The 144,179-nt window shown below is 39.3% G+C and overlaps 1 protein-coding gene across 4 annotated transcripts; it reads right to left on the reverse strand.

Annotated features, from left to right (window-relative positions):
* Positions 1-5,016: 5,016 nt before the first annotated feature.
* Positions 5,017-119,402, reverse strand: FAM110B (family with sequence similarity 110 member B). 4 transcript variants are annotated; one of them, XM_018080052.2, is made up of 4 exons: positions 119,302-119,402; positions 88,497-88,625; positions 22,896-22,962; positions 5,017-8,753 (listed from the first exon to the last, which is right to left on the reverse strand). In XM_018080052.2, the coding sequence occupies exon 4, from the start codon at positions 8,449-8,451 to the stop codon at positions 7,339-7,341; it is 1,113 nt and encodes a 370-aa protein (XP_017935541.1). In that variant the 5' UTR covers positions 8,452-8,753; positions 22,896-22,962; positions 88,497-88,625; positions 119,302-119,402; the 3' UTR covers positions 5,017-7,338. The 4 variants fall into 4 exon arrangements, with proteins under 4 accessions (XP_017935541.1, XP_008919629.1, XP_017935549.1 ...); XM_008921381.2 differs by lacking the exons at positions 88,497-88,625; positions 119,302-119,402 and adding an exon at positions 66,144-66,306; XM_018080060.1 differs by lacking the exons at positions 88,497-88,625; positions 119,302-119,402 and adding an exon at positions 26,132-26,238.
* Positions 119,403-144,179: the final 24,777 nt, after the last annotated feature.

The following is a 144,179-nucleotide window of genomic DNA, read 5'->3' on the forward strand; positions in this document are numbered from 1 at the left end:
GGTGTGGTTAGAAGAGGCCTTTAAAGGTCATCTAGTTCAATCCCCCTGCAACGAGCAGGGACATCTTCAACTCAGTGAGGTTGCTCAGAGCATCATCCAACCTGACCTTGGATGTTTCCAGGGATGGGGCCTCTACCACCTCTGGGCAATGTGCCAGTGCCTCACCATCCTCACTGTAAAACATTTCTTCCAAATATCTAATCTGACTCTACCTTCTTTTAGATTAAAAACATTATGCCTTGTCCTATTGCTACCGGCCCTATTCTATTTGTGTTTATATAGCCATATATGCACACATACACACATTTCATTAGCTTCTTTGGCTCTGTTTGACTGTACAGAATTTGGGATGAATAAAACCCCAAACCTGTAATTTCACTACCAAATTCTCCACATTTGAACACAAACCATGTTCCTGAGTGCCACATCTACGAATCTTTTAAACATCTCCAGGGATGGTGACTGCCAAATCCCTCAGCAGCCTGTTCCAATGCTTCACAACCTTTTTTGGTGAAGATTTTCCTACTATCCAGTCTAAACCTTTCCTGGCACAACTTGAGGCTGTTTCCCCTTGCCCTGTCACTTGCTACCTGGGAGAAGAGACTGACCCCCACCTTGCTACAACATCCTTTCAGGTGATTGTAGAGAATCATCAGGTACCACCTGAGCCTCCTTTTCTCGAGGCTAAGCAGTCCCAGCTCCCTCAGGTGCTCCTCATCAGACTTGTGCTCCTTTACGAGATTTGTTGCCAGATCCTTTACCAGATTCATTGCCCTTCTCTGGACATGCTCCAGCACCTCAATATCTTTCCTGTAGAAAATTCACCAGATGGACACAAAACCATAAGCTTGCAGAAGGCATTTTCAGATGGGATGAGTGAGTTCTGTGCCAGATACGTGTAAGCTGATATGCTCTGAGGTAAGCAAAACAGAGATGAAGAAAATCAAGCCTTTGCCAAAACCTAATACTACAGTTTTCATGCAGACACATTAATCTGTACTTCCCCGTCTTATTTGTAGGCCAAAATTAATAAATAAGACTATGTTAATTTTCTATTGCCCCTCACAATCAATTTAAAATACAGGAAAAAACACCATTGCACAAAATTTTAGTAAAATTAAGTTTATATTCAGCAAAACACCATCCTATCCTAGTATTTAAGTCACTCCAAATCACTGCCTGTACATTTCTAAATGCTGTGTGCTCAGAGTAGCAAAGCTTTTACAGTTCAAAATAGCAAGACAGACTTCATAAAAGATTAATATACTTGAAAAGCAGGTCATTTATTAAAAGATTTTTTGAAAGCTTCCTTTCTTAAAGAGCAAAACTATCTGCCCACCTCCGCATCTCATCTGAAAATATTTGCATACACAGCTGTTCTTCAAATTTCAACCCTGTTTTCTTTCCTTGTTTTCCTGTTTTAAGACACAAGTAGCAAGTATTTACCGAAACAGGAACATGCTTCAGCAAGTGCTGCCTTCTTCCATACAGTGATTTATCCTGTCTCCCAGATGCCTAGATACATGGATATCCTTTTCTCATACACAGGGTTGAACTGTTGGACCTTCAGCCCCAGGGCTGCATGAGATGGCAGTCTGGGGACTTCAGCTTCTAAACCTCCTCTTACCACAACTGAATAGCAGCTGCTGTAAGCAGCACCTGCTTACAACAGCAGGTGAGGACAGGCTTTGCCTCTCCTGCATTTTCCACTGTACTCTTTTTTTATGAGTCTTTTTAGGCATTTGCTTTTTGACTGACTGCCTGGGAACTGTGCATGCAGTGCAAGTAGTCTGGATGTCACAGGTGCAAGACACACAGGTACCCTGTTAACAAACAGCAGAAGGGAAATCAATAAATATTTCTTGGATAGTGGGCCTGTACCATTCTGTTCAGTGGAAATTATATGACCTTTGCACGCTGAAGTCCTCAAGACAGTATTTTACATGGAGCCAAAAAAATAGCAAGAGATATGGTATAGCAAAAAATACAGACAATTTTGGACCAAGACACTGACATTTCAAGATATGCTTGACACCCTGTTCTTCACAAGTGTTTTCAGTCGCTACATCTGCCTGAAGAACAACATCTATCTCTTTCATCTTGCCTGCAAATAGCATGACACCCTGCAAACTTGAAAAATAAGCCATTAACAAGATTACTATCTGTTCAGGACATGGTAGCTCAACTGCAGCCACAGACTTACTCTCTTGGTAACAGGCTGTCATGAATGTGCTGATTATAAAAGACAGAACAAGTTGGGGGAAAGTTGCTTTGGGAGGAGGTTAAGTGAGGAGAATAAAACGACCTTGGTAATAAGCTTCAAAGAAAATATGATGAAAAAGCCAGACACCACAAGGGAAGGAACATGCAGAAAGGAAGAAGGAAGCTGGGAAAACTCAGAAAAGGCAAGACACCAAGAAGGTGGAGACGACTTGCTGTGCCAAAAGCAAGAAATAATAGCACAGATACCAGCACTCTAATACTCTTGTCATAAGATCATCATGAAAATTACTTTAAATTTAGAAGAATGACATTTAAGAGACTAGTTTTTTGTTCTATAAATGACTGGTTTTCTTTTTTTTTTTTTTTTTAAAGTTTTTTTTTTTTTTTTTTTTTTTTAAAGTCACTAATTATTACTCAGTTTTGATGGGCAGCCACAACCAAATTCTTATGTGATCAAATGTAAAATATACTTGAAGGCTGTTCATACCTACCAGGGCAAGACAGATGGTGCAGTGTAGGTGTCTCCACTTCAGATTGCACTGCAGCCCAGGGGAGAACATCTGAGTATTTAACAGTAATGCAATAAGTGTAACAAATGGTAGGCTGCAGCTATTGATCACCATTTGGGCTTCCAGGGAGAAAAATAAAAGGCATTTAGGGGTTAATACTTCTGACTGAAATGTGCTTATTTAGAGGTTCACTTAACAGATGCCATCATCAGGAGATAAAAGTCCTTACACTGAACAGACAATTTTAATGGCCTTTCCATTAAGCTATGGGTGACATATTTCAAAGGGCAGATTATTGGTGTCTTTCTGCTGACAGCAAGGAATGCCAGATGAATTCAGAATATCAGTGACTGTTTAAGCCTTGCTAACAAGGATTTTGATAGAGTTATATTATAATTCAGGACAAAACACCTTGACCAATGTATTCTTCTGTATAGCGCATTTATATCTGCATTTATATTCATCGCCAAAATAGGCAATGGACCCTTACTGTTCATAGGAACAAAGCTCCAGATGCTCTTATATTCTAAGCCTAATGTGCTCAGCTACTAGTGTGACACCATTAATCACACAGAACGTGAGTTTTATAGCCTTGGAAAAATGGAACCTCCCAGATTTGTTAGACTACTCCGCTTAATAAAGTTTGTTATGAACAAGTGAGCTCTGAATACAACATACTAAATATTATCATCCCATAATCAAAAGATATCAGAAAGACTTTTTAAGGTTTAGTTCCCTTCCTATTCTCCTATAGACTGGAATTATTCAGCTCTGTACTGCAGAGCCCCATTAAGCACTTTGTTTTACATTGAATGACTGGAATCAAGTGCGTATGGCCTCCACGGATGGATAAGCTGCTGCAAAAAGAGGTAAGTCAGCAATACTGATTGGCTCTGTTGTCTGAGTGTGCCTTTTGATTTTTGAATTACTGCCAAAAGCATCATCATTTTGTGTTTACCCTTCAAAAGCCCTCGGTCACTCAGATGGTGCATACGCTCACAGCAGAACGCACTCCCTTGCAGAAACAGTATTCAGAAAAAAGAGACAATTTCAGTACTTGAATTTGTTGAATGTAAATTTGTGGCACAGATCCTCTATCTCTCATCTTTCATGACATTGTTACTATACAATATGAAGTGATTAAAAGACCAGTTTTACTTTGATGCCCATCTCTTTCACTCAGACAAATGGTTTATCTCTGTGCAAAGCTGTATGTAGCTTTCAAAGTGTACTTGGCCACATCATTTTACTCTCCCTTCCCCTCCCTGGCAAGTCAAAGTAAGAGAACCACCATAAACCTCTGTGGTGGTTTCTTTTGTGTGCGTGAGTGGGAATTCATATTAATCACTGAAGACATACTGCATTTTTCTTCACTGCTGTAGCCAGGACTGCCAGCACCAGGCTCAGTACTGGCTTTCACAGGACACCAGACTTGAATCTCCCTCCAGAGCTGCAACAAGAGCTGTTGTGTAGCTGTGAACACCTGCTGTGCACTTTGTACCTGAGTAAATGCCTGCTGGACACAGCAGGAACATGACCAGAACAGATCCCTGATGAAGCATTTGAGTTGGTTACAACTCTCCATGAATACAACATTAGCACTTGGGAATCTCCTAAGGCAGATACAAATAACGGACTCTCTCGACATGACAGGATTACCTGTCTGCAAAGGCAAAATAGTTATTCCCATTTGAATACAAAAACAGATCAGACACACCAATGATTTGGGTTTTACACAAATGTACAGGCAATAGCGAGAACATAAATAAATAAATCCTGTCTGCATAAATGGTAACAAAGTGACAAATGAAGGCAATTTTTACCTCCTTGTTCAAAGCCTTGTGAACATTTTGCAATCCTATGATTTCTATTATTGCACTCTCACCGGACTTGCAAGTTCAGCTGACTGTGAAGGTCCTGTAAAGTCTGTAGGTTCTCCGAAGTCTTATTCGTGTGAACATTGTAAAAAGCAGCAATAGCAGAAGCAGAGCTTGTGCTGTTTCAAAGGTGCTGCCTAAGATCTCAGGTGAGGAAATGCTCTCTTACAGACAGCTCACAAGCCTAAACCCTTTGTGGATTAAAAGGAAATTAATTTGATTTCTCAAGAGCCTATGGCTTCCCAACAAACCTTGGGAAACCACTTCAGAATAGTAGGATATGCTCTAATCCATTTTCTAGTTATAAAGGCTTCTTTATTTCTGTTTTTGGCTGATAACACTTGAGATAGCATGTTTCTCATAATTCTTAAAACACTTGAGAGAGGACAATGTGAGTGCATTTTTTATTTTGGTTTTAACTTCTTTATTTCATTGCTGTACAGCTGCATTACACTTGGCTTTAATCCCTTAAGCATTATTTTCCTTGGCAAAATAGTCACTGAACTGAGTAGAACTTACTATTGGAAAAATATGCTTGAAAAACCAGTGTGATGTCAATGCCAACTGAAATCCATGGAGCTTGAAATGTCACAAATGTGCCTGTAGCTGAAATACAGAGCTCCTCATTTTTTTTGTCCAAGCTAGGAATGTTGTAAGTCTTAGGTTGTGAAGTCAACTGTAAAAATCATAGAATGGCCTCCTGAAACTGAATGTGTGCTTCCCCCCTTCATGAACAATCCTTTGGAGAACACTTATTTAAAACTGGATGCGGGATAATCCCATAGGCAACAAACGACTACCTGGCTCCACTTCCAGTCTTGCCTGCATTAACTGTAGCTGTAAGAAGTTGGGCTACAGGCTTCTTAGAGAAAAGATAGAACCCGACTTTGTAAAATATCTTTAATATTCAAATATATAAATAAGCACTACTGAAGAATAATTCAGAAGACTGCAGTGATTCATTATGAACAGATGCTATAAATGGGAACAGTAACATTGCTAGGTAAGGAAGAAGCAAGCTATTTTAGGAGTCTTGAAAACCTCTTCTAGTTCTTCAGACAGATCATGCTGCTATAGTTATTTTATAAAAAATTATATTCTGAAAAGCACTTTAGTAAAAGAAACCTTTTACTGGAACTATTATTTAACCAAGACCTTCTACAGCACTAAAAGACACTGCAATTGAGTTCCTGATATAGTTTTAAGAATGGAAGGGGTCAAAAAAAGAACAAAAAACCTACCATACCTGCACCAGGAGCTATTTATTAGCATAACACTCTTCCTTTTAAAGATTTCGTAACAACTAAAGTATATACAAAGTCTTACAGCATTTACACAATAAAAAAGTTTCCTATTAGCTGATGTAGTATAAGGTAGTGCTGCAATTTACTTCAAAGCATGTATACAATAATAATGAAGCAGACCACTGTACTTTCAACTTCTCGACTACCACACCACCACTGTCAGTTGAAATGACAGTTCATTAAACCACTGGGAAGACACAGATTGTCAAAAGATTTGTAACAGGTTGATCTGCAGCACTAACCATGTTAAAGAGGTAAAAAAAAAAAAAAAAAAAAAGAAAAAAGCTACATACTGTCATGTTTCTACACTTTCCTAGAGCTGTAACAAACCCTCACAGCCTTAGATATAACATATGCAAGACAACATAATCACATTTTTTCAGATATAGTTCAGCTACTGAGTGTATTTACTTCTGAATAGGAGGCGTTATATTGATATGGCTGTGTGTTTCCATTTTTGTTCATTAACTGTTCAAATAGGTCTACAAAAAAAATTAAAAGACAGCATGGAGTTTGTAGTCATGATGTGTTTTGACTAATAAAGGCATTCAATATCAGCTATAGGATCTAATTATTCCTGTCAAAAGTTTAAGACCAGGAATCTTTGAGTAAAAATTAAGCCCACAAAATCCCACACCTGCGCCGTCTGTTCACTCTGACCTTCTTTAAGCTTTTCCAACAGGGATAATACAAAATCATTAAAAATGCTTTCACCAACCCAAATGCAAGACTCATTTAGTTTATGAGAGGTCAAGAAGATTCACTAGACTATTTCTGCTGTAAAACGGAGGGAACTTACCTAGAAAAAAGAAACCTTTACAGAATAGAGCTTTACTACAAGTAGGGATATATAGTTTAACAATGATACATAATTTAAGAACATAGCATTCTTTGCCTTTTAGAAACAGCTTTCATGTGCCAATAATGCACTTTCTACAAGAGATAAGGCCGCTGTGCCTATCGTCATATGCCTAAACCTCTTTTTTCTGGCCAATTTTGCTTTTCTTCCCCCCCCAAAGGGATTCTGTTTCAACTTAGAAACTAGTAACATCAGTTGACAATATCCGTATTAAGACAGAAAGTGACATATATAAAATCCACAAGGAACCACATAAATACCAAAGAAGTCATATAACCTTTCCATGTAAACACTTTGATTATACTGAAGCCCTAATCAGATTCTTGTCTTAAACTTTTGGCAGTTAATGTGTATGCTCAGCCAGGCTTTGTAGTTAGTTATTGTTCAAGTGGAAGCCAGGTCAGCTCACATGTTGACAGGCATGCAACTTGGAAACATTGCACAACAAGCAACACAAAGAGATTTGAGAAGGGTACAAGACTTCAAGTAGACTTCACAACCCTTCACAAACTGAATATTCACAGACAAAGATACAGTCCTTGTTTTTTCTATGGTGGATTTCTCTCTCACACATGGGACACTTTCTGTGACTCTCTAGCTTGCTTGATGCTATATAACCACTTGATGATTCTGGCATTCCTTTCAATGGCTGAAATGCCGTATGGCACACGGTCATTGGCACTGTCATCATTTCTAAGGTCACTGTTGCTGTCCTGAGACTGTTCACAGTCTGAGCTAATCATGCTTGCACTGCGAAAGTTGAGGGATATAATATCAGAGTTAGCCCTTGCAAAGTTTTCCATCCCGAGGTTTTCAAGCTCTTCAGGATCCAGTCCACAGTAGTTAAAGAATCGTTCCACATCTGCGTCGACGCGAAAGTATCGGTCACTTAAGTCTGATTTTGATCGCTGTAGGGAGGGTCTTCTACTAACTCCGCATCCAGACTCGACTGCCTCAATCTCTGGGGATTTCAGGGTGGCAATGGCAGCGATTTTGGGCTTTGGAGGCAGAGGTGGGGCTGAACTACTGCAGGGTATTGCTTTTAAGGGCTTTGCGCTAGTTACTTTCCTAATATCTGAAGAGCTGTGAGAGACATGCAAGAAAGTCTCTGCCGATTGATCTAGGAGCCTTCTGCTGACGTTGGAGCTGCTCTCCTGTGGGCTGCTACGACCCTGCGTGGGGTAAACCTTCAAAGATTCGGCAAATGAGTGTCGGTTCAGCTCTGTTGAATCAGCTCTGTGGGGTGGCCAATTTCGGGGACCGTGCTTGTGCCCTGAACCTGAGCTGGAGCCTTCAGAGCTGTTGATGATGTTCTTCAAAATCTCAAGTTTCAGATTTTCCCTCTGGACGCCACTCTCAGTCTTTGCGTTGTTGCTGAAGACTTTCAAGGTGGGGCTTCCCAGTGCTCTCTTGGCCGCAGGACAGACCGGTGGCTTCGCCAGCACCGCCGGCTTCACAGGCTCCTGCTTGGCATTGATGACCTCCTGGCTCTTGACATATTTTGCCTTGTCGGCTTCTAGCCTCTCCACTGCGCTCAGTCTTTTTGGATTAGGCTCCGCCTGCCTGCGAAAATAGTCAGGTCCTTTGTTCAGGATGCGGAGAGGAACAGCGGATGTGAAAGTCACGGCAGGGCTGACCGGCTTCACCATGCTACCTGTCGGTAATGTTTCTGTAGGCATGTTTGGTGGTCTTTCCCCCGCAGCCGTTTTGGATTCTTCTCTGGGATCTCCTAAATGCACGGTGCAGAAACATGTACATTAAGCACAATGAATAGCCGATGAATCCTGGGATCTGAGCGTTAGCAGCAGTGCCTCATCTCACAGCTCATTAAATAACACTGCGTTTCTCTTTTAAAGGCAGCCTTTGTAGGGCAAGGGCACCCGACACAAGTCCGTATTAGTCTGCTCCGCTGACTCCTTTCTTCTCGCTGAAAGATGTGGGAGTCTCGCCGTTCCCTCTGCGCTCCGCTACCGGCAGCAATCTGAAATGCAGAATAACCAACCACACGTTAGTGAGAGTGCCTGACATCAGAACGATAGCAACAGCCGCCTCCCGGCCCTCCTCTTCCACCGCTGGATGGGATGTGCTGCTGGCGCACAGCGGAGGCACAGTGCTCAGGGTGCCCATGCCCTGCTCCCCTGAGCATCTTGCAAGACATGTATTGCTTAATGTTTACACTCTGATTTAACAAAATTACATTGTAAAATAATAAAAAAAAAAATAAATAAAAATTAGACCCTACCACAATACAGCCATGCATTTCTAGAAGGAGAAAGGGAAGAAAAATGTGACAATTCGGAGACTTAGACCCATTTATCTCCTGATGATCTGTGAAAGAGCACTTTCAAACTAATATATTCGGCTTTGATAAGTTGGTTTGTGAGCCTTTGATAAGTTGGTTTGTTATCTCTAAAACCCAAACATTTTTCTCCTTACAGACAACGTACCCTATAAATCTCAGAAATGAATTGTATTTTCCCTATTCATTAAATGCTTCAGAAAACTGTCTGGTCTAAAATGCAGAGAGCAAACAGAGACACGTAACATTTTAAGTGCAATGCACACCTTTCATCATTAATCTAATATAAAATCAACAACTAAAAAACAGGACATGCTGCTACAGCCACCAATGCCAGTTCAAAGTCTGTTTGAACATCAGTCCCCATAGCACCGGTGCTCCAGCAATAAAATAAGGCTTTTCAAGTTCTCATGATCACCTTACAGGCTTAACAGAACAACACAAAACTGCTTTGTTTTTCAATGAAAGACTCTGGGAACATGCAAAAACACTCTGTCTGCATTCGAAAAAAAAGAACTTGTCTTCAACATTTAGATTTAATCATTCAAGTTTTCTACCAAGCAGTAAGTACAAATGAAGATTACCTTCATCTAAATTATTTTAAGATTCTATCACTTAGATTGTCACAACAGTCTAAAATCCAACACCATGGATGACATTACAAGTGCTGAAACAATTTTCCCTCCACAAGGCACTGAAGGGCACTTATCACAGAATCTACTTTTCAAGCAGTGATTTCGCTAATGGGTCTCATTTGTTTTATTATTGCCCCATTAATCTATGTTGCCCTTTTTAATATCCCATTTCTATTATCACTATGTTCTTCAGGGAGAGAAAGAAAAGCAGCTGCTACTTCTTTACTCTATCCTAAGGAATGCAGAGCAGCATCCTTACCTGGGATGACTTGCTTTCGTGTGCCCTGCCATCCTGTGTGTGCTCATCCATCAATACCCAACTTACTAATATAGCGTGTACATTGTTTTGACCAAAAGAAAAAAAAACACCAAAAAATTTAAATTCCAGCTAAAGCTACATTAACAGTTAAAAGAAAACAAGTACTGATGCCCAGAAATCTATGATATATACATTGAATATTCTCTCTGTATCATCCAAGGTCAAAGCAAGCAAATAGAATACACAAATGCTATAATGAGATTATAGGAAAAAGCTGAGCTTTCTCCTGAAGGCTCACTGTCACAAACATTCTTCAAATACAAACTAACACATTTAGGTGGGTGATAAACCAGACACGGATTCAGTCCAATTGAAAGGGTAGTGAAATGTTAATTAAGCTTCCCTTTCAATGTCGTTTTATAAATCCTAGTGCTAACTCCTCGGCAGTTTGACTTCCTGAATTTTAACTAAGTCTTTCTGAAAGAGAAAAAGCTTCCTTTCCTCATTTGAATCAACATATTTATTAGTACTGTTTTGAAATTAGGTATGAAATTTCCAAATCCGCTCAAGGCAATTCCAACATGCATCTGCACACACACATTTCTCTTCTGTACACACAAATCAAATCTTTCCATGTCACCAGCTCAGAGCTTGATGGCTAAGTGCCTATATAAATACTCTATTGGTGTGTATATTTAGTATTTCTACACTTGTGTGCAGAAATCAAATCTACATGAGAGCAGGGAGGAAGAAAACCCCATAAACCACCCAATTCTCTGTACTAAACACTGTCACTCAACTGAGTTAATACAACTTGAATAAGTGAGACCACTTTCCTGATGATTGTCATTAAGGGCCACCAAGGTCCTGCCCCAGAGGACAGCTGCCAACTCCATTATCCTCCTGGCGAGCAGCTCCACACACCACTACGGATCGTAGCTGGGTGAAACCAAGGCACCGGGCCTGGAGCTGCTTTTGGAAGTCTTTTCCCAGCATTTAACAATTTCCTCGCTCTCGATAGCCCTGTTTAATTCCAGCAAGAATTGCTTAGAAGGCTAAGCATCCACGTTGGCTTCAACACCACACTTTAAAGGAAAAAAAAAGAAGAAAAACAAACCCCACTGTGCATGCATGTTCATCCAAGAGAACAAGTGTGCTTGTTTGCAAGCACATATGGGGTCAAGTGCCCCGAAGTCAATGGAAATAGGCTGCAACTGGCAATGTGCTCCAGGAATGTCTAGAAAGAAAAGCAAAGACCTGGTGAGGAGCCGGGACAGAAATGTCCACCTGAGCCAGCACAGGGAGCCTGGGGTTACATGGCCAGACATGGAAGCTTTGTACCTGTGGGGTTGGTGGTATAAATGAAAGAACATGCAGCTATGAAAAGGGATTAACTTTTTGTGTATTGTTTAAATTGATCCATTTCACTGAAGTGCTGTATTTGAATGTCACCAGAAAGTTTATTCAGTACTCTAATCTCAGAGAGATAAAGATTATTAATCAGGTACAGTTAGAAAAGGAAGTGGGATGAAAGAGAGGTGGATGAATGCAAATTGCTAATGAAAAAACTTCTCCTGCCTGTGTTTGCTGCAGCATGATTCTGCTGCTAGCTAGGAAAGTCAGTTCAACTCCTACCAGCCTCTTTGCTGTCCATGGGTACCTGAAACACCACAGTGACATTAGAGAGGCTTGTTACTTATTAATTTCATTGGTAAAGATAAAGGCTGAGCAGCAGCAGTACAGTGTAGTCTCAGGAATACAAAACTGTGCCACTTAGTTTCCAGTTGTGAAAATCATCATTGGAGCAAGAGGGGTATAGAAATGGTTTTCTTCTGGCTGAAACACCAAAGAAGCTTATTGCTTAGGCATCTGAATTCCCTGTTGGGTACATCTCTGGTACCAGTATTGCCCTGCAGAAATTCAAAGGCAAATAGGTTTTCTTCACCCACTCCCACTGTGTGAAATATACCTAGGGACCCAAGAAATGTTCCTTTTACTCTGTTTACATCCAAGTGTCTGCTCTGTAGCTGTCATCCTTCTATGGACTGAACTGTGTTTTTCAGGATTCACTCTGTATTTCCATTATTGCTCTTCCTTATAGTAACTACTTGACTTAAGAGATTATTTAAAGAAAAACGAAGACAAAAAACTTATGCGCACATTCAAACATAGTTCTTTTTAATACTATGCATACATTAATAAAATCTTTCTGACAGTTCTGAGTAACTGAGCTCCTCTAGCATCCATTGAAGACCTGCCGAGTAGAATAAAAAACAAAGTTTTAGGGTTTTAAAGCTGCATTTTCAGTCAGACAATTCAATTCAGGAATCATTTGCAACAGGGGCAGAGATTCAAAGCACTTAATTTTAGCACATTCTAGGTATTGTGCTCTAATCACTCTTAAGTCCATAATATTTTTGTCAGATATTCATATTTAAATAACCGATGCACTGTCTACATGATTTAGGGGAACATAACAGAGCCTAGAGCAGCAGTAGCTATACGACTAACATTAGCTACAAATAAATCCTCTATAAAATATTCTTTCCTTGATTTAAAGCCATGACAGCAGGAGGAGATAAACTATGCAGAAACTTTGGAATTACAAGTCCATATATTCTAAATATGCAGTTTCTTAAAATGTACAAGAAATTTATGAGCTGACCCCATTCTGGCAAATATTTATTTCTAGCAGTATTATGAATGCAATATTATTGTACAATAACGGAGTTTATTTTTTCTCCCATACCTAAAACTGCATTCTAAACACAGACTGAGTGATGTTAACCCGCTTCCCTCCCCTGTTCTGTGCCCTGTTGCTCCTACACATCGGTCAAGTTTCAGCCAGTCTTTCCCTAAAAGCATCCATAGAAGAGCACTACTGCTATTTCGACAGTATTAAAGTTGCAAAAACAGCAGCAAAAAGCAACATGAAAATGAAACTAGTGAAATTTCTGTCCTTGTCCTCGGCGAGGACATAGCTTCACCTGACAAAGTTACAATGAACCTCGTATTCTTAATTCATCTCTCTGGAACAGCAGATGAAAGAATTGTACAAGAGGTAGGGTGAAGCACACTGGATAAATATAATGAAGGCTGACAGCCTTTACTCTGCTTTCCTTGATATTTAAAGGCCTGTGTCAATTTTATTTTCCAGGTGATAAAATATAACTACCACTACCTCAAGATGCACCATAAACATCACATAAATTCCAGCATAAGCAATCAAGAAGTGATTGCAAAAGGACTCAAAGAGATCACGAAACAAAATTTGCTCAGGAACATGGGACACAGATGGAAAATGTCAGGCTCTCCTAACAACTAGGTGCACTTCAGAGGTGCAGGTCCCATTATGAAGATGCCAGTTTCTTAACAGTCACTGAAAAGCCTCTAAATGAGGGCATCACTGAGCTACTGGTCTAGGCACTAAGTTATACTAATGTATGCCTAAAATTGATACAAGTTCTTCTGTGGATAATTCTCATTGTAAACCTCACATATATATGTTGGTAAGCTTAAAAGTACAGGCAAAGCCCAAGTAAACTTGGCTGAAACTGCTATAAGGTTATCCATATCCAGAATGGCAGCAATATTTCATTTTTGAAGCCAATTTTAGATAAAGATGTGTATAGTGTGTAGACTTGGTCTCACATATTCACTGTCAAGATAAAGCATGAGGAGATGAAATAGCCTTTCAGATCTACAATGACTCAAAATACTAATGAAAGTGCCTATTTTCAACTCTGTTCCCCCCTAAAACATGAAACAGTGAACAGTAAGTGAAGAGCAATATCTATTTGTTCAAGCAGACATTTAGGCCTTCAAAAGGTCATAAATAATGTGAACTACAGTGACCTAAAACCAAGAGTGGCAGAATTATGCAGACAAGGGAAATTTTCACCAAGTGGGAAGGTTAACAACTTTGGCAAAGGTGGTTACTTTTCAGTGCTGATGTATTACTTCCAACCAAAAGACCCCAAACTACAACCAGCATTAACTTTGTATTAACGTGCATAGATGAATCTACAATGGGCTGATATATTTAAACTAATTCTGCTTTGCTCTTACATCACACTCAAAGACTTTTAACACAAAACTCTCCATAAATAAAACAGTGCCACCACTTAGCACTCATTTCTATTTCAATGTGCAGTGAAAATGATGAGGCTTAAAGCAGGATGTTGCCATAACCAGAAATGCTAACACTGTTCAGTTTTACAGAAATAGCTTCTGTAAAATCCATAGAGATACAAACATCTGGAAAGCAGGAAAGCAACCTAGCAGCTATACTTACATACTAGCTCTGTAATGTATGCCACTGGGAGCTGGACAGAGACACTTCTTTGAAAGAAAAACCTTTAGAAAATATTTTGTTTCTTTTTAGTTCTGAAATCCATCACTGTTACATCTCCTACCCAGTAGCAATAATCAGCTCTCAGTGATACTTGCTTCTGGGTTAAATACTGCCCTGTAGATACCTGACACACATGAAAACCGGTTTCCTTCAACAGACACAGACAGCTGCACAAATGCACAAGAAAGCTCAGAAATGAAATTTCCCTTTCTTCCAACTAGACGATAAAAACCAATATAACACATCCTACTATTTAGAGTGCTTATCACAGACTGTGTTTATAAAAGCTGTAGTGGAAATCAATTCTTTTTTCTTTGGACTCCTGTGTGGCTTACACCATATTGTACTCTTCGCAAAAATTTCAGTCACTCATTTAAACAAAAAAATCAGGAAAGGGCCTGAAAAAGTATAATAAGGAATGTAATTTTTTATTAGATTTGTAACTCTAGCCTTATGTGAATACTTTTATTTCAGTGTGCATTTTATGACAGTGATGCTCCAAACACTTCTCAAAGCTTTAGAGGAAACATCCTTACTCTCTGTTCATCAGCCAGTGTCAATGGTCACAAGTCCAAACCATTTTTATCCTTTTAATTTTGCATCTCTCCATACCAACCATGTTTTAAGTTTATAGTCTCCTACAACAAGACCACAATTCCCAATTTATCCTGTCGTCTCCTGGGCCTACACAATTTTCCCAGGATCTCTTCTGCATTTTTAGAAATCAACACAACCCCCTTCTTCAATACAGGATCCCTGGACCTGGTGCTCTGTCACATTTCAGAGGTTCATCAAACCCTGGGGTTCCTACTGTACCATGTCACAGCTGCTTGGTCCCTCCTCTCTGGAAAAAGGGGGACTTTTACTTCTCTGCTACTTCTCTACCTTCTCTTCAAACTGCTTCCCCATTGCACCATCTCGATTTGTAAGATGCAGTAACTCCTGCTCTGGTCTAGTTGAAGCAGCAGTGCTATCTGCCCTACACTTTTCCTTTCTTCTCTACTGATAGGAAAAGCTAGCACCTCATCTCCTTGTTCCTGGCAGCTGTCCTTCACAGCCATGCTTGGATTTGGCATCGTGGTAAACCACCTTTGTTCCCACTGGTAATGTTTCCAATGTGTGGGGTAAAAAAAATTTAATTAGGGGTCACTGCTGCACACTGGGAGAAAACAGAGGGAGGCAGAACAACAAAATGATTTTAATTATGAAGCTCAGCAAAAGTATTTTAAATGGAACACTACTCATTTTAGTTCCTATCTCAAATCCATGGTAATTCTTAACAAGTCCATTTTAAGAGTGAGACATATTCTAAGCTAACCAAATCTTTGTGGCAATAGGTTCAGTAGAAATCATATGCACTTGTGAAGAAGGAAATAAAAATCTTCTATCTCAAAAATGCAGATACGCCTGCAAAGCACTCTCCTTCTAGTATTACCACAGATACGCTGTCTCATTAGCAGGATTTTCAGATTCCATACATCAGTCACCCACGTGCCCCCCGGAACACTGTGAAGTCTAGTCCTCAACAACAGGAGCATAAGTGTCATCAGTAACGAGGTAGCTGGGAAACAAATTCTGCAGCATCCTCACCAATATAATGATTACCATTAACTCACCTATAGAACATACATCTTGACAGCAACATTTTCAAAATGCCAATTCTGAGCCATTTGACACACTGAGATAAATTAAACACAGTACTAAATCCTTCAAATGAAAACTTGTATGAATGCTAGAGCACTCTACTGCAGCATACTTGTCACCACCGGTGCAGATACAGAATCAGACTTGATCTTACACTATGAAGTAAGCCCTAAAACATTAATCACCTTGGCTTAAAAGAACTTCTGCATGTAAACGTTGAAATATTAAGAAATCAAGCCAGATTTAAATGGATAAAGGGAAAGTATGGATTTTCAAAATGAATGTTTATATTAAATGGTCTGTCTACCAAGACAGACTTGTAGCCAAAGACTTGATGACCCAAAACCAGGAGACTTCTGTAGGTTCACCTCCATAGCTACTGCAGCAAGGCAACATGACCTCCCTTGGATATTTGGCATTTTGCTTCATGCAAACCTATGAAAGCACCCTCAAGCTGAGCACTAAAAACTAATCAGCACTGAAATATGCACACCTAAAATAGAAGAATCTTTGGGAAAACAAAGTCTCTCTGTTCACTATTTAAGTGACAGCAGTGTTCATAAAATCTTGAGTATCTGATATTTAAGCTTGGATCTCACCTTGAAGCATATGTTCCTCTGCCAGTATTTTTTGCTTCAACTAATAAATTGGGAAGCACTTCTGGGCTCTTCTGTCTGCATACAACTCCCCAGTTATGTATGTCCTGAACATCATAGCAAGTCAAAACCTGGACACCTTCCCCATGTCCCATATTTGACTTCTGTGGTTGCCCATCTCCCCTATTTATTTTCTATGGAAAGGAACAGTGAGAAATCTGGAATGAACTTAACCATGTAGGACAGAAGGGATGTTCAGGGGAAGAGGTCCATGGCGATGCCCTGCACACCTCTGCCACCCAGCATAGGTGAAGTTCTTATTTCTACTAACAGACATGCACATAACTAAGACTGATAGTCACTCTCATGACGTAGAGGAACCAAGGATTTCCTTGCCCAGCTTACTCATTCACACTATCTTATCCAGCAGGTACCTGCCAGCCCTAAAAATGAAGTCAGTGTTGCTGAGGATAACAAAGGAAACACTCTTCCTCCACTTGATTTTAGAGTGCAGACTAGAACCAGCCCTCCAGGGCAGACACTTGAAGTACTAGGCTATACCTAGTATTATACAAATATCTCAAAGTTAGTGTCAAGAGGACGGTGTCAGACTCTTTTCAGTGGTGCCCAGCAACAGGATGAGGAGCAATGGCCATAATCTAAAACACAAGAAGTTCCACTCAATATGAGAAAGAAATTCTTTACATTGAGGGGGGCAGAGCACCAGAATAGGCTGCCGAGGAAGGTTGTGGAAATCTCCTTCTCTGGAGACATTCAAAATCCACCTGGACACGTTCCTGTGTAATCTGCTCTAGGTGACCTTTCCTTGGCAGAGGGGTTGGACTATATGATCTCCAGAGGTCCCTTCCAACTCTAGCAATTCTGTGATTCAGTATGTAGAGACAGTCCCTTCTCCAGCACGTCCTTTGAAAGGTTTCCACTTTGAAAGAAAAAGTATTTGCAAGCTTTCTTTAAATAAAGGAAAGAGTAAAAAAGACCACATAAGGTACTTGGCAAAGAAATTGGACTACTAACCCTGCTCCGGTGCAATTAAGTAATTTCTAGCAAGTAGGACATTTCAGCTGAAACAGGGAGACCAGTTTGGTTCTTCCTCAGGAGGTGGGAAACTTGCCCCAGCTTGGGGACTAAGTTTCTCATTTATCAGAAGAGTGCAGCAATCTCTAATTTTATGTACACAAATGCCGCTGCCAATTTCTTCTTGTGGGAAAGGAAAAAATTTACCAGACTGTCATAAGAGGCCAAAAGCCCTGAAATCTCAAGTTACCATGTTTAGACTTTTATTTATTGTCAAAACTTCTCTAAAACTGTTTACAATGAGGAATACATTAAAGGAACATAGTATCATAGCTAGGAACAGATTTTGTCTGAGAAATAACCATAAACCCACAAAGAAAACAGCAGTTAGACATTCACTTGCAGTTACTAACCCTGCAAAACTCCAGAAATGTTCAAATAAATGAAGACCCAAAGTAAACACACACAGTCCAGAAAAGAGAAACAATTCCAACAATTTATGCAGTGAAAAAACCAGCAACCATAAAGAGCTATTATAAATGGAAAAAAAAAATCATACTTCAATTTTCCTTTCCTTTAGAAATTTAATTAGAAAGAGAATCTTTTGAAAATACTTATTTTCATAGTTTCAAAACAAAGCTTAATAGCACCTTTCTGAAGTTTCTTACATGTTCTGAAAACATATTTGAAAGGAATAGTGCCCAAGTATATGGAATTTTTCTTATATTACTTGCCAAAATTTTACAAGCAAGAAACCAGAAAGCCATCTAGATTATAGATATTTAAATATTTTCTCTCCTAACAGCTTATCTTGTTACACGGAAACTTCTTTTTAATAAACTCTATACAGCAGCAAAACTGTTTCATCTTTAGAAATAAATATTAAAATATAGCCAATTAATGTCTCTTACTGATATTAAGAACCTACAAGGCCACCTTTAATAGGTAGTACAGTAGACACAATTGAAAAATGAGTATGGTAAAACCAGTACCTTTAGAAAAATGATAATGTTCAGCCAGGGCAGTACAATAGAGTGGCCTAATTCTGACAACTGCAGACTTTGAGCTGCTTTTCTGATTAGCTGTGGGATCTTTTTTGCCAAAGCTCTTTGTATTAAAAAGCCTTTTTTGTAACATGAGCTATTACTGCAGTAAGGTCAGCACGGGTGTTTTAAAGTAATTTCTACAATCTAATTGCCCTGAGTTAACCATTTCTAAGCATTGAAACTTTACACATATGAAATATTGCACTTTTTTTTCTTAAATAAGTGTGCTATAAAAATTTTGCCTATGTAAAAACAAATCAAGTCTTTTAAAACTAATAATTGGGAAAAAATCCAACAAAAACAAACCACACATGACTTACAGCAGTGTTCCAGGGCACTGCAACCTTCATGACAACTCCATGAACGCTCTCTTATTTTTGACTGGTACAGCTATATTTTTCTCTAGAGAAGATGACATTTTCCCATAGCACAGAATAGTTAATTCCCCTTTCCTCCAGCCTCAAGTCTAAAGATACATGGTGTTAGAAGTCAAGAAAGAAAACTGAGGGACTGCAAAGCACTACATCTCGAAGACACGTCTGTATATTTAATACTACTTCAAGCTGATGGTTAAAAATACCAATTTTGGCTCTGAAACACAATGCAATTTAGGTCTTCTATGTTATTATGACGTTGCAATCAATGATATAGCTGTATAACTCAACGCAAGTGCTACACTGCATGGGCACAGCATGATCACACGCCTGCGTGTGTAACACCTCAGACTACCAGTATTTACTACAGTTGTTGAGGCAGAGATGTTAGAATACACTGACTATATTTCCTTCTTGATTTCCATATGGGAAATATGTGCCCACAGAGCCCACATGTAAAAACTACAGATCTTCACAAACTGTTTGCAACCTATTTAACTGAAGATGAACATTCAGTTAGCTACTTGTTAATGGGCATCCAAACTTCTGTTTAATATCCAAGTTTGACACTCGGAGTGTGTTTCTGTATTACTGTTTAAATTAACGACTCTTCACTAAAACAATGTTCTTAGAAAGTTGCATTTAAGAAATCAGACTCTTGGATAGTTTTTGCATATCTGAGGGGTCTGATGAAGTTATGATGGAAATTCTTCCTGACCACAAATTTTAAGAAACCACAAAACCCTCATTATCTTAAAGAAAACAAAAGCTGTATCAAGTCATGACCAGTGTATTTAATTAAATGAAGAGAGGAAGGCAGTGAGAGTTAAGGCATCCCAGTGCCAAGAAAACAAACAAACAAACAAACAAACTAAAAACCCCTAAGACTGGAATTTAGAGTGTGTGGACAGACACAAGAAGACCAAGAAATGGCAAGACATGAAGAGGTAGAGGAGAAATGCAATCACCAGGGAAAGATCAGAGAGGAAAAGGTGTTGGGAATAGAGAAAGGAGCACCAAACAGTAGGTTGGGAAGCAGGAGTAGATTACAAGGACAGAGGGTGATTATAGGAAAGTGGAAGAGACACCTCAAGGGCTCTTCCTCCTCTCCTCTCTCACAGCTCATATCACCTGCAGGAGGAACAAAGCTGGCATGAAGATCCTCCTGAAGCAAAGCTCTTGCTAACCCAGACCACTTTAGCGTTGCAGCAAAGAGATACATCTCTCTGCTGCAGCCCCCGTGCCTGGGGCAGGCTGCACACTGAGCCTAGAAGGCTGGTGGCGAAGGAGCTGGTAGTGGGGTGGTTGGCAGGAGGAGATCACAGAAGAATACCCACCTCAGAGCCCTGTGCACTTTCAAGAAGAAAATGAATAGTGGAGTAAATCCAGCAAACTCAGTAAATCCAGTTCTTTTTGGCAATGCTTCAGCTCCCTTTATGTGCTGATTGCATGATGAGATACACAATTGGCTTGTCCCTGGGGAGTCCTGAACTAGAGATGCTCTTGACCGTGTTCTCACAAGTGCCATAGACTACTGCTTAGAAAAACTGTTTTAACTATTCCTCCATTCCTACCCTCCCTTCTAGTATCAGACTACTCCATCATTGCTATATATCCATTCTCTTCTAAGATTTGTGATACACAGCCACATTAACAGATCTCCCCTCTTTGTAAATGAAGATAAATCTCCAAACTGAAAATTAAACACACGACTGAGTAGGACTGCCCAAAGTAACAAAGGAAATTTATTCCAAACCTAGAAATTGGATAGAGATATCCCAAACTTATAGCTACTGCTTTAACTTCTTGAGAGATGAGTATCAGCAAACTTTTTAAGTAGTTAACTGAACTAGAGTATCTCATCTCAGGGCTAAGCTGCCTAAGCCATAAAAATAATATGATGCAGCAACCAAGGTGCCAAGCCTCAAGTGAGGACACCTGATCTCTGTTTTTTCATCTGCTCATACCTGCTGCATAAAGGCAACCTCTCCTGTCCAGCTGCCCTGCCAGCACACTATCCCCATCACTGCTGGGGAACCACGTCCCTCCACTGAAGATGTCCCTCACTCACTAGCACCAGCTCATCACTGATCTGGACTGGTTCCGAGACATTCTTTAAAAGCTTTAAGGGCTGTGTCACTGCAGCCAGGACCGAATGCTGCTTTTGTCATAAATCACAAATCCAATCTTTTCTGTTGGCAAACTGAGCAATATATTTCCAACAAAACTACAGACCTCCTGCAGCATCTGTATGAATGCAAAACACTGAATCCCATTTCTAGGATGGCAGAAATAAATCCTATACAGAATGGCATCAGGAAGGTAAAAATATGAAATGTGACTATAAAATTAGTATAGGTTAACTTGTGATCACAAAACCTAACACAAATCGCTTACCAGGCTTTGAATGTTCCTCGTGTCAGCCCTTGGCACAGCTAAAATGGTTTTGCTGCTTTTAATTTTGCACTACAACATATCTGGAATTTCAAGTTCCTAATTTTCTCAGTTGACAGAAATGGCTTCTGAGATGATTTCTACATTCTGGGTACAGATTTTTACCCTTAAATTAGCCATGTGTACTCTCAGACTTATTTTTGCCTTTAAATAAAACAGCAGTGATAATTATTAATTTAAGACCCCACACGATGCAAATTTATGTTCTCGAGCCAAATATGGTGATTGGAAACAGATGAACATGAAATGCTTTCTACTGAGTGGAATTAAAACTAAATATTAGTGAAGTGTGTTGCTGATTTGACACATGACACATAAGACATTGATTACTGATTTTTCTCTTTGCTACAGTGAAATATTAGAAGTGTCCTATTGGTCTTTCAAGAATTGTACAACCATTGGCACAATGTGCTACATGTACAGCTGGCATCACCTCCTGCCCTTCCGGGTTTCAGCTGGTTTCCTTGTATTTACCAAGAATGAAGCTACTCTTTCCACTGGATGAGATACTGGATTTCCCCCTTTTCTTTAGGAGCTTTAGCGATGAATAAGATTTTAAGCTGTAATGCTCATCTCCTGCTCAGACTTTGAGATCAAGCTCAGCATGTTCTGGATGGACTTCTACCTGAGGACCGGAAGAAAGCAATCCAGCCTTCAAAAAGGCCAGGAGAGAGGAAGCCAGTCAGCCTCACCTTCATCCCTGGAAAGGTGATGAAGTGCCTCATTCTGGAGGCCATCTCTATCCACAGGGATGACAAGAAGGTCATCAGGACTAGTCAGCACAGATTCTCTAAAGGCCCATCGTGGTTCCTTCCAACCTTACCCATTCTGTGATTCTCTGGGATTCCATGTTTTGAATGTAGTAGCAATAACCAAATAAATAACAAAAAGTTCTGAAGCACTAAGGCTACAAGTGCTCGCTTGCAGTGAAGGTCTCCTATACAAAAAGCTAATGCAATCTACTGAATGAAAAATTGTAACCAAATTACAGGTTGGGAATATGGGATGAGAAAAAGCCTGGAACTACTGGAATACTTCCAAAAAGGATTCAGATAAATAACAAGAATAAATAACAGCTCTGGAGGACTAAGGCTAGAAGTGTTCACTTACACTGGAGGTTTCCATTGTAAAAACCTAACACAACCTACTGAATGGTATGGCTGTAACTAAAGTACAGGTTGGGAACAGAGGGTGAGAAAAAGCCTGGAACTACTGAAGTACTTCCAAAAAGGATTCTGCAACATTGACACATAAGTTGCCGTGTGACTGAGGCCAGCAAGAGCAAGCTTCAATCCTTCTGAAACAGTACTGAGCTATATATTTGCAGCTCCCCAGACAGCAGAAGAAGACATGGTAAAGTCCTTCTGGATTTGCCCTCCTTTTATCAACCCCTGGGAAAAAGTGCCCATTTTAATTCAAAAAGGTACCTGCAAAAGCGGAATGCCAGACTCTTGTCCAAGCTCTTAACAGGGGAATGTAATGTTCCAGGGGGTTCTGAAAAAAAGACAAGAAAACAAAATATGAAAAAAGGTCTTAAAAAAAAACAGAACACAACATAACAGTAACACTGAAGCCGCATACAGGTCCGTGTTGCTGTGATGTTGATGGTTATGGAAAACACACACTAAGGTTGGTCCATGTCAGCAGAAGTGAGGGTAAGAAGTGCAAGGCAGCCACAACAGCAATCAGGATTATTTCATGTGAAAGATGAGATAAGTGATGAAATCAACGTGGTTGTGCACTGGAAAAAAAAATCTATGAGCTGTGTAATAACAACAACTAATTAAAAAGTCATTTGGGAAATCTCAGAACACAAGCTCACATACGACAGCATCTGAGGTACAAGATAAATTGCATCCATGCTGTGGATCAATGTATAAATGTAAACAGGGCCAAATGTCTAAATGCAATTTTTAATTCACTTATGAAGGACAACATGAAATTCTGCATTTTAAGTTCTTGCTACAGATAAACAATCATTTTGTTTTGTTTTTCACTATTTTCAAATGAAGAAGAGAGAAAATACTGTAAAGAAAAAAACCCACCACTATTTTTATGACACAGCTTTGGTAGGGCATGGAATCGGTGTCAGCTACTTTGCAAGTACTGGAGAGAAAACATTAACACGTAAATGTTAGTGTTATTTCAGGGCAGCTGCTAGTTGATTTTGACATCAAAATATGGAATCTACAGTGATGATCTGTTTTTCCATATTCAGAGTTAAGGTCAAAGAGCAAAATATTTGTGTGCTTAAAAAACCTTCCACACCTGCCTGCTGGGAGAGGTGACAGGATATATTCCAAACTAATGACGACTAATGACCTACTATTTAATTTTTATAGGTCTACTAGGAAGCTGAGTTGGAAGGATCAATGAAGATCATGAAGTCCAACCCTTAGCCCTGCACGGGACCATCTATTTGAAGTGATCATTGTATTAATGGGAGAACCATAGTGTTCAACTGGTGGCACAAAACTACAGAAAAAGTATAAATTTTGCTTTCTTTTTTTCTTAGCCCTCTTCCCCTTTCCTAAAGCACTTATTTTAGACAATGCTTTTTTAAACTATAGCAGTATCGTACTCCTTGCCAGTCAATCAATATATCTTTCATTTCATATGCAATACCTTCTTTTTCTCTCCAAAATTATTAGCTCCTTTTTGAGGATTTAAACAAGATATTAAAATACACACAGAAAAAAAAAATCCAAACATTTGTATTTTGCGTCACCCGCTAAAAATAGTTGTAAAAATAAGTCAGTATATTCACTTGGGAGGAAAACAGCTCTGCTGCAGAATGCAGCCTTTCTACACATCTTTTTATGTGCAAAAAGGCAGTGATGGAGTGAGGGAAGAAGCAGTTTTCCCCTCTGCTGTGAGGCTGGTGACAGTCAGCAGAAGGGCAGAAATGCCAAGCTGAGGAAGACTCACCAGCACAATGGTTTTTAAGAGAACTCCAGAACACAGACAACACATAAGGACACGCACCAGAAAGTTCACTACTTCCCATACCAACAAGTATACAGTTTTATTTTTTTACTGATACAAGTATACAGACATAAAAACTCACATACATGTGGTTTACTCCAATACTAGTAATTCAAATAGACACATTTATGATATGACTGTCAGCATATGACTAACAAATAGTTATTGTACACTATACAGTGTATACTATGCTAAAAATGTATAGCCTATTGCATCTTCTAAGTGTTAGAAAGAGGTCATAGTAACAAAAGTGGAAGTATTAATAGTGGAGTAGCTCTTGTACAGTGGGTTGCCACAATCCTCCGGTTCCACAATAAACATACTGCTTCAGGTCTCAAAGATTTCCTGAGAGAGTATCCATTAAACTGTGAAATCACCAGGAAGGGACACACTACATGGACTTCACTGAACTTGTACCAGGACCCAGGACAGAAATGACTAAAGAAGATATACACACAAAACTCAAACAGATTAACGTTCTGCAGAGCTTTTCAGTGCATGACTGGTTTCAACATTCATGCTATGGAACAAAACACCAACAATGCCATTTAGCACCTGCAAAAGGAGTGTGCACTGACAACACTGTTAATGGATAAGGCTTATAGAGTAATGTGGGGTCAGACCAAGTACTACGAAAGTTCTTCAACATGTCAGCACAATATTCCTGGGATTATGCACCACTGTGGACAACCCTCTGTGAGGACTCATGTCTCCACCAACAGGAGAGAAAATCCTTCCACAGGCAGCACTGGATTTTGTAGCTGCAGGATGAATAGCCCAAGGCAGAACCATATATTAATTGCACTGTTTCAAGTGGATGAACTGTTCTGGTAATAAATCGCCAGCAGCACTTTATCAGTCCAAGATAGTGACCTTTAGCAACACATTTCAGAGAAACTTCCTAATCAACCCAACACTTAACACAGTTGAGAGGGACCAAATATATTACAGTGACTATTTTTAAACATAAACATGCAACTGCAAGAAAAAGTAGAGAAAACAAAGAATGTAGCAAAAATTTCAGTGGAAGAACTTATCAGCATAACTAAAGGCACCAAATCCTCCTTTCCCAATTTAATATACTGTTTAGTGTAAGAGGTGTCATATAAATATTTCTCAAGTTCTAATTACTCATGTGAGTATAATTCTAATGTCTTTAGAAAACCTTGTCCCTTTTGCAAGCACCATGCCAGACCCCTGACTCCCCCAGCTATCTACCTGTATGGTCCAGTCCTAACACAGAGCAACCCAGAAAGGCCACCACCAAGTTACACACATTTGTTTTTCTCCAAGAAAAGACAAAGGAAGATGATAAATAAACAGGCTTTGCTTGTCCCACTCCTTATGTGGAATTTGCAGTACAATATGTGGCCAGCCATGCACTGAAGCACCAACCTGGTTGGGATAAACCACTACCAAATGCCTGGCCTCCAAGAAGGCAACAGAACTTATGTCTGACAACTAATATAGTTGAGTTTTTGGTGCTTTTTAATTCTTTCGTGGACTTCTTTCTGGGGGTCCAAGATTTCGTTTCTCCTGTAGATGTATGGTTCAGCTGAAAATACAGCAAGGTATGTTGTCATACAGTTTTATACTGTATGCAGAGTAGAGTTTGAAAATGTTTGCTAGCACATATGACCCTTGAGAGCTCAGAGCTTCTTTCTGGTGATGGACAGACCTGCTTCCTGCAGGCAGGGCACAGTGAAGCACCCCTATCAGCATGGCTGCCATGGTGTGCACTGACAGCTGTGCACAGTTACCATTCCACTTATTTCTCATTGCCACTCTTTCTTAGATCCTTTTTTCCATTTAAATAACAGGGTCAGCACCAGCAGATTCATGTCATAGAAACAGAACAGTTTGGGTTGCAAGGGACCCTTAAGTTCTCTAGTTCCAACCATTCTACCATGGACAGGGACACCTTCTACTAGACCAGGTTGCTCAGAGCTCCATCCAACCTGCCTCACTTCTACAGGAAAGACTGGCCTCCACAGTACTTTCTTTTAGGAACAATAAGTGTTCCCACAGTGCTCCTTCTAAAAATCAACAAAAGATATGCTGATATAGTGCCAAAGACCTGGTAGATAAGATCTGTGCAAAGAACTGATTGGTCACTGGCTCCTACTAGACAGGCTAGACAGGTGAATGGAATATAGTTGAATTTTGGCCTCAGAATGAATAATTAAAGCAACTGTCCTTACCTTTTCAATTCTCTTTTGGGGGAAAAAAAAAAGAGAAAGAGAAAATAAAGAGAAATAAAAAATAAAAAATACTTTCAACCATCTGAGATCTAAACCAGCACAAGGACAGCTGATGTCAGACTTCTCAAAATTACAAAAATTCATGATGCTGAGCTGGTTTACTACCTGAGCTTCAGCTAGAAGCTTTAATCTCCTCTGTAAGGGCAGAAAATACCTAGCACCAGTACAGGAAGTACCCAAACCAAGGTAAGAAACTCTGGACTAGACATAGACTAAAAAAAATATTAACTTCTTCAATATTTTTCAAATTAACCAATTATATGTGTGTGAACTACCACATTCTCCTCTGAACTGACATTTCTCTTTAGCTTTTTTTCTCTATAAAATCCCACACTCATTCAAATTTCTCTCCAAAAAATCTTTCTGGAATGCCTAGAAAAACACTCCACAATGGCTGGGCAGATGGCATACTGCAGTGGCTCATTATCCTAATTTCAACAGTCTCTCTTTATCTGCTGGTGAAATCAAGGTCAAGTGAAAAACTTTAAAAACCACTATGAGATCTGAGGATCTTAAAATTAGGTTTGTAGCTAGATAAATTCTAAACATTTCTACCATTCTCAGATATGTATTTTTTTTATAATTTGGCAAGCAAAAGGATATGCAAATTGTTCAGGAAGGAGTGACGGCTCCTTTTCAAGACTGACTGACTTGAGGATATCCACATGCAGACTGGGTGCTGTCAGGACAGTTCTCCATCCATCTGTGGTGCCAGAAGGTTCTAGTAACACAACACGTTTAGAAGACTCATTAAGTAATATCTTAATATCGGGGTTGAGACCTTTAGAACTAAGAGTCATTGAAATGCAAGTGGAACATGTATAGCTACAGACCAGTAGTTCCTTTAGCTGGTCCCTTTTCATCACAATATCCTTACAACAAAAAGCACCATACTACAAGAAAAACAAACTTCTGAGTCTTGTGACTGACACTGCATATTCAAAATTTCAAAATCTGAGAGGAAGGTATGACCAATGTGTTTGTCCACGTAAGCAAGATCCCAGTGGGGATTTTAAAATGGAGAATGAGGCCAGTCTAACATCTGGACTTCTTCTTTGAGACATATCTAATGAATGAAAGAGATATCTATCCCTCCTGGATACTATCAGCAGAGGGACATATCTCATAACAAATTCTCAAAGGCACTGTCAAAGACATCTTCTTAAGCATCTCTTAACTCAGATGCACGGTGTGCCCTGTGCCTGGGGTAAGCACACAGGCACCATGGTGAGGATTTAGGGAGCATAGTTGATTCTTCCTTTTTTTACTTGCTGGAAAACAGGGAGTTTGCTTCCTGAGCCAGAACCTCACTTCTCTTTAGATATTCACAACCTGAGAATTGCCAAAGCTTATCTCAGTTTAAACTCAGAGATATGAATCTTAATGAATAATAATTAAAGCGAAGACTCTTTCCCCTTGATAATGGAAACTGAAACAAAAGAAAAATGGAACAAAATTATTATAAAACAATTCTCAGGAAGACAACATCATGCCAACTAAAAGCATCTTGCAGTCTGTCCTCCATATGAAATGCTAAAATATTTATACCTAAATATACTTTCCACGGCTGGTCTGCTTTTTGCCTTCATGCATGTTCAGAGAAGTCTTGTCCTTGGAACATTAAAATCATAGAAATACTACAACAGGAAAAGTGACAACCACACATGAAACTTTATTTGAACTATCTGGATGACAACAAATCTTAATTAGGAGACCACACACTGACATGTGCAGACACACAGAGAGGAATACCGTGTGCCCAAGTTGTCCAACCTCTAAATGAGAGAAGAAGCTCGAAGTTGCTGCTTGTGTTCTGCTGAGGAGTACACAGTGCATGTAATACAGCAGGAGGTTGGAACCACAAGTTGCACAACATAGAATAGGTTACTTACAACATGTTTGCCATAACTGAAAACAAAAATTATGTTAAGTACCTCCCAAGCATCTCTTTCTTCATAAAAATATGAATCTCACTGCTTTTTTGAAAACAAAACCAAAAACCCAATATAATAGATGAGAAAAACAATATAAAACAAAACCCAAGACAGTTACGGAGCCACAGAAGAGAAACAGAAAACGTTTAAGTTAATAAAATTCAATTAATCACTGACATTTGCCTGCATGAAACACGAGAAAATTTTGCTGGCTTTGGTACTGCCAGCATAAGGTGACTTAAAAGGTTTGATGGTTTATATGAAATACATCTGGATGTGTCAGTGTCTTATCTCTCTCAAAATGTGTATCTGGTGTTTCCCACAATGGAATCCTCTACTTCTCCATTTGCATAGCCGTGCTTTTTTGTGGGTTTTTCTTTTTTGTTGTTGTTGTTGTTGTTGTTGTGTGTTGGTTTTTGTTTTTTTTTTTTGAGTCTTGCAATTATTACGAGTCACAAAAATTTGCACGTAACCTCTCATTCTAAGAGTTACCATTGAACAGATGTTTGAACACATGTAATTGTATTTATCTTTGCCTAATATACCACAAAAGAAAAGTAATTTTTGAAATAAATAACTGAAGTTGGAGCAGTTAAACTGGAGCACATCTGATGCTTATTACCTTTCCCAACAGTTACCGTATATGTTAATATATATAAAAACATTTTTATAAACAGATATACTTTTGCAAAATTTTTACAAAAAAAAGAAAGATGAATTTAGGTATTGAAAAAGTTAGGCTTCAATTTTTCATGGGAATGGTTAATTAAGCCTGAATTCAGAGATTCTGTGCATACTTTCGAGAGCTACTTAGCACCCAGAAGTCAAACTGAGATTTGGTGTCTGTGAAGACCAAATTTAGCAATTCAAACTGGAATGTACAAAGTTAAAGAGTGCCTTTTAAAAAATTAGACTTCATGCACCTTTGCTATATGAAGAAGGCACCATGCAAGATGAAGGAATGCAGTCCATTCCTCCTCATATCCCTGACCCATCACCCCTGGCAGTAGATCATACGTGCCTATTACTAACACCTCTCGGTGAAGAGGAGGAGATGAAAATAGGACTTAGCTACATACGCGCTTCTAGTACCAAAAGGGGATTCTTGCTTCCTTTCTACAAAAGAATCTTTGATTTTTATGCTGTTACCTAATTAAATTTCACTGTGCATACTAAGATTTCTGATGTCTTGCTATTTTATGTTCAGCCCCAAATCAAAAGAGCACACACTCATAAATAACCCTTTCATTAAAAGAAAGCAAACCAAAAATTAAGACAAGGTTTGTTGTATATAAAGATATCTCTCACTCTAGTTGTTTCCTCAGTTCAGCCAAGGAGAAGAGATCATGCACATAACTTCTAACTAGGTCACAAACTCCACCTTTCTAATATTTTATGCGTGCACCTTGTAAAGGGATGCACGTTATGTCAAGTTCCAAAAGGAGCATCATGCTATGAGCAACAGCTTTTCAAGAGTGGTTCAATATTGTATTGGGATTACTTTACTTTATGGATGGAGAGACACATCCAATTTCTTCAGTCAGTGAGAAACAACAACATAAAACCAAGCAGTCAATCTCTTGACATACTACTTGCTTTAACTTACAGTCAATAGTTCCTTGATGAGTGTGTGGATTACCCCACAGGAATTCTCAAATATACCTGTACTGTCCAAAGTCTAAATCAGCCACACAAAATTCCTACATACATTAGACAATATTCAATGGTCAGCACATAAAAAAAGAGTTAAAAAACTACTGTTTCACACCCCATATTCTGAAAACCATAATGCTTTTAGAATATCTACACAGAAAAACTGTGTGTGAATTTTCAGCTGGGAGATAATGGATATCTTCAAAAATTACATGAGAATTCATCAAGTGCCATAGCTCTCTGCTCATTAACCTGGATGTTTACAGTATGCCTTATCCTGTTTCTTAGGATCTTTATAATCTGATGTCTTCTTTCAGGCCAGCACTTGTTACATCTGATTCACTAAAATTCAGAAATTCTATCCTGAGATTTTCTTTTTTCTCTCCTGCAAGAAAATGTGAAATATCTATACCACACTCAGCATTGCTGAGAAAGAGAAGGGCCTTTGCAGAGGTTAAAAGCAGGCTCTGGGCACTGAGCCAGTCTCCAACTGTGCTTTGCCCTGCTAAACTGTGTTTGGATTTGCTGTAAGAGTATACAATATCTGTATACAGGCTCTTGAAATACCAGGGGAAACTTATTATTAAAAAATAGGGAAGCAGCAGAAAAAAACTATTTAAAAAAAAGAGCCATTTTTCCACTTCAATTGCTAACAGAATATGATTTACACATAGAACCTTGACCTGGAGTAGCATTCACCTTTTTGGGTTGGATATTTGCATTTGACTGCAAAATATTTAATTTTACTCCAGACAACATATTTTAAGTTCTTCAAGAAAAAAGTCAGATCAAGACTTGCTACATGGGGACAGTTGTAAAAATGAACAGCACAAAAGATGAAAGTAACAAAGTTAAGAATTAACAGTTATTTGTTGTTTTTTTTTCCCATTACCATACATAGATTTTGGTGTGACATCATACTACATGCAAGTGTCGGAAAATGTTACTTTCTTGGAGATGTGGCACAAAAAGGTTGAAAAAGGGAGAGCTTAAGATCAGTTGACATGAAAAGAGGAACCAGTCTCAGGGGTCTATTGAGGATGCAGAACAGGAAAGAGTTATTCCTGCAGACACGCTGCCTGGAGCGCTACAGGCTGCCCAGTGCCAGACTCATGTTGACCCACCAGAACCAGCTGTAGGGCTGGAGCAGAGGAGGAGAGGGTGAGAACACTGTGTTTTTCAACCCTGAAAAGAGAAAGCAACAGGGAGACCTACCCACTGTCTGCTACTGCCTGACAGGAGGGAACATAGACTGTCTGCAAAGGTACACAGAGAGGGAGGGGAGCCATAGGCCAGAGCTGCAACATAGGATATTCAGGCTTATACAGAGAAAAGTCTTTTTATTGTCAGGGAGGTGAACAGTGAAACAGGAGCCCAGAGGGTCTGCTGGACCTTCATCCTTGGAGATCCTCAAACTGTCCTGCACGTGGCCCTGAGTAACCCGATCACATGGGACCCAGTCCGGTCAGCAGGTCACCTCTGGAAGTCCCCTCCAACCTGTATGATTTTCTGATCTCATCTTGCTACCTCTGTTTCAATGGTGCCAAAAGACAGTGTCTCTTTGCCTCACACTATCTTCAGCAGCAGATGATCCAGACATGGAAGGCAGAGTAATAAATAAGTACATGTTTAAATTCATCACCATATATATTGACCTCTTTCTATCTCTCCTTTTTTTCCATTCTTGAAAGACTGAGATATTTGCTTCTCAGTATGTACCAGGCATTTCCTCTGCTTTTCTGCTTTTTGCATCTCTCAGTGATTTACTTGTCAACAGCACACAAAACAGGAGGACTTGAGGAAATCAAGAAAACACAAGGAGGAGAACAAGAACTGCCTAGACAAAGAAAAGCATGATCTCTCCTTTTTAGCAGCAGGCATCTCTAACATATTCATCAAGACAGTGAGTTAAGAGGCAGTGCTGTGCAGGACTCCTTTGTGTATACAGCATTACAGAATCAGTTCGAGAAAGGGATGAGAAGGTCAAAAAGCTGCTAATGCCAGCATTTAACTGTCAGTAGGGGCTAAACAAGGGCTGATGGGCTGTGCCATTCTATGCAAGCCTGGCTGGCATGCTGTAATACTGCACACGGGCCCCAAATACACTGTACTTGAGACACAGGTATGCAGGGGCACACAGAGGAGACAGAACCAAGTGATGGGAATAACAAATATTGCTATTTAGAAACAAAGGAGATGTTCTCATGCCACAAAACATATACTAGGGAGGGAAATTGCTGAGGGTACCCCATAAAGTTCTGTGGTGCATATCACATTGACTGAACTAGTCAGTTCAATAATAATGATGTGATCTGCTCCTTGCAGCTCATGGAAGATCACGCTGAGGTAGAACGGTGCAATGATTTCATCAAAAGAAAATAGAGGATATGTAAGTAATCTTGAGTTAGACTAACTGTTTGGCTCTCCCTAATGTTTCTACTGACAGCACAAGCAAGAACATACAAATATTTGCAGTGATACAATTCAGTAGCAGTATTCCCAGCAGACACTGAGCAACAGAGATCACTGAATTAATTTTTTTCTGTTTAGTGAAAACAAATAATAGCATTATTAGAAACTGGCAGAGAACAAACAAACTAAAGCAACTCAGCAAACCCACACAGAAACTGGGCAATTAAACGCTCATTTTTCACAGCAAAGATGCCTGGAATCTCAGCACTGTAAAACATGCAACACTCTCCCCCCATTCAGTTTTCCTTAAATCAGCTCTTTTTCTTCAGTATCCCAACCAAACACAAACTACATTTTAAAAACATCCATTTTCAGAGATGAGCACAACTCCAAAATGAAGCTACTGAAATCAGTGCACAACCACAACATGGTACTTTGTCACATGGCTCCTGCGAGTCACTAAAGAAGCAAGACCTCAGGGGCTTTGCATCTTAAAGATGTTCAGAGCAAGATCTCAGTCTGGATTCACAGCTATTTCACCTGCTAATTACCAATGCATAGAAGCAAACTTCGCAATGTTAATGTCAATGTGCTCATCATGGAACCTCCAAATGGCTTCATATTGCAGACGATGTCCACGCTGGAGGTAAGCCATGATACTACAAATGTGGTTTAAAGTTGGGGAGATTTCTAACCAGTGTCTCCACACTGCCAACAATCTCTTCTTTGGTTCATTTTCTCATCATGTTGTCCACACTATCATTATTCAATGTGACTATTACAGCAGGATACCAGGAACCCGCTGAAAAGGAGTACTTAGGAGGGTGGAAATGTTTTATTTTTAATATTTCCTATGAAAGAATAAACCAATATAGCTCCCACCATTGCACCTGTTCAGGATCCAAGCATTATTAACAACTGTTTTGATAAGGAACTTAGTATTGTTTTTAGACAGTAAGAGGTAGTGCTAAGGATTAATAACATACATGTAATGTTTATTAATTTCTTAGTGACAATTTATTTGCACTTATAAGCTATACCTCAGCTACAAAGACAGGCATAGCTGCCCTCCACTAGTCACCACAGCCATATTGCTTTCATCCTACAATCCCTCCATGAAAGCTCATGGTAAAGAAACACATGATCAATGCAAAACACTTCACTTCTGAATCGCTGTTTTATAAGTTATGGGAATGCTATGGAATCCACAATGTATTAACTACAAAAGACTACACCTATACTGCATTCTCCTTCAGCCAACTGCATACCTGGTGGGGCCAAACACTATAGCAGCAATAGGTGAGGGGCAGCCAGAAGCAGAACATGCCTTCCCAGCCATTTTGGCTGTCCAGGATGCTGGTGGATGGCTCACCTGCTGGACGAAAGCAGCTTAGAGTAGGATCACTCTGGGAAGTGGCTGTGTGACAACAGCTCTCAGTACAGCCGACTGCTGGAGCGTTCGCTTTGCAAGGGTGCTCGCTGCTGTGACAAACTGTGGAGCAGGTCCCAGAAAGCAGGAGCAGAGAGGGGCAGGGCACCCCAGCACAGCCCAGCCCAGCGGAAGCAGAGGGCACTGTTTGCACTGCAGGTCAGCTCCTGTTCCCCTGTCTGACAATGGCAAATATCTTTGTCACTTTGCAGTTCTGGGAACAGAATATTGTCTTGTGAAATTACAACGCTGTTTCAATACTGCCATTATTAGCATTGTCTTCAGACAATAAAATGTTCTGTTGCAGTCGCTGTAGGCTTGCAGCACTGAATACACACTGAGTCACCCCACTTTAATTTAAATGGCACAACTATGTGAACACATGCTCTTTAGTTAAATCCACACACCCCCAAAAGTAAAAATAAGCAGATCTCCAAGGAAGAATTCACTTTCTACACAATGCAAAAGCAATCCTTGCTGTGTGCTTCTACAACCTCAACAAACATGTGACAAAAGGCTTAGTAAGACTACTCCTGTTTTCTAATCTGGTAGTAGACAAGTACACAAAGCCATCTCAAAAGGGTCATGCCATTAAAAATGTATGTGCCTAAACACGGCTTTACTCAGTGGCCTTCACAACTCAAGCAGAGATGGTACCCACAAGCAGTCATTCTGCATCACAATGCCGACACAGAGAAGTTTCCACTCCCCTCCTTTCCCTTCAAATAAGAACAGCACCTTTCAAGAATAATCACTCAGATGCTTTCTCATCATATGTAATAACATACCCCCCGAGTTACATTCAGCCCCATTAACAGCAGAAGACATCCAGAAGATTTCAAGTTGAAACACGGGGAGAGTCTACTGCCCACACGTTCGCTCTTATCACAGGATTTGCTGTGCTGCCAAGTCACCATGCACTGCTGATACCAGTGAACATAAAACCAAAGCAAACAACTGATCTGTGTTCAAACTTGTCTGTGCTTCTGCCCCGTAACTAAACCCTCCTAGGAATAGAAACTGCATTAAGTACTGCTTACTTTGAAATGAAACTACAGAGGGCACAGAGGGTTAAAATGAGCAAGCATTTTTTTTGTATTACACCTCTGAAACCATTCTCCACAGTCCTCCTCACACCAAAGCTGCACAGCTGCCTGCAGGCACATTATTTTACAATTCCTAAAACAAAACTTCCTATGTCTAATGTGTCTAACACACAATCAGATATACTCCAACCAGGTGCTATCATTATAAAAGGACTTTGTTGTCATGCATGCTCACAACATTGGCCTCTTGAAGAACTGTCCTGCCTGATAGAGCATGACTTCAGTACAATATGAATTCAAAGGATGCAAATTGAGGCAAATAAAGCATTCACACCACCAAACATACCTTAATGTCCTTCCTTTAGGAGGAGTCCTGATGTGCTCACCTGAAGTTCTTGTCCCTGTCTTCCTTCTTGGGGGAACCTCTCTTCCGGTCCAGTAATTCCTCATATACCAGAGCTAGGGAAAAGAAGTCCCCAGCTGCCCTAGCAGTTTTAAGCTCAAGTTAGAAAACACAAACAATGCAGCATACAAAAGTGCTGATGTGCAGGTCTAGCTATATGAAGAACTATACTAATAAAAGAGCCTTTGTTTTTTTACCACAGAGGATATCTAAAGGGGACTTAGTTTCAGAAGTCCCCTTAGTTTTCAATTCCTCCCTCCCTACCTTGAAACAACAGCATTTAATGGAAAGAAAAGTCACTTTCTTGCCTAACTGTAAGGAAAGCTGTGGACTATAGCTTCTTAAATAGCCAGAATGAAGGCAATACCTAAAAATCTGAAAAGACACTTTTATGCTCATGTTTGAATCCTTACACAAGTTTCTGCAAGTGCGTATAAAGAACAACAAAAGACATTAGATAAACAGCCAGTAGTCTTAAACTGTACTTAAGGTCATGTTGGAGGTGGATGGGAGGAGCTGACAGCTGGCCACCTCATCAGGGACAAAGGTCACAGGACATGCTATCCTTTGGAGCTGCTTTTATTCTATGCTGATTTTCCCTTCTTCTCCTGGCAGGTCTCTTGTGCACCTGCGCAATGCAAGCCTGATTGTTAGTCCAAATGAGCCCAGCCCAGCCCACAGGGTCCCTCCCAGTGGCTGAACTAGAGACAAAACAACAGTGTGCCCTTGTCCAAAATGCGCATTGTCTGCCAGGGTTTGTGACTGCTGGGGCTCCCGTGGGTCTGCACGGCATAGTTTATGTGGTGGGCAGAGTCAACCTGTGCATGGAAACGGCACAGAACAGCAATGCTTAGGACACGACCTGGTGAAGGAGGATAGCATGCTACTGCCACCAAGCCCTGACCCTCTGAAAGCTTATTATACTTCACTCAGTAAACTAACGTGATCAAGCCCACAGATTCAGGGGAAGGAGAACAGCTGAGAGAAATTTGCAGGTCTTTGCTCCGGAGTCCCTCCTGCCCTTATGTTTATTGCTCTTGAATGGATTTCCTTTCTGCTGACAAGGCCATTGAAAGCCTTGCAGGTCACAGGTGGGCTGGTGTCACCCTTGTATGTGATATTCCACTCTTTCCAGATTAGACAAGGTAGCCAGAAACAACTACTTGAGTACTGAACACAACTAGCATAAATTACAAAGTAGCATGGGGATTGAGGGAAATGTTAATACAGTATTCCTGAGCCTAAGTTCTCACATCACTACCACAAAGAGAAGGGAGCAAGGTTTCTGGGAATGTTATAGCAGCCCTGCACTGCCTTGAACCACGATCACCTACATGGCAAAGTGCAGCATGGTGATTGAGGGCTAAATTCTCCTGTAACTCACTGCTGCTTACACAGAATCAGGATGTATATTTTAGATCACGCTTCCAAATTGTTTGCATTTTCATAGTATGTTGCCAAGCAGGTGAATCCTTCAAACAACACTATGCAAAAACTACGTGAAACCTCAAAATTTCAGGTCAGACAATTTCCTCTCCTGCTTAAACCCAGGCATTTCAAACAAGGAGAGATGTGCAGTGCACAGGGGCAGTCTTCCAGAAAAGCCAACTTTCTGGGGCTTACAGCTTATCCTCTGAAGCTCATGGAAGGCTTATACTTTAACCATGTGAAAACGTTATCACTTATTATTACACTATATTTCATGCTCAATATTTATGCCCTTTTCTCCAGTGCCAAAAGCTCATGTTGATACCTTAAACTTTACTGTGCAGACACAAGACTTCTATATCTGGGATGCCTTATTCTTTTTTCCTTTTCTTTCTTCCCCCTGCCCCCTCAGACATGAAGGTAAGCTTTAAGATTTATTACAAAATTCAAGAGCAATGCAATTTTGGTGAAAAAAACATCTAAGATGACAAAATACCCTGAGCATTAAAATATATTAAAACCACCAAATTTTTTATTTCATACATTCAATCCTAGAGTGATTTTTATTAGCCTACAGAACATTAGAGCCTTGTAAAGTCAGATTTACAACAGAACTTGAAACAGCCCCATCTATAGCCTATGAAGTGCTGTTATAACACAAACTTTAAAAGTGTCAAACTTCAGTGAATTATGAAACTGAGCACTTCACCTCTTTTTAGCTGTAATCTTACATGAAAAGGGGCTATCGCAAAAACTGCCTGCCCTTGTGCGGTAAATATTTTATTATTTATTTATCTTGCAGCTGTTACAAAAGTGACAAACCATACGCTAAATTGCTGATTTTGTGAACCTTTTTGAAAGCTTGAATTTCGCTACAAGTTCTGGGTTAAAATATATGGATAAAAGCAAAAGGATAAGACAAAACAGGAATAAGTAGGTACATCAAAAGATCAGGTTTTTAAGCCTCATATTTTAAAATGTACAGGAGGCAACAGCTCACAAGAAAAATCTGTCAGAATCACCAATTTGGGGAGTATTTAAAACAAACAACTGCATATGCTTTTTTATTCCTTCTTCCTAGGTTCTCTTAGTTTTCTGTAGCTGCTCCAAGACTTCAGCAAAAACATAGAGTATTCTGAATTTTGGGCATGGTGTTTGGGTAAATCTTTTGGTTTTCTTCTAGGTAGATAAAAATAAAATTTAACAAGTATGAATATATACCTGTTTTCCACAGAGCACAAAGTTAAACAACTACTGCTATTTCTGAAAAAATTCATGTCAGTAAATGTGCAAGACCTAAATACCTATGTGCATTTCTCTTTAAGTACATAGAAGCACAATAACTTGGGGTAACATCCCCCTAAATTGCTAAATAAATCTCTAAGTGCTACATTTTCACATTACATCAATGTCGCAGACTGCACCTTTCTCACGTGATGTCATGCATGCTTTGGAAGATAAATATATGCCATACTGCCAGTGAAAACTTCTTTTAAAGTTCACTCATGATCTTTTTTTACTTTATCTTATTAATCCTTATAAAATAGCTTTTTCTCCCTGCTTGAATTCATTTACCTTCTTGCATTCACCATCAGTAGCTATAGTAGAAAATGAGTAACTGAAATGTCAAAATGTTGCCATTAATTTCAGTGTTGCAGGAGAAAGCTTAGAAGTTGAAAAGAGATAATTAGAATCACAGAATCATTAAGGTTAAAAAAGACCTCTAAGATCATCGAGTCCAACCATTAATGCAGCACCACCATGTTCATCATACTAAGCCGTATCCCCAAGTGCCACATCCAAATGCCACACTTCAGGGATGGTGATTCCATCACTTCTCTGGGCAGCCTGTTCCAATGCCTGACCACCCTTTCAGTGAAGAGACTTTCCTGATACCCAATCTGAACCTTCCCAGGTGCAATTTGAGGCCATTTCTTCTTGTCCTACTGCTTGTTACCTGGGAGAAGAGACTGACCCCCAGTTCACTTTCAGGTAGTTCTAAAGAGCAATAATAAGGTCCCCTTATTGAAGGGAGTCTTCTTTTCTCCAGGATAAACAACCCCAGCTCCCTCAGCCACTGCTCCTAAGACCTGTGATCCAGACTCCTCGCCACATCTGCTTCCCTCCTCCAGACTCACTAATTGGAAATACGAACTTTTTTATATTACATATATGTGTATATGTGTGTGTATGTTTATAGTATTTATTTATATATTTTGTTCTGAATGCAAAAAAAACCACTGCTTTCCTACCCTGCATACTTTTCCAATTCCCGCAGAGAAGGATGAAAATCCTAAGCAAATGTCACTGTTTATAATGCAAAATATTTTATACAGAGTAAACACAACCTACCTCATGGCAGGGGGAGATAAGAGTAAGTGGAAAATGTCAGAAACACCGTCAGAGATAGAGAGCAAACCTATTCATTAAAGAAATTATTTAGTTCCTAGATCAAAATACCAAAGAATAAAAATAATAATGATTGCCATCCCCACAGATTACTAGGATTCAGAGAGAAGAAAAAAAAATCTCTTCTGGACTAACTAAAACTACAGGATATCAAATCTAGTCATCACATTTTGTGAAAACTTTTCAAATTTTCTTCATAATGCAAATTAAATCTCATTCTCCCCATGTAAAGCCTTTCTTTCAAGATGTTTTTCTGGATCAGCTCCAAGGGAAGGGAGAAGTGCAGATGAGCTAAAACAAGAAACCCAACTTATCAAACCCACTGCAAGGCTGGATGCATATGGAAATGAAATGTATTCCCAAGCAGACAGACTAGATATGTCAGTATGTTTTTGCCATCTCTGATATAAAAATAGGTGTCAGCAAAAACCCAGTATAAATTCTTGCAAGCCCCTGCAGGAATGCTGCTGTTTTCCTCTGGATTGTTCAACCAGCACAACCACCCAGAAATTTCTCATAATCAAGGAAAAAAGGTGTGGGAGAGAACCCAACCCAAACCTTCACTTCTATTGTGCTCAAAACCCTATCAAAACCCCCAAAATTCTTCAGATTAGTTAGACAGACCTTGCAAAAAATATTCCTGAGTCTTCACCACTGACCCAGGGTTTGTCCCTCGTCCAAAAGGAAAGGGCAGAATCCCCTCCCTGGGGTACTGGTGCCATCACTGGGCATCAGGAAAGAAGTCGGGAGCATTTTGTGGCCTAGAAGGAAACAAAAAAAAAAAATGTATCTGCTTTTAACAGCAAAAGCAACGCGAGGCATGCTCCTACAAGCTTCACCTTATTATTCCTCAGGAAAACCTCCCTGGCTTTTTCTGTTCTGTATTTTCCTGTGAGCAGGCATCACATTCGGCATGTGCGGGGGCTGTTACCAAGAGCTCCTAAAACTTGCACTCCCACATCCTGGACGTGTGTGTCCCAGCTCATGCACGCCTAAAAAGACAGCGGTAAACTGTGGCAGCCGTGACCTGAAGGAAGCACCGGGCACAGTCGGCCACCCTCTGAATCAATTTATGCAGACTGCACAGACGCTCTCCTCCAGCATCAGTGTGGGCAACAGCAAAACACACAATAAAAAAGGAGCTTTCTTAAAAAAATGGAACTAAAGAAAACCCCAAACAATTAGAAATGTTTTGCCTTCTGGCAGCTCTTAGTTTCTCCTCCCACCCAAAAAAAGCTAATGGGTTGCTTCTGTAATCTATTATTAATTTTAATATACATAAATATAGCAATTTCATGCCTGTTCTAGAAAATTAACAAATTGAACTGCTGAAACACACTCCAGCATATGACCAAAACACATCTTGTGCTTCACTCAAACTTCTCAATTACAACTTCTCTTTTTCTGCATTTCTTTCTCTTGCTTTCACTATTTTCCTCCATTTTGCCCCAGATTTCTAAACTCCAAATTTTAGTAGATTAAATTGGTGGAAATCTTGCTCCTCAACAAAATTTGTTCTTGGTCTGCAACTGCAGCAGACAGACAGGCTGCAGCCTGAGGATGCTGGATCAGCCACGGAGCACAGACCATTTCGAATTTAGGTCGCTCTGACCCCAGTGAACAGCAACGGCGTATTTTTCCACACTTAACTGTTTTCCTGCTGACCTGCGCCTGGAACAAGACAACAGTCGCGATGCAATTTAAAGAACAAAGTCAGCACAGGAGACATTTAATGAAAAATATGTCAGGAAATGGATAAGTGATTAGGAAGAAGAATTCACTTTCCCAAAGTTTGCTGATGGAGACTGAAGTCCCAAACACTAAGACTGCATGAGGACACATCCTTTGGCCATGTTTGCTGCCTGCATGACTGGGATACAAAGGGGGAACCGATGGCAGGCAGAAATTGTCACCATGTGAGGAAAAGCGGAGCTGAGCCAGCAGCACACATGATAAGAATTATCTCTGCTGGAGGCTGCTTGCTGCCGTGCTGGCACCTCGACCCAGCGCTGACAAACGCTGGGGGGGAGCCGGCACCGAGGCCAGACCTCCCTGGTGATAAATACAGCACTTGGGGCGCTGAGGCTGTCAAACCAGCAGACTACCCACCTTTCTGCAAAGCCAACCCTCCCACAGTCGAGAGAATAAAACTCTTGAGCAGCTGCAGGAAGGTGAGAAATGTAGCCGGGTCCCATGTTAGTGGAAGGTGGAGGAAGGGAGTGAAAGGGAGGAAGCCCTGACTCTTTTCCCTTGGGGTTCTGCTATTCCCTGAAGGGCTGGAGCTTGAGCTTCCCAGCACCCAGTCTCCTGCAGTGGCTGAAGCTGTCCTAGGCAGGGCAAGCTCCAACAGCTCCTTTGCAACCACACCTACTCAAGCTGATTTCTAGCTGTCGGACTCAACATTTGTATTTTTTCAACTGTAGTTCTTAAAAAAAAAATAAAAAAAGGGATTATACACTTCACACAACACAGTAACTAGTCTGTTTATACAAAAGAATGGCTCTTGCACAACTGTGTGCACAACTGTTCAATTACACATGTATCCAGAGGGGAAAGGCTTAATGGATAGCAATGTATTTTAGCTTGCCCTATAATTCTTATCCTATTGGCTCAAAACTGCAGTGCTCCCCCATGGACATCCTCGAGCACAGGTAGCATGGGCAGTCCACAGTAAGGTAACCTGGGAGGATTTTTTCCCACTGGCTATAGGCTTAGCCAAAGATTAACAGAGAGATCACCAGAGAAGCAAAGCCTACTGAATATTCACTAGCAAATAAAGCAGACAAGCTTGCCGTAGACTCATTGCAAATGATTCATGAAGGGGAAAACCAATCTGGACGGGCCCTACTATGAGAAGGAACTTTGTTTTAATGAGTTTTGGATAAATGTTACTAGATGTTTTACCTGGAGCATGACCAGAAATAGCATGGCCAGCAAGATTAGGGTAATGATTGTCCCCCTGTACTTGGAACCGGTGAGGCCGCACCTCGAGTCTTGTGTTCACTTTTGGGCACTTCACTACAAAAGAAGACATTGAGGTGCTGGAGAGTGTCCAGAGAAGGGCAACGAAGCTGGTGAAGGGTCTGAAGCAGGTGAAGTCCTGCAAGGAGCAGTTGAAGGAACTGGGGTTATTGAGCCTGGAGAAAGGGAGGCTCAGAAGGGACCTTATTGCTCTCCACAACTGCCTGAAAGGAGATTCTAGAGAGGTAGGTGTTGGTCTCTTTTCCCAGGCAACAAGCAATAGGACAAGAGGAAATGGCCTCAAGTCACACCACAGGTGGTTTAGATTGGATTTTAGGAAAAGTTTTTCCCCAAAAGCACTTGAACAGGCTGCCCAGGGAAATGCTTGAGTCACCATCCCTGAAGATACTTAAAACATGTGGAGATGTGGTCCTTAGGGACACATTAATGGTAGCCTTGGCAGCAGTAGGTTAAGGGTTGGACTTCATGATATTAAATGTCCTTTCCAATCTAAAGGATTATCTGTTCTTCAATTTTAGAAAACAGAATAAGGAGATGTGTCAGAATAGATCCAAGCTGGGGTAAAAAGAGCCCCCACACTTCATGTAAACGGACATTCATTACATGAAAGACCTGAGAATGAAATTATAAAGGGAAGAAAAGCCAGTATCATCTTTGTATCATGCCAGCAGAAAGCAGATCTGTCACAGTAAGTAGAGTTCATATTGTCTAATTTAGTTAATAGGTTTCTAGAGAAAGAGGAAAGTTCATTCATAGGACACAATTTTTTTTCACTGATGAGAGATCTGCAGGAAAATCAGAGAGACAGACAGTCTTCCCATAACTTTCATACATATAAAAGTCTAATAAGCAATTAGGAATTACAGACGTTAGGAAAAGGAGTTGATCCCTTCTCCAGTCCATTACCCAGACAACCGAAGATTATTCTCTACCATCTCTTAGCTAAGGGCTTGTAAGATCTAGTACTAGAGACCAAAAGTGCTAGAGCCTTTTCCCAGCTTCTGTAGCAGACCATTCTCTGGGTTTATGCACTACAAAATGAGTACTTTTATGTTTTTCTCTGTTAACTCATGATTCTTGCTACATCACCTATGCTAAAAATGTCTTTTGTATTTCAATTTTATTTTGCCTTCAATTTTATTTCTCACATTTGTGCTTTTCTTTCCTGAAATCCTTCAAATACTGTTCATCTCCCACAAGGGATAAAGCATCTACAACTGTCTACAAGTCCCCTCTGCAGTATATACAGTTGGGCATCTTTACATAGCCAACAGCTGTAAGGCTCCATCCCATCGTATTTCAGACCCTTGACAGTAATATTCCCAAGTATTTTATGACATTATCCTTTTTGAGGTTTCTCTATAACGTGCAATAGTTTTCTTTGGGATTAACTTTTGTACAGTTAATTACAGTTTTACATTTTGTTTCTGACCTCTTTAGATTCTTTTGAACTTTGAATATTTGTCCAGACATGTATTTTCAGCTCTTCATAATTCAAATGTCATTCAAACAGCATCTGAATCCCCTTCATATCATCAGCTTAGTTTAGAAAGTACAAAAATGAAGCCTTTTGGAGAGACAAAGCAGGACAAAGTTTTTCAAGAAACACGCACAGCTAAATCCTGTTTTATTACACTACTCATCAGATTACTTTTGCTGAAGCAATTTTGACTGAAAGTCGTAAAATACTGGCAGAAATTACATATAACCTATTTTGAAGACAAAAACCCCCGACAACCCAGAATTAAAGTTATATAAGCTTAGACTGAACTTTAATAAAGCACTGGGAAGCTGCGAACTGAAGACATCACTAACAGATCCATGGATCAGAGATTATATTGCCATATTGGAGAAAAATAGATACAACAGAGATGCCAATCTACTGGGAATACTAAACAACTTTCCTGCTTGAAAAGTAAAAAAATGCAGAAATTGATTCTTTATAGAGTTACAGCTAGGTTATTTTTAGCAGCCGGGGAGTTATTTTTTTATTTGCTAGTCTAAGAACAACAGTGCCTCCTGCAAACAAAGTGCAGGAAGTCGGGGAAGAAAAAGAAACAGTTTGCACTGAAGATTGGAGTTTGGAAATGGAAGACTGTTTTCAATAATTTTTCTGCAGTAGATAAATATAGAAGAGAAAGGTGATGTAGGGACCATATGGCATGTTAATTCCAGTTGTGACAACAGCTCTGTTCTCTGTCTATCCCTTTGCTAGACTGCTAGAAAACACGCAACTTGTGTCACTGACGCCAACTGCAAAACCCAGTCTCATCAGGCATGGCAAATGTTAATGTATAGGTAAATAAAAGCTTGGGGCACCGGAAACAAAAATTGTGAATGACCAGTCCTGCAAGCCATCTTTCTCCTAGTGGGGAGCATTGCTAAATGCACAAAGGACCACAGTAGTGACTCCTTAGGTGTTCAGGGAAGTTAGGGTAAACCTAACAAAAATAACCCTGGAGCGAGGAGAAAACATGCAGCCTTTGAAAAAGAGCATACAAGACAACAACAAAAAAATCATCCAAACAACATGCTTGGAAAAGGAGTCTGGGACATTCTTCTATAAATCCAACCAGTCTGTACTGCACTAGCACAAAAAAACCAAACCTTAAGTATCAAACACGGTGCTGGCACAGGGGCTGTGGGTAAGAGCACCCCACCCTTGTGGGAAGGGACAGCCCCAACAGCCCAGTGATTATACACCCACATCTTCCTTCCAGGTGAAGGGATGAGGAGAGGACAGGGCTGTCTTACACTGGCACTTCACAAACAGGCCCACAAACAGCCTGCATCAGGATGCTGGGAGTGGGCATTTGGATTTGGGGCATGGAAAGAAACAAAACAGCCTCTGTTTTCACATTCTGTACTACAGCATGGCAGAGGGTGGCTGCTTCTGCTGGAGGGAGACCTCGGCTTTGTCTTCATGCCGTAGTCTCCTCAACAGGCAGGCAGGCAGGCAAATACTACACTTAAAGAAAATAAAACAAGACAAACAAACGAAATAACCAACACCCAAAAAACCAAAACCCTCCCAAAACAAAACTACAACCCAAACAAAAAACCCTCTCAAACCACTCAACATAAAAATAAAAGAAAAAAGAACCCACCTACCCACCCCCAAACCCTCCAAATTCAATTAGATTATGAGTACCTGTTCCTGGAATCATGTAATCTATTTCAAGCTTGAAAAACTATAGGATACTGATTCTCTAGGAACCACAGATGAGAAGAGCCTCTCAGACATCCAGAAAAAACATTTAGTAGCAAAGAGATGTGGAACTAGTAAAACTGAACAGGATGCTTGGGCAGGACACAAATTCTTCAATTAAGCAACTGGTTGTCAAATTATATTTCAGGCAGGTAAATCCAGACACACTTGGAGGTTTCTTTATCTTTAGGTAATTTCCAAACGTTATTGCTGCCATTACTGAGCTATAAGAAGCAAAGCATGTGAAAAAAGGAAATTGTTCTTGCTAGGTAATGTAATTCAAACTCTAAATATTTATTTACTTTTGCAGGGGAAAGGGAGCAGCAGGCAGCTGAAGCACAGCTGGGATAACTCAGCAGCAGGAGCTCCCCCGCACCATGGCAACTGGGTGGGCCGGCATGCTGCAGGGGAAGGGGGAGCACAGCCAGGCTGGAACACACCACAGCTGCACTCTCGGGGGCTGAGGCTCACTCTTGCCACCAAGCATGAGTGAGCAAACTCAGCCATTAAGACATTGCCCATGTTCCACCCATACTGATGAGATGAGGCAGTGCTCCTCTCTTTGCTACACCCCCCTGGAAGGGTCTCATGGGTGTTTGCCACAACCTTACCCCAAGATCTGGTCAGGAGCCCACCCCAGTCTGAGACCAGCTTCCTAAGGTACTGTTCTGGCATTGATCAGTAACCTCTCTGAATTAAAATGAGGCCATTTTGGCCCAGCAGACATCACCAGCATGCTGTAGCTAGTGTGTCTGGGGCAGGGTAAGGCTGTCAAAAGAAGAGGCATGGTGATGAGGATGGGTGGCTGCAGGCACCCTCCGCACTTGAATAAGCTGTACTCCAGCAGGAACATGGCTTTGCCTGCCTCTCCTGTGGCAGGGAGACCTTTCTCTCTCTTCTGAAAAAGCCCTTAGGTTACATTGGTGCAACTGCTTGTAGGGGTGCAGCAGAATCAAGACAAAGGATTGACACAGGTTAAAAATAATGTCCTTTCCCCAAAAGGAGGTGGGGAAGACATGGAGAAGCACAATTTATAGCCTAGTTCAATTCTGAGTGCATTTAATGGTGAGAAACATGGATGATTAGCTTTGTTCAGTTTTTCTTTAAAAATCGTAAGTTTTACCTACTTTATTTAATACATATGACATGCCCTGCTCACAGCACTGATTACTCCTTGTAAATTCATACCTGCGCAGCATTAATCATGATGGGAAAGCTTGAAATCCTGGCACAAACACAGCATCATGTTGTTTTGGTTTGGGGTGTTTTTCCCCTCAAGCTGCAGAGGAGGACTGCACATGGGAAGACTCACTGCATGTTCAGATGAGAAGATACAGCAGCCTTCAGACACAGGCTGCAGTTGTTCTGCTTCAGAGTCAACACTCTCTGAGGCTGGCATGGGACACAAAGCACCTCTGAGCTCTGGATAGTACAGAGACACCTGAGAATCTGAGTGCTTCAGCTGCATTCTGCTCACAGGTTTAACAGTAATCCTCATGACCAGAAAGGCTTAAAAAGCCCTTTTTATTTTGATTTTTTTTTAATAAAAGCTCAGGATCTAGAATAGCCTCAATTTTGGCCAAATTAGTGTTGTGATCTAATCTTACCTGTTGATTTCCAGATCTGTCAATTTAGTACCACTTAAAAATTAAGATAAAACCCTGCCTCTATTCCCCTCATAAAGATTTAAAAAATTATCAGGGAACAAGAAGTATACCAAGTCACTACAAAGCAGACTTGGTTAAATATACTTCTGCAAAGAGGTTACTGTTCGGTCAACTCTGTTTTAACTGTATTTCTTGATATTCCAATCTTTTTGTCACTTATTTTCAGGCAAAACTCTTCTTTAGTTAGACTGCAGAACTAGTTCAACTGAGATCTAATAAATAATGCTTATTTCCCATGCTAAGATTCGTTTTTCTTAACTTTACAGAGTTAGGTAAAGAAGTGACAAATCCAGTTGTGCACACATAAATACTGATATGCAACAGAAAAACGCGGTTATTTTCTACTGTGAGTGAACAGTTGCTGCCAAAAATCCCCCAAATGAGATCTGGTGAAAAGCCCATACCTTACCAGCACCCCAGGCATGCACATGCCTTGACAGTCCCACACAACTCCAGTTCTCGCCAACTTTGGATAGAAACAAGGGCTCACAGCAGCCTTTGAGGGTCTTATGAGAACAGGTCCAAGGAACTGAGGCTACAAGTTACCTTACCATATAGGAAGTTAATCACGACAGGAAGTAAAACAGGCATGCTCCCTACTGCTGGCAATTTTTTTGGCTGTTGATTAAGGGAGAAGTAGTACGGCATGAGTTATGTAGCACTTCAACAGACTTATTTTTTTCAAATATGCAGAAATTAAATGGCAGTAAAACTCACCAATATAGGTCCAGCTGATACAATTCAATGCCACTGCAAAAAATCTGTGACCGTACACAAGTAAGATGATGCAGAACCTGTCAATATCCAGGACTTGAAGTGTAATATACAGTCCACATATCGAAAGAATGAAGCACCTACCCCTAATAACAGCCCCCTGTAGCTGGGGGACTAAGCAGTTTTATGTAACTTGGCTTTCACAGTGGGACCCCAAAGATCCAATTCTGAAAAGCAAACAATGATTTAATAACAAACTCAGTGCAACCATTAAAACAAATGAATATTAACTTGTTTCTGGTTCAGGTATGTGAATACTAATAGCAATTTTGGGGAAAAAAGTCCTCATGGGCTAATCCTAAACATTTAGCAGTTATTTTGACAATAAGTCTTTTCATATTTTGGTATACTAATGCAATGTCCGTGTTCTCAAAACCAGCCTGAAGGGTTTCTAAATTAGTATGTCAATGTTACCATGGTAACATAATGTACTACCAAAATGCACCACTTTTTATACATCCACTATAATCAAGTTAGTGACCAAGCAAGTTATAAAAATTCTTGCTTTTTCAGTTTTGGGCTTTGGAGTTTTATTGGAATTTTACCTTTGTGTTTTGTTCTTTTAACTATTTATTATTAGTTTTGCTATTCTTACAGATTTTTAAAAATGTTATTAAGAATGTATTTTGTTTATCATGCAGGAACAGATCCTATATAAACAGAAATAGAATCATCACCACCAGCAACAAAAACTAGTTCTTAGGAACTGGTAAGGGTATCTGTAGTTTGAGTTCCCAGGCACGTAAAGGTTTAACACCCCATCTCCAGTTTTACTTTGGCAGACTGCTCACCAACAGAGACTTTCTTTCCTTGTCACAATACTATTTAAAACACAGTGACACCTCACTCTCAGAACTTCTTACACACCAGGATCCTGCCCATCATGCTGTTTCAGCTGCCCTGGGGCATGCTAAATGGCACTGGATACCCTAAAAGTCAACCTGCCATCCTTGATCAGACAATCTTCAAACTGAGAATATTCATGTTAAAAACATTCTCATATAAAGTTCAGTGTTCAAAAGACATCATCTTCACAGTCATCCAAACAGAACAGAGTATCTGTTCTACATTTACACAAATTTGTTAAAAGTATGAGTTCCTTTGTATCTCAAAAAGAAAACCATCACCTGGAGAATAAAGGCTCTCAGTACAGCCGTCCCTCACTAACCAGTGCCTTCGTACAAGGGCTACTATAGGACCCCGTGGGGATAGGGAGCCACATCCATCCCAGCACATTTTCACACAATGGTCTTTATTCAAATATCATCAAATATTTGAAATAAGATCTTTAAGGTTTGTATTTGGATATTTTCTATTACAAGATATTTCTATCTCATTGTATATTTTTTTATCATAAGCCTGCTGCAACAACCTCCTTGGGGTATTCCTGGGGTCTTGCTGTTTATAAAAAGAAAAATTATAAAAATATTGAGATTACATGAACTTATATCTGACTCTTGCTGTGTTGAAATAAAAGAGAAAAAAAAGTCATTGGTTCCTCCTGTTTGTGTCAATAAGAGCTTGATGTATTGGTTTATAATATCACCTGCCGATAGCACTAACATTCTAAGTTGATCTCTGAGTTCAATGATTTGTAAAGTTAGATTTTTTTATTATGAAAATTAATAGGAATTTTTGGTCCCTTTATTAGTGGGATAATACCTTTGATCTGGCTGACTAGTTTTTATTCTTCTAGATGATGCAGTCATTTATAGTTGAGAGGTAATGCCAAAGCATTTTTGATTAATCTACTGAAACAACTGGCTATGATTTATATTCCTTTCAGAAAGCTGGAGGGAAAGGAAGAAACAGTGTCCAAAGACACTATGCAAATCCCTCCAAAAACACTTATACAAGCCCAGAGCTGCTTCTTGTCTCCCTTTGCCCCACGAAACAGCAGTAAATGAGCCAGTAACCTGGGATTCCTGTCCCACTCCACCCCCAGCTTTCCAAAAAGTCACATTCGGAAGACATAAAGGAGAACATCAGCCAAAATATACTTTATATGTGTGTAGTGGCATATATATATGCACACACACCACACAGAATCTCCCTATGTATGTATATATGGCACTACAGTTTAACTCGTGTGATTTCTAATGTGGATTTCTATTTAGGTATGAGTGACTTCTTGCTGTATGGGTGGAGTTTCGGGAAAGAGTATATTATAATCTTTTTAAAAAACACATATGCATGAATGGGCCACCAAAATTAAATTACACATAAAGCTCAAATGTATCACTGTCCACCTTTAGCCTGCTTGACTTCCTGACTTTAAATGGCTAGTTTAGCAGAACTGTACAGTCTGCAATACACTGCAATAATTTGTGTGTGTGGCTTTGTCTCCTGATGACTACAGTTTATAGGCTATAGCTAAAATAACAGGTGGCTCAGGGATTTTTCATATACACCACTGAACACAGACCTGAGCAAAAAAGTAAAAAATCCCACAATCTTATTTTCATTCACTAAAAAGTAAAAAAGCCCTGTATCTGCAAGTGCTCCAAATGTCACAAGAAAACTAAGTTCAAAAGCATTAGCAATTGTACATTCCCCTATTATGTTATAAAAGATGCAGTGTGAAAAATCCTTTAGGATAATCTTCTCCGAATCATTAATTCTCTATCATTTACATGAGAAAAGGAACACCAGATCTTTTTACGCAGTTTGTCACAAAAAACACAGCCTGGGGTACTTCTCACTAAACTTTGAGGTCTCACAACCTGTTCTTTCCCCAGCTTTTTTGAAGGACAGATCCTTACTTTAGGATTATCCTCTTTACATCATTAGGTAAAATAATCCTCTCACACTCCAGAAGTCATAACAGCTGCATCTTAATTGGAAAGAAAAACCGATAAGGACCAGAACCAACAACTGTTACTGCAAACTAGTGGCTTTGAATGCCAAGCAGCTGCCTTTCTGCCAAGAAAACAATACATGAGTTGTAAAAGTAAGGTGCTTGAAAACAAATCAAATACCGAAACTGAAGTACTGCCAACAAGGACATTGTATTCTAATGATAAAAATGCATGAAACATCAGCCAATTTCAAGCTGCAATCATTTGAAAATAATTCTTACATGTAAGACATAATTTATAGGAAATAATTTGAAATACCAACTGTAGAATTTATGACTTAATAGCTGGAATGCCAAATGCTAAAATGGTTCACACACCTTGTTGTTTTTATACTATGTGAATTGCTGTCATGGTGTAAAAATTAAAGTTATTTTCACTGATGATCACACTGAGAGCGTGCCTGCCCTCTGAGGGTGAAGAGCACTTGTGGGTCAGCAGCAGTAGGGCTCTCATTTTATGTCCCTTTGCAGCACAACTGATTGCCTTCCTTAAAATATCTAAGTTTTACTGGAGAATTTTGCTCCTTGTCAGAGGAACATTTAAATTATAGCGTCTTCTCTTGTCGAGGGTAACATTTATGAACACAAAAAAAATGAAATTTATGTGACAGTGTAAAAAAGTTGCTAATTTGCAAGAGGAGATCAGTGCGGGTCTGGGTGCTTCTCCATCACCTTGGCAGTGACACGTGGAAGGAAGGAGAGTGGCTGCTGGGCTGACACCCCCTACTGCACTCCTCGCTCCCCCTCTCCTCTACCTGATGCAAGGACAGTCCGAGGGTAAGGAAGAAAAATACCGTTTTGAAGTGTTTTGCAGTTGCTTAGCAACTGCTATAAAGCCCCAAGAGATTTCAGTGGATGAACTGGCACATACACCTCTCAACATGGTGACAGTTGAATGAAGAACACCACCACATCGCAGACCCAGGATGGCCCCAGCCCCAACAGCAGCGTGTCCCTCCTCACCTTTCAAACCTGCTTCCAGTTTCCTCTTACTCATCCATCCCAAAACTCCCAGAATCACAGAGAGGCTAAGCAAAACACCTGTGTGCTGGTGATGAGATTATTTTTAATTGCAAAGAGGCCAGCTACACCCTTTCCTCGGTTACCGCACACAAACAAACCACAACTGCCTCAAAAAGCAACTGAGCTGGAAAAGCTGTTCCTGAACTTGCCTTCCTGTGCTAGAGACCAGGTTTCTTCCCAAGCCATGCAATGTATAGGCAGTGACCATTACTGGCAATTTTCACACCTGTTACCAGTTTCGCTGGGAAGCGATGGCCAAATTGCACAAAACTTCGCTCTTCGCGATGACACACCTTTGTCATGCCAAGTGTTTTCAGATTTTCAAACTTGATATATATATATATATGTGTGTGTGTGTGTGCATGTGTGTATTCGCAGATTATGATGTGGAACAAAAAGTCTTCCACTGCTCTTCTGTAAACTGCCACTGGGTACATATAATTTATATAAACTTGAAAAGACGATACGAGGACGCTCTGCTCAAAAAAATTTTTTGTTTTACAGATGCTTCACTCCACAGAAGAGTATATATGGAGAGAAAAAAACCCCCCACCACACTGCAGTGCAACAAGTTTGAAGTTATCAGTATAGAATATTATGCTAAGTAAAAGTAAATATTAATGCTGAAAATTAAACCATTTCTAACCACTGTAGCAGTTAGGTTCAGAAACAGCTTTCTAAGGACAGCAGGATAGCCAACTAACTGCAGCCACATATAAGCTGTCTATCCTGTCCCTTCCACAGCTGGCAGAGAAGGACCGCCTCCACCACTCAAGCAGGTTGGAGAAGCCATACCCACACCTGCCTGTTTCTTTTCACTGATGGCAATGGGCACTGTGACAACAAGGGATTCCACCCTGAGGACGAGCTGTCCCAGAGTGTGAGGGGCTGCAGGGGCCATTCGGGGACCCTTCCCTATTCAGCTTCCCACCTGCAGTGCAGGGAAAAGGCCAGAGCTGGGAACCCGTCTGGCCCCAGTGGTTTTGTGTGTTTTCTGTGAACCTTAATAGTACTTGTGCACTTCTCTCATGTGTTACCTTTAAAATAAAATAATTTTAATAAAATGTTGCCCCTAAGGTAAACCCAGAAGAAACATGCCACCATATTTCTAAGAAACAGAAATCAGAGTCCATTTGAATTTCAAGGTGCATCTTGTTTACTTATTGTAAATAAGTAATTTACTTATTTCAATGCTTAAATCAGGAAATTCCTTAATTTTAGTCTTTACCTCCTTTAAACTAGTACCCAGTACTTTTTCAAAACTTATCTGCTCTAAGTTATCACCAGTGAGTTTTATGTCTGACAGTGTGGTGGTACCAAGTAGATCTCTGCGACAGTGTTTCACAAAGAATTCACTTGGCACATCTGAGGGACTCACTACATTCTTCATGCTCATAATTCTTAGTATAACAGTAATAAATAATACTTTCTTAATTCTTAAGAAAGGTATTGTTTGCAAATCTTGCCTAAATACCTAGTAGCAGTTAATGTTCAGAAGTTTTCTGATTTCTTTTAACACTGCCCCAGTGATTTTAATAGCCACACACTTCTAAGTGTTTTTACGTGAACACTGGAAATATAGGTAAAGGCCTCAATAAATAGGTTTGGTGGTATTTTTTTTATTTATTTATTTTTTTAACTTTTATTGTTGGTTTTTTTTTTGTTAACAGCATGGCCACACAGAAGCATTGCCAATTGTCTTCACTGGGAGCCAGTGAATGCAGCACAATTTTGAATAATCTGGCAAACAAAACTGGCCTTAAGACTTTCTGGCATCTGTTAAAAAACCCCACCACCAAACCTGAAAGGACAACAACAAAACCCCCTTTGGCTTTCCAGGATGGTATTAAACAGTTACTTAACTAATACTTGGAATCATGACACAGGTTGGACCCATGTCACTCCTGCTTCATTCATGAAGAAAAGTACTCAGTCAGTGGAAGGGAAGTGCAACAATTATTGCAATTCCTGGCTTCTGAAGCTAAGTTGCATTCCCTCTGCCAGGCCATAATGCAATGCTCAAGTCTTCCAAAATGACATGGCTCCCTTTGCTCCCACAGTCACAATTATTTTGTGAAGCTCCAAAAAATACATACTGAGTTTGTTTAGTACCTTCAATACCAAATAGTACCATAACAAGTTGTATTTCATTTCATCATTCTTTAAGCTGCCTTTTATCTTGCTATACTTTTTTTCCTTCCCTGTACAATTTGCTTTTGTAACTGATGATATTTCTTATTGCATTCAAATCCATTCATCTAGAAAAGCCACTGGACTAGACTTGTTCTCTGTTATCAGTGACTCCACAGCAAGTTTCTGTTGCATTACCAGCCTTTCCCTACCACCTGCACGGAAAAGTCTTCCCAGCAGATATGATTCTGCAGATGCCCTGTAAGAAGCACAAATATGAAGGTCCTTCTGAAAAGATCTTCTTCTAGGCCTTGATAGAAATGTTACTAATACTCATTTTGAAAGATTGCCTGGTGATAAAAGGTAAATTAAAAGAAGACCAAAAACACAGTGGAGCACACTCAATTGATTTAAAACAGTATTAGCTCTTCACAGGTGGAAAGGATGTAAAACAAAGCAAAAAGATTACTGTTTGAAAGTGTAATGACAAGGTGACTTCAGATGGCATTATGAAGACAAGAAATCAACATTTTGATAAGAAATAAAAGACGACAGATAATGTTAGGATATCTCACCAAGAGTTTCAATATTGGGTACAACAGAGAAGAAGGAACCAACAAAAATATGTAAAGACGGATGATATGATCAAAGCCACAGGCTTGGGAAATGCTCTTTCAAGCAATATTCAGAATTGATGTAAGTGGGACAAGGCTGCTCTCATCCAGGCTAGAAAGATGACAGCACAGTACTTCAGTAGTAGGATGAGACACATGGATGGCAGATTTCACAGCATGGGCAGATAGAGAAGCCTGCATCTCAGACATGCTACACTGGGAAAATCTTCAAGATATGGGCTTCCCCTGCTTGTGAGGACCTTGGGAGAAATAAAGCAGGGGCAAGAAGGACTTGTCAGTTTTTATTCCACTGCTATAGTATGTGATGACTGCTTTTTTTTAATATGTTCATTTTTCATTATTATTATAAAAGATTAACAGGTTTAAGGCAGAGAGAAAATGATATTTTCTGATTCAAGTGGATTGCAGAATTTTTACCTTAGGGAGAAATTATGAAACCGGTCTAAGTGCTACTTTGTCTGGAAAGATCATCATGAAGGTTCCCTAAGACACAAGGCTCTCAGTAGACTAACTTGATAGAAATTGCACTAGCTAGATAAGAAAGTGACCTTTATCAATAAGAAATATTGGAACAATTCAGGGGTTTAAAAGGCCCTGAAAGCAAATCAAAGATTCCAGCTGAGCAGAGGATGACTTAGAAGAGAGACTAATGTTAACTCTGTTTTCATGTACTTAAAAATTTTACTGACAAACCCCATATTTATATGGAAATAAAAGTTGTAATCTAACCATACTGAAGGCAACAAAAGCATTAAAAACTTTTGCAGACTATTTAAGGACTTAGTTTCAACAGAGAGTACATTTAAAGAAGCACAAATCACCTCAGGTGACAGCTCATATGAAATAGGGTTGTTAAGAAGATCCCCCTGGACTCCAAAACTATGCTAAAATCATGCTAGGTACAATAGGCAGTGAAACAGAATTACACCTAGTATGGTTTTGCTCTTTGGGAAGGAAAAATGCAATTACTTTTTCGAGGCTGTATCAGTTCTGCATTCATAACTGGGCCACCTGACTTCTCCTGCAAATGTAAAAAATGGAAATGAACCAGTAGTAAAAATTAACCTCACTGGCCTGTTTCTCAGCATTAGCAACTTATTTTCTGAATGCAATAAGCAACTTCATTTTGAAGACAAAATGCAAATGGAGTCCCCAAAGGCATCACTGTAGCTGGGTTTCTGCCCTCTTTACAAAAACACAGAGCTTCCAAATTTTTCCACTGCAGAGCAAGGGCACTGAGGCAGTGGTGCAAGGTATAGAGTCACGCTTTGATTGGTACCCCTGGCTTGAAGAAACCAAACATTGTAACAATCTCAAGCTACAGCAACAATCTCAGGAAGTCACACCTCTGTCACAATGTTCTGCACAAAAGCACCTGGTGCAAGTCAACCTTTGTGGAACTTGCGATTGCTGTTTCATCACCACTGGGCTTGGTGTGACAGCATCCTCCAACTGGCAGACTTCAGGAAGAAAACATCCTAAAAAATTAGCTCATCCAACACCTTCACATGTAATGAAAACTCCTTTCCAGTTGTGAGGAAAAGCAGGAAACTCCTATCCTGGTACGTGTTGTTAAACCCATTTTGAAGATGTGACATTAAGTCCCTAAAGAAAACCTAGTACCCTGCTAGTAAACTCTTCCTTGGGGAACACCATGTAAATACTTCAAGGAGTTGAACAGGAACTTCTGACAATTCCATTGCCTCTTCCCTGTGGAGTTGGGAAGGGCAGAACCATGCCAGAAAGCGATGGCTAAACCAGTGACAGCCCATGCTTGCTCACTGCTGGCCATGCTGAGCCTATTTCTGGCTTGCTGGGCAGCTTCAATTACAGGCAGGTCCTGCTCTTATTGAAGAATTTCACATCAAACATTTGCAGCATTTCCAGATATATCATGAAAAGGAAATGAAATCAAGTTTCACGCTTTAAAATATGAACAGGACTTTTTCTTCTTGTTTCAGATGACCAAACAGTCCTTGAAGTTCAAAATCACAGCACACGTGAGTGTTATAGACTTTGGAAGAAAAAGAGCTGGAGGAAAGACAGAGGAAGGGATGATTTAAAAACACAGAGGCAAGAAGGTAAAGAAGAGCAGGGAAGGGAGAAAGAAGCTGTCAGTACAAACTGATTCGTTCTTCACGCATGTTTGTGATACCTAACAGACAACTTCTTCACTACTACTGGATACTTCTAAATGATTTTCAAGAGACAATTGCAGGGATCCAAGAAAGGAATCTATTCAAGTGTAAAAGGCGTTACCACTAAACTAAAGTGAATGGTACAGTTCATAAGGATTAAAGGATTTACCAGATTAATTTTTGAAAATTCAAAGGCAAAAAAAAGTTTCAAATTTCCTAGTGGCTGCGATTGAAGCTGATGTGTTAAGTGTGGAACTAAACAAGTTCTCAGAAATAGAGAATTGTTTCTTCCATCTTCCAAACAGATTTTATTATTACTATTGTTATTTTTGCAAGTGCATTTCTAAGATGTTATCTCAAGATCTGTGAACAAGCAGGAAAAAGTAAACCCCACAACATATTTGAATATGAAGCAACAGAAGAAAAAACATGGCATTGCCATGTACTTTAACGGTAAAAATCAAAATGCTTATGGGAACAAAGATAACGGGTTTTGCAATTTCATATATAAAATCTCAGGTCTGAATGCTCTGTCACTAATATTGGCCAAGATATAAACGAAGAAAACCTCTTCAACCCCAAAAAATATAATAGTAATGATGGTGATCATTTAAACAAGGGGAAAACTAACTTTAATGGGGGCTATAAGGTAAGATTCATGGCTTTGAAGGGACATGATCAAGAGCTGTTCAAGCGTCCCTTTTTCCCCACAAAGCTATCAAGTTCATGCTACCAAGGATGCTCACAAACAGCTTCCTCCAGCACTACCCCTGAGGATCACCTGGTGCTTCATTTGCATACACCAAGAGACTACACATAATTTTAGCAGCCATCTTTGTCCAGCTTCCTAGTTTTAAAGAACACCATCAGACAGACCCACACAGCTACCGTGGGCTGTAGAATCAGGGCTGAATACCAGCAAAGCAGGAATTATGCTCATACAGGACTCTAAAAAGTATTTGCATAAATACAAAGTATTGAGTCCTCTATACACATACATAAACTCAGGCCAGTTTTTACATGTTTACTGCTTAATTTGGAGCTACCTTTTCAAGAAAGAGGAGTCCAGCTAAGGGTGAACCCTCCCTCTTCTGACCCAGAGCCTTTTGCTCTCTGCTTTCTCTCCTCCAGATCTCCTCCTGGACGATTTGTGCCCACTTAAACATAATGTGCACCGGAACAAAAATGTAATTATGTATAAGCAGCCCCCAAGAGAAATCATCTAATAAAAATAGCTTTATTTAAAGCAATTTTATCCCGCTTTTTTTTTTTTACTATACACAGGTAGCATATTTAAGTGTAAGGGAAAAATATCTCAATGGCTCCATGAAGCACAGAAAATCAGTGTGGCCTGTATGAAATGGTATTAGTATATTTTAAAAAAAATAATTATATATAAACATTCTGCTCCTCCCTTTTCCATCTCTGATATTCTCCAGCTTGTCCTAGCCCCCAAGTACGTTTACACAGGAGACAGAAACAGGTAGGTATATACATACTTATACATGTGCACATTCATATCTAGGGATAGGTATAAAATGTTAACTATTTGGATAGCAGAATTAATACAGAAAAAATAACTTGCCTAGAGTTGCAAGGCCTGTTTGGTCTGCTGTTTGGAGGCTTTTAGTAACAGAATCACAGAACAGCTGAGGCTGAAAGGCACTTCTGGAGATTGTCTAGGCCAAGCCCTTGCTGACAGCAGGGCCACCTATAGCGGGTTGCCCAGAACCATGGCCCAGCTGGGTTCTGAAAATCTCCAGGGATGAACACTCCACAACCTCTTGAGGCAACTTAGGCCAGTGCTCAACCATCCTTAGAGTAAAATTGTTTTCTTACATTTAAATGAAATTGCCACTATTTCAGTTTATGCCTGTTGCCTCTTGTCCTGTCATGGGATACCACTGAGAAGAGCCTGGCTCCATGTTCTTTACTCATCCCCATCAGGTATTTATATACACTGATAATTACATACTTAATTTAAGTGAAAAGCAGGAGAAAAAAACAAACAAACTCTGTGTAGGATCCTAATGCTTCCAACACCATGGTCCACAAAGCCAGAAGTAAGAATCACTAAAAATGGCAGAAGTACATATTTCTTGGAGACAAGAAAAGCACCAATCCAGTTTCAGCAAGCTTGCAAAAAAAAATTTAAAAATCAATGGTAATTCAACACCAGATGGATTTAGTATCTGTAGATATCTTCTAAGAATGGATGTGTTTTAACAGTTAGTTGCAGACTTGTTTTTGTTGCAAATTTAGGCTTCAGAGTCATGGTGAAGTAACATATGAAAGTATAAGTTGCTTTATAGCATAAAGAAAGACAAAACACTTGCAAAAACTCTGGCTCTTTAGACAGCTAAAAATCAGAGTTGATAGTAAAAAAGCATCCCAGGTTTTCTACACATACCATAGAAAAAAAATTCATCAAGCCATGCTAGAGATGAAGAACCCAAATCCTGTACACTTTAGCATGGGATGGGAGCAAAATCTGCTTGGCTCCCAGTGGAGAGCCTGTAGCAGGATCCTTTAGGCACCCAGTGCAGCAAATCTGCCAAGAGCCAGCAAAAAAAAAAGAGCAAAATAAATGTGACTTTAAGCAGTAAGCACCTACATGTCTTAGAGCCCTGCAGGCAGCAGTGAAGCTGTCAAGACTTAGGTCAGTAACGTGCCACCACTGCCTGAGACACCTCTGAAGAGCAGAAGAGGCAGAAGCAGCTCCCTAAGTCAAGCTCTTACAGAAGCATGGCTGTTGTGAGGTACCAGCATGGAGATATGACGGAAAGGAGCCCTGTTTGCAGAAAGTGGTCAGCAAAGTTCATAAATCACTTGAGAAATGCCTGATCTAGAAACGACAGAAAGATGAATGGAGATGCTTGCTTTCAGTAAAGAGGTAACAGGCTGAGAGAAAAAAAGCAGATATGTCAAATAGAAAAGGTCAGGGGTAAGATTTATATTTGTCAGAATGAGCTTTCCAAGCAGAAGCCAAGGACATCTTGCTCCAACAAATAAATAAATATTAGCTAAAAAAAAACAATCAAGTATCTTTGCTAAGAGAACTTACATTCTTTACCTGTGTGCCATCCTGGGCACCCCTGCCTAAATGATATTTTTGGACATTGTCATGGTTTAACCCCAGGCAGCCACCAAGCACCACGCAGCTGCTCGCTCACCCTCACCCCCAGCAGGACTGAGGAGAGAAACAGAAGGGTAAAAGCTAGAAAACCCGTGGGTTGAGATAAAGACAGTTTAACAGGGAAAGCAAAAGCCTTGCACAAAAGCAAAACAAAATGAGCAATTAATTCATTGCTTCCCATGGGCAGGCAGGTGTTCAGCCATCTCCAGGAGAGCAGGGCCCCATCACACACAACGGTTACTTGGGAAGACAAAGAGCATCACTCCAAACATACCCCCTTCCTCCTTCCCCCTCCTTTACTGAGCATGATGTCATACGCTATGGAATATCCCTTTGGTCAGTTGGGGTCACCTGTGCCAGCTGTATCTCCTCCCAATCCCCCATGCACTCTCAGTCTCCTTGCCTGTGTGGCAGTACAGAAAGCAGAAAAGGCCTTGGCTCTGTGTGAGCACTGCTCAGCAATAACTAAAACATCTCTATATTATCAATCCTGTGTTCAGTGCAAATCCAAAACACGGCCCCATACTAGCCACTGTGAAGAAAATTAACTCTACTTCAGGTGTAATCATCATAGCTATGCACCCTCCAGAAAGGGAGAGGTGGCTGCAAAGATGTCAAAGAGCACATAGTTGAATGGTGGGTAGAAGCTGAAGGGCAGAGAGACAGATTGGAGAAAGTGTGAAAAAAAAAAAATTATTTGAATGGGAAAATGGAGCAGACAAATTTAGAAAGGTGGTGGCAGCAAGGAGAGGAGAACTGTGGGGAAGAGCAAAGAGGCACCATATCACTGGGGGACGATGACACCATCATATTTTGAGGTCCAATTCTGTTGCACTCTCCATGCTATCTGTCTTTCAAAGAAAATTTACAACAATTGTACTGCCTCTGCTGGGCTTTACCCAGCCCATGGAGAGGTAGGTCCAAAATAGCAACTTCTGTACTCCACAATATGCTAACAGAAAATAGTGAGCAACACATGGGACAGGACCATGGTTGATGTAAAAGTAATGGAAGAAGGTAATATGTAATTTATCAAGTCCCTCATACATCTTCCGACTAGACTGCTGTTGTAATGTCACAGCAGAAATACAAGCTGCACACTTATTTCCAGATGACTGCAATGTAACTGACCTGCAGTGTCCAGATGATAATTATGACACATTGAGACAGAAGGAAAACATCCTTACCCTGGGAAGTTTGTACTGCAAGCGCTTATGCAGACAGGAATAGTTACACTGATCTTATATTTTTCACTCTTTCTAAAGTCATTTGAAGTGGTGGTTTATAATCCTAAAGCAGACTGTTCAGCCTATCTTGCAAGTTGACAGTTTGTGGTCACATAAAAGATAATTCATCTTTATTGACTCTGTTTCTCCCTTCCACTCTAGGCTTTTTCTACCTAGATTATACAGGCAGGAAACACTTTGGCACAGGCACTGCATCATATTATGCATTTGCATTATAGGCCAACATACCACATTGTATTAACATCTCTCATTCAGTAACATTACATGTAAAACCAGTACCAAGATCTTAAAAACAATTATAACCATAGAGCCTAAATAGATTCAAAAGCCAAATACTCACAAACTCATGAAAATGTGAATACCACTGTAAATCTAGATATCCACATTTCTCTCTAGTTAAACAGCCCTAATAACCCATAAAAGTTCTATTACACATTGCATTACTTTGCTACAGAATGTGTTTCTACAGCCTTCCTAATCAGGGAGAAGAACAACCTTTGGCCTAGACTACCAGATTTCAAAATGCCAAGCTACCTTAAAAGAAAGACAAGAATTTAATATCTTTCTTTGCCATTAATTGGGATTTTTGTAGTATACACACTCAGGAAGGTATGAGTGACATAGTAAAATCATTCTACAATACCCAACAGATATGTTGCCAAATAAATAGATAGCCATAGAATCATCATGAGTATACATAAAACACCTATCACAGAAGTATGAGACAATTGCGTGACAGGGCACAAAACCAAATAACATTTGTTATGGGACAGACAATTCATGCTTAAAAATGACATATTTACAAAGCAAGGATCTGGGTTGGAAGCTTCAGGTGTTTCATGGAAAGACTACAGCACATATGTGTGCCTACAGGTGGCTGAAGCACATTCATGAAAGACAATGTGAAATTAAAACAGGAATCCCATTACCAGGATTATGCAGACAACAGCATCCAGGATTATATTTGCTGGTTGTATTCTACATTTAATCTATCAGTTCACACTTAATACTGCAGGTAATACATTTAAGAACAATTACAATTAATCATAACAGGAGATTAAGTGTAAAAAAAAATTAATATCCATTTTGTTTTTAATTCACCATAACACTGCAGCTGTGAGAACTGCAAGAAAAAGACACTGCCACTTCCATTGCCTGCTCTATGAAACACAACTTTCCCCTCAACATTGCAAATGTTTTACAATCAGAAGCCCAAAGCTAGGCATATTTCATCCACTAAGTTTCCAAATCCACATGGTTAGTTCCCAGGATAAATGCCAGGAGAGCAGAGCCCTGCAGGAGCGGTGGGCCAGGGCAGACCTCCTCCACCACTGACCCTTGCCTGTGTCCAGTCCCTGAGCATGGGAGCACATACGTTCCTGAACTGGAGCAACAGCCATCTGCATACAGAGAACATGGTCACATTTTTGACCCTCTTGGTTAGTCCTGCTGCATCAGTGTGGGAAGAGTGTCACAACAGTAAGGCCTTCCCAAATAACATACACCCTGCCGAGCTCAGAGAGGGAATCTCCACTGAGAGAGCACATCCTGTGCCTCCACACCACACAGCCCCAAAATCTCCAGACTTAGAGAATAAAATGACCTTCGCCTAACAAAATACAGAAAACAGGCTGCTGATTTCCCGTGAACTCTCAAAGTCTTATAATAACCATTTATAGATGGGCTATTGAATGTCTAGACCATTTAAATAGACAGTCATTTTATCAGTAATAACTGGAGTTGGTTCCAAAACCAGAGAAAAAGCAAAAAGGAACTTCAGGACACAATGTCACTTTTCCCATTCTAATGTAAACCTTCATGCATATATCACTTGCTGCTACCCGACTTAAAAACTGTAAGTACAAATCCTGCAAAATAAACACTGTGGTAATACTTTAAATCCCTATGACTTTTTCTGGAGTATCTCTTTCATTGCTAACAGGCTACAAAAAAAAAAGCATTAACCTTAAGTTATCATCTTTCCCCTTTAGACTTGGTATGGGTTTAAGTAATGCAAAATTCACTTATATGCAAAGCAGTAAAAAGACATAATATCTTAATAAGGAAAAGCTAGTGTAGCACTGTTTATTATAGGCACTCAGTTTACCGCATGAATCCATCTCCAGTCAGCAGCCAAATCTAGTGTTTCTGACATTACTCTTCAAGGAGTATTTTTATGATAATGAGAGTATTGGTATGACATTGAAAGTGTTTTCTACACAAACATATATTAGTGTTACATGGCAGAATATATATATATATATTTCATACATATTTTTATAACTATATAAATTAAACACTTGAGACCTTGATTTTCACAACATATTTTTGTGCCCTTCCCATACACAAATATACATACAGTATTCCTTTTCTGAAAGAAAAGTTTCCCTTTCATATAACAAAGGACTTGGAAATTTAACTATTGGACAATATATAAGAAATGAGAAGAGTTCACAAAGGCACACAGCAAACACGGTATGCATACAACTCCTAACAAAGAGTTAAAAAGTTTTACATCAAGAAACTCACTGACAAAGCTTGAATATAAAATCTCATTGAGAATAATCTGAACTCTGTTACATTTCCTGTAGGAATACACTGCTTCTAGCTAAAATATGCTTATATCGACGAAGATGACAACTTCTTTAGAGAGTAATCCACACAAACTGTTGCTTCAAGTTGTTTTCTTAGTTTACCCAGAAGAAAAATGAGGTTGTAACAAAAACAGAAGCAATAATAAAGTAGCTTATTCCTTGCTGTTAAGGTATTGCAAATTTAAATTACACTGTCACCAGTTCTAATTTCACAACTGTCACCTTTTCTGGTGATGCTTGCACAGATCATCACAGCTCTTTCTGGATGCAAAGGCATCCACACCTACATAGCTGCTGGTGCAGCATTTCATTTCCAGTGGGTGGTGACATTACCTGTATCCACCACCAAAAATACACAAACTTTTACAGCATTTTTCCAGACGTGCTTTATGTTACTTACAAATAATAATAGCCCAATACATGGAGTAGAATATATCAGACTCTTGTCTCTTGAAAACACAATCTGGATATGGTAAATATGTAATTCAGCTGAGGATATTACTTTTTACGTTTCATTATTACTAATGTTGCTGTTAGTTACTCCTTCATGGGATGCTATTGCAAAGGTCATAAAAATGTAGATAAATTACTTAAGGTAAGTCTCTGCTAAAAAAGGCAGAAGGCATAAATCAACCCAGAACATCTATAAAACATTTTTGGTTGGTAATTTGAAGCAATGAGAGAATATGAAACAGCCCGAGAAAACAACATGCCTTTACATCCCGAGTCCTCCCTGTTCAGGCTTAACTGTTACAAAGCAAAAATGCCATTTTCCAAGTCTACATAAAAGGAAACAATTCTGAAAAACAACTTTTGGAAAATGGCAAAAAAAATTGCTGTTGACTAAAATAGACACCAAGGTAACTGTTATTGTCAATAGCAAAAATTCAAAGAAACTGTTAGGTACCAGTTGTGATGAAACCTCCCAAATACCTTTCTGTTTCCATATACTATCACAAATAATAAAGCTCGTGTCTTTCTTGTACCCACAGCCAAATGAAGCTGGTAACTGAATAAATGCTCACATTTAAGGGCACCTACTCAGAAGGTAACACAGTTTCGAACCACATACTTTAAAAGAGAACAACTTAAATTTGGCTTTGGCTTATACAGTAGGAATAACCTCTTCAAGGATAAGTGCAGAGGGAAGAGTGAAGACTAACACCAAAATAGCTCCTGTTCCTAACACCTTTCTGATCCTGGCTGAGACAATCCACTCGTACCTCGGACGCATGGTGGCAGCCAGCCAGCCAGATGACTGGTGACTTAATATACAAGTTCATGTGGGCTCTGGAGTCTGACACAGACAAGGGCATTAACTCTGAAGTCTCACTAGTCAGCCTTAATATTCAAAAGTCATCAAATGAGGCATGACTACATTATGAGACATTTTTGAATACTTTATGTTTGCTTTCTTTTGTTCTGAACAGCTTTCACTGTAGAATGTGCTCATTAAATATGCATGCTTTTTATAGAAAAAGTTGTGATCAATTGATGTGTAGGTCAAGTATGAAAAGAACTTAAATGAGTATGATGCTATGATAAATACTGAAATAGTCTCAGAATCACAGTTTAAAAGACTGGCATATATATATCTTGTTTGATTCTACTGCTGAAGGCAGTTCTGACAATAAACAAGGCTTTGGGCCAAAATTCAGCCTTTGAGAACAATAAATACATATAAAATACATGTATGTGCAAGCAAAGGATATACTGAAATCTACCAGGCAGAATGGCTTTAGTTTCATTTTGAAAGCCACTTAAAATAAAACCCAGTGGATGAAACAAAGAATCCACCCAAACATGAAGGCTCCAGCATCTTTGTTGAAAGAACAATAGCATATTACTCCTCATCCCTCTACCTTGTTGCAAGAGAACCATCAAGTTATTGCTGTGATCATATTAAAGAACACTTCACAGAATTATTCTTTAAATTAATCACTATTTATACAGATTTATTTTCATATGCCAGTAGTTATAAACGCTCTAATTCAACTGCTCTGCAGAAAACATTCCAATAAAAGAAATATTTCCATTAGCATAACAAAAGGCAACCAGTAAAATCACTCCCATGCACAGGCTCAAAATTTCAAATGAAAGCACTATTCCCATATAAATATACTCTATTTTTGAACTGAATCCCCTCTAATGATATGTTTTGTAATCTGATGGCTCTCCCACCCGAGTATACATGATATTAATGAAAGCAAGATCAAATTAAACAGATGACATGATTAACAGTATTCATTTCATGCATGACTGTTTCACCGGAGAGATATAAAGACCTGAAAGTAATTACCACCAAGTAAAACTCCTTCACTGACCTCTCCGCTCCCGGCTAGCAGTCCTTAAGTACTGATGCTTTGCAACAAAGACCGGTGCCTTTCATCTGTGGGCTCTCCTTTACGCTACAAGCTGAGCACCTCTCCCCTTGCAAGCACACAGTACCTCTGTATCTATGTCTGTAATGCAGCATAAAGATTACTGGGGAAACCTATCAAACCGGCAGGCAGCAACCTCGGCCGCCAATAAGCGCCAGGCACATGCAGAATCCAGCACATGCTCGCTGAGGCTCGCAGGCTGGCACCGCTGCTGAGCAGGCTGCTCAGCTAATTATAGCCCTTCGCCGTAGCACGGGGCTGCTGAGGCACCGCGCTCGGGGGAACGGGAGCCGGGCAGATTGCACCTTTCGGCCGAAAGCATCAACATTTGGGACTGTTATTTGTCTGGGCGCGTCAGGGTAAAACTCCCTGTTTGGGATTTTCGCTGCTGTTGTTTTTCCAAATGGTTCGTGTATGAGGGGGTTTGTCTCCATCTCTGGAAAAAAAAGGATATACTTAGGTGTGTTCTTTGAGTAGCTGACCACTTGTAGTTTGCTAGGTCTATTTCGAGGAGACAATAAGATGCAGCAATTTATTCTGCCAGGAGGACTTCTTGTTTTGAATGTACACATTACCAGGATCATACACACAGTAGATCTGGGATTTATACGCTACTGCACAGACTACAATGTAGACCTCAGATCAGCGAGGCACCACATCAGCGAGGCATGCTTTCAGTGCACAGTAGCCCTACAGAAGTCAACAACACCCCCTGTGTCCTTTATGTTTATCTGTGGGCAGATACTTAGATGATCAGAGAGAGGGCTTCTGTGTGCATTGGCACATAAGGTCCTAACCAAGCTTTCGTGAGGCTATGGTACAAATGCCAAGGAAATTTTTGACATTATGCAAAACAACTTAATTCATTTGGAAAATACTTACAGTGAGCAAAGACTCAGAGGTATGGTGAACTAACACAAGTAAGCCCTACATCCTTACTTATAGCTTATCTTAGAAATATCTAAGTCCTCAAAACTAAGGAATGTTATGATCCAAGAGAACACTGTGTATTTGAAAGATTCTAAGAGCTTCTACAATATCAGGTAAATAATCACAAAAAAAAAGATACAGGCGCTTGTTGTTTAGTCTGCCTTGACAGTACGTTTCAATTAATCTTCACTCTGACTAGCACAAACAGAAAAACTCTTCTGAAGTTTCCTGTGCTCACATGGTTCATATAATCACCTAAGCTCTACAATGACCAAAAGGCTTTTAAACGTCAAAGATGGAAGTACACAGCCTGATTATCAGAAGTGCCAGTGCCAGTGTCAGTGTCAGCTCTCTCTTGTGAGATACAGTACATTTTTCATGACTGATGTTGCAAAAATACTATAATGCTACAGCATTATGCATATACAAACTACAACACATTTTTAAGATGTTTCAGTAAGTTACACATAAACCATATCCATAAACATTACAATAGCAAGATCCTGAACCCCACTGCAATAATGAGTTCTGATGGGCCCACACTGGCATTTTTCCTAATTCTTTACTCTTATCACCAGCACCATGCAGTATTAGGCACAGTGCAAGTGCATGATATTAAAGGTTGTCTATAATCATTTTTATCTATTGTACTTACTTCAGTACAAAAATTGTATTTTCTACTACATAAAATTTTACTAGTGGAACAAGAATTCAATATGGTAACAGTGCAAGACCATATTTACTGACAATATGTAAATAGCTATGTTAGAGCTTTCTTAATCTGCCAGTGAAAATTGCTCAGAAAGAGTCACTCTGTGCTAGAAGTAGACTTCATCCCGGTAAGAAAAATATTCTCAAAGCTATAAATGACTAGAAATAAAAAACAAATGCAGGAATAGTGACATTTTTGCTCCTTTATTCAATGTTCAGTCAACATTAAGTTTTGTGTTGCAGTAAATGAAGGAAGCTGTTTTATTAAGTCTTCCCTTTTAGATTACATCATCTAAGGAACTAATCAATTTTTATAAACTGTGTTTCTTTAAAATACTGTGGAATATTCCAATTTTCTCAGCCATACTACTTGAAATGAAGAAACTATATATTTAATGAAGAAAGGCAAGGGAGGTGGTTATACAGGGGTTAAAAACTTAATTTTAAGTGCTCAAGAGGCATATAAAAAAGAGATGCACAATCATTTGATGATCAGATCCACAGTGATGTTTTTCTAACATTTTGCCAAAGGTAGAAACAGGGGAATAAAACCAATAATAGTCTTTAACCTAGTCCTCTGATCCAGCTATTGGAAATGCTCACATTTGCTAGGCAAAGGAAAAGACATACACACAAACAAAAAATAAAATCAAAGAGACTTAAATCATTCTTTTGATCTGATCCACATTCACAAACCACCAAGACACATATGACAAGTGAAAAAATGACCAAGAAAACTTAAACAGGAATTAAACGGGCTGCAGCTGCTACAAGACTATCAGTTTTGGCTTCCTCCCATGAAACTCTTAAGCCTACATGTCCCCCTGCTCAGCCCAGCAGCTCCCCAAGTCCTCGCTGCTTCATCCTGTTCAGCTCCAGCACCCCTCCACAGCAGCCAGCTTCCCGCCTCCTCCCCACAGAGCTGCTGGCTCCAAGGGCATGTACAGCCCATGTCCCCAGCAAGGGCTGCCCTGGCAGCAGACTCTCAACATACCATTGCAGCAGGGTGTCTATTCCAGAAGTTGCTTTCTTTTTAAAATCTCATGGTAGCAAGCTGTAGTTGAAGGACCCATCAACCGCTGCCACACTGAATTTCAAGAAACACCTACTTGTCTCTGGAACACAATCAATATTCACTAAACCTGCTTAGCTTAGAAGGTCAGTCAGAAGAGTCCCAATGTCTGTCTCAATTTTAACACTCATTTTTAACCATTGCAACGATATGCTGGGTAAGGAAGATGTGAGGAACTACACAGCAGGGCTAATGTTTGGAGCCAGCAGTCGTTCACAAGAGCCCACATTTGGCAATGGCAGACAGCTTAAACTCCAACTGAGAACAATGCAGAGCTCCATCAGCCTGCCCTGCTACCTGTGGTGACAGCACACGAGCATTTGGACCAGAGACAGGATACAGCCATGTATAGGTGTGCCAGCAAAAGAAGCCAAGAGAGGTTTCATAAGGACACAGTCACAAGGGACTCCTCAAGTCCCAGAGAGGGAACACAGGTTTCATGAGGACACAGTCACAAGAGACTCTAGCAGGTCTCTGTTGGAAATGAACAAATCGTGAAAGGTACACAAGTTGGCCAATATTCGGCAGACTTTCATTGAAAGCAAAAGCCTGTCTCTGGCACGAGTTACCCGCCTGTGCTCAGCTTCAAGTTCCAGCTCCTCCACATAGAAACAGAAGGTCTCTTACAACATTTTTAGAAATTATAAGCAAGTTACGCTTTCTCTAGCCCAATTCCTTGACAGGAGAATTTCAATTAAAATTTTCCAAACCCATATGGTCTGAGGCAGATGCCCATCACAGAGGGGAGGAGAGAGGAAAACCTATGAGGGTATAATGAATTCATCATATGACACCAAACCCAGCATCTTACAGTGAAAACTGCCTAGCTAGCACATTAATGAATGTTACACTTCATTTAGGCATATCTAAGTGAATTAAAAAACAGATGACTATTTTGGGAACAAGTAACTTTTCACTATGTTATGATCACTTGTGTAAGTACTTACGTATGCAATGATTTTAATACAAGAATATTTTAAAAATTTCTGATGTGTCTCCTGTGTTTTGCAACTGAACACCTTTCAGTCTGGATACCACTTAACCTTTGACTTAAAAATATACCAAATATTCCTTGCAAACTGCCACTTCAGTTACTTAATTAGATTTTGCAAAGTATAGTAAACATATGGAATGAAAATGAGGTGAGCAAAATGGCTGGTGAAACAATGTGCTGCATTTCTAAAGGCAATATAGTGTATATGTAGTATAGGGTATATATTTCCAAGCTGTAACCTTGAGAGGTTGAATTGAACCAATTACTCTAATGAATATTTTACTTGGCTTGATGCATTCATTAGACTTTCAGAAGTAAGCTAAACTATCCCATGGTTATGTTTACATAATAACAACAAAATCTTAAGATTTTTGGGTGGTACTTCTGACATTTGCCCAAGTTAAAAGATGAGGGGACAATTTTCTCTTCCACAGATTTTTCTAGATTTCAAGTTTCCTTCCCAAAGAAATTTATCTAGCATTATTTTTTTTTCTTCTGAAAGCTACCTTTGACTTCACAATAGCTATTTGCTGGACTCTTTTTTTTCTTAGGAAGTATTTGGTGGTGTTTGGGAAGTCTGCCAACTGTTGTCAAACTCATCACTAGACCCATCATCATTTGTGGAGGAAAATGTGCTTGCTATATTATAAACTAGTGTTTGCTATATAAACTTTTCTCTGGAAGTCACAAATGCCAGGTCTGACTCAAGGTCGGCACTCAGCATGAACAAACCTATTTTCATGTTGTGGAACACAGGAACATTTCTTGGATTGATCCCAATTCCGATTGGTAAGCAAGCGGTTACCTGTCCATGTGTGCATAAATGTCAATGCTATTGATCATGTTTTGAAGTTGGACAGCTAACCGGGAAATTCAGGTTGTTTTTTTTCAAAGATGCTCATTATATCCCTAAACACCCCAGACAGAACTCTTCTGGGTGCTTAATAACAGGCAGAGATGTCTCTATTTGAATGCCAGAGATTTGCTGCAGGATGACACTACGATTGATTCCAACGGACTATTTTTTATAGCATTCATATTTACTTTTATCTCAGAATCATAAAAAACCCAAACAAAAAAAAACAAACAAACAAACAAAAAACACAAAAAAAAAAACCAACAAAAAAACCCCAAACAAACAAAAAAAATACAACAACCAACCCCACACTCACATCCCTCAACTCCACAGACCTACACATTGGCAGTATCTTCACTGAAGACCAAACTGACTGAAATGATGGTCCATCATTGCCACCTTGGAAAATGAGGTGAAAAGCAGTTAAGCTGTCAGTGAGGTATGTTTCATCCTACTGCTGATAGATGTGGCAAAGGAGAATCTGAAGTAAAGCCTGCAAGAGGTTTACTATACTGAGCACTCACACTTTGGCCACAAAACCAAACATGGAAGAACACAGTGTTAGTCTGTTGGTACTTGCAAGAAAACACAAATCCCAAATGAAAGGTCATTTTAAAGATTTCACATAACCCTGAAACTTGCTTACCTTCACATACCACTCCAACACATCTCCATACCAATGTCAACCTTCCATTTCTCCTCAAGTTCCTTCTACTTTTCCTTCAGCACAATGTTTCCTTCCATCCCTTATACCATGTTTCAGCAATCACGTCAAACTATACAAATGTGCTCTTGTCTTTCCATCCTACTTATTTTCCCTCCACTTCCTTTCCTCACAGCTACCAGCAGAGATGCAGTATGAGCTGTCCATTTGAGAAGGCAACACACCTGTCAGCACAACCAAGAACTTCTCAAGATCAAAACATGTCTTGAGTGCCTCCTAGCCACCACTTCATGGCCTCTGGCTGACCAGATTGATGGCCACAAAGTTGATGAACCACAGAGAGGGACAGCACTGTTTACAGCAGGCACAGAAATAGCCTTAAACAGCACATCCTGGACATGGACCCCATATAATGCATGACTGACTCACATAAAATCAATGATCATGACCCTAGCGAGTCAGAGACTGTAAAACATATTATAGAAAAAAAAGCCTCTGCTTCCAACCAGTCAAGGGAGAAAGACACATTTGCAGACCATAATAAACAGGTTTAAAAAGAGAGTGCAATAAAAAAAAAAGCCAAAACATGACTGATGTAAGATGCTGAAATCCTAACACAAAGTATAATGGTGGCAAAATTCAACTGCTCAGGAGGACATGGAGGGTGAAAACTACATTGGAACAAACCATAAAAGGGTTTTGTAAGTGAAGACACATTTTTTATACTTGCTGTGGTGGAAAATAGGGACCCTGAGAGCATCACTTAAGTCAGAAAGCTGACAGACAAGTAGAGATTTCCCTCAGTAGAAGAGCAGAAAAAAGAGTTTGCAATATAATAAGTATACTTCCAGCACCTCCACATTATTAATCTTCCTCACCACTGCTGGCATTTTCTTCTACTCTATTTAGTATCATATTTATTATGACCAGCTTACTGAAATGGGTGACACAATCTGATGCTGAGTATACCTAACTGATATGTCTATAAGATTGGTCTAGGAAAAATTTAAATAGAAGTCTTCCATTAGAGGACAGGTGTAATTTTTAAAAAATGCTATGCTGCAAAGAGTGCAAAGTCTGAAGGATGAAGCATAGCATTCCTCCCTTTGAAGGAAAAACTCTGTCAGTCTTACTCACTTCTGTAATTAAGAATGTTATTTCCAATTCTGAGTAGAAAGTGCAGCTCCAAGGTTTTCTTTGATCTTGCGTGATGAGAATGAAGACCCATCAAGCACTCTAAACCCCATTGTGTTTTTATTCTTCAAAGACTGTTTTCTACTCTCTTATGTCTCTCTGTGTGAGAAGGTGTTTATGTTGAGCTGAAAGATGCAACTAGAAAGCAAGTCAAGGTGCGACTGTTGGAACATGATGTGGTTCTTTGCAGACGCTAATGCATAAAGGCACTTGCACAAAACACTCCCCACTGCCAGCCAGCTCTCTGGGAGCTCAGAGACTGCAAACCTTTGAGACTTCAAGTCTCCAGTCCACACCCATAATTCAGGGTTTCAGAGCAACTCTCAGATCTTATTACTTTACACTAGAACTGAAGATATTCAGCACAATGAATCCCAGAAGAAAACTAGCTTTGAATGCAGTGGCTTTGGTTACCACAGAAATCAAGGCTAATGAGTTTGAAGACAGCCTAGTGAATGTCAAGCCCTTTCAGCTAAAAGTAAAATAAATTTAGATTTTAATCTTAGAAATATTGTAATTAAATGACTAGAAACTGTGTCCATATAAAACCAGCAACCGTGACTCGCCATACCGGAACGCAGTCTCACGGTCTTCTTACAAGAAACCAGAAGCATTTTGCTGGCACAGATGAAAAGCCTCTCCAGGAAGAGAGGCTTAATTATTTAATAGAGCAAGCCAAAAGCCCTTTTATGAAAGAGCCATCAGGACTCTTATTCCATATAATGTTCCTGAAGAAGAGCATATTTGCATCTCAGGCACCCTGTAGACCCAGCAAGTTAAATTTTTCAGAGCTGATAAGATACCAGACCCTTCTTCCAAGAACTGCTTGTTGTTTTTGCCAAATCCTCTAACACAAAATAAGCACAAAAATCACATAACAAGGGTTATGAAAAATTAGCATAAATGGGGACAGACGAGTGCTCACCCCTCAAGCCCAGAGACTACCACTCCTTGTTTTCCACCCTTTTCTGAACATTTGAGCAGACACTCCCCTCCCTGCACCATGCTCCAACTAAGGTGAGGGGGAGAGTGATGATCCTACTAACACTAGCATGAAAGCTAAGGAGTGCTATGAAGAAGATGGGAAACATGCAGCAGGGGAACTCTGTCACATTGTGGGGACAAATTACTTACTGATCTGTGTTCTCAAACATTTCCTGGACAAAGCAGCAGGCATTTTCTTCATCTTCCTTTCCTAGGCCTGGGGGCAAAAAAAAGATGCCCAATTTCTCCGCAGCACGTCTTCATGGCATAGTAGCTTCACATAAGTCACCACTTATAATACTATTGCTGTCAATAACCAAAATTTCTTTAGGTGGCCATTCTCATGAGATGCCCAAACTAGATGGAACCTTTCAGACCTTTGTCCTAGCTGCAACTCTGCAGCACTTCCAGAACAGGTTTCTAAAAGCACAAGCATCAGAATTTTCAGTTTTAAACTAAGCAAAATACAAGTACATAACAACCTTTGTCTCACAGGCACTGTAATTCAACACTGCTTACACACACATCATTTTTGGTGGGTATATTTATTATTTTGTCCAGAATTTATATCAACATAAGATTAGGAATAAAGCAGGGTAATGGTTACAGGTCTGAACCTAGTCTTCACTGTGAACTCGGATACAGTTTGTGAGCACCAATATACAGCAAGTATACCTCAACTTTTCTAATAAGGCACTCAGTGAAGGACAGTAGATTTTTAAGATCATTTGTTTCCCATTACATCAAGTGGGTGATAGGTCAGCAGTGAGTCTTCAAGTCCCAAACATGTCAGAGGTGAAAAGGGAAATCAGTAACCCCATGCAATGCAACCTTAATAGCATAACAGTAATCCTTTTTGTCCTTACAGAAACTAGGTACGAACATAGGAAAATAAGGTCAAAAGGTGAGCACTCAAAATTAAGTGAAGTCAGAACTGGACCTTTCAGTCAGTCTCAAACATGTATGTATCTCCTGCATGTTCTACAATAATGCAGTCTTTACCAGTCTGAACCAAGAAAGCCTCTTCTTGCTCCTGAAACGTCTGCCTTAATCAGAATCTAAAGAAAAGGCTGCTCCAAAACTAATCTGCAAATAAAACAGACACTGATATTTTCAAAGCAAATTCCAACAGTCTGTAGTCAAAACATAAGTAGCATTACCACAGTAAAAGGGCTGCTAGAGAAGGGAAATATGAGCAAGTTTCAAAGTTGCCTGAGTGTTTAACACTGACTTCACTGTCCATATTATTTTATAACAGAAAATGCATAACTATGAAAACACTGCGTTACTTGAAAAAGTCATAATTTCTATATTCAGTTGGACTGCTGCAGGCAATCCCACCATATCCCACCCACTAGCATAAATATTCCTATTTGGAAGGACTGAGGTAATGTAAATAACACACTGATCAGTTCAGCATATAAGCTGCAGCATGTGCATGGCTAACCCGCAGAATCTAACCATTTATCTCACTTAAAGTATTCAAGCTGTTCTGAGTACTTACAACTTCTCCATTTATATAATTCTGTATCCGTTTCATTTAAAACAAATTGAAATAGCTTTGAAATATTGATGTTGGGAAGAATTTAGAAGGCTCGTTTTCTCTTTGAGTACTTGGAATATAATAATCTTTTGTGGTAAACTAGTACACTACATCAGGTAAAAGTATCTTCTACTATTGTTTTGCATCACATCAATAAAATGAGATCAAACCCCAACAAAATTAGATTTACGAATTCTTTTTTAAAATTCTACTTTATAAGTTAGAGCAAAGAACTATGTTCACAAGTCTGTATTCATTCAGAACTTGGGATTTAAGACCAACTTTCACAGATCTAAGAGCACATGTTTTGCAGTAGTCACATAATTTTTTTATTTTTTAGGTCTCTGTGTACATATTATTTCCACTCCCAAAAGTAGTAAAGGAAGAAATTTGGAGTAAAACCAGAGACTCCTTAAAGTCTTCCCAGTTATGTTATATACTAGAATATTTCATGTCTCCCAACCCATGGCATTCCTCCAGTCTTACTGCAGCTAAGTCTGAGTTAATGCTTGGCAGAACTTACAGGTAACTTCCTCAAGTAAATAAAAATACAAGAGGAAAAAGTACTAAACTAAACTAACTGGGGATATATGAGATGGTCAGGAGATTAAAAAAAACCAAAACACTAAAATCTGTAGAAGTTGCTGTCAGTGAATGAGATGCACGTCTGCACTTGAGAAATTCACTGTCAGAAAAAAGCCTGAACAGAACAAAACCAAAGGGAAATTAAAAAAGCACGTGTCTAAAAGAAAGTGGCAACAAAATCTACACCTAACAGGTATTAATAGGCAGAGAAATCTAGAAAACAAAGGATGCCTCCCAGGTGGCAGTACATCTTCACTCATCTCATCAGCTTTTAAAGCCTGCTGGAGGCAGATCTACAGAACTTGTGAGGAAAACAGTAAAATTGTCATTGTATACATTATTTGCATCTCACTACTACAAATCTCAGGGGAACATACCTGTAACTGCTTTGAAAACAAAATCATCCAGGCAAGATCCTTCCCAGCAGCAACACAAGCAGCAGCTCATACTTGCCACCGATATTTCTTGCAGTGTGGACCTAACCTGTTTTTACAGATAGATTTAATTTACATAGTCTTCAAGGCAGTCAGATGGAAAAACAGTATTGATTTCTCGTCTGAACCCCTGCAATTCAGCACATTGATATAGTGAGCTAAAAAGGCAGACACCCCTACCCGTGGTTACATACTGCAGTCTCTATCACACAGCAGATCCTTGGCAGAGAAGGAGAAATGCAGTTAAGGCCAGGGTCAGGCCTTGGCAAAGACCAGCCGCCAAAACAAAGGCACCACTGGAGGTAGCAGAGAGAAGAATCTCTTCTTAAAAATAGTATCAACTCCAACTGAAAAGTGCAGCCTGCTGGCAGGTGGAATTAAGTATGCTGTGTTTGAAGGTACTGTGAAAGAAGACAGAGAACTTATCCTCCATATGCCTTGACCATCCCAAGAATAAGCCTGCAGAGGCTGTATTCGTGAGAACACTTGGGTACACTTCCCACATTGTTTTGGGTGTTTGTTTTTCTAAATATTAATTAAACTCCCTGTAGCTTACCACTGAGAAAATGAAGCTAGAAACAAGGATAAGAAGACAGAACAAAGCTAAATATAGGTATAGTTACCTGATGCTTTAGATAACCAGTGAGTCATTTCAGTAGAATTAAAGTCATTGCACTGGAATTAAAGCATCTAAAAATTAAAGGCTGTTGCTGCACAATCTATAAAAGAATAGAAGACTACATTATGTGTGTATCCAGGCTACATCTCACAGATCCTTTTTTTCCTCCCTCCTTCCCAAGATTACCTGTATTTTATGTTACAAGATGAATCATTTTGTTCTTTATACACAAGGAGTACTATTAATTTGAAGAGACTCAAAATATTAAGCTAACAAGATATGAAGCTATCATCATTCAGGACTCTATATAAATACCTTCTCTTGCTTCCCTTAACACTGGTATTTAAAATGTTGACTGTAACTAAAATAGGTGAGTGCAGCAACTTAGTATAATCATGAGCAATCGCTCAAGGAAATGTGACCTAATACTTGTAATTTAAAATTATCTTGCAATCTGACTTACAGAATAAAGAAAACAAAGATATCATTCAGCTGAGTCAACATTCTCATTACAGGCTGCCTATCATGGTGAAAACTCAAGTGAATGAGCATTGCAAAAGAAAATGTTCCTATAGAAGTTATTAAGATGTAACTTGAAACAGTCACAAAGTAAGCATGGTGTATATAGATTTATTAATTTCTTCGAACCTGTTCTTGAGAGTAAAACAGAGAAAGGGAAGACAGACAACAAATAGAAAGCTCTACAGAAGACAAAACCCTACTGGTATAATCCACAGGTAAGAGAAAACTTCATTTAGAACTGAAGCAAATACATCAAGCTTGTAAATCAGACTGATTACATTCTAATGCCAAACAATTCCAGATAAAGATAATTTAAATCACACTGAAATTACTGATTTTTTTGCTGAGGTTATGTATCTTAGTCTTTATTTGAGCAGCTCACTGTAGAGTGCTTCTGATCACATATTGTTTATCTGACACAAGAAAAAACACTTCACTCCTCTGAAAGTTTGGAGCACCTAACCTAGTAAAAATTACAAATTGTGGCTGCAACAGGTAGCAGCAACAGAAGAGACAAAAAAAATTTTTTTTTTTTTGTTAAACAATATTAAACAGATCTATGCAGAAACATGTCTCTAAATACATTATAGATCAGAAAGCTACTTTGAAGATGTTGACACATACATGTCAGAGAATGTTAATTTAGGTTCCAGACTGTGCATTTATCTAGCACAAATATTTATACTTAAGTGTTTTAAGAACTCTGTTATTAAGAAGCTTGCTATTGTTGGGAGTAACAAGCTCTTCTTATTTCATGCTGCCATTGTAGGAGGATTCAGGGACAATAGTGAAAAAATAGAATCAGCTATCAAGGAGTACACTGAGAATTTATTTTCTATTCCTTATACTCATCAGACTCCAAGATATCACAGAGTCTAGTACTAGTTCCTCTGGAAAAATTAAATAAGGATTCTTTTCATTCAACATACCTTCTAAGAAACAGGCCTGAATGGAAGCATTTAATTTTATTGCATAGCAGGTAAGTCTGAATCACCCACCATGACATTAGGTACCCTTATGGAAGACTAGCTACATTTGGTGGCATGATGCAGCTTCTGATAAACTAGGAGACAACTCCAGAACTGGCAATGACAGTGGCAAAATTTCAGGACTGAAGTCCTCCACTGGAAGTTCATCTAAGTCTCACCATGTTGCATATAAAGCGAGCTGCTTCCCTTCACAAAGAGCTTTTCTTTGTGCAGAAAACATGCAGCCACTGCCTTCTACATAGCTCAATGCCCCGTATCACTACTGGTCAGTGCTAACCAGGGGTAAGTGAAAAATCCACAGTAGGCATTTAACACTTGAGATTAGCAGTCAATTGATTAATGTGATCTACTGGCCCCATTTCGTACATCGAGTCCCTTATGCAATCATATCTGGTAGGTGTAACAGGAGGGCTCTCCCACCAAATGCCTTAATTCTGTAAACTGTCTCACTCCGACAGGGCCCTAAAAACCTTTGTCTTAAGCAAAAATTAGACTGACCACAGGAGTAAAATTTCTTTACAATAGAGGGAAGATTCAAGGTAATCAGAACAAAGAAAACAATCTCTCTCCTATATTACATGTTTTTGGAATATCCTTCTTCATAAATTTAAGTTAATCTTCCTTTTAAAAATTTTACAAACTCCAAAATGTAGTTGTTTTTAGGTTTTATGGCTCATTCTAGGAAGTAATAAAATCACATACCTAATATTTTGACAGTGCACCTCTGGCAGTTAGTGTATATGAAAATGTTAGCGTCTCTGAAAATGTATCAACCAAAGAAACAGCAGGAACACCTAGTTTGTTTAATTATTAGGGAGGGGGGTGGAAGATCTGTGGATCTTCTAAGAGAAAAAACTTTACGATTGTCACACCTGAAAGAAAAGCTTCCAAAAGAACAAAGCTTGCAGCTCATACTGAGTCATTTCTGCACGTCAACATTGACTAGTAGCTTGGAGCTTACCAAACTGTTGGTTGTTGGTTTGTTTGTTTTTTAAAGCGCTTAACTATAAAAAATAATCAGAAAAAAAAGTTGAGGCAATCCACACACTTCTGCTCCTCAAGTTGCCTCCTCTAGAGAAACTGATGGCAGAAATTCCAGTTGACATGACAGGATGTAAAAGCCACAAAACTCCTTTATATATCTGTGTGGCCAGAGCCCAGTGCCACCTGGGAGACAAGGGACATTTCCAAGAAAGGACCACAGGAATTGTGACAATGAGTACTTCACTGGACACTGTACTCCAGTGTGAATGCATCTCTCTCCTTCAGTGAACAGCCACACAGAACATTAATTCTGATCCCTGGACACTCACATATGTGCTCAAGGATTCTTCTTCACCATACTGGCTTGGAGAGGACTACTGAAAGGTGGGACCTGACTGCTTTTTTATCTCTGTGAATGCTCATCTGCCTTTTACTAGTCAGAACTTCAACATTACATGATGGAAAAGGCTAAGACCACACTCCTCGGAGTTTGGGGCACCTTAAGGCTTGAAGGTCACATACAATGCAGGCAAAACAGTGCTGGAAAAGACAATTTATTTCTCTTTCTGCAGCTGATGACCTTCCCTTGACTAATTCTCTGAGAAAATGCAGGAACTCCAGCAAGGACCTAACTAAAGCCCAGAAATATCTGAAGAAGCAGCAAGAAACAGTGAATTGATGTTTTCAAAAAATTGTGTAAACTGAATAGAAGTGTAAGACTTAAGAATGACAGTTCCCTAGGTATGACTTCATGGCAAAGAGACTGTCTTATAGTCCTTGGAGTGCAGTTGTGTATAGCTATACACAGAGATGTGATTGTCATTCACTGACTTCTCTGAGGATCACAGCAAGCTTTGGGGTCCTTTTTTTCCCCCGTCATCAGTTTCAGATACAGTTCACCAATATCACAGTAACATGGCTGGGTTTGAAATTCTCTGAGAAGTGTGAAATGAGGAGGCACCAAACAAAAAAAGGAAGGAGATCGCTCTAACAGTGAAAAAATGATTCATCTTACAAGATCTTGTCCCTCTTCTCTGCCTCTTGCAGCTTTCTTCACTTGCTGACCCACCCACAGTCAGGGGGGATCACCAATTTGGGCGCTCTGTCAGAAATACCCTGTCAGAATCTCTCGTCTCACTTCTTGTAAAAGCATTCTGCAGACCCAATTCCCTCTTCTTTTCTGGCCTTTCTGCAACACGAACCACACTTCAAAGACACAGCTCAGAGAGTCCTATCTCCCTCAACCACTTCACATCCACATGCTGTCCACGCCAGGCCCTCTTTCTCTACTTTTGCCTCTCCACCAGTGTGTCTGCAATGCTTTCTCCTGGGCAAGCTTTGTTGTCCCTCCTTTGTTTTTGTGGTCCTACTCAACCTTATGGTGATCTGCTCCCTCCCCTCCTGCCCTATGCCTGTTCCTTCTTCCCCAAGACTTCCTGTGTACACCAACCCATGTGCCCCAGCCTCTCTTTAACACAAATCTCTTCATGAAGCAGCTTCCAAAGATGGTTCAGTAGTGCTGCTGAGCAGCACAGCAACTTCAGTCTCACCATCAGCCATCTTCTACCTCCACTGAGAGCCTGATTTTTCTAGATAGTGGCAGTGCATATATTTAATTTCTAAACTCTGCTACTCTAATTATTATCAACTAGAGTAGCAGAAGTGGAAGGAGTAGTAGCAGAATAAAGTGCAAGTCCAATAATACAAAACTGCTAAAAATGGCAATCATCAGCTGGAAACAAGAAAAGAATAAAGACCGTCATCTCAATTATGAGCTGCTGTTATGAAACCACCTGTGAGGGGGTTCTCAAGCAAAAGGTATCACCATAAGAGAAAAACATACCATAAATTATGAACTTTCAGTAAACTGGAGGTGCACAACCTTTTCCTCTAAGAAACTGAGCTAAAAGAACAGCAGGACATTTAAACCAGTTGAAGAAAGTAAACGTTTTCAATTACTTCAGCAGGCAATCAAAATGAGACCTTGCACCTTTCAGAGATGCGCACTGAGTGAAAACCATATTGTCAAGAAAATGTAGTTTATTCACCAATATTTTTTCTTCGAATCACCAGGGACATAACTGTTCAAACTACAAATTGAAGGAAACAGCTCTTCATTTAGAGGAACGAGATTTCTACAGCTCGTAGAAAACAGACATCAAGCCTATCACATGTAACACATGATGTGGCATGTACTACCTGCAGCATAATCAGTAAGATAAGTATACACTAACAAATTCATGCATCACTATTCTTTGCATAGGAGTACAGTCGTGTTTTTATATCATGCAGCAGAGCTGCAGCACAGCGTAAGAAAAGTTGGTGCCAGCAGAGGGAGGTAGTTGCTCTCCAGGACATGCATCTTCAGATTCCCCGATGCACAGTAGGAAGCCAACAAGTTTGTTTTTCTGGAAGTGAACTCACCCCTCAGCCATTGTGTAAATGTGGCTTTAAATCAAGCTGTAATTAGATTTTGCTGTATTTAACAAAACCCCTCTTGTGCTCCTCTTTTCCAGCTCTAGACAGGAAATAAATGTATTTGTGAAAGAAAAAAGGAAAAAAAAACATTTATGTTTCTTCCCAGAGCATGCCCTGGCATGCATGCAAAAGTAAGTACCAAACACAAAACAATAAGCTTACGGGGCACTCAATCTTCACAATATGTAGGAACACAAGGATCTCTCAGCTGGTCCACTGTTAAACATCAACTCATTATTATCAATATTTTGCTTCACCATATTAACCTTGTTAAAAGATACTAACAGTCCAACACTTGGAGTTTAGCTTTTCTCCATAAATTCAATTTACTTGGCAGAAAACAGAAGTGGAAAATCTCTGCTAAAGACTCAGGCAAATTAAGACTGCCACGTATTCCTTCTAAGACAGATATTTTCTTCCCCTCTTATTTTAACTCTTATAGTCACAGTTTTCCCAATTTTAAGCAAATAGTTTTATCCCCCACTTGCAGTCTTTGTACAGACTGGTAGCCCTAAAATAAAACTGTGTGTGTTTTCTTCAGATCCACTTTACTGTAATACATGTTGCACAAGGTGGTTTTATCTTGTTTAAATTCTTTATGGACTAAACTGCATAATTCCACTGCACTTTACACTGTCATGAGGAACTGCATAGCAAATGAAGTTGAGTACACTCAGAAAAATAAACAGCTTCAATTGCATTTTGATTACAAGGCTTACAAAGAATTTATGGTGGTGGCAACAACAGTGGGTACAATGGTAAACGGGTGCAAGAAAGTGAGGAGGACATGCCCAAGGCCACACAGCCAGTCAGCTGCTGATAAAAGAACAAAAAGTTTCTGCTCTTTATGTAGATCTTCCCGGTGAGTCAAAACTTGGGATAACTATCTGGTCAGTCTCAGATTCTTTAGAAGAAAGAAAAAGAGACAACTGCTAATTACTTACAGACATGCACCACTTCTTAGGATTAAGTGATTTACAAAGTTACTAATTTTTAGGAGAGTCTGAAAAGCACGCCTTTTCAAAATCAACTTATTTCAAGAACATACACTCTTAAGACCCTAACTCTCTAGAAATTTTCTATTATCCTGCAAGTTTTAAGAAATCTAGGGCTGGTTTAGACTACTCAAAAGATAACCATGTTGTCAAGTCAGTTTGCAGTTTTATCTCTAAACAGAAAAGATCAAGGCAAAAAACAAATATTGGGAGTAGATTATCTTCCTACACCTGTAGGAGAATAAATTTGGTTGCTGTTGGTTGGTTGTTTGGGTTTTTTTTAACAACCGATACCAGCTCTTTCTGAAGCAGGATGATGAAGTTTTGCTCAGTACCAATCCAAAATGACAGTTCAAAAATTCTTATTATGTGCAAAGATTTTCTGCTTTTGAAATATATAAATCATCTGAGCAAAAGCTCAAAGGTATTCAGTGTCCTAATCCTTACTCTATCTCTACTGATAAATAAATTAAAAAAATAAACATCCGACATAAAAGAAACCTAAATTTTCCATAATCAAAGAGACTACACATACATTAATTTTTTCTCATCTTCTTTGACTCAGAAAAAAAAAGAGCTGGAAGTCTGGAAATTGGCACAATATAGTGCCATCCACAACTGTGTGAAACATTTTGAAAATTAATGTCTAGCTAAGCCAGCAATTGAGAAAAAAAAAAGAAGGGACAGAAATCCCATAAAGTAGGTAGCCAATGGTATGGTGCTATAACTAGGAAAGGCAAATGTCTACATTACCTCCGAAAGTAGTGGCATACAATAGGATTAGCCTTATCTTATTTAAGTTTCTTAACAGCAAGACTGCATCTTCCTGACAACATTCTGTTTCCAGCAGGACTCAAATTCCAAGTAATTCTTAAAATAAAGTAGCAATAGCTATGCCTGGCAGAGCTGGAACCATAAGGACAACATGAACACCCAAAACAGTTTATTCAGGTTTGACTCAAGTGGAAAAACTACATTTCAGACCCAACATACCTAAAGAAGGTTCCAGACTACCATTTTTAGGTCATGCCCTGTACTTCCTGCTTTTCAAATCATATTTAGGAAAGTCAGATCATAAAGTGGATCACATTGTGGCATTTCAAGTGAGGTTATTCTCTACATAATAATTAGTGCCTTTATTCTCATCACTTGCATACTGTTTTGCTACTCTGAGAATGTTATTTTTGTTTATTTCTGAGAAGCTTTTTTTAATCCCTTCCAAGTACCAGCATCCTCAGCGCAGCTATCTCATGCTCCATGAACTTTAGTGCAAATGCTGTAAGTGTTTCTTCTTAACAACTTCATTACAGTGCTTACACAGGAACACAGTGCTTGTACTGTAACCATGCAAAGCAAATATTCTGTAGTAAATGTAAGCTTTATTCAAAGTGTAGCTTTAAAAGTCTTTATGGCATACGCCAGCCTGGACTGCCAGTGCTAGTATAGAGAAAATGGCAAAAGGAAAGCTAAATGACAGACCTTTCACACTAACAAGAATTTTGGAACAGTCAAACAGAAAACCTATGGGCTAAACATATTGCCAAAATGTGTCAGCCTGTTTGTTGAATTTAACTGCATTTCTGTTTCACTTAGATAGTCTGAGTAGAAATGGTTGAATGTCTCTTCTTCTAAAGATTTATGTGTTGTTCCTTATAACACCATTCCTTTGAAAGATGCCCTTGTTGGGCAGTATCTCTGGTAATTTGATATGCTGCAACACAAGACATTATTTCCCAAATAGCAGCCAGGGAGACATTTATGATTGTACAAACACCAAAGATCCAGATTTGCCACCCCAATTAAATGAGGCATTTTGTCCATCTTCAGGAAGCATTTCAGAGAATAAACTTAAGCTGTTGAAGATTGTTGGGCAATATCTAATAGCTGAAATCTTTATTATGTCTAAGTTAGAAGCAACTGGATATATGTTGTCCTTATATTTAATAGAAAACGTGATAATCACACTGTCACCATATGTTCTCCAACTCTATGCATCTTTAAAAATCAGAATTTATACCATGAGTAAAACCATTCAGTAGTTTGAAAATTTACAAAATTGTATTAAAGAATGTTTGAAACTGCACTGAAATTTGGTACAAATCTCTGTTTCCACTTTTTTCCTCCAAATAAACCAAACCATTAATATTTGTAATTTGGATTCTATGTACTTCTCTATCAAGTCTCATATGGTAGCCTTTTCGAAGAAAATAATGCAGCTATCAGCAACATTGTTTCTCATCTTCACTGTATTCATCTCAAGAAAAAAAAAACTCCAAAAAACCTCCAACCCCAGACTCCCACACAACTCAAATCCCCATCTTCCTCTTCGCTAACCCACAACATCCCAAGCTGTCCCTACAAAAAGGATCTCAATTCGTCAACATTATCTTCTCAGGCTCTTTCTTCACCGTGAGATTGTTACATATAAGAAAGAGAAAAATGAATGGAGGATTAAAAAAAAAAAAAGAATCAAATTTACGTGAGAAACGGAAGTAGAACTTTTCTTTTTTTAAAAAAAAATGAAATATACTTCTGGCAAGCTAGCAGGCAAGTATCAAGTCATGATTTTCCTTCTGGTAGAAGTAAGCATGATCAGCACACAGGCCATCAGTGACAGACTTCCCAAAGAAATACATCTAGGGAGCAAGGCAGCATCCGGGATCCCATTCTAAGGGTTATTTTAGAAAAGATGAAATCCCATTAAGGTAAAAAATAAGGAGAGAAACACCAACAGCCTCTTACAGCAGAGAGTTTAAATAAAGTCAAAACCATTAGTGGAGGCAGTGAGGAATCAGAAGGGAAACAAAGGTATAAAAGTTTGTGCACTATGAAAATCTGCACTGTTGGTTTCACTTATTAAATAAACTCCATAGTTTTGTTGTAAAAACTATTTTGGACTCAGCTAAAGAACACTGTTCCATTTTGCCTCTTCTAGCGGGAGAAAAATCAAACAACATTTGATGCTCAGAGCTTAGTCTGTACAAAGTGGAAAACGATTATGTTAGCCCTTAATGCTCACAGAGTGGAGGCCTGTTTTTTTGGTGGTGTTATTTTTTTGTTTAAGGGAAAAAAGACTCCACTGAAAGGCACACATGGCCATGTACATAGATCTGCTTCTGCTGATATCACTACCACAGACCTAAGTACTTTAATTCAGGAAATGTAGAAAATCACTGAATGATTTAAAAAAAAAAAAAATCACAAACCCACTGAACTACCTATTTTGAAATTCAACCTAACATTAATGGCAATAAAACAAAGAATAAAATCCAACACCATAATATCTCAAAGACAGAGTGATGCCTGAATAAATCAAAATCACCAGTTTTGGTTTGCGGCACAGAAGTTTACATTTGAATGCAGCTGGATCGCAGTCAACTAGCCAGCTCCCATAGCAGCACTTCCAAGCTGTATTGATTTCCAGGGAAGAAAAGGCACTGTAAATCTGCTTGAGCAGCATTGCGTCATACTTTTGGTTGGCTTGAAGAAGTAAATTAAATGTTTTCCATTAGTATGGTAAAGAAGCTATACAATTTTGTTTTTATTTCAAATAGAGGCTCAAGTTACAGAACACTTTAGCTAAGTCTGTGGCAAGGACTACATGCTTCGTGTTTGTAAAGCCAGCAATTCATGCTTATGTGAAAACAGATGTGCGCACTGCACAGTTCCCAGGGTTGTGGAGGGTTTTTTTAAATGTGTTGCTGTTGATTAAAAAAGATCTCGCTTTTCAGTCAAATCATGGAATAAACTGAAGCAGAAACAACATGTTCTTGCCAGGAAGGGGGAAGAGGGGAAGAGCAAAGGGTCGGGAGCAGAAGAAAATTTTAAGGGAATAAAACACACACACACAGAGCAGGGTATGAGCTATGCTGTAGTACAACAAAGAGCAGCACAGTTATGAGAAGCAATAAGCATAACATTATTTAAGGTAACAAGAACTCCTTGATCAATTATTTATATAATTTACAACAACAGTTACAGCTGCATCAATGAAAAAAAAAAGAATCTAGGGCAAATATAAAATCTTCATGGCTATGAACTGTTCTTGATTTTCACCAGAACTTTTGGCTGTCTCATATAATGTGTTTCTGGTTAGCAACAAACCCTTCCAACAAAGGGAAACAAGAGACAGAAAGGTAAAGAACAAACTGCCTTGCTGGAAGCAGTGACAGCATTCAAGGCTGCATTTTAATCCTGGATGCTGTGCACTGACAGTACACTAACACTGTTGTACATGAAACCTAACCACCACCACCCCACTTAAGATACATCCATGCAGCCCATGGGATTATAAGGATACTTTCTAGGAAGTCTTTACTCTCTCAATGCATAAAACTGGACTTTTAAAATAAATAAACGTTTAAATAACTTTCAGAAGAAATACTATATTTTTTTAGTCCATGGTTATCTCAACTTGCATTGTCTCTTGTACTCCTAAAGCAGATGTAACAAAAGGAAACATTATGGAGATAAGTATTTCTGGATTGGGTTTTTTCCTTCAGTTTGAAATCAGTGTATAATCATCATCATCAGTTTTGCTGTTCTGTGAAGGTTTGAATACTCAGTTGAACAATGAGCATCCTCAGTTGTTCAAGACGACCTTGCCAGTAGACTGGAGAAACACAGTTGCAACTGAAATCAAAGAACTGAGAAGCAGAAAGAAAGGGCATGGTGTAACAAAGGGATGAGGGGGCCTAAATGTGCTTGGTGGTCTGACTCCCAGGCATGTACAGCAGATCAGAAGGGAAGGTTATGAGCTGAAAAACTGATTGTGCTGATCGCAAAACTCTTGATTTACTCTACGGATGGTAGGACAATGAACTTTGTTCTAGTTCAGAGCTCTAATTCCAGCCTAAATTAGAAAGATCAATAAAGGATTAACTACAAAAATCTGCAATTCTTTTTGGATGAATCAAGAAATATTTATTTAAGAAGCTTTCCAACAGTGAAATTAACACCTTGCAACAGCTATTTTCAAAAAATAGAGAAGTTGGCAGACCTTTAGAAGTACCTACGTTTAATCTTGAAGAAATACATAGAAAACATTTCCACTACTACTCACTTTTTTCAGCCAACTCTCTACACAAAGTTCAATTAATCTTGTCAGTATGAAGGGAAGATTCTGCATATATCATCACTACATTCAAAATCCTGGCAAGCTAACAAAGCCATAGCATAGTCAAATCTCCCAGAGTGCCTGGGACTGTAGCATTTATAGGTTCAAAAAAGTTTCTTCCATCAGCATTTGTCCTTTACAAGCAAGAATGGGTTCTGGATGACCACACTAAGAAATAACTACAGTGCTGATAAACAGAAATTCATGATATGCAAACCTTGTCCTTCTCCCATTGCTGAAGATATCAGAGTGTGTTTTCATATTGTTGTGGCCAAAGTGAGCTCTGAATACGACAATTAAAGTGGGATATGTTTCTAAAAACAGAGCGTGCTGTAGAGCTTAGAAACAGCCTGTTCCATTGTGAACAAAGAACTGCAAATATATCTTCTTACTAATAATATAAGGAGTTACTTCTGGCTCTAATCAACAATGCAGTATGTTGTCTCCCACTCACCCCACTCCAGCATTTGCTACTACAACATTTGTAGCAGGTAGCAAGGAGGAATACACATAAAAGGAGAAAGCTCAGAGATGTATTTCTGTGTTTATTTAGCAAGAAAAAAAAAATCCTTATTTTGAAAATTGTATCAGCCAATTCAATTTGCTTGAAAAATGAATTGTTTTACCTTGATGTATGATTTCTGAGTCCTGCTAAGGCTGTCTGGCCTGTTAGGAGGTCTTCACCTTTAGCAGAGGTCTCCAGATGAAGAAGATCTCTTCACCCTGGAACTCCCAGAGGCTCCCTGTAACAATGCCTGGAGACACAGCAACAGAGAAGGCATTTAGCTTCATCATTGTGCATCATCAAAGCCACAGTTTGAAAATGGACAAGGGTCCTGAAAGGCTGAACTTTGGCTTAGACAATGTAAATTTCAGAAATCAGAACCCTTCATCTTCATTTGGAGACTGAAAGCCTGCAAACAGGTAGTCAGCAGTACCGGACAGCTGTACATCCAGTCAGCTGTAGATGGTCTCTAGCATTTATATTGCCAGTCCTAACAGCATAATCTCCAAGCTCTGAAGTTTCACAGGTGACCTATAGGTATCAATCCTAAATTTCTCTCATGTCATTATTTTCCCCATGTTGTCAGAGATATGCATTGGGAATGCTTCAGAGCAAAGAGCACAAATGTGACACATCACATCTTCTCAGGGAAGTCGCAGAGTGCTGTGCCACGACAGGCAAGAAACACAGACTGCAAACCTCCCTGCACATGACTTCCATCCAGCTGACAAAACAGTCCTTGTTAAATATCCACTCCAGAACACTGTCTTATGCTCAGAAGAATTAAAAGTAAAAATCCTTAAATTTCTCCATCAGAAGGGAAGGATAACAAGAATGCCTTCCTGAAATTAATGTTTCACCACTGCTTTTCACATGCAAAACAACCGTACAGAATTTGGTAGGTTACAAGACATGACCTAAATCCCTGTTTATGTTCTTTTTCTCAAAATGCCACCTGAGGTAAGATCAGCTCTAATCATACAGAAAAGTAGGGTACATGAGATTTCTAGGGTTTGCTTTTATTTGACAGTATGTGATCAAGCACCCTTAGTGGCACAAGCAGATGGCACAGCAGCTTCTTTCAAGCAAACCATTCTGAGCAGTTTCAGTTGTTCAATTATTTTAGTTTTCTAATCAGCTATTCACTCTAGAAACAGCACTGCAATCAGGTCACAGACCATGTGATGAAACACGGGGTTCCTTTAACAAAAATCTCAAAAATATGTGCGAAAACTGTTTAAGCACGAATTCAAGAAAACAGGTGTCTCATACAGTTAACACACCAAACAGGCAGCAGTTTTTGTCAGGTATCAATTACTTTGGGCTTCCTCCCTCACAGTCTTTAGGGAACTTGACTGAGTTTGGGTCTTGACATGAGTACAACTGGATTTGTTTGTGTTGGGTGGGTGGATGAAGTCTCACCTTGGGACACTGGCTGCCTTTGAAACTGGTACAACAGAAATGGGCAACAATGGAGGGATTTCAGAGAGACGGGTATCTTCATGTAAATGCTTGTAAATTAGAAATAATAACAAGAGAAAAATGAAGGCATAAACATATTCAGAGTGACGTAGCATTACAGCTACTCCGTTATTACAGGCCTGCTGTAGTATTGTTATTCTGGTATTCAGTAAAGGAAAAAAAAACTTAAAACATGGTAAGAAAAAAAAGATTTTTCCAACCTTGCCTTGTTTCATACAACAAAGTACAACAAGAGACTACCAATCAGAAACACACTCTTGTATTATTACAATTTTTTCTGATATTCCAAATTACTGTATTTTACTCAGTAATTCTGAACAACAGTCTAAAAACGAAAGCAACTTTGCAAGGAAAAGGATGTAGCAACTTGTAGTTTGAGATCCCTGAAAGTTCATATTTGACAAGTCAGAGGGGAAAAAAGTGAATGTGGTCATTAATTGCAGCTAGTAAATCTGTTCCAGACGTATTTCTTGGCCAACAGTTTCAGCAAGTTCAAGTACAAACACTTTTATTTCCAAATTGAGTGAAAATTTCAACAACTATCAACTGGTCAGGATAGAAGACATCCCAAAAATTCCCAGAAGGCTGTTAGGTGTAATGCTTAAAAAGAAAAACTTGCGACAAAATACTGTGGAAAAAGAAGTTCACAACTTTTTGTGTAGGCAAATATTCAGCTTCACAAATTCTTTCCCTTCTGCTTGTTGAAATTGGACTCCCTTCCTTTTTATTTCTCCACTAAGTTGCTGGTTTAGAATCTGCAAAGAATATGGTCTGTAGCTCCCAAATTTACATCTAGTGCTCGTAATGTTACCAGTCTCCCTTGGGAAATACTTATCACTGAGTTGACTATATTCATGTTTACAGATGAAAGTATGTTATGAATGTATATGTGTGCATGCATCTGTACAATTATATATATTAAAGTAGCTGAACAGTTATCAGTCAGCTTCTCTTCTCTAAAGTGCTCAGAACTGCATTTTAAAAATATTTTTATGAAACTGTTTTGTATTTATAGACTACATCCTGAGTTTCAGCCTTTATCCAACAAGCTGGAGCCTTTTATGACACGTGTAGTTTCCTGCTTCGCTGTCCAGTATCAACAAGTCTTTGGGCTTTTTTTCTGAAAAGACTTTTCATCCTCACTTGCTATGTTCTTCCTCTCTTTCATTCTCTTGCTCAGTATGAAATCAAAGTTTTAATACTTAAAAAAATACACAGACCCTCACAGAAGAGAAGCCAAACCTGATTTAGAAGGATTCGTGAATGAACAAATGAATGGGCTCCTTATTCTAATAATCCCAAAGGCATCAATCTAAACCTTCAAAAACCTCACTCAAGTCTACCGTGAGTTCTACCGTGAGTTTTCCATTATCCAAACTAAAGTCTTTAAAAATGCAGGATTTATTTACAAAGAAATAAGCTGCTATAGATGCACAGCAGCAGACAATTAAGCATTTGATAACTCGATGCTTTGATAAGGCATTACCTTCATCACTGTCACTGGAGGAAAACTGAAGTAAGGAAACTGAAACTAGAAGACAGTGGAAGAATCTAGCTATTCAAATAAATAAGATATACTCTCTGTGTCAAAAGAGATATGAAAGCTCTCTTCAGCCAAACATCTGTGAGAGAATAAAGTTATTTAACAAAGCAGAACAGGTATAGAAGATCTCAGCCTTCAACTAGAAACAAGGGAATATTTACCAATGCATATTGTGCCAAAACTATTCAACCTGTTTAATGAAGACCTAAATTTTCACAGGCAGGAGGTATAGACTCACTACTCTCACATCTCCATAACTTTCAGGTAAAAAAGCTCACATCAAACATGAATTGAAATGTGTCAATTTAGAGACCACAATTTTCAGAAACATTAATTCATGGAGTTTTGTTAGGAAGGGGCCATATCCACTAAATCCAGCGATTTCTATACCCATAGACAGATTTGTTTTCATTAACAACAACAATAAAACTAAACTGTAATCTGTTTGCGTGGTCAGGATTAAGCCACTGAAAAGCTGAAGGAATCAAATTAAACAGAAAAATCATAAGTTGGGCAGTCCCCACAATTAACATTAATATGTTTGCAATTTGCACAGCATTACATTAATTATTACTCTATATTACTTTTGCTGGCTAATAAAAGCATAAGTATCTTCAGTATTGGAGGTTTTACTTCTGAGATGGAACAACATTCGCTTTTTCTGACTTTATACACAGTCGTTAAAAATATTCACCCCAACACAGATCAATAGTAATAAATTTCATTGCAAAGTAAAACACCTATAAGGAACTAAGAGGAGCCTTATTCACCACAAAGCTCGATGAAAATATTGCTAATTTTCTCAAGCAAGAGTTACATCAACTGGACAACTGAAAGGTAGTAACATTGTTAAAGGTCTCATGGTTTCACTACCACTATTATTGCAGCTGTGAGTATTTCACTAGGAGACTCTGGATCGGCACAACTATCCATCCACTATATATTATAAGGGAGAGTTACTGTACATTTACAGAAGCATAGAGTGCACTAATCTGCTAAATGTTAATTATATTGACACAAAGCTTCAATTAGAAGTAGATTACCAAGTCCAACACACTAATATTTTTGTTTGCTGGTGTGTAAGTACACACGTCTGAGAATCATAGCTACAAGAAGAGACAAAAAGCAGTTTATCTTCATTAGTTTTCTCCCCACATTGTCAAATACTTTCTTTTCTAGTCTTCAAGGCCAAGGGTTTCATTAAAAGTTTGTATCAGTTATAATAATATAAAAGGAAAAAAAAGGAACACAAAAAAACCCAGGTTTTCTGGTCAGCATGGTACCTGATTCTGCAGGAGAGGTTTTGTCTTCTAGAGTTAAAAAATAAATTAAAATATGTATAGACATCACAACAGAAAAATTAGAGTGGGCAACCCGGTAAAACAGGACTCCAAAGATGAGTAAAAAGAGATGGTTGTTCTCTTGACAAAGAAACGGTCTTAGAGGAAAATGAAGGGCAGGAAAATTAAAGTACTTGAACAAAGCAGTAGCTTTTGTTCTGTCTGATGGGTTTCCATCCTGTCACTTTCTTTGTGCACCCGAGGAATGCCAAACAAATTAATGACAACAAAAAAGCAATCAGAATTAGGTCTGCTAAGACAGGTGGTTATCAAAGAGGATAAACACAACTGTTACGGAAAACTATTCCCTGAAGAAACTCCACTGAAAAGCAGCAGATGATTGAAAGCACTCCCCAGCTGAAAGCACACAGTTCAAGGGGTACCAACTAAAAACTGAAACTGGGAATTTATGAACTGAGTTTATATACTAATGTACAATCTCCTACCCTCTTCAGTCTCTGTGAATATACATCTCTTGCCAAGGGACTTGAAAGAAGAAAGACTGTACGCTTGTGAGCATTCCTGGGTTCAGTGACAACAGCCAACTTAAGAGTTCAAAGACAGACCACAAATGGTAAGGAAAACAAGGTATATGACAAAAAGTAAAATTATTCCAGTGTGGGGTGGTGTGAGAAGCAGAAAAGGCCCTGACACCATGCAAGCACTGACTGTATTATCAACACTGGTTTCTGCACAAATCCAAAACATGTCTCCATACCAGCTACTATAAAGAAAATTAACTCCATCCCAGCCAAAACCAGCACAAAGTGACAGGAGAAGATGGATTTAAGAAGGGGCCTGTTACCATGATTCATTTTAAGTAAATAAGACTCAGAAATTTAATCAGAACAATCAAGTTTCTTAAGTTTTCCCCGTGAAAGAGAATAGAAAAATACCATACCACCTTATTGCTACAAACATTGCAGAGAACCATAAAACAGGGAATGGAAGTTGAAACTAAAGCAAAATAAGAGACCCTTTGTATGAGTTTTTGGTGACTTCTCTATCAGTTAAAAAAAGTCATTAAAGCAGTTAATTTTCAAATTTAAAAAAACCCCAGTGTACTCTCTGAGTTGCTATTGATGATCCAGGGAAGATGTCAGCATATGCTATCTCAAAGAGTTATTCCCAAATATAAAGGCTTCTGAATGTCAGCCAGGGTATAACCCCAGAAGTAAACCAAATTCTGAACTGTCCTCCTTTTGAGTTTGCAATTTAGCTTTATTAATTTTTCATAGTCCCCACAAAAGATAATCACTTTGTTGTTCATAAGATGCAAGCTAAGTAATTGGTCAGACAATAGGAGCAACCATATGCTATAACCATCTTTGACTGCTATTTGGGAGAAATCTTAAGACATCGATGCAAATATACATGAGAGCAATTACTTATATGCAGTTGAAGAGGGAATCATTTATATTACACTACCCTGCCTGCATTCTCACAACAAACTTCCCAGAAATCAGCCATACTGATCTGCTGGGTAGATTTGAACTCTACTAAGCATAAGAAAAGCATGGAAATACAAGCAAAACTATGCATGAGACAGATTTTAGACCTGACAAGGTCTCTCTGGCTTTTAATAGTGACACCATTATCATTTTAAGAATGGTACTCTGGAACGCACAGACGCTTCCAAAACCCTTTCTTTGCAACATCAAAGTTACACAAATGTACCTTAATGCCTTCAACAGACTTGGACTCATGACTGTTTTTGTAGCGAATCAAGCCACAATAAGAGAAGTAGATTTTTACGCAAATTATAAAACAACTTTGCTGTAGCCTCTAATCTTTCTGTCATCTTGGCAGATCTGCATACGACAAGCTGTGCAAGAGACACGAGAGTCCTAACCCTTCCATCCTGAGAGTGAACCCCCACGTGAGATGTGTTACTTCGCCCTTCATATGACCAAAGGGCAATGACCCACATCAGAAACAATAAAAGTGACATCCAATCTGATTAAATGATCAGATCAAAACAGCTCTCAGGTTTTCAGGACACAGTTAGATGCTGAAGTAAAACATGCCCAAATAATTTTGCCACAGAATGATGCCAGGGAACTGCAGAGAGGTTCTCCAAAGTACCTGAACGACTAGAGGCAGTATGGCACTTTCATCAGACCTACAGGAAATCGAGAAGTAGGAAAGTTATTGAATACCAAGCCATGCACACATTTTGGAGAAGTTTTAGGTCACTTTTGTTTGCTCACTGGCCAACTTAACAAGAACCAAATTTACAATATAAGCCTGAGAACTAGAACAAGCACAAATTATTAATAATGAGACATTTGCAAATGCAGAGGACAAAAACGCCCAACCCACCCAAAAAAAATCCCACCAAAAAAAAAAAAACCAACCACACACACCCCAAACAAAAAAAAACCCAACCCAAACCAAACAAAAAAAACCCACCACCAACAACAAAAAAAAATCAAACAACAAAACAAACAAACAAAAGCCAAAAAAACCCCCCACAAAAACAAAACCCAAACAAAAAACCAGATCCTTCAGAAGAAATAAGAGACAAGTAGCAGGACGAATCAGCTGAGGCAAATAGTCATTGACTTATTGATTCATTATGCATGACCAAAAAAACAGATGGACATTACAGCCTATAAAAGCAAATTTTCCTCTGGCCTGAAAGACTCTCCAGCCTACACTTCTACATGCAAGTTTCCAGGTAAAGACTGTTCATCAGCAAGTTATTACAATCCCAAAGTAGCAAGAATTCATTTTAATCTCTATTCATTTGAGGACAACCACTTGCTTACCCTGCTTCATACCCAGACTGTCATTTCTCTCTTCACAACCCAGTGTAACCAGGAAGACTAACTTGGTTCCTGATTATTCAACTGTAATTGTTTGCCTTCAGATGTTTTACAACTGGAGGAGAAAATATACAAACAGGTGAACCCAGTTTTGACTTTAAATCAGTCAACAAATGAAACGTTAGTAATAAGAGACATGAAACGGATACATTATCCATGACAGGAAATACTAAGTCTACAGTTTGGCTTCAAAACAAAACCCCACAGTCCACTTTGCTGGGAATAAGAAGATATACAAACCTTTGACTTGGGGTCAGGCCAGGGGGTCAAACATACAAAGAGGATATAAATGAGAGATTATTTCTAAAACTTACTTTGCAAAGCAGAAGACAGTGAGTACTAAAGTATTTATAAAAACATATCAACACTGAAAAAAAAGGCAAGTACAAGGGCGTATAGATGTCAGCCAGGCACAGATGTGCTGCCTGCTTCAGCAGTCAGTCGAATCCCTGTCACCAGCCGAGCCTGGGGACCTGGCTCTCACATCCAGGTTTTGTCTGCATCAGACCTAAAGCAGGGGAGCTTCCCAAGACCTCACACTACCGACCAAGATGGGGACTTGGGAAGGCTTAAGTCAACACACTAAAATCTTTTCCTATAAACTACATTAAAGCATGACTGCTGTTTATTAAATATGCCTAACATTGGACTGCAAGAAATTACAAGGAGTTTAAAGCTTCCCCTTTGTGACCTGTTTCAATATTTCACTATCATCATTGATAGGAACAATAAAACAGTATCACACTTGCAGGGAAAAAGAGTGCTGGGTATAGGATATCGATGATTTAACTTTAATGAGGTGGCAGAAGGAGTCCTTGCATCATGCCCAGCGAAGCATGGAAATGGGATGTCTTACCAAAAGCCTTCCTCCCTGGACTACAAGAAGTGGAGCCCACCTCCAGGCCATGGGCTCAGTGCTTCGGACAACAGCAGATGGTTATAAAAGTAGGAATTAAGCATAATATGCCAGCTCTGCAAAAGTCTGCCTTCATCAGAGGCATTTAATAATAACTTTTTCATGCTGCACACCACAATTTTGAGAAGCAAAGAAGGAAACAGCTTTGTATATTGATGCAATTCCAGCTTAGAAACAGGCCATTTGAGGCAATTCTGTACAGAAGTAAAAAATACATAAGATGCAATGATTGCTTACTTTTCTTTGTTTACAGCTAATTATAAAAAAATGTTCACTGGTTAAAAGATTTTAATGAAAATTATAGACAGAATTTCAGTGCAATGGTACAGCACTTCCATACCCCAGAAGTAGCAAATCCAGGACCCTGTTCACCTCCAAGTAGCAGGAAGCTGGCAAACAGGCAAGAGGCAAGCAGCCAAACCAACCACTACTGCTAAGAGCAGTATAAATCAACAGTTTGAATCAAAAGGCTTTACACTTCTCTTCTGAGGACATTGCCACTTATTGCTCCTTTTATAAACATTTATCAACCTTGTATTGGGCCACTGTGGTAAGGCCTGAAAGGGGCACCAGTTGCAGAATACTTCCATGGGTTTGACCTTGATTTGGGCCACTTGACTTTCAAATGTCAAACCTCAGGAGTAACCTACATTCTCACTCTGTTCTAACATAAACATAACTTAGCATAACATAATGTAACATTTTGAAACTTTTCTTACACCTTATAAATAAAAATATCAAGCAGGCACATCATGTCACTAGATGCAGGGCAAAAAGCCACAGACAGGAGATAGGGCATTTCCATGGGTTGCCACGTTCATAGTCTTCCTTTGATAACTCTTATCCTCACTTAACAGCACTGAGGCCAGGGAAGAAGGAAAGAACAGACAGTATTTCTAAAAAAGCTTTCAAAGCAGGAACAGAATTCACAAAGCAGATAGTTATTTCAAAGCACCAGTCATAAATGAAAAGATGTACAGGAACTTTCAACTAGTCAGTCACACATCACCAGTCCATAAAGCGAGGACTCTCTTCTACCCTGAAGCCAAAGGGTAACTGAGAGAGATCATCCTATCCTGTCACTGATTCTGAAACCACCTAGCAATTCTTTTTAAATAATGGAGATGGACCTCTAACACACTGCTTAACCTTCAGAATTTTAAAAGAATCCACAGCTAGGAAAATTATACTGGTCATTTTGGTGACAAAAAAAAAATCTTCAAAAACACAAGCAACATTTTTCTATATCAAAATATGTATTTTTCACTGGAGGCAATCACATATTCCTAAAGATGTGCATTTTGATGATTCCATCAGATTAATAAAATATTATATGGCATTCCTCCTTGCAAAAGTTGACAACATGATGTTCCCGCAGAAAATTTTGTGCAAGTTCTCTACAAAGATAGGCACCCAAACAAGTAATAAACCCCAAACATTGAATTTGAACAGTCTGAAGCTTAATATATGAGGCATCTAAGGAGATGCCTGTGTAACATACAAAAATTAGTAATAAAAGCACTACGGACAGAAGGAACAAACTTTTGAATTAAGTCCAACATCGAAAGAGGTATCTATCTTAATTTTTATTGTAATGCTATAATGTCTACTGCTACATTTGCATACTGTACAAACAATGCATTTAAATTTCCAGTTATCCTCACAGGATCATAGAATAGTTTGCATTGGAAGGGACCTTTGAAGGTCATCTAGTCCAAGCCCCCTGCAGTGAGCAGGGACATCTTTAACTAGATCAGGTTGCTCAGAGCTCTGTTCAACCTAACCTTTAACATTTCCAGGGATGTGGCATCTACCACCTCTCTATGATAATAAAAAAGGGGATAAATTTTCAGAAGCATGTTTTCTCAGTCCCTGCTGAGAAAGTGTTTCATATAATGCAATTCAAGCAGAATATGTTTCAATTTGCTTAACACAAACCAGAAAAGAATAATTTTATTACACTTTAAAGAAAAAGTAGTATACCAAAAGTCACCATTTGGTCACTAACTAAAAAAATTAAGATAAAATATGTGGGATGTGAACAAAATTCAATAGGTATTCCTAAAGTACATTTGACATTATTCTCTCATGTTTTATGCTTTTAATGATCTTGATTATCTTTCCTCATTTCACAGGCAAATAACCTAACTATGCAAGTTAACTTTTTAATCCAGCAAATTTCAAGTGATTTTCAACATTCAAAGAATTGTTGGGAACAGACTTTCTCTGTATTGACAATACTTCAGCACTTAGACAGCATAGCAATTTAATAAGGATGTTATAATTTAGTCCTGTGTAGGTGTCAACTGATTTGCTTCAAAGTCTGCTTCACATCTACAAAAGTTATTCACTAAGAAGATGCAATTATATTAGTCACATGGGCTGACTACAATGTCTAAAGCTTCTGCACATCTCCCTTTGGGAAGTTACGACCTGCAACTCCACACATTGGAAGACTTTTCCTAAAAGTGATAAATATATATGTTGATTTTTGTCAGCTCGAACCCAAATTTTCCTGGGCAGGTAGGTTTAATTTGACAGGACCTGTAGCAGCAGACAGACAGGGTTTCCAAACTGCCACATCCACAAGATATTGGGCAGGAATAGGAGAAAAGGAAAGTGTTGATACAGGAGTCCTGAACACAAACTTTTTAATTAAAATGACCTTTTCTGCCTCAAGGTTGTGCTCCTTGATACATTGTTAGACATAGAAATACAAACTAAAGTTCTAAACCCTCACATTTGAAGGAACTACTCCAGAAACAACTTCAAGATGCTAACGCGGATGGCATCTAATTTAACCTAATTTTTTTTTGTCAAGTACAACATCCATGGATTACAAACAGCATTTTCTAAGAGAAGACTCTTACTTGATTTACAGAACTTGCAAATTGATGGAAAATTCATTATATCCCTCTGTGTAAGTTGTTCCATGATTAATTATCCTAATTTAACTACCTTTGCTTTCAGTTCTACAGTGACACAGAAGCTTAAGCTAAAATTAAAAGCTTCATACAACTATTTTCCCTAAGTTTGTTTAAATCTCTAATACAGTAGATTACTGTAGCTGGAAGAGCCAAGAATTTCCCTACAATTCCAGTTTCCTTATTTAATAGCACTCGTCCCAGTGTTTCCAGTATAGATATTTAACACCAGGCCAAGGCACTGGTGCTGTGTAGCTAAACACGCAGGGCAGTGGCTGCTGAGGAGGAGAAGCAGGAAAGCTACACAAGGCCAAGTGAGGGATTTCACATTTTAGTATCTCCCAATGAATTAAAACAAGAATTGTCAAGCTTCCATATTTATTTATTTTGCTGACAGGGATGTTTTCAGGAAAACAAAAAATTGAATCTCGTGGCCAAATGTTGTTATATTGACACCACAAGACTTCTTCTGGGTGGAACATGGTCACACACGGGTCAGAAGGCAGAGGCAGCAAGGCTGGGGCCATGGCATGGGACTGAATAGCAGGCACACATGGTCAGGGGGAATGCCCAGGATCCCCAGCCCCAAGCAGGGCCTCGCACTGAGAAACACACAAAGAACGTGCTCCTGTGAGTTTTTATGATGGTGATCAAAAATACACGGGGGAAGAAAGACATTGGGGTGCTGGAGTGTGTCCAGAGTCTCTTCTAACCAAGTAACAAGTGAGTTATGTGAAGGAAGGTTTAGATTATATATTAGAAAAATTTCTTCATCGAAAGAGCTGTCAAGCATTGGAACAGGCTGCCCAGGGAAGTGATGAAGTCAGGGACATGTTTTAGTGCTAGACCTGGCAGTGTTAGGTTAATAGTTGGACTCAATAATTTTAGAGGTCTTTTCAAACCTCAATGACTCTGTTTTAAGGTGAACATGTTAACACCCTGATGGAAAGGGAACTGTTCCCATCCATATTTCAGAGCAGCAGGCTCTTTCCTCACCAGCGCTTCCCCAGTGAGGAAGCTTTCTAGTCATGGAGGATAATTTTTGTCGAATAAAGCTTTAAGTTATTAATAAGAATAAAATCTCTTGACCTAGATTTTCTCCAGCTTTAAAAAAACCAGCATATACACACACAACACAGCCTTCCTCTACAAACACAAACATATTATACTCAACATACAGCAGAGCACTTCAAAACAGATATTTCACAATGAAAACAGAAAAAAGCTTTTCATGCCCCTCCCTTACCCAGCTTTGTCTAAGAACATGAATACAGATGATGTTTGATTAAAACAGAAACCTGAACCCCAAGTTGAACGTATTTACTTTTCAAAAGCAATTTACAATTTTATTTTCTTCTTGCCTGCTGTGATAATTGATGAAAACTACACAGGGATTAAAATGAGCACAGGTGCATGTCTACACAGTTCAAAGAGATTTGATCTCAAATGAAAATAATAATAATAAAAAAAGCTTGAGTATTTTTAGGAGTGGATTTAACACAGCCTAACCAAATAAGCCTAGATTAAAAGTAGGATTTTACAGTCCAGACTTCATGTTACTGACATTATGAAATACAAATTTTAAATTTATCAAAACCTCTTGTGAGCAATAACTGATTTACTGGTGTTAAGAGACCTCCATATCATAAGTGTCAGAGTGGATCCAGATTAAAAAATAAAGGCACAATAAACAGTAAAGAGTACTAAAATACAAGGGCATGTGTCACAACAGACACTTGGCAGTAAATCAACACTATTTTTAAATTTGTGAGAGGTAAAAGGAAAGTCTATGAGCTGAGAATATCTTTCTGCCAATATACAAATCAGCACAAAAACTGTGTTTATTTTCTTTGCCAAATTTATACTGCTACAGCTGGATCACAACTTCCTTGCACCCATGAGGTCAGGAACTGTTTGAAAAGAAACGCATAATACAGCTAATCTTTGTGTCAGCTCATCATACCTAATGCAAAAAACGTGAATTTCCCCATTTTTCTGTCCCGGCCTCCTCCAGCAAAGCTAACAAGCACATTGCTAATCCCAAATTTGTTGAACTACTTTGTTAAATAGATTTAAAAGACAAATACACGCAAATCACACAGGATAAAGAATTTATTCTGTGCTCAAGGCTTATTGCTGAGCTTCTATTAGAATTGAAAACAAACAAACAAACAAAACCAACAAAAAAACCCCAGAAACAACAGCACTCAATTGTACAGAAAACAAATTTATTTGTCTCAAAGGCATGCCAAAGGAAGACTCTACACTTATTTAGGTATTTTTATACAAGAGATGCTTTCCTGCCTAAACTACCTAAAACACTGTTCCTCCACTAACATATATTCAATCTTCTTCTTGAAGCAGAATCCAATATATTTTTAGGCCTCTGAATAATAACAATAGGAGATTACAAATATATGGATCAGAAATGGAAGAACTCCCTTTTCTCCTTTCCCTCCCCATATGGGGGGAAGCTCACAACTCCCTCATAAGGGACACAAGAGCTAACCACTGGTTCCTCCAGATAGGCTTAATTTTCACTTAAGTACCCTTTTGTGTAGTGAGAATGAGAAAATGCTGGCAATCATTTTGCAGAAACACATCAGTGAAATTGTTGACATCAGAAGTTTTTTCTCAAGAGCCTTGTAACTACATTTACCTCTACACATTCTCCTGTAAGTCTTACCATGGATTTTTACTTTTGTAGGATCCACATATACATTAACACCATCTACACATCAAAAATCTTATTGACTTAGAGGTTTTGAAAACCCTGAAGTTTTGACTAGATTTTCACACAAGCCATGGAGGATTCACTAGGGCACCAAGCCCAGTCCTTCAATAGACTGGTAAAGAAACTGAAATTAAGACATGAAAATCTTAAAAAAAATTAACACACCACAAACATATGCTTCTAGCACTTTTTCTTTAATCAAAAATCTAATCATGTGCCATCATTACACAATTCAAAAATATTTCCTTTAAATTTGTTACAGCACCAAGAAACTAATCTTCCTGTTGCTTAAACCAGCTTGTATGCTAGCTATTGTTTTAACTAATGCTGACAGATGATTTAAACTGCTCCCTAAATACAAAATTTTCAAGGATAAGCAAAAGAAACTGCATAAGGAGAAAACAGTCTTTTACCAACTTCTTGATCCATTATATTGCTGAACAAATTTAGTTGTAGGATATTTTCCCGGCCAATATTAAATTTTAGATGCAGTTCAATTTGCACAAACCACATTTAAAACTGCAGGGATCATAAAAGTACAAAAAGCAAGACCACTGAAATAGTGAACAAATGATTTTTCACATTTCACAAAATCCTGAAGGTCAGTTCAAGCCCTCAGGAAGACAAAACCTGTTATTTTTAATTATAGCATACAATTCTGTACATAAAAAACATATATATTTACTGTAAAGTTTAAAAGTAACAAAGAGGAGACTAAGGCATTCATTGAAAAAAATTAAGACTTCATATCCTAAATAATTTAGATACTCTAAAATAATCTAAATATAAAACTGCTGTCATTTAGTTTTAATTAACAGATAACCAATTCATTTTTCTGCACAAACTTGCATAGCACATGGCTAATTACTACTCTGTGAAGAGTCTGGGAAAAAAGAAGGCATAACATTTTACATAGTTCATCAAGAATAAAAATCAAAATACCACTCAGTGCCTTTTTTTGGGGAGCAAGCAAGTATAAATAAAAACATGCACTTTAACACACAGGCTACTAAACAGGAATAAGACTGGGAAGTGAATCTGCACAGGAAACCCAGGATTAAGGCTGAAACTCTATTCTAATCCTTCTGTTCACAGAAGCAGCAGTCACCAGGCAGCATGTGGTCTGGGCACGCACCTGCAATACACAGGCAGGATTTAAAAGTGCTTACAAAGAGATCAAGCTTTGCCTGAGAAAAGTTTCTTTTTGGCTTAGGAAGTAGAGTATCTGCCTTCTTCCAAAAACAAACAATAACCACACACCATCAGCTTGTCAGTGATTTTGCCAGAATGATACCTGGACGTGACACACGCACAACTCACCATTTCTGGGAATTGACTTGACAGTGAGGAAAAAGCTCAAGAAAAGAGAAAAAACTCCCTCTTCTTGTGGACATACTAAACAGTTCAAGTCGACACAGTCATACCACACCTGTGAACTTTGCATTACCTTTATGTAAATTCCTGGATGAACCAATGAAGTCTATGCACTTGGTAAAGGTCTTCACAAACTGAAGAGTGGAGGAGGAATCCTTCAAACACAATGAATTCCCCTAACAATTAAATAATAATATCATTTATCTGGTGCTTCAAAATGACTAGTAAAAGAACAAGGTTCATCTTTAAATTTCATTTCCTTTTGCTTCACACAGTCTTTTCTGATACTTTTGTACTACAACATGGCATTAGGAGTTACAGTGGGAAACTTCCAGCTGGGCTTGGGACCTCAGAAATTCCTGCTCTTTATCTGGGAGCTCTTCTGGTGCACCTGGGAGCTAAATGAACATCTAGAAGTCCACAGATCCATTTTGTTTCATGGAAAGACTAGGTCATTACTAAAAAGTGCATGGGGAGGGGTTTTCTAAATCCCGTGATTATAGGTTTAGCATAGAGTGCAATAAAAAGAGAACCACAGAGACCAATATACTTTCCAGTGCAGTAGCTTTGAGAAATCTCTGTTGTCCTCTGAAACCAAAACTACTGCTTTCAGTTCTAAGTCATTTTGTCATAAAAGTTTAAATTCCAAAGGAGTAAGAGACATTTTGCCTACATTTGGTACTGTTTCTCTTGAAGTTTAGTAGAACTGAATTTGGGGAGATATACACATAAACTGGGTGCATCTCTTACCCCACTAGTAGCCAAATACTGACAATAACAAAACCACAATTTAACAATGGGAAGTGGAAACGTTTGCAGGCTATTTTCTGACCCTTCCCCTCAAGCATATATGACAAGCTGATTGCTATCTGGAGTGGTATAATACCACTTCATATTCTACCACTAGGTTTCTTTATTGCCTGAAGAGTCAGCTGCAGTCCAACAACAGTTATCACAGAGCAAGGGAGAACTTACTTCTTCCCATACACTATATGCATGCTTGCTAATTTAAAATGAAGGTACAGGATGATACCACTAAGTATAAAAGGAATTTTAGGGTAATCATTATTATTTTAAAGCAGTCCGGCATCAGCTCCCATATTTGACTATGCGGAAACTGTCAGGCAAGTTAACAAGCTCCTAAAAACTGGCACTCACTGAGCTGATAGTGAAAGATACTTGGAGAAATAAAAGAGCATTTCAGCTTCCAAACTAAGATGTTTACGTAATTAAGATATGCAAATAAGGATAAACAAGGGGAAAAAAAATCTTAAAAAGCTCTGACTGTATCTGCAACCATTTTCCTACATATAAAGCCAAAGCCTTGATATCCAGCTTAGTAAGAGCAAAGGCTCAGATAGTTATTCTGTATCTGCTAATTTCTGAATATTATTACATCATGCTGTTACTGACAATCAAGTACTAATACTAATGGTTATTTAAAAGTTCATGGTAATTATAAAACTTATCCTTTTAAACAGTTTACTGTATTAAATACTAAACAGCTTTATCCTGCATAAAAATCAAGCCAAAATACAACAGAGCCTCTTCACTGTAATTCTCAGTTTTCTATTGAAAAGCAAACTCATTATGTTCTATAAAGAGAATAAAGTCTCGAAAAGAAGACTAAATTTGTTCTTTCTCAAAGGCAGGCTCTGAAGAGATTGCATAAAAAGATTTTATTCTTGGCTCAAACAGGAACATTTGGGAATCACTGCTTTTGAGCAAGGACTCGCCCTTTTAAAGGCAGGAGAATTTATTTGGAAAAGCAGTGTGAAATTTCAAGGAAAAAAAAAGCACATGTATTTTGCACTTCCCAGCTTTTGGTACTTTTCCAATTAAGACAAAAATCTCAAAATAACCTCTTCCCCATATAACCACTTTCTCATAGATGTTGCCAAGTTATCTTACACCACCAGCAAGAACTTCTAGGAGAAAGTAACTATTTCCAGACAATGCAACTCAGAGGATTGACAGTAAGATAAAAGTAAGAGCATTGAGATATTTTAGGGAAGAACAGGGGAGAAGGGCCTGGGGAATACATTTCACTGGGTGCCCACCTCATTCTGCCTTGTCACCAGCCTTCAGAACATTCGCAGGAGCAATGCTGTACCTCAGGACTCGCGGACAACCTTTCCAAGCGCAGGGCAAGACATGAGTCTGAGCCCAGCCCTCCCACTAAGGACTACGTTCCTACCATAGCTAACGGTCCTCAGAGGAGCAACACTTCTCCTTTGGATGCAGAACATGTACTGTAACTGTTTCCCCAGATTCAGTTCAAACCAGCTGCAGAAAGGGAAAGCTCATCTAGAAGATTAGATCAGGTCCCTACAGAAACATTTAGGATTTTTAAGCAAAGAATATTATTTGTGTGTGTACACATGTGGATGCCATCATGTTACAGAAAAAAATACCAAGGGATAGAGAGGAAGATTCAGCCTTTGGTCTCCGAGATGACTCAAGATTACCTGCAGACACTGTTGAGGAATGCTGCAGATCCCACAGTCAGTGGTGAAAATCATAAACCAGAGCTCCTCTGTCAACTCCTTTTCCCCATCTCATGCATGCACTTTTTCCTGGGAACACTGTTTTGCATATTCTGATAGTGTTTTATGTGAAGGAACTGCTATTTCTCTCTACTGAAAATGCAAAACCTTGACTATGACCTACGAGTGCACTGCACAGTTGGACTCTGGGCACATCAGCCCTTGAAGTGAGCTGTGGTTCTCCTATCAAGTACCCCTCACAGAACCAGAGGTAGGGGACACCAATGGATTCAGCAGGGATGGCTACGTAGATCCTATGGTCCAACCCAGAGGCCAGCCATGCCCCATTTCCAGGGGAGAGGCAGGCCAGGCCATGTACTGTGGGCTACTGCAAGAAGCCTGAACTTGGGGCACAGCAGGGACATTCTGTGCTTTCCAGGGGCTGCCTCTTTTCAAGAATATTGGGGAGCATGGCCATGAGGTGCACCCTACTGCCAGGACAAGCCCAACACATGCAGCCTGCCTTCAAGACAGAATGGAAGGCTGAGGAAACACTCTGCCCCAAGCAGGTTCTTGGGCTCCACCCTACTGCAGGTGTGTCTCCACAAGCTGCCCTTACAGTAAGGATGGGGAAAAACCAGCATCAGATGAAGGCTATTTTCGTAGCTGCCCTCCTTTCACAAGTATCAGTCTCCAGATACAATTACTATACCAGGCACCAGCTCATCTGTTCTTTTCCCTTTTTATTTAAATACCCACATGCTGGCATGTACATAGAAGTAAATTAAGGCACTTTTATTATATAAGTCAAGTCCTGACCTGTTCATCTACATACATTAGTATAAAGGTAAAAAGTACTACAGACATCAAAAATTAAGAATTTAATGGTTAGCTCAAATACACATCCTAGAGATTGTTAGAAGGGGGAAAAAATGTAACTGAAAAGAATTTAAGAAAAGTAACAACAGAGACATTAAGGCGTTACTTAATTTGATTTTTTTTCCTGAAGAATATTTTCCCTTGTGAATAGTTAGATATATTTTATAAGCAGACAACATAATAAACCAGACATCTCAATTTTATGTCGCTTTACATTTTGTACTTATTCAAGCTGAAGACCAACTATATAAATCAAGATAATTTAGATGCTTAGAAATGTGTTTTTAAATAATCTGAAAAAGTTGTATAATACAGCCCTTTTCATGAAGAACAAATCCCTTTTCTTCCCAAGTCAGAAAAGAATTGGTTAAAACCAAAACCATCACGTAATTGAGAACAATTAAGCAGGTATGTACTGTAATTTCCCACCAGGGAAAAGAAGTTTTCCTATACTTTAAACTGCCAAAGGCTGTGAAGCTGTGATCAGAGACATCATTATATTTAAAAAAAAAAAAGAGAGACACTGGACAGTAACCCAGTGGCACACTCCCTTCTTTCTCAGGAGCCTTCAGAGGTACAAAGCACAACAGCCACAACTAACCCAACCATACTCTAGCACTGTAATTCCCTCCTCCATATCCAGCCTCTGCCTCTTCCTTATCTTTGGAGAACACTTACTAGAGGTGTCAGTGAAGTTTAGAGAGTGGTGACCACAGAGTTTCTGACATTCTCATTTACACTTTTATTAATTGTTATGCCAATGAGCTAGTTGATCATGGATAAAAATTATAAGAGCTGTTTGACTTGGTGAACAAGATAAACAGAACTGAAGTGAGGTATATTTCATTGTCAGAGACCACGATCTTTGCAAGTATGAAAAAGTGAGTTCTGACATTGACTTCAGAAAAATCCCATCCTAGGAATATCTGTGCAGCAGTGTGTAACTCTGCAAAACAACTTCAAAGAAAGAAGAAAAAAAAAACAACAGTGTCCATGTGACTGTTCTACAGAAGAACAAGAGGCTATTTTCTCCACTCCAACATATCAGTTATTCTCAGAACACTTTAAGTGGATTTTAGAAGTTTGGTGTTCTATATATTGCCTAGCAAGAAGGGAAAGTATTAAGGAAACAACAGGAAATCCACTGTTGCAGCTCCAGAAATGCAACACAAAAAGGACTAAGTGCAGAACTATTTTATTGCTCCTTTAAGCACAGTATATTATGGTACCAAATTACACTTCATTGTAGAAGGACTTCATGGGGATTGACAGCATTCTTCAGTCTAGTTCAATGTCAAAAACAGCTGATTTAATTTGCACAATTTAATTCACAATTTGCACTAAGTTGAATGAAATATTCCATGAAAGCAAATCACACTGATTAAGGAACAGGTTTTGTTTCTCATTAGAAATTCAGCTTTAAATTAGTGGAATTTCTAGGCATGGGAAAGACGTAGGAGAAAGACTGGAACCTCACAGCAGTCAGCTTTGCATCAGACAGTATCTGCACCACAGCTACCATTATACAAGCTGCCTCCTTGCCTTCCTGTCCTACTCATACTGCAATTCCTGCAGCATTAAACTGCAGTAACAGCTGACATGCCACAGGCCTGCAGTGCTGCAATACTAACCACATCCACTGCAAGGGCTTTTCAGATATCAGTCTTTATCCTTCCAGTCTCCACGTCGTCCCACCTCAGCTGCAGCACCTACAGAAAACAATGTTCTTGGAGAAAACTTTTTGGCCCCACAGCAGAATGGGAACGAAGAGTACTGCGAGAGTGTACATGGGTCTATAGGGTGGGCAGCTCTGCTGCTCCACAGCTCCGCTGATCCCCTCTGACTAAAATATATACTATCACCCTGCTATTCAGCAGTAAAGCAAGCCTACTGTATTAGTAGCATTTGATTAGCATTGACCGTAATGACAGCGCGCGAGGCAAATACTCCTCTCTACTCTCTGGCTCAGCAGTGCAGCCCACACAGTGCAGTAAAATATACATAGGAGGCAGAGTGTGAGGATCTGATTTCATAGTGGGGCAGGGCACCTTATAAAAAAATCTTTTCAGTAACAGTCATCCAGAAGTAATATGGAAATCAAATTAGTTGATTACAACAATCTAAACAGCATCATTTGATACCTTCATAGCAGTTCTTGGATAATGAAAGTTTAGAAGGAGAAATCCTATCTTTTATTAAGCTCAGCATAGCTGGGGGACAGGGCCTCTCCCTATAGCTTTTGCCTACTCCATTTTAGGCCAAGTAATGAAAACATTAATGCCGCTTAGCCAGCAAAGCACAAGTTAATTCAGCTTCTATCTCCCCAAAACCTATAATTCTCTGGTCTAGTCTTCCTGAAGAGCACTTAAAAATGTTTCAAATATAAGGTGAATGTGCATATAATCATCTCTGCACATGCCTGTTTATGAGTGGTATGGATGCTACTCCAGAAGGCTTTTCAGAGTGCCCAGTTCTCTTCCCAGGCACTGGAAAGACAAGAAGGTGTACCTACAAGGTTAGGATATTAAAAAGTAAGTCCAGGAAACAACATGCAGGTTTCACCATCACATTATGGACAAGCCAGTCACAAAGACACAGCTGTTTCATGGCTGCACACTATCAAAATTACCTTGATTGCAAAGGTTCCACACAGAATGGCAATGCAGGGCACCAACAGAGGGAATGTCAAGCAAAGTTCAAGAGCTGCCCAAGATGTGAGGTGCCATGGGATCCCAGGGAGGCCACCATATTCCAAATTATCCATAAAATGCTTACAAGGATGTCCTCTAGGACAGCCCTATATCATTCTTTTAGTCCAGCGTCTGATTTCCTACTCTACAGAGCCCTTACCTCCTGGTGTTAAGGGAGGCCTCCTTATTTTTTCATTCACATTCAGCATTTACTCAAAATTTTCCTTCATCCTTGATCCCTTCAGCCTGTATAATAATACAGGTGATTGAGAACAGTAGGCCACTGACTCGATTTTGCGTTTTTATTACATTTGGGAGAAAGTCAGCTGCAATAATCTTGTTCTAGCTCATCAGCACTCTTGTTTTTTGGTACAGTTTCTGGATAAAGCCCATGCAAACAAATTAGCAGGGTGGTATTTCATGTAATTCTTTGTATTTCTGGTTCAGCCTCTCACTTAAGTCATGTTTCCTGTCAGTTGCCAGGTTCCTAGACCAGGAGAGGGTTATTCACACATCTGCCTAGCATACCAAGATGGATGGCTTCACAACTGGAGCCACAGTATCAGAACAGCACAAAGATGTAAAACCAAGACACTTTCAGGAATATATGGTAACAAAAAAGAAAACAAAATCAGAAAGGCTAAAGAGCATTTGATTCACCTCTCAGGGCTGCGAAATATCCCATTGAAAATTCCACTCCCACCAACAGTCCAAAGAAGCTTCAAGAAAGGTATGCAGCAAATTTTTGCCCTGAATGCTACCAATTCTACATTTGCGGAGTGAAAACCGTATGTCTATTTGTGTGCATTTCTGCAATTGCACTTTTCATTCATTAAGATGAGAAATTGCTTCTTTTATGCAATCTGCTACTATTCAGATAGCAAAACAAAGTAATGTCTGGTAGCAGACTTGCTGTTTTTGGCTTTAGGAGGGTGGGTTTTTTTTCTCTCTCTTCCTGTGAGAGGAAAGCTTTTCCCAAAGGATTCAAGCAATTTCATAAAACAAATGTAAAAACAAAGACACTTTTGTTTGAGGACTGAAGGTTTTGTTTTGTTTTAAGGGGGATTGAGAGGGAAGGAAGAGAGAAATGACACTGATCATCTTTCAATTAAACAGGAAAAAAAGGTTATCTCTTTCCTAAAAGAGAAACTTTATAATAGCACAAACTTGCTATAATAAACAGGCCATCAAAAAAAAAAAATCAAGATTTTTTTTTCTAAATACTTTATTACCATCACAAGGGAATACCTGAAATGACTACAGCAAAGATCAGAGGAGAACAACATTTTCTCTCCAAATTCAAGAGATAACACTGTGCATTCCTATACACTGTGCTTCATTAGAGTCAGTTTCTCCTCTTCCCCACAGTCTATCAAACAGAAAGAAAGGGGGGCTAGGGGAAAAGACCTGAAATGTGTGGTTTAAAATACACAAAGATTTGGGAGATTCACCTCAGCTATAAGCATCATTTCATTTGCATGAAATAGGACACAGTACTACAATGGGCATAAACCTCAAACTTGCACAGCAAACAGTACAAGCTGCAGACAGCACAGTAACAATAAATACAGACAAAATTCGTTGAAACATCTGAAATCCTTTAGCAAAGCATTTATGGAGGTCTTGCAGGAAATCTCAGCGAGCAGACCTTCACATCCGCAAATATTCCACAACCATTTGTACAAACACATTGCAGAAATCTCACCTTGAGGAACTGGGATTCTAGTTTCTGATTAGCAGACACTAATTAATGAAATTAAGTGACTTATCGGCAAGTACCTACATATTGTATCACGTTTTACTACATAGAGAGAAGATCAACAGCCGCAAGTGATCTTCAGGGACAGAATAACATCCATTCAAATAGAGCAAAAGCTACCCATGAAATCCCATTCACATTGCCTACCATTTGAGTTCATTCAGGACTGACACTCACTTGCAATTATTCAACACCCAGAACTAACACACTGGGAGAACTCAACAGCAATATAATTCAGTAATATTGCGGCTCAGAAAGGCAAAACAACAGATAAGAATCTTGCAATTAAATACAACATGCACGTGAAATCTATCACATTACCTACTTGTACTTACATGAGTAATTTAAAAATGTTAGTAATAAATGTGAATTGTTCAAAATGTAGTCTTGAAGTACGTGATTGCATGAGCAGTGACGAGATATGCTTAAGTAACAGATTTAAAAAAATGGTCTAAAACCACTGGAGGTAGACAAGAAGAGAAATAAGTCTGTCAAACAGATCACAGCAATATGAATTGTTATATACATGAAATAAATTACAAATAAAATGTATGTTATCATCATCATCATCATCTCAAAAGTGCTCTACCCAACCATTACTTAAATGATTCTCCTCCATCCTAATTTAAACTACATATATCTGTATACGCACGCACACACATGGGAAACAGTTTAGTTTCTCATGGTCACCTGATCTCCCAGGTAGTAGCACACACAGATTAACTTGTCACATAAAGAAAGACAACATACAAAGGTCATTACAAATCCAAAGGTCTGGGTCCACTCATGAATTTGGGTAGTTACTTAAAATAGACTTGTTTAATACTGTGTAGAGGTACTGGATGAAGAAGATGACTGATACCAATGATCCCTTCACAACAGAAGTGCTCCTATTTGCACAAGAAACCCACCATGTGGAAATCTGAAAGTTAAACACTGCAAGGCTGTAGAATTTTCTTTACCCATTCTTCGACCTGCAACTCTTCTTTTTCTTTCTTTTGTTTTTGAACTGTGCAAGACACCATGTAATTTACAGATACATCTAAAAAGTTCTCCAGAACCTTTATTCTAAGGTTCTGCTTGGCTTTTCTAAACAGTGCAACCCAAGCAGTTAATAGATAAGACACTGTTACATCACAGAGATTAATAAAACATGAGGTTTCCATTTAATTTGCATACAAGTTAATGTGCATACTAAATTCATATGTAATACTGAGTTCATGTGCAACACATAAGCTTTTCTGCTTCATTCTCCTCTTCAACATTTTGTTCATTCACAGTCTTTCCATACTTCTTGCTTTCTCAATCACATTGCCTCTATTGTACCCTTTCACATGTGCATGTTTAAGGTTTTACCTCCATCTCTTATACCACTTGCTCCTTGCTCCAATCCATTTCTTTGCTTCCCAGTCTGATCATGCTCATCACAAACAGTTCCTTGAACTATTAACAAGGATATTCCTTTCCAGTTCCTTGAGGTGCAGACAATACTGATTCTACTGTTATCTTCCCTGTCCAATAAAGTCTTAAAACATTTCCTCCCATTTCTTAATGCAGACTTTTCCAAGACCTCAAATTGTAATAGGAAATTATTTGAGTGATTTTGTTTTTAAAGAACACAGCAAAGCATCAGAAGACAAGTGCTCTACTCTCTGATTTGCTAGACTGTTTGAATTTAGGTTTAATCTCTCCCTTGTAAATATGAAATGACTTTTCCACCTCATCCATTAATATCTGGAACTTGAAGGCTGTCAAGTGTAAGATGTTATACAAATGCAAAGCATAGGCCTAGTCTCATCTTTTTTAATGATACACCCAACACTCGTATAAAAGAGCAACAGGAGTACGTGAAAAATCACAGTAAGTGAATAGCCTAATAATGCATGCTAAAAGCTACCAGGACAATAAATTCAATTTTCCCTGGGATTGTTAAATTATTCTTCTGATGGCTCAACACAATCTCTTCACAATTACTTCCTATGTAGGATCCTGACACATTGAGCTCATTACACAGCTCCTCTTTAAAAAAAAAAAAACCACACGTGCATTTAAAGCAAACACCTAAAATTCAGTAGTTCAGATTTTTAATAAACTATGCTGCAAAGGAGTTTGCAACTGGATTATTTCTAAGGAAGTAAGACACCTGCCTTATAAATTTGAAATAAACAGACATAAAGCAGTATCAAGACACTGATCTTTCTTTGCTGTACAAACACACTCAAAGTACCTTATTTTTTTCAATGGTTCTTCTCAAAATACATCCATAGAGATATCATATATTCTTTCATTTTGAAGAGTCATCTCAAAACTTCTAGAAGTTTCACTGGGCATACAAAGATCTGCTACAGGAGAACTTATAAATAGTCTCTGATGCTGTAGCAAAGGTCAAACTAAGTCAACATGGCGTAGCCTTCAAAACACATATGGCATCTTTACACTTTCTATGGGGCACATGACTCTTTGCTGTGTACCAGTCTCATCTTCAAGAGCAATGCTAAAGAAAGTGTCTCAACTGGAGCAGCTCATACTTCAATTTCTTCCCAACAGTTAGATTGTGTTGGCCTTTGTATAGCTCAGCCCCAGCACCTGGGTCAGGTACTCACCTGCAAAATGAAGCCACAGGGAAGCACACACACTTCCAGCTGGGAGCCCCCACCTCGGGTGTTCAACAGCCCTGCACTTCCTCTACTGAACAAGGCTCTGCCCAAGTCCCCCCTGCAGGAAACGCCTCCCTACTCCTACTCCCAGGAGCACAGTCCTCAACAAGAGGATGCAGCCGGTGCCATGAAACACTCCTAAGACCAGGGAGCATGAAATCAGACAGAGGATAAATACGGGCACACACTCAACAGGAGAGCTCAATCCTTTTATTTATTTATAGGTTCAAGTCAGCCAACCTGACCCCCAGCCTGCACATCCATTTATGCATTTTCTGTCCCACACATATTAATTTGTGGTCATCTTTAATATTTTATGAGTTAAGCTTGATTCTACTCCATTATACACTAAAAGGAGAAGAAAAAGCAGCAGCTACTAATGTCATAGATGAGTGTTTTCACTTGTTATAAATTCCATTCACCATGAAGTGACAGGACAACACACACTTCCCAAAAATAAGTGCTTCTGCTCATCGCACTTCCTTTACTGAAGTGATTTCTATTTCTTTTGATTACATGTGAACACCAAAGCATAAAATATGGTAGCTTCAGTAACTTGAACTGCTCAATTCATTAACAGTCACATGCAAACTTCAACACTTAGCTGGTACTTAGGAGACCTACAGCTAGCAGGGCATCTAAAATCTGACAGTTAGGAAATTCCTTTTGAATTCCTCATGTACATTATTCTAACATTCATTCAGCAAGCCATCACATCATCCTTCTGTACATCAAGTTTTTAATCCAAAGTCACAGAACAAACCTTCAGTTTACGACCCTTCCTCTTCTCCAGAAATCTGGCCCAGGGAATTTATAAGCAGTTGCTATCTCCCATCTCTGCCATTATTAAGCCACAAAAGCCAGAGTACCTTAAGTCTTGGTCTCTCATGTAACTCCAGACTCTTCATACGGCATCATCTTTGTAGTCTGGATGTTCCTGTACACATTGCACTAGAATTTAATATTTTCTGTACATAAGTGCCCAGAACTATGTACAGTATTTGACATGAAGTCTCCCTAATACCTTGTCTATCTCCACTGAAGAGCTCTCACTGAGGATCACATTTGCTTCCATTTCACACACAGTATATCACATAAGAGTACCCCTGTCTGACTGTGGCAGTCAGGCCTTTTCCTCCACTCCTGTTTTAAGGGATGACCTGCCATCTGATAGCAGATTTGTTGTTAATAATCATTCAGTAGATAACTTTGCTTTTAGAGCTATTTAACTTCCTGTCATTCCTATTGCTTCAGTCATCACAGACATTCAGTTCTTCCTGTGCAGTAATCCAACTAACCTCAGTGCTGACTAGGTTTCCTAACTTATCCTCATCAGCTAAGTTAGCTAATTATCCTTTTCATACAGTTATCTCAGCCAGTATGGCAAACCAAAGAGACCAGCTCCCCACTAATACTGATCTAGATCAGTAATTCCTTTATTCACGCAGAGTCACAATTTCTCCTTCAGGAGACACCTCACCATTCTTCAGCCAAGCCTCGCATTTCCAGTTTAGTTATTTTCAGTGTCACGCCCGCCATGGTGTGTACACATAGAACTGAAGCCTCCTGCTCCTTTTGTCTACAACATTCAGTATTTAACCAGTAATAATAAGATTTTAGTCTTCCATGACCTAATTGTGGCAAATCCATGATGCATTTTATCCTGTTTTCCACTTATCTTTGTATACTTAAATACTTCTTCTGTTCCAAATTTGTTCTAAATCCTTGAATACTATTGAGACCAGAGTAAAAGGTGTAAAGATTTTGTTCTCTTCTCCTTTTAAAATAAACAGAACTATGTCTTTTGCTATCTTACTATCTCAACTGCTACATTCAACCTGATAGACAACAACCAATCCTGAGGGTTTTTTTAACCTGGCTCCAGTGTTCTGTGCCAACACTCGCAGACTCCCAAAACAGAGACCATTTGCTGACTTAGTCTGGATTCTGGAAGCAGGCGTAAGATGTTTATTCTGGTCATTTCCATGGATTTTTTATTTCTACCCTATCTTTCTTCTCTGTTCAAATCTTTATCCTTATCTAAAACTGGTTACAGTTGCTAATTTTAGAGGCAGCAGATACATTTTTCAACTATAGCCTGGTCCTCACAACAACAACATAGCCAAGTTCTCTTTTCCTCCTCCTTTTATAATTTTTCCCCTCTTCATCCTAAATTTCTTCATCCTCTAGCTTTTGGCAATTCAGATGCTATTCCTGCAGTTTCTGCTCTCCAACAGTCAATCTACTCCTTCACTTCATTCCTTTTAGGTTTTCTGGTAACTTGCAGTATCTTACTCTCACAGCAAGGTCCACAGCCCCTCTTGGCAAACTTTCTCTCCTCCTTAAAATGCAGTTTCCAAGCAGCAGTTGTACCTTCCATTTAAGACAGTCCAAGCCTTTTCTTTTTTTTTTTTTTTTTTTTTTTTTTTTTTAATTTTATTTAAACCTCCAACTCCTAGAGGTCTTCAACCCTGTGGACAAATCAAACAAACTAGTTCTTTTAACTTCTCAGAACGTGCCCTGCTAAAATGAAACTTCCTTGAAATAAAAACACTTTGTAGCTGACATATACTTACCCTTCAGTTTAATTCAAAATTAGGAGCTCTAATCTAGCAGTGGAAAGCAAGAAACATTGTCAGCCAGTGAGAGACCAGAGATGTTCCAGAATTTAAAGATACACTCTCTGGTTCTGGGGAGGCTGTAAACATGACCCTTCGTTTACTCTGCGTTCCATCACAATTAATGGCCAAAATCTACCCTATGATAATGCAGTGTACTGACTTCCAACTTAGTCAGCACTGGGAAATGTACTTACAAAAGCACATTTGAGAAACACCTTCCCTTTATACACTAGCACAGTATCTAAAAGCTGCTCTGTAGCTCCGAGCAACTCTAACAGGTTTGCAAGGCTACATTCTACAATTTGACTGAGTTTTGCCTCACTAAATCAAACTTAGCCCTCCAGATTTTGAAGCACAGCATGAAACTTTAACAGAAAACCATCTCCTTTCCAGTGGAAGACTGCACCTATATTAAGTGCCTCCAGTAACAATTCGAGATCTCCAGCATGCCTACCACAAGCCCATGAGGAGAAGGAAAGGAGGGTGCTTTTGGCCAAGTGCTACAGCAGGACACGTGAACTACTCTAGCAAAGTGACAGTGAATGGTCTCCACATGAATCTGGGAAACACTGCTGCCCTCTTAACTTCAGCTTGCGACATGATTTTCTTAACATGGATGCACTGGCATGAAGGCAGTCTGGGCCTTCTGTGCAACAGAGTGAACTTGCTGGCACAGGCAAGTGCAAGGCATCGAGGCAGTAAATCACACAAACCACCACATTCCTTCTATGCCTGCATCTCCACCGCGGTGCACAGGCACCTGCCTGCTGCCTCCTGAAACCCAGAGGGGAAACTCAGTGCCGCAGCATGAAATATCAACTGACGTGCTAAGTTACTAACCCACATAAAATGAGGGCCCTGAAAGGGCACACAGCTCATCAACTCCAACAGCCCCACACCATGGCAAGGGCTGCCCGCCGTCCCTGATGGTGGTCTCTGCACCCAGTTCCCTTGGCCACCGTCACCATTGTGCTCATCTCTCCAGGGAGCATCTTCACGCTGCTGGTGCCTTCTGCTCTCATGACCCGTCTCACCAGCTTAAGCCAAGCTTTGCAGCAGCGAGGTGGGTGTTTTGCCACCCTTCAAATTGGGGAGCATAGCACTGGATGCTTTGAAAAACCAATCCGTTGTTAGCACGAGGACGTAACACCCTACTTTTACTTCAGAAACGCTTAAAAGTGCTTTATCTTGTTAATTCTAGGTCAGTTGAGCACATGTGTGGTATGGATTACACTGACCTTTTTAGAGCTCCCAACATTTTTAAATAAGTAGGACACTTAACATCAGACACAAGCCAAGCTGCACACCTCCTGTACACCATGCACCGAGATCTGCCAGTAGGCTTTACATGCAGAACCAAGGAATAGTTACTTTATAAAGCCTGGTTAATATGGCACATTAGTACAAATGTGAAATAAATTATAAATGCCAAGTTTGACCCAGTACCATATTAAATCAATACAGGTATTTTCCAAAAAAATGCCTGTATTTGATGAACTAAAGTGACCTCTGCAAAGCCAACCAACAAATCAGTGGCAGATTTACAAACAGAGCAAGTATTTACAGCTGAGTGATAAAATGGTCTACATTAAAGATAAAAGCTGTCTTGCTGCTTACAAAACACAATAGCATTGTCATTTCAAACACAACTGAGACATTTCATCCTTAAATATCTGAACACAGCATCTGCAGACTTCAAACACAAGCAAGGATCAACACGCAAATGACCATAAAATTCAAGTTTAAAGAAATTAATGCTATGATTCACTGGAGATGTTAATTTGCCAATGACAGGTCTTTGAAAGTTTTAACCTTCCTCTCTGCACTACGAGCTGCCAAATACACTGGACCCTTGGACACAATTCCATTCTTTTCCTCCTTTTCACAGATGCCTTGTCTGAGAGAGGGAAGGAAGAAGAGAAGGAAAAAAAACCCAACATGTTTAAGTATATTACCTTTGGATCAGCCTCCTCCCCTCTCCTAGTTAAAGTTTTCTTGAGGTCAGATTAGCACTCTGAAAGGAGAGCAGGCGCCGGCAGGCCCCGTGGCAGGCGGTGCTGTGACAGATGCGGGGCAGACCCAGGGGAGGCAGCCATGTGTTCAGCCCCGCATCCCCCGAAAGGGCATCCCGGGAGGAAGTTCTCACTTCGCACCGACCCGGGCAAATAACTCGGAGGAGTTCAACGGCTATCGCTTCCAGCGGCTTTCTCCTGGGCCATATGTTTTCCCCTGACATTACCGAGGCATTTCAGAAGAGCCAAACCGCTCTACCGGCTCTGCCGCGGACCCGCTCGCCAGCTGGGGGTCGGAGCCGCCTCTCCCGGAGGCAGGGGAGAAGCCGGCCCGGCCGGCGAGGCACCCACCGCGACACACCCACCCACGGGCTGCTCTCAGTCCCCGGAGGGAGCTGCCCGCCCGCCGACCCCGCGGCGAGCAGGGCTGGGCAGGGCGGGCAGGGCTGGGCTGGGCGGCTCCTGCCGCAGCGCCCGGAGGGGGCGAGCCCCCGCCGTCCCCGGGGCAGCGCGGCGCCGCCAGCACCGCACCCCCGCCCGCGCTGCAGCCCCTTCGCCAGACGCCCGCCGGGGGTGGTAGTGGGGTCCCGCCCGCCCCCGCTCGCCCGGGGCCGCCCCCGGCCAGCGGGGCACCGCTGCGGGACGGCGCCGCGCTCAGCCCCGAGCCGACGCCGCACTCACCGTCCTGGCCAGCGCGGCGCGGGAGCCTCCGGAGAGGAGCGAGGCGAAGCCGCGGAGAAGCGCGAGGAGCCCGAGCCGAGAAAGCCGCCCGCCGCCGCGAGGAGGAGGCGGAGGGGGCGGGGGATCGGCGGTGGAGGGGCGGGAACGGGGCGCGGAGGCCGGACCGAGCTGTTCGCAGGCCGCCCGCCCGCCGCGCTGCCGGCGCTTCCTCTCGGCCGCCGCCGGGCCGGGCTGGCGGGGCGGGGAGCCCGGGGCGGGGAGCTCCGAGCGGGCGGGATCGCCCCTTCTCCTGCCCGCGCCGCACAAAGGGGACCCGCCGCTGCCGCCTTTGTTCGGCCGAGCGGCGCCGGCAAGGGAGGGCGGCGGGTGGCAGGCTGGACGCTTCTCCCATACGAAGGTTGTTCCTCCGCCACGGGCAGACACGGAGTAACTTCACCGAAGTTAATTTAGGTCTGTGATGAAAACCTCTTCACCTGTGCCAAGCGCTGCTCGGCATCCAGCACTGAAGTCAGCCTACGCGCCGTGCTTCAGCTGCCTGTTTATGCCTCAGGAGCTGACTCCTGTTAAATTAAGGGTGGGTGTTTTATTGCTCAGGGTAGATGGGATCGCGAAGACTGGTTTCTTAGCATTCTGTCCTTGGCAGCCACCAAGAACTACTGAAAAACGAGTTTCAGATGCACCTTTACCCCGTTATCTGTGGTAGGTCACAGATCTTCTTTCAAACGTTGCTACTCATTTGCCTATTGTTCTACGTGTCCAGTTGCTCACTGACCATTGAGGTACCTTTAAAAGCACTTTTTTTTTTTTTTGGTCATAGTGCTCTAATGCTCATTCTATAAACTTCTCCCAACCTTATCGATTTCAGACCTTCAGTTCAGGTACTTGAGGTCAACACATGCAGCCCTGTCATGCCAGTTAAAAGGATAGAGGGAGGAGAATTTCCCCTCATTCACTTAAAGAGACTGAGAGACTTAAAAACGGTAAGTATGATGCCTTCTCTGAAGGGTAGTTAGATTTCAGCCATTTGCATAGAGGTGGAATGAGCAAAACGACTCATTACTGTATGTTAACAAAGGACATTTTAAGAAGGCAGTAACAAAACTAGACTACTCTAGGGTTGTTAAGACCAGGTATAAACTTGATAAGCTCTCTAACTGAGCAGCCCTCCTTAAAAGCTCTTTCCCTGTCACGTTCATTAAGCCCCAGCAGTTAAAAGATCCCACCCTGGACCCCTTACTGTTTGCCCAGAGCTCAGCTTCCCAGACAGAGCGGTAGTGTAGCACTGATCCTTTGGTGCTAAGCCAGCTCCTCAAGTGTAGTACTAGACCAAGTTGCTTTTTTGTGCTCCAAAGAAGCAGTTTGTCAGTTCCCCTACCTATTGCCTAGAAATTTTCTGTGTGGTCCATGAGATGCCCGTGGAAAGATACAGGTAACGTGAGGAAGGAGGGGAATGTGCAGCATGTGAGCTGTTCCACATCATCAAGGACCTGCTTCCTAGACATGGTAACATGGCAGCTTTAGAGAAAGAGAATCAAAAGTATGTGACTTTAAACCTTTATTCCTGTAGCTGGGGGAGGGGGAGGAAATAAATTTTTTGTTTTGCCTTAAAATTAAAAAAGGATATGGTTTGGGGTAAAAAGTCTGAAAATATAAAACAATGTAATAACCATGGAGAAGCCATCAGGCAGCCTTAAGTAAAGCCAGTGTGCTAGAGCTACATCATACATGCGAGGTACTATTGAGATCTGCTTGCTGCATTATGCACTAGGGACAGAAGCCAACCATCAGCCCTGTAGCTTCTGCTGAACAAACGCCCTGCCCACACGAAAGGTACTTAATTTGTTCAATACACAGGCACCCCACCTCATGTGACCAACTTTTACTGGGCATGCATTCTTTATTCTTTAGGCTGGATGTCTGTAGTAGGGAAGGAGTAGGCAAATGCATTTGTAATGTAAAACTAGATAACTTGTTCTGGCCAGAAAATTTCTCAATTCCTAGCCAAAAGAGAGGCTTGTCAATATTTTAACTTTAGATCAATGTACAAACGTTTGCTAAAGCCTAGGTATAATTATAGTGGTTCTGTTGTACCTTTAGTGACAAAACAAGGACTATGGAGTTGTGTCTTACAGTACTACCTGGTAAGTTTTTCACATCCAGGCATCACATGATGGATAGCTTTATTAAATTATGCCACACTGTGCAGCTGCTCCCTCTGGGAAGAAGTATGGAATAATACAATTAAAGTCTCACCTTTTAATTTTAATATAAGTACTAAAATATGATCTTTGCTCTCACCATCAAGACAAGTGACAACCCAGCCTCTGCCTCAGACAGAAGACCAACCCATTGAAGCAGTGGTGAGAGATCTTCCCACTGCAAGACAAGTTACAACCAAGAGCTCATCATACACATCCATGGACTTCATCGTGTTCCATATCCCTCTAATGTAACCAGCACCCTGGCCTTAGGATGATATTTAGGGGTACCTTGCATGATTATCCTTGTACACAAATATATGCATTTTGAGATACTGATTTCTAAATAAATAAGCATATAAACTCCTGATTTATAAATAATATCTAAAGTAAGAAACTAATTTTATAAACATGGTTATACCTGATTAAAGTCCTCTGACTCAATAAGACTGCTCAATGGGAGTAAAAAATGTGCATAAGAAATTGTGTTGTCTGGAACTAGGTTAAGAACTTCTGGAAATGAATATAAAACTATTGCATTCAAGACTGATTTCTTCTTTATGCTTTCCAAAAAACATTATTATCAAATGCATTAATCTTGTCAGTCCATTAAAATATTTCACAACTTTTAAAAGGTTTTGAGATTAAAAAAATTAACCCCCCACCTATTGATAATAACTGTCTTTCTAAATCCATATTCTTATAAGACCTAATCAATAGGTTTACTCAGAAACAGCTGACACCACTTAAAACTGTGTTAATTAACACAGATTCTCAAGGTCCAGTTCGAATGGAGACAAGCTCTGTCCGCCTTTGACAGAGCCTCATTATTGTTCACGCTACTCGAATCTGCCATTAACAGTAAGTCTCCATCTCACAGCTGCTGCTAAACCTGTGGTCTGCTTGCATTCAAAGAGGATTTCAGTTGTATTTTGGCATGGCATATGCTATTCAGAATATCACCTGTAACTGTGAGTAAGAATGACTGAGCTGGTTAGCTCTAAAATCCTGTCTGTGGAAAGTTTGGGCTTTGCATACGTTCTCCTTATGTAAACTTATGTGTAAGGATTTAAAAATGCAGACCGTTGCCTGTATTACTGTGGCACTCAGATTGAATTAGGCACAGCAACTCAAATGCTAAGTGGTGTAGCCTTTGTCCCTGCCCCTACACCTTAGGATGTATTTAGTTCTGAGGCCCTCCAGTCAGCTGACCAGGAGGTGTGAACTGGGATCAACAACAAGCTCAACAGACCAAGCTGTAACCTGCACCATCACCTACATCTGGTAGTGTACTCAACCTTGGTTAAATCCATTAGTGAGGCATGTGCATCATTTCGGATGGTCAACCTGGTCTGCCTTCTCAGCCTATCCAGCCATCACCTCAGCTATGCCTGCCGAGGTGGAGATGAGATGGCTGGAAGTAAGCACCACTTTAGCCATCAGCTGGATCAGTCCGTACCTGCACATTACTGAGCTGCATGAACACACTGAACAAAGCTCAGTGAGCAGTATTTCACAAAAAACTGGCTGAGTTCTCCATTCCTACCCTTCATGTATATCCATCTGCTTGCACAAGCTCTGTAGTCTTTGTGCACTGGACAGTATTATGTAAGTTTGGGTTGTTTTTTTTTACTTTAATCATAAGCTTTGTAGAAAATGTGTAAGCAGTGTGTTAGTAGAGGCTGTAAATGGTGCAGGTATTTAGAAATGCTGGGAAAAGTACTTTCTCATTATTGTTTGAAGCAGGGGACTGATGACAAAGGAGAAGTGTTAGTCATGCTAACCCATTCTTCTGGTGGTCAATAGTGTGGTGAAAAAAATCAGAAACACCCTTCTCAGCTCCCTGAAGGTCTCGGCACTACTTAGAATGGTTTGTGCAAGAGACCCTTGTGTAAGAGACCCTTAAGATAATCTAGTTCCAGTCACTCTGCCATTAGCAGGGACACCTTCTACGAGAGCAGGTTGTTCAGAGCCCAGTCCAGTCTGGTCTTGAAACTTCAAGGGATGTTCCAGTGCCTCACCACGTTCATAGTGAAGAATTTCTTTGTTATCTAATCTAAACCTACCCTCTTTCAGTTTAAAGCCATTACTCTTGTCCTATCTTTAGGTCTTAGGAGGCCTTACTTATGAGATTGTTACAGCTGTTTATTTTCCAGTTTCGGAAGGCGTGTGGAGGAAATCCTAGCCAAAATTAAGGAACTGAAAGGTGTGAGGCCACAACTACATCACTTGACATCTTGCCTCAACCCATGCAGTAAGAGAAATAAAGACACGTCTGCCCTTTTTTCCTACATACACCTACTTAGAGAACACAAACCCATTAAAGCTGAGCCAGACAGTTATCAGTTCTTTAATTAGCTTGTCCTTTTAAGTGTCCCAGGAAGATTATTATAAGAAATACCATATGATTGCCCAAGAACAAACGAGATATGCTTTTAAACACCCTTTATTACTAACATTGCATAAGCATTCCAACAATCAAATCTAACAGTTTGTTATCATAGTTCCAATCCCTTTGGCTTAGCAGCAGCAAAATGAATACCATGTCATATCTCTTCTCAGCAAATAGCTGCCTGCCTTTGTAAACAAAACTGTCAAGACTGATTCTCCATACACATTTGCAAATTATACCCATTGGTTATGTGTCTTGCGGCATATTTAGTGTGCTGCCAAGGGAATGCTACCCTCACATTAGTTTTTTTATGTTACCAACACCATAATATCATCAGGGAAAAATTGTAGGTACCTTGCAAACTGTGGTTTAAATTCACAAATGTCTCCTACAGAACCCTGATGACAAACATACTTATTAACTAGTTAAAACCATTCAAACCTAGCAGGTAAATGCACTTCAAGGGTGATTGCTTGATTACTCCAATAAACAAGAATCATGCAACCTTATAGGAAGTGACTAAGTGACTATATACTTATTTTACTCCTGAACTTGTTATAGGTAGTAAGAAACTTTTAATTACAATCTCTGAACGTTGTATTTTCTTTCTAAGTGTGTATTGGTAGTTGCAAAACACCTTTTCACTAGCAACAGGTGGTTTACTGTCCTTGCCCTCAATTAAATCCATGAGTGAGAAGCATATGTGATATCCTGATATTCAGCCTGCTCGAAAGTGCAGAGCCCTGTGTCCTTATCCCCACACCAGCATTTTACTTACTGTCTGGCCACCAGGAATTCACTTCAATTCCTTGTCTCTGTTTAAATGTATGCAATATGATAATAATATTATTTACTTCAGGGAGGAGGAGAGTAAATTAGTTAATGTGTACCCTGTGCTCTAAGAATATGGAGCAAAACATTATCTTAATGCTATAATTTCAGGGCACCCCCTTGGGCATTTCATGTTTTTTGAATTTTATTTAACCTGCATAATAAAAGCAGAGGACGAAATTGATAATCACTAACATATTTTAAAGGAAAAATTCCCTTTTTGTGATTTTGGTGTGATCATACACCAAATGACCATGCCTCATTAACAATAATATGAAATATATTAAAATACAATAATATAAAATATATTAAAATACTGCTAATGAAATTACTGTAACTTTGTTGCTTTCACTTAAAAAAGTAAGCTTATTTTTCATATAAAAATAACTGTCATGCTAGTTTTGACATGTTGTGTTAATGCTATGTAATAATGTCATTTCAACAAAGATTCTAATTAGTTGTTAGTAACACAATATAGTCATGTATAATTATAAATTTTGTGTGTGAGGAGAACTGCCTTGTTCTCATTACAAGGACTAAAACCGCAGAGCATCACATTTCTCAGTATTCTACGAGAGGAATATAAGAACAAACTCATGACCATGTTAGAGAAGGGCACATAACAACAGAATTAGTAACAGATAGAAAATGTGATGACACTAAACTGCAGAACATAATTCATCCATGGAAAAAAACCCCACCCTACTCCTATGCTCACATCAGCTTGCAGCTCTCTGGCTGTTGCACAGCTCTCAAACACTGGGGCAGGCATTTCTTTTCTTCAGCTAATCAAGCCAGCATGGGAAGTGATGCTATCAGGGAAGTCTAGATCAGAAGGGGAGATGAGAAAGATCTAGCAGATCCTATAGCACACAGTAAACACTAGGGGAGAGGGACTACAGGAGTCGTTCATTGCCTGTTGCATGGCTTTCTCCTTTAATTCCCAGGAGCTAGAAAATTCAAAAGAGGACAAGATTGCTGAGTGTGACTGAGTATCACCCAAGCCAGCTGAGTTGTGGTGTGGGAATAAACCCAAAAGCTGTGAGTTCTGATTTCAGGGTCTCTCCACTATTAAACTGTTGTGCGAGGTACAGAACTAGCTCAGAAGCACATGGGGAAAATGACAAAACAACACACCTAGTTCTCAAGAACTAGACATGGTCTGGATTAGTAAATTATTAACCCAGACAGTAGTGTTCATTTTTTTTGAAAGAAAGTTGCTGTAGCCTTTTTTAAAGATGTAGTTACTTATTGTTTTCCTCAGAAAAGATGGTCAGCTTTACAAGGATCTTGGGAACAGTAAAGAAAAAAAAGAAGGAATATTAAAAGATGAGCGTGAGCTGAATTATATGTAGAAATTAATAACTTGCTATTTAAACAACTATGATATATCAAAGATAAATTAATCATAATGTTTATTTCATGCTATCTTTTGTATTTATGCAATTTTTTAAATACTAGGACAGGCTGCTTATACTGAAGCACTTTGCAATCACAGTAACACGCTAATGTGACAAGCAAAAGTCTTAATGAAAGGCTGAAGTATAAGGTTAACACATGAAATCTTGTATTGCCTTTATAGTTATGTACATGTTTTTTCTCTCCTCTTTAGTAAAGCACTCTACTAGTAGGAACAGATGCCACTTTCTCAAGAACTTCATCTGCAAGAATTGCTGCCCTGAATCAGCTCTTTCCCTTTTTTTTTTCCAGTTTACATGAAGAGGGGTGGCAGCAACACTCCCTGCTGAATATGAAACTACCCGACTTTCCAAGCCTTGCTTTTTCTTCCTTACTTGGCTTCTCTGCCGGGAATAGCTCATTCAGCAGCACAACAGGCAGCACAACATGGCCCTATACATTGTCTAGCCCCAAATGTGCAATACCATGCTGGCACTCACCCACAGCGTTCCTCCAGTGGAGCTGCAGGTGTGTTCCAGGCACTGCTACCTCCAGGACCTGCTTTGAAGAGTGCACCAGATACCCTGGCAAGGGGAGGTTGGGGGAAAAAAAAAAGAGAGAGAAAAAATCAATCCATGTTACTGCATTGGAGCTACTCATAAAGGGCCTCCCCCCCACCCCAACTTATCAGCTCTTGCTGCTAGTAGGTATCTGATGATATTTATATAGTGCATGTGGGTAGTGACTGTGTCCCTTTCTCTGTTGGCTGTTCTGAGAGCTTCTTTTGACAGCTGATACATGAAAAGATTTGTTGTTTTTTGAAATGTAGTGGTAGAGGTTTTATACTTTGGGCCAGAGTGTCAGTGAAGGTTCTTTAGTGATGAGTGCATTGGAAGTGACAAGCAGTGAATAACTGACATCAGGCATAAGTAATATTTGTAGTCTGACTTTGATATGTTATTCTTTAAAAAAATCCAGTCTGTAAATACAGTCTACATTTGTTAGCTTGAAAGGAAGGAAAGGGGATGAGTGCAAATACAGAAGACAGAAGTGGAAAACCGTAACAAGAAGAAAAAGCAAGCAGAAATAAGCTAATAAAGATAAAAAGGAATGAGAGTATTAAAAGAGAGAATATAGACATACAAATGGATCAGAACTAATACAAAATTGCTGAAAAGTGGGAGAAAAATTGAAGATGAAAGGAATCACAATGTAACAGATCAGAAAAAAAATAGTGTTTGTAAACTCTAATCTGAATTCCTATATACAATCAATAAGGACTTCAACACCCTATGAAATAAATGTGCTTTTGTAAAACAGGTATGTGATGAAGTCCCATTGACTGTGAGAAACTCTAGTTTGCAAGTAAAAAGGATTCTGTAAAGTTATTTAGAATGCACAGCAGGAGCAGGTGGGGTGGTTGATATGTGTACTGTGTAGGAGCAATTTGGATGGTGATGTAAAACAAATATTATGTTTAACCCTTGTAAGAACAATGCAGTTTTTCAGCAAGAAATGGGTTATTCCAGGGCAGACATTTGAATGAACTTGTGGGGCTCTTTCACTGACTTCAGTGAAGCTCATGACTGTATTTTCATTCAGACATTTTGCTTTTCTTTGTTAATTATCTGTAGACTAGAAATGGCAATGAGAGCAGTAAGCCATAAGGTGGTATGTACTTTTGCTGAATTCTTCATTCACATGTTGCCCATGATTTTCTTTGAGAGTAGGAAAAGTATAATCTAGCAGGGAACAAATCTTTTAAGTCATTGAAGTATTTTCCAAAAGGAAATATTTTACATCAGAAAACCAGAAGAGAGAGAGATAAGGGACTTCCAGGATAGGTCAGTGGCTGAAGCAGAATATCAGCTCCTACTTGGTGGTCTCATTATCACCCCCAAACAGCACTTTTACATAGAAGAGTTGTCAGATAAAACTTCACATCAGTCAGCACACTTTTTCAAAGTACTGAACGTAATAACAGGAAAAGTATGGAAGTCAATATGTTTAAATAGCATAAATCATAGAAGAGACACATTGTCTATCCGCGAGAAAAAAAACCAAAAAACCAAACAGATTTTAATATTGTATTATGGAAGTGGAGCATCAACTGCCTTCTTTCTTTATTTGGCTGCTCATAGGACTTAGTTGCAGCAAAAAAGCCATACACTAGGCTTTTAGGAAGGGATGGAGCCAACACTGCGTAGGGACTGCACTCAGCTCTACTTCCAGAGAAGCCACGGGTGCTGAACAGCTTTCAAATGCTTGCCTTTCCACAGCTGTGAACAGAGATGCTACCTTTGTGCTTCTGTTCTAGCAATTGAATAAATATTATTTCCTCATTTCACATGGCCTCTTCAGTTTTGTGATAAAATGTGTAAATTGTTCGAAGATCTTGGCTAGAAGGAACTACACGCAGCTAGGCATGTAGTGCCTTGTTATATAATAGATTAACTAAAGGAGTAATAAATTGCTTAGTCGATTGCTAAGTGCAGCAATGCAGGAATGTATTTTACACCAGGCAGATCTGTTGTAGATGTTTTTGGAAATGGCAATGTCATCTAAAATTGTATTTAAAAGGGTGTGCAAAATAACTATAAAAGAGTGAGGTTTTTATGAGGAAAACAACACTCTGAAATGATACGGTGTAGCATTATTGTTACATTACAGAATCTGAAAGTATAACTTACAAGAAAAACTTGCCCATAAAAATTTCACTTATTCTTTAAATAAATATATTTAAATTTTTAAATTTTACCTTTTCTTTCTTGTCCAGAATTTCTGGAATTATTTCCAGACTCATTCCCAGCTATTCAAGTGGGAGATATTTTATTACAGTTACCATATACTGGGATATATCCTACTTTACTCAGCAACCATTTTTCACTAACAACAAGGAGATTTTATGTGAATGAAATTATGGGAACTGTTGGTGCATGTAAAGAAAGATTTGATTCTTCTGGTTTATATCCCATTAAAAGAGCCCTAATACAATTCAGAGCTTCAGGAAAATCACTGTGCAATATTTAATGACATATTGTCACAAACAATATATGGAACTTTACTTACAATTGTAATTCCTACTTTTACAATGTTTAACACAGATACAAAGCACAACCTGAGTTCAGGAACACGAAACATCCCTTTTGAGGGGTGCCTCCAATTTAATTTGTGTTTAATTCATGCTGCCAGTGATAGACTTCAGCTACCACTCAAGCATTTCCCTGATTTTTGACTAGGTATGTGCAATATTCACAGTCTATTAACAACATGGACATAACACTGTTAGCCTTTAGGGAAATATTTGTTTGTTGTTAGTGCTGCAGATTTAAATTTAAGCATATATTCAAGATGTACATTCACCATCAGGTTTAGTGCTACATAAAGTTTCTTCAGAGATATGTAAAATAGTTAGGAAGGCTGCATACAGCTGATTTCAAGGAGAAACATGAACAAATATTCTTGTCTATTTAAGTTTATGACATTTATTATCTGCCTCAGTATATTATGCTCTACCTTACTTAATTTTGCAAAGCTGTTATTAATATGTTTTATTCATAAAAGAAAGTGTCAAAACTATGTTGCTAATCCTCCTGACTCCATAATAAATCATTGCTTGTTTGCTGTACTATAATATGTATTTTCAATAATGCAGAAGCAAGCTTAGGTCCTTAGGCAATAAAAGTCTTCATATAAAGCAACTGTTCTTTTGCAAAAAAAAAAAAAAAAAAGGATCTCAGATCTCTCTAAAATCCCTAGCACTTTGAAAACTTTTGGGGATTTCATGTGTAAGCTTTGCAGGTGCCAAACTGTTTCCCCTCGTACTTAGCGCATTGCTGTGCAGGGTCTTCGGACCAGCCAGGGACAGCTTGGTTTTGTACCCACAAAATGAAGAAATGAAGGATGTGGGGAGCAACATGTGCTGTCCTCTGCCTTTTTGTTAAACTTGAGTTGATTTGTAGCAACATCTACTTTCTTTCGCTAAAAGGAATTCAAATATACCAGGAAAGGTTGTCCAACTGTCAAGTATATTCTATTTAGTCCCCAGTGAAGTTTTGAGAAGCATGAAGCACATTGTGTTAAAACTGGACAATAAGCTAAGACCTTTTTAAATTTTTTTTCTTGATATTATATTGTACATATGGAGTATGTTAAACTTTATGTGTACTCTTGCTAGAGATACCAAATGTTCAAAACACAGTTTAAAGTAAGAGTCACTCATCTCTGAATCACCATCCTGCATTATGCTACAAATTGCCATTGTTTGTAAGAAATCTCCCTCCTAGGCCTCAGATGATTTTTAATGAAACTACCTATTCCCTCTGTGTATTCCGGCAAATTTTTGCCACGTGTTATTCTTCACGTTTTGAGAACTTTCTTTTTTTAAACTTCAAAGTATTTTGCAGCACTGGCTGTATAAGAATGGTTGCTAACTTTAAATTATCCATATTTCTAATGTTAAGTCTTTGTCATTACATGTACCACTAGTAGAAAGAGTGATGGGAGCTCTCTGCACCTGAATTGTGTTCAATCATAAGAAGGTGCTAAATCTCACTTGACTAAAGTGGACTACAGAGTACATTTTCCTGCACAATGAGTCCAGGTCTGCATTGGCATATCACCTGAGTTTTTCTTGAAGGAAGGAATAGAACAACCATCTCTAGGAAAACAGTGAATCAGATATAAACTGACTCTGCCCTCAAGCAAGTGGTGTTCTGTAATTACCAGTAGGATTTCTAATGCTAAAAAGATTTTGCAGGTGAAACTGTTGGCATTCTGCATTATTACCCAAGAAGCACCTGGATGTTACAGTATGGATGTAACTGTTTCTACCTTAGTCAGGTCCTCTAGAAACGCTGTAGATACTTTGATTTCCTCTTCTTTGTTTCTTCTCTCTTAAGAGAGTCCTTGGTAAGAAAACGCATAAGGAGCCTCCTACATTCCCCCAGCAGCAGAGCTACATTCATGCTGGCAAACCTGTGTCCTCAAGCATCCACTTGCACGAGTCCTTTGCAACTCATGGTGTGGCTGAACAAAGTGACACTACAGAGCCAGCTGCTGGCCCCACAGGAGACCTTATCACTATGGCAGCCCAGAGCAAAGCAAAATAATAAAAGGGGGGAAGAAAATGTTTTCAGCCTCCATTCTTCTGGAGAGCAATTGGGAAGGTTATACCTATAGTTAAAGCAAGAGAAAGCACCAAAACAACACATTCTTCCTTCTGAAAAATCACAATTGTATCATGGCAAAAAAATCAGAGAATGAGAGAAATGCTCCTTTGCATATCTTTTCTCCATACAGTATTTATTGTCATTACAAGCTTGAAGAAATATTTTTTTCAGGAGCTCCCATGTCAACTTAAGTCCCAGTGATTTCTTGGTGCTTAAAGTACTTTTGAAAATGAGACTACGTAATAGATTTTCTACTTGGGGATTTAAGAAAAATGTTCATTAGGAGGTATGCATCTGAGTAATGTAAGAACTTCTGAAAATTTTACCATGAAACAAAGAGTACATATTTATGAGATTAGTTCACTTCTTTTAACATACCATAGTTCTCCTTGGATATCATAAGAAATCTGAATTCCGTAACGGTGTAAACAACAGAAACTGCAATTATTGTAGAGCTAAATAAATTCTTCATATAAATATTTACTTCCAACATAATATGCAGTATAACTGGTTTGTAAGTAAACAAAAGTGATGCATGTGTGTGTGATGCTTCATATCTACAGCTAGATTAAAAGATAATATGTGAAATATGCTAATATTGCAGGAAAACATTTTCTAACAGGAATTATTTTTTCTCTTTTATGGAACAAATGTAGTGTATATTTATCATCATTAACCATTCACTGTAAAATAATGTAAAAAAAAAACCAAAAAAAATCAGCACATCAAAACAAAACCATACTTATGTGTTTCATTCAAGGTTTCCGTTTCAAAAGACGGGCTCTGGGAGTTAATGAATATACTTTCTTCTTATCTGAAACATTAATCTGAGACTTGTTATAGGAGTATTTGGGGGGAAATTACTCCATAATAATAAAGCTGTTGCTAGGAGGCTAGAGAAACCTAAACCAATTTGGCTTGGAGAAACAGATAATCAGTGTCTTAGTGCTTTCTTTCTAAAGTGCCCTCATGCTTTTCCCCGAGAGCAGGAAATCAGTGACTGGAGAATAAATCTCCGTTCTGATTGTTTACAGAGTATAATGAGGGCCTCAAGCAAAGAAATGCATCATTTGCTTTATACCTGCAGCTGAACTGCGACACATCCCACTTAATACCCGCCGAATACCATTCCAGACTTGGAACAAAAAGCCATCATTTTGGATAAACACACCCTTACCCTGCAAGGGTATCATTCTTTGGAGGAAAGTTTAAAACAGTCCATCTCACAAAGCACTTCTGGTCTTTTAAGATTTTGTGACGACCTCACATTTCAGTTTCCACGTTTTCTTGTTTGTTAACATCTGATCCAGATGTAATTTGCTGCCTTTATTTCTGTTGCCTACCCTTTTCCCAAATCTTGCTTCTTTTCCTTTTTCTCCAATCTATGTCTCGTTCTGGAGAGGGAGAACTGAGACTTTGACAGCATCCCCTCTCTCCCAACTCCATAAAAAATATGTTTCCTCTGCTTTCATCTGTGATCACTCAATAATTGCATTTTCCCGGATGAAGCTTCTCTTGGGGCCTCAGTGGCTCCCTGGGCATCGCCAGATTCCCACCTTGTATTGCTCACCACTCCTTGCTTGTGGCCTGACTTATTCTCATTTTCTTTCTCCTCTTGGTGCTTCTGAACCTCAAATTAAAAATCTTTTTTTTCCCTCTCAGCATGTTGTGCCTACATGTGTTTCTCCACTACTGTCTCTTGGATGACCTGTTGTTTCTCAAGATCAAGCCGCTCTAAAATGGAACTTCTGTTACTTCTTCCTAAAATGCCATTGCTTTATCACCAGACTTCCACTGAATCTTTTATTTAATCTGGAAGATTCAAAATAACAACCATTTTTTTTGGTGGATATGTGATAAAAAATAAAAACCATGATAGTGATCGTCTCATAACTGGCATTAAACCACTTCCTACTAGCCTTCTTTTTTTACCTACACAATGTATACCATTTCAAGTTAAACTTTACTCATCCTCAGGTTCACTCACCAGAGTCCCCATACATCTTCCTTGTGGAATTCTGGCTTCCTTACCATCATATTTAAGACTCTTCGCAGCTTTTATCTGACAATATCTCATCTGACAATACCTCATTCACTCTACCATCCTCATCTCTCTCTAGATAATGCTTAAAATTTTCCTTCATCCCACTTTTTAATGGTAATCTTCCCTCTCCAAGCAAGTTTATTTTTTCTTCCTTCCTTGTTGGCTTCCTCTTTTCGCCTCAAACCTCTGAAGTTATAAAAATTACTTTATATTGGAATCAACAAAACAAACAAACAAACAAACAACCCCAAATCTGGTCAGATATATACCTTTGACTTCTGATACTTATAGGTCAAAAGGAAGGCAAGAAAGATAGTTGTCATATTTCAAAACAAGAAGAAAATACATTGCTGTTTGTCTGGTTTTGTACAAGGTACAAGGTACCACAAAGGATTTCTGTAAGTGGTATTACCTATGCTAAATTCCCTACAGTTGAGTCCCATCAGTGAAACTTTAATTTCTCTGTTGCAACAGTAATTTTCTTAAAGCCTTGATCCAACAAAGTACTTAAATGCTTGTGCTCAGACTTGTGAGTGACCTCACTGCAGATACCGGAATTGCGCACCTCATATACTTGCAATTAAGCATACAAAGAATTATTTTACTCAATTTGTGCTTTAAGCTAGCTTAGTAGTTTATATTACATTCATTTTGCATCCAGGACATAAAAGAAATCATTTAGAGAAACATATATTTTGCAAGATGCTGAATTTAAGCAGTTTTTTCTGGTTTTAAAGTATTTTTAGCTAAGACATTGACTTTATTCTTCAAACTAAGACATTTGTCTTCTGACTTTTATGGAAGCTCTCAGTTAAATAAAGAGTATATTAAAAAAATGTGAAATCTCCTTATACTAACACCTAAGGATGAAAATGAATACAATATCTTCTTTTCTACTTCACATAAAAAATGCTTTACCGTAATGACACATTTTAAAAGGGTATTCCTTTTAATAAATACTGACTTCCTCAGAAATAAAGATATGGATAAATGGATGTGGAAATGTAAAAACATATGACATAAAGCATTTATTGATGAAAAAAGGCTCGGTGTTCTTTCACAGATACTACTCCGAGTTATCATAGCATTAACAGTGGTGCAAATACTGCAAAATCTAATTGCTTTGTGTCAGATTTTCACTACTCCTTCCAGATATCCTTTTCCAGAAATTACTGCATTAAAGCGTCAGAATCTTCCACTGTTTCAAAATATATATGACGCTGAGACAATAGTTCTCAAGGTCACTTCCCAGAATCTTTTCTATTGATCGGCACTAAAAACTATTATATGTCTGTCTGGGTGAAAGCTTGTTAAGCTACTGCTAGCAGCTCCTGAGGGTTTAGTCTGTTTTATGGAATAGCACACGTATAAATGTAGGTCTCTCCTCCAGGTATCCCATCTCTACATTTAAATATTACATAAGGTACGGGCTGAGAGCAAACCAGGAGATTTTCTCACATGGTGCACTGTTAAAGAAGAGACAAAAAGCTGGACGGGAGTCAGCACAGCTCTGTGCAGCCAAGATAGCCCCTTTCATGTGTGAGATCAGAGGTTCAGCCTCTTTGCTGATCAGACCACTACAGCTTTTAGCAAGGAAATTTGGATTTACGTTTGCAGTTTTAAATATCCTCATCTGTGCTTGCTGCCAGGTTAGGAACAGCTCTGGGTACTGGGAGGATGAGCGTTAAGGAAAGGTATTGAATTCTCACACATGTGAGGAGAGACGCTGGTGTGTATCTTCTGCCCTGCTCAGGGGAAAGCATTGAGGACAGTGCTCTGAGATCAGCCTGCTGTGAGCAGGCTCCCTGACCAATGCCATCTGCCTAGAGATAGTCTTCTCCCAAATCAGTTTTGAAACCATCTTCCCTCTTGCTGCAGTGATGGACAATGTGCTGCTTGGAATTTCTCAGTTTTTGTCAGAGCAGATGTTTCTGTGGTGCCACTGAATTCAGGCTGTGGGTAGTTGGCACTTCCAAAGAGGAACTGTGTATGATTCCAAAGATCATCTCTGTTCCTATAACGTGAGGGGGAAAAATGCTGTGCAGTTAGCTTTTCAGTGCAAGGATTAAAAGCTGCTGACTTTTCTGAGCTGGGCCCCAGTTCCATCTATACACGTGCAACTGACACTCATGCACACACAACTCACTCAATTGAGAACTGAGTCATTCCTCCTACATTCAAAACCGTGTTCCCAACAGCTGCTCCATGATGTCTTCTGTAGCTTTTAGGGTTTGGGTTTGGGGTTTTTTTTGCTGGAATTTTCTTGTCTATACTGTGTATTTCTTGTTAAAGCCCTCCATAATCTTGACATTCCCGGTTTCTACTGGCAGGGCACCAATAGCTGTTCTTCCTGTTGTCAGTTCTGCTGCTATTGCTCTTATAAAGATGTTTCTGGGAGTTTTGAGTGGTTTGATTCCTTTAGACAAAGACACCAGCATCAGCCTGGTTTCCATGGCTACCAGCTCCTCAGTCTCTCCTCAATACAGACTTTTCAGCCACTCTCATTCAAAAAAATAGTAAAATAAAAATTCTTCCCTTATCTCTGGACACTACAAGTTAAATTTCAGCTTCCTCCTGTTATTCATGCCAGCAGCAAGAAACCCTAAAGAGAAAGCTTAAAGAAACACAGGAGTGTAAAGACTCACTTTGACTGTTGCATGCAAGGCTACTGCTGTCACAAGCACATCATACAATCCTGTACATAAATCTGTCAAGCTCCATCATAAAATAACTCCTAGGATTTTTTCTTTTATTTTTTTCAACTAGAGGATTGAGTGGATAATTCATTTTTCAATTTTCCTTGACTGCTTGGTTAAAATTTTGGCACTCTCAAATCAAATAAGTAAAATGAACGGTTCAAATCGAAATGAGAGTATTCTGTTCCCAGTTTTCACACTGAAGAACAAGGCATGCCAAATTTAAAACATTTCATTTTCAATGAGGGCAACTTTAACAAATGCAAGTAATAGAAAATGGAGATGTAACTCTGAGAACCATTCACAGAAAAAAAAAGAGAAATTTAACTTCTATTCTCTCTTCTTCAGGCAAGCCAAAGCCCACTTCCCTGACTAAACTAGAGTTTTTTGCCTTGCTTCATTAAATCTTTTAAGGACTTTTCACAAAACCTAACTTAGCTTTAACAGTTTTCTTCCTGCACCATATAGTGTTCTCTAGTTGGGTAGTTAAAGCAGTTTCCTGAAGTGCTCTTCTACCATGAGAAAACATCAAATTCAGGCTTTTCAGTTCCAGAAAGTGTCCCAAACCATTAACTCTTCAGTGAGGATTTCTTTACTTCTTATTTATAAATCTAGTCATACACGTGGGCAAGTGTACAACCGGCTTTAGGTTGAACAAGCTTGCATTGTTATAACTCAATAAAGCACTTTTAAAGCTCTAGTATTCTAGAATTTTACCAAAACAGCAGTAGAGTTTCAGAGGAGATGCAGCTATCTTACAGTCATACATTAACATGTTATTCAACATGGCCCAAAATACTTGATTCGGGTGTAATTGAAACAGAAACAAATCTAGAATATCTGTGGGTTTCATGCTGATTTACCACTGTATATATTGCCCAAAGTGCACAAAACTGTAGAAAACAGAAAAGCTTCTGATGGTATAATATCAGTGGCAGCTGGTTGAAACGTAGGTTGAAAATGTCATTTTACAAAAAATATGATCCTTCTTTTGAACTATGGTTTAAAATAGTAGCACTGTAAATAAAATATTGTGCCTTGATTTTTTCCTTAAAGCTAATTCAAAATATTAGCTGAAGTGAGGAAAAGTAGCCAGATTTAGATGCTAAAAATTGATTAGCTAACAGAAAATATATGTAAATTCAATTATACTGGCAGATCTTTCTAAAGACATGATTACTTTTTGGACAAATATGAGGTGAAATTTCAGTGTGTAAGATTCCTATATGACTTTCCAGTTTGTTCTTTGTTAGGATCCTGGAATAAATCAACCCTCAAAGTACTTTTTCTGCAGTGCCACAGCTCTGTTACACCAAGTGTCTGCCATCATGGTAGTTTAGCTCACTGATCCCTCTGAGGATGGCAGTAATGGTAGGGCTGTCTAGTATCTGGATTCCCCCACATATATTCCCATGGCTCTCTGAAAGAGCTGCATGGTGACATGTAAGGAATGTGTACATTTGCCTGGGATTTATGGATAACAAAGAACCAGGCTGGAATAGTTTCTTCATCACAGGTTTCCTACTATGTGAAGATCAACTTTTCACCATGTGTGTGACAAGGCTGATGTTTCTGGAAGGCCTCAAATCTCCTGCATATGTGTGGTACAAGTGATCTCTGTGCACATTAAATACACAATCGGGGTCACTGTGGACCAGCTGTGCAGAACACATGGGGAATCTGACACTTTCTGTCATCATTAAGCATAATATTACTGCAGTACTCTCACAGGCTTAAATAATGGTCAGAGCAAATAAAACAAATGTAATCAAACCACAACTATCCACACTCGTTCCACACTGGGCTCCTCCTGAGAAATCTCTTCTTCCCAAAGCTGAGAGTAAAGGTGGATATCATTTGACCATTTGACAAATTCATCTTGCTAGAAATATGTATTTATGGGCAATTCAACCCTTCCTCAGCAACACATTAAAATAGGTCAGATGAACTGCTGCTTAAGACTGCCTATTTCTCCCTCTTTTTGACAGAGAGCCTAAAATGAAAACCTCATCAGTGAACATCCACCTGCCAAAGGCCATTACAGCTGGGTGAGAAGCGTCTCACTAAGTGTCTTTCAAAAAGCTTTCAGCTAAATCTAGGTTCTTCTAAAATGCTTTGTGCCTTTCCAGGGCTACCTGCCATTGCATCCATGCTGCCTTAAATCTGCTTGCCACTTGCAGGAGGACCTTCGGGCAAGCTGGAGGCCAGCAGCAGGAGCTTACTCCACTTCCCCAGTTTTCCTCTTCATGACCATTTGGCTCTCAAACTTCTGTGTTTTACACCCAGACCTTGTATACCTCTTCAAGGTCTCCTCAGCAAGTCTCCCCTCCCCAGACCTGACTGTTTAACCAACAGTTCCCTTCCAACTTCTGCTATCAGCACCATGAAGTGACTGCCTGGGTGCTTGGCGTTCCTGGACAGAGCTAAAGGAGAATGAATTCAGGAAGAAGTTAAAAGAGATGATGAAGCTGGTTTGTGCTATTGAAACAGGGAAACTAAAGACTGTACTTCGAATGATGAAATATGTCCTATGTTCATGTTAAACTTCCACTGGTGATGCTACTACGTTTCCCCAAATTAAAAGGAATTTACCTTGGAGGGGGCTATTTTGCCTACTGTCAGACTCATGGATCTGGACCTTGGTTGGAATGTGATAATTCTGCCGGAGCTGTTGCACCAGCATTTTCTCTGGGCGAAGTTGAAGTGAAATTTCGCTCGTAAGTCAAGCATGTATCAAAATGCAACTAAAAACTACTCCCTCAAAATGAGCATTTACACTTTTCAAATCATTAACATTGCCAATTGCAGTAAACATTTTAAATGACAGTTTTTCTCAGAATTTACATTACTGTAAGGTTTACCTCAAAGTGAAACTGCCTATGATTTCAGGCAGATTAGTGAAATCCACCTTATGCCAATCTATTCAAGAATGTACTCATTGAGTACAACCAAGGGAAAAAAATGTTTAATTCTCCAGAATTAGGCTTCTTAAAATCTTTCAGGTACTGCAAGTTAAATTTTGCTTACTGATCAAGAACAGACCTCTTTCCTGCTATATTTGTAAACTCTACTGAAGCTTTTCATCTTGCAAGTGTGCAACTGAAGTTTCAGTTAGATCTATTATGTACAGTCTAATCTCTGTGCAACACAACATGAAATTTTCCATGATCTCCATGGCAAAAGAAGTACTAAGAAATCAGCAGAAGAACTACTCACTACCTTTCTGAAACATGTTTTATTATCAAAGGTATGTTAATCATAGTCTGTTAAATCTGGTAACAACTAACCTCCCATTTAATTGTTCCCTCAAGAGTCATTTTTCTCTCATATGGTCACTTAATAAAAATAATGTACCAATGAAGTAATTAATATGTGTAAGAAAATGTTTATTTATAAAATGTTCTCTCTATAGTAAGTCATTCTGATATACTCCCCGCTCTGAAGGTCTCATGAATTAGTAATTAAGGAGGATATATTTTTAGAGTTCTTCATTTGGACAACACCTTCAGGCACATGGTGTGATTCTTGGCGTGTCCTGCTCGGGGCCAGAAGCTGGACTTGATGATCCTGATGGGTCCCTTCCAACTCAGTATATTCTATGATTCTGTACTGATAATTTTCCCACATCTCATGAACTTAGCTGTGATTAAACCCTAAGAAGCTCTCACTTCAAGGGCAGAAGTCTCTGTTTTCACTGACAAGTGGGATGTCAAGGCTGTTCTCCACCATAGCCAACAAACCTGTACACATGGGCATGAAGAGCAAAGAGCACAGTCCAAGAGGGGTGGTTAACTCTCCACACTCTTCAGTAGCTCCAGATGTTCTAGGAGATATTTTGTGTCTTCCAGCTGCCCATCTCTTCCCTGGGGATGAGCAGTCCTTGCTTATGCTTGAATCCTATTCAGCTCCTGAACATCATGACACTTTGGCTGGAGCAGACACTGTCCTTCTGTGATGGCCTTGGGTGAAAATCACGTGGCTCATAAGAACTTGGTTGGAACTCTGATATTTTTCTAGTCCTGATCAATTCCTCCTTACAACACTGAGGCCACTCATAAATATTCAGAAACCATTTATGTGCTCCAAATTTTTAGTCTTCTGCAACCAATTGATCTACATGATCAAGTTTAATATGTTAACCTTGGGGAACCCACTTTTTTTCGCTAAACTTTTTCTTTATAAAGCTGACATATATCAGACTCATTTACATTACCCTTCATCTCCATGGTGTTTTGTACATTTCCTGTACTATATGTTAATTCAAGATCAATATCCAGCCTTGGTGTTTTGCCTTAGAGGAAGGTTGACACAATAGCACTGAACCTCCCTAATATCTGGGTTACAAATACCAGAATTTATGGGGCCCCTATGGTGTAGTGATCTCCTTTCTCTTTCTCCACTGGATGGTATGTGCATATTTGTGCTTGATTAATCTTCTAATCCATGCTGTGAGGTTGAAAAAATGTGCGATTGCTCAAGAGGTTTGTAAATGACAGGTAACACTTTCAGAACTGAGCTTACATTGCTCACCACCACCACCACACAGCCTTGCATTGCTCTACAGGCATTCATACATTTTTCTTTCTCTATTCACCATGCCTCCATTCTGGCCTATTGGTTTATTTATCCAATGAAAAGCGTCTTATATTTCAAAATTGAAAAATTCTGTGTGAACAACCCTTGTTTTGATCAAACTTTTCCTGACTTCAAAAATACAAAGAGATTAACTTGGTTAAAGTATTGGTGGGAGAGGATTTTGCATCTCTCACATTTTGAAGATTTGTGTGATTGTTACTTTTTATTAGAATGCAAGTGTTATAAAAATGTTTGTTGAAGAAGCTATTTTGTCTTCTACCTCATTGCTCTGATGGTGCCTTCCACTGTGTGAAGTTGTATTATACTCACTGAAAGACACAAATGGAGCATAAACTAATGATTAAACAGCCAGGATGTGGTTGCCTGAGAGATCCCATCATATATGCCCTTCTTGATTCACTGACACAGTAATAGTCAGGCGAGATGCTGATGTTTGACCTCCATTTCAATAGGACAGAATGAACTCCTGACAGATGTTGACCTTACAGGCTTGCAAGTCTGCAGTGCTTCCCTACCATTTGCCCAGAATAGCTTTGATTAGCTCATTTTCAGATTGTGCTTCAGTGCCCATTTGTTTTGCCTGATTCTTGACAAAAACCAGTACGATCAATCTGGGAAACAAAAAAAAAAAAACCTGTTCAGTTGTCAGTTAAGTGATTGGCAAACAGTTGGATTTTGCACACTTTTTTACATAGTGTATGAGATTAAGAAAAACAAACACATCACTTCATGATGTTATTTTGTATATATTCTGCATTTTTAATAATCTTTGAAACCGAGGCTCCTTCTTTCATACCATAATTGCAATAATCTGGATTTATTTTGTTCCTAGTAATAAAAGAAAATGGTGTACGAATTCTATTCCCAGACCAGCCAGATTAACAACTGTAAAACCCTTGAACCCTCTAGTTGGCGAATGATTTATTGACATGACATTCAAATGTGTTTTGCTTCAGCGTTAATGACAGGAGTTCCAGAACTTGTCACTGAGGTGATAAATGGATCCTTATACGTACAGCCTTGAAAAACTGGGAACAGTGCCATTTTCCCCTTCAATTTATTAAAAATCACATCTCTTTACATTTACAGGAAGTAGCAACTTTTTTTCTCCTTTCTGTGGTTATAATATATCACCATTTTGTTTATGAACAGTTAATTACTTTGTTCAACCTAGTCTTATTGAGAGGGTATAGGTTAGTACACAGGAAGAGCACACTGAAAACAGCTGTTGCAGGACTGATTTTTTTTGACCTTGAAGAAGATAACTGGAATGAATAAAGCAGCCTAATCAAATGCAATAGTAGTAAAACTGCTATGGTCGTGAAACGCACTGACGGCACATTTCCTAATGTGTCTGGTTTAAGCATATCTGTGCAAGCTTATAAAAATGAGGAAAAGAGATTCCCAAGTTGTTCCTATACTGAGAAAAAAAATTAACCTGCAGTCTATAGCAGTTGCTAAAATATTTATAGAGATGAAAAATAAGAGATTTAATCATGTTGTTATAAAAGCTGGAGCTCTCTGATTTTTGCAAAGGAAAGACATGAGAAACAATGAGTTTCACACTCACTCAAAGAGCAAATAAAAATTGCATTTATTTTTTATCAAAAGCTTTTATTCTGAAGATTCAAAAGTATTTGTGGAAAAGGAGCGATTTTAGTGAATTTGTTTTTGGGATTTGGTTTTGCAAAAATGTTGTGAATTCAACAAAATTAATTCTCTTTTCAAACCAAAAAATTCAGACTGTTCATTCTGTGATGGCTGTTATTTAGGCATATTGATTTAACTTGTGGGAAAGAAAAAAGAATTGTACAATGTTTAAACAAAAATGAAACACTTTTGTGGTGAAAGCTTTCAATAATTTCCATTCTTTCTTGTTATTAACAGTGACCAAGTTCAGACAACCTTCCTTATTTTCTGTTTGACCTGGTTTGGGTGAGAAAATTGATTTTTAAAAACTCCGTGGTTTCCAAGGACACAAAGACCATTCTCATTCTTGTGTCTTAATAGAATTTTGTAATAAATGCAACCTGTTAATATGGGTATTTTGAAAATATTTTGCATTCAGATGTCCCTGGTAGGTTCATACCGTTTGCTGGTATGGCCAGACAGTATTACACCAATAGGGTATTTCACAGCTCGCTCACTGCACAGCTATCCTGGCATGCTGAAAGGATCCAGGTGTCAGACTGCAAGGGCAGGAGAAGGCAGGAGTGAGAATCAGTGTTGACTGCCCCAAATTCACTTCCTTACAGCAGCCTCCTCAACTCACTGCTTTAAGGTGCCTAAACTGAACTGCTGTCATTCAGATGAAAATTAAGGCTGCTCTGCCAAAGAAAGCAGGAGTAAGCTCAGTGTGAGTGTATAACTTGTTCTGATCTAATTTTTTGCAGTACAAAAGCTCAGTACAAAGCACTATCCAGACTAGCAACAATGTGTCTCTAGCAAAGGCCATCTACTACAAACCCAACAGTCCAGTCACTGTAATTAATACAGTGCCAGTCCTTTTTAAATGCAACTGTACTTTATCACTGCTCTAATGTGAAAAATTGGATTGAAACTCCTGGGAGAACCAACTTTCCTTCCTCCAGTGAATCTACAGCTCTTGTGCATAGCAATCCTCCAATATTCATGCATCTGGAAAAAGGATAAGATGAAAGCAGAAAGTGCCCTTGTATGTAAAAAGCTTAAAAGTAGCAGGGAATTAACTGAACTTTGATGTACTCTGAAAATGTTTAATGGGTGAAATCTCTCAAAGTAGTTTTTTCTTAAACTTTTTTTCCCATCCTTCATAACAGTAGCATAGCAATAGCTCTTTTAATGGCTGTTCTATAAAGATACATCTTCAGCTTGGACAAACTCAATCAAATTCATAGTTGTTATATTTCTGAATGCCTGTTTGTTCTGGAAGATGAGAGCTCTTCCCCAGGCAATTAGATTTCCATGTAAAACTATCTGCTATGATTCCCAGGAGCTTTATTCCATGTGAAAGGTTAAAGGTAGGTTTTCCAAGTCTTATAGGAAACACTCCTACTGTTCAATAGTGCAGGATGCAAGTTAAGGTCACCATTAGGTAAGAGGGAAATATGAGCTGTTTTATACTTGAACAGAAACCACAAGCCTTACAAAATACCAGCTAAGTTTCAGTGCTGTGAGAAAAATGATGATGCATTTTTTATTGTTATGAAATGCCTGATAAAGACTGAAACACAGTCATAACAGAGATTTAAATAAAGTTTCTATTACACTGCTTCCTGGCATTTAATCAAATCAGATGGATGTAGACAAGGTACAGTATTATCAACATCAATCCTACATTCAGACTCTCCAAAGCATCTGAAGGAGTGCATGGGGTTTTTTTACTAATTTTTCAATACCTATAGTGTAAACTGGAGACATAATGATGCTTATTTTGATAAGAGGTAACATCTTACCTTGCTTTTAGCCTATGTTGCTCATCGTTGGCGCCTTTAAGGCTGGCTTTCTTTGAAGTGTCAGAGAAGTGCTGATGATTCGGTGTGGTCCCCAGCAAAGCTGGCTGTTGTCTTCTGT

Source organism: Manacus vitellinus, unplaced genomic scaffold, assembly GCF_001715985.3.
Source record: "Manacus vitellinus isolate BGI_N305 unplaced genomic scaffold, ASM171598v3 scaffold_1_pilon, whole genome shotgun sequence".
In the NCBI taxonomy this organism is placed as follows: Eukaryota; Metazoa; Chordata; class Aves; order Passeriformes; family Pipridae; genus Manacus; species Manacus vitellinus.

Excerpts from the sequence above, each read along its gene's own strand:
- FAM110B (XM_018080052.2), bottom strand. The coding sequence starts at position 8,451 with ATGCCTACAGAAACATTACCGACAGGTAGCATGGTGAAGCCGGTCAGC.